This window comes from Garra rufa, chromosome 18 (genome assembly GCF_049309525.1).
Source record: "Garra rufa chromosome 18, GarRuf1.0, whole genome shotgun sequence".
NCBI classification, from domain to species: domain Eukaryota; kingdom Metazoa; phylum Chordata; class Actinopteri; order Cypriniformes; family Cyprinidae; genus Garra; species Garra rufa.
The window spans coordinates 29,261,633-29,405,811 of record NC_133378.1 but is presented as its reverse complement, the minus strand read 5'-3'; the positions used below and the strand labels follow the sequence as shown (position 1 = coordinate 29,405,811).

The 144,179-nt window shown below is 35.5% G+C and overlaps 8 protein-coding genes and 2 non-coding genes across 17 annotated transcripts in view; 6 read left to right on the top strand and 4 right to left on the bottom strand.

Annotated features, from left to right (window-relative positions):
* tcf21 (transcription factor 21) overlaps positions 1–1,086 on the top strand; it is a gene marked incomplete at its 5' end in the record, with an annotated part of 1,623 nt that extends 537 nt beyond the window's left edge. Inside the window, one exon of the mRNA XM_073822706.1 lies at positions 669–1,086. Within this exon, the coding sequence (XP_073678807.1) occupies positions 669–758 (90 nt within the window). The remainder of the gene's footprint in view (positions 1–668) is intronic.
* A 25,913-nt stretch (positions 1,087–26,999) lies between these two features.
* On the top strand, positions 27,000–72,964 carry eya4 (EYA transcriptional coactivator and phosphatase 4). Of its 6 annotated transcripts, none has more exons than XM_073822826.1 (20): positions 27,000–27,304; positions 33,637–33,708; positions 46,216–46,265; positions 49,148–49,266; positions 52,273–52,341; positions 52,535–52,612; positions 54,874–54,940; positions 55,119–55,261; positions 55,407–55,550; positions 58,020–58,096; positions 59,626–59,806; positions 60,594–60,730; positions 61,245–61,328; positions 64,496–64,585; positions 64,688–64,746; positions 64,910–65,070; positions 66,764–66,878; positions 66,967–67,088; positions 69,677–69,777; positions 72,279–72,964. In XM_073822826.1, the coding sequence occupies exons 2-20, from the start codon at positions 33,676–33,678 to the stop codon at positions 72,357–72,359; spliced, it is 1,911 nt and encodes a 636-aa protein (XP_073678927.1). In that variant the 5' UTR covers positions 27,000–27,304; positions 33,637–33,675; the 3' UTR covers positions 72,360–72,964. The 6 variants fall into 6 exon arrangements, with proteins under 6 accessions (XP_073678927.1, XP_073678929.1, XP_073678924.1 ...); XM_073822828.1 differs by lacking the exon at positions 69,677–69,777 and adding an exon at positions 69,520–69,620; XM_073822823.1 differs by having other exon boundaries at positions 55,401–55,550.
* A 3,430-nt stretch (positions 72,965–76,394) lies between these two features.
* On the bottom strand, positions 76,395–79,473 carry rps12 (ribosomal protein S12). Its single transcript, XM_073823226.1, has 5 exons — positions 79,316–79,473; positions 78,499–78,615; positions 78,198–78,300; positions 76,840–76,941; positions 76,395–76,485 (listed from the first exon to the last, which is right to left on the bottom strand). The coding sequence occupies exons 1-5, from the start codon at positions 79,327–79,329 to the stop codon at positions 76,423–76,425; spliced, it is 399 nt and encodes a 132-aa protein (XP_073679327.1). The 5' UTR covers positions 79,330–79,473; the 3' UTR covers positions 76,395–76,422.
* LOC141291708 (small nucleolar RNA SNORD100) lies at positions 78,371–78,456 on the bottom strand. The gene has a single exon (XR_012340375.1). It is a non-coding gene; the product is annotated as a small nucleolar RNA SNORD100 (small nucleolar RNA).
* LOC141291703 (small nucleolar RNA SNORD101) lies at positions 78,690–78,764 on the bottom strand. Its single transcript, XR_012340369.1, has one exon. It is a non-coding gene; the product is annotated as a small nucleolar RNA SNORD101 (small nucleolar RNA).
* A 3,736-nt stretch (positions 79,474–83,209) lies between the features above and the next one.
* LOC141291060 (SH3 domain-binding glutamic acid-rich-like protein 3) lies at positions 83,210–84,800 on the top strand. The gene is made up of 3 exons (XM_073823227.1): positions 83,210–83,367; positions 83,689–83,856; positions 84,643–84,800. The coding sequence occupies exons 1-3, from the start codon at positions 83,323–83,325 to the stop codon at positions 84,703–84,705; spliced, it is 276 nt and encodes a 91-aa protein (XP_073679328.1). The 5' UTR covers positions 83,210–83,322; the 3' UTR covers positions 84,706–84,800.
* A 2,529-nt stretch (positions 84,801–87,329) lies between these two features.
* On the bottom strand, positions 87,330–99,805 carry sh3bgrl2 (SH3 domain binding glutamate-rich protein like 2). Of its 2 annotated transcripts, XM_073823620.1 has the most exons (5): positions 99,554–99,805; positions 95,458–95,577; positions 91,311–91,496; positions 89,346–89,417; positions 87,330–88,654 (listed from the first exon to the last, which is right to left on the bottom strand). In XM_073823620.1, the coding sequence occupies exons 2-5, from the start codon at positions 95,524–95,526 to the stop codon at positions 88,640–88,642; spliced, it is 342 nt and encodes a 113-aa protein (XP_073679721.1). In that variant the 5' UTR covers positions 95,527–95,577; positions 99,554–99,805; the 3' UTR covers positions 87,330–88,639. The 2 variants fall into 2 exon arrangements, with proteins under 2 accessions (XP_073679721.1, XP_073679722.1); XM_073823621.1 differs by lacking the exon at positions 95,458–95,577 and having other exon boundaries at positions 99,554–99,801.
* Positions 99,806–102,234: 2,429 nt separating this feature from the next.
* Positions 102,235–125,094, top strand: lca5 (lebercilin LCA5). The gene is made up of 8 exons (XM_073822632.1): positions 102,235–102,560; positions 110,009–110,359; positions 113,270–113,811; positions 115,887–116,024; positions 116,126–116,222; positions 116,576–116,709; positions 119,176–119,419; positions 121,219–125,094. The coding sequence occupies exons 2-8, from the start codon at positions 110,017–110,019 to the stop codon at positions 122,010–122,012; spliced, it is 2,292 nt and encodes a 763-aa protein (XP_073678733.1). The 5' UTR covers positions 102,235–102,560; positions 110,009–110,016; the 3' UTR covers positions 122,013–125,094.
* Positions 125,095–127,686: 2,592 nt separating this feature from the next.
* hmgn3 (high mobility group nucleosomal binding domain 3) lies at positions 127,687–137,954 on the top strand. Of its 2 annotated transcripts, XM_073822630.1 has the most exons (7): positions 127,687–127,857; positions 131,121–131,171; positions 131,371–131,400; positions 131,727–131,777; positions 132,061–132,168; positions 135,375–135,474; positions 137,228–137,954. In XM_073822630.1, the coding sequence occupies exons 1-7, from the start codon at positions 127,843–127,845 to the stop codon at positions 137,233–137,235; spliced, it is 363 nt and encodes a 120-aa protein (XP_073678731.1). In that variant the 5' UTR covers positions 127,687–127,842; the 3' UTR covers positions 137,236–137,954. The 2 variants fall into 2 exon arrangements, with proteins under 2 accessions (XP_073678731.1, XP_073678732.1); XM_073822631.1 differs by lacking the exon at positions 135,375–135,474 and having other exon boundaries at positions 127,697–127,857.
* A 5,439-nt stretch (positions 137,955–143,393) lies between these two features.
* The window catches only part of phip (PHIP subunit of CUL4-Ring ligase complex), a 53,825-nt gene continuing 53,039 nt past the window's right edge, over positions 143,394–144,179 (top strand). Inside the window, exons 1-4 of the mRNA XM_073822937.1 lie at positions 143,394–143,499; positions 143,611–143,669; positions 143,754–143,783; positions 143,935–143,994. Of these exons, the coding sequence (XP_073679038.1) occupies positions 143,460–143,499; positions 143,611–143,669; positions 143,754–143,783; positions 143,935–143,994 (189 nt within the window). The 5' untranslated portion in view covers positions 143,394–143,459. The remainder of the gene's footprint in view (positions 143,500–143,610; positions 143,670–143,753; positions 143,784–143,934; positions 143,995–144,179) is intronic.

Here is a 144,179-nt window from a genome sequence, read left to right as displayed (position 1 = left end):
TTTACAACCATTTAACAATACTTTCAGTCATTTCTATTCGTTTTTACGAGTTTAAAAAAAATCAGTTCGATTTTATTCAATGTTCCAAAAGTTGAGTTAGTTGAAAAAGTTGAGGCTACAAAATGGAGGCAGAAACTTAAGTTTTCAGTTAGTGCGTTGAACTGTTTTGAATTTACTTTAAAAAAATGAAGGCAGAATTAAATGTTAAAAATTAAAAGTTTTTAATTTCAGTGTATAAATGGTAAATTATCAGGCCTAAAATACTTAAAGCATGTTCTAAAAATTATTAGTCATTCAGAAATGATACATGACGGATACCATCTTGTTTTTATTTCAATATTTATAGACAGTTACACTCTTAAAAATAATGGCTTCAAAGGGGTGTTTTTGTGGTGATGCCATAGAAGAACCATTTTGGTTCCCTAAAGAACCTTTTAGTTCTGCATTTGAAAGGTTCCATGGATGCTTAAGGAACTCATGGAACCGTCGATTCCAATAAAGAACCTTTATTTTTAAGAGTGTACAGTACTTGACAAAATGGTATGGAATATCCTCAGCGTATATTCTTTATGCATGTTATGTTTACCATATATACATTTTAAAAGCTTTTCAGGTTTTTGATGTGTCTATCGATTTTAATTAAACTTTCATTCATATTTTTCCCACAGACGTGGCCGTTTATGGTGGCGGGCAAACCAGAAAATGAACTTAAAGAAATGCTGAATTCTACACGTTTATGTGGGACTACAGCTTCCTGAGACACCAAAAGGACTTAAACATGGACTGTTTTAAATATTTTAATTAAAAAAAAGAAATAACACGTCATCTCCTATTCAAACACACGAGTGGGAATAACTGGGGACAACATCCTCACTCGCATTCCTGTAAAGAGAAATTGTTATCTATTTAAATATTCACACTTGGGCCTTGCTGGTTCAAGGCAACGATGTGTGATTTTATGCAACTGTTTTTTATAAAGATTCTGTCATCACTTTTTTATTAAATAAAAAACACGAGAAAGCATTATACATATAAGGGCTTTGGTTACGCGGAGCTTTTGCTTTGCTGTTGGCATTAGAATAATTGTAAATAAAAACGTTATAGTTTCAAATGGTGCAAGTTACCTCTTTGATCGACCACGGACAGAGAGTTCATGTTTATTCACTTTGCTTTGACCTGTGTGAACCTTGTTATCATTTCGCCCCACCTTTTTCTCTCAAGATCTCTGGCGAGAGGACATGTCACACTGTCGCCCTGCCCGCAAGAGATAACATGATTAATTCCCTTAATCGGAAGAAACGTAAACCTTCTCTTTATCATGATATATCTGTCATCAGATAAGCATGGCCTTAACCGTTTTGGAAATCGAGAAACTTCTCCAAAAACTCCTTTAATTCCCGCGACTCTGAATTTTTCTTAAAGTAGTCAGGCCAGAGAAAAAATGTAGGCTGACGTGGTCCGTGTTTAAGGTCAGTTGTTTTTAGACCAGTAAATCGCACGGCTCTTAATCTCACTGTGCAGCCGTTGTTTAATTTCGCGCGGGGTTGTGACCGTTATGTTTATAGCGCGCGGACAGTTATTTATGCGTCACTCCTCTGAGGGGCGCGAGAGCACAAGTTACCCGGAGTTACCGATGATGGGACGCCCGATGTCACAGCCACGCCGCGGCCTTATGGCTTAGAAAAACACTGCCCCCGCGTATATAACCGTATTCCACATTAAACTAGTCATCACTGTTCTCTCGCAGAATTACAGAAATCCGCGCGGTGAGACAAAACGGTTTGATGGCGCAAGACAATAACAAGCCCGCCGCCATCATCCATCACAAGCTGTTATTGTAAGGAGAGGCTGAGGGGTGATCTGTGCGAGACTGAGAGCGAGGGAGGCTTAAGCACACACACACACACACACACACACACACACACACACACACACACACACACACACACACACACACGCTTGGGCAATAAAGCAGCTCTAAACATTGTGAAATCTTCTGATAAGTCTTAAATGAGATATGATTATATGAATAGTTTTCTACTCAAACAAGCCTGAGGGTTTTAAATGTGATGTTTTGGTCACTGTTTAGTTACAGGGTTATGCTTTTGAAACTCTTTCCTTATCAAAAATAATATTAGGCATTATTTTATTGGCAAATCCTGACGCAGTGTTGACGTGAAACGTTTTTTAAATTAAAATAGAGCTGTCATGACGCATGTCAAATTGGCGGGAACCCTAATGTGGGTTCCCTCAGAAATTTCATTTGGGTTTTTAGCATGATGGTTTATGATTAATGCGATTTTTGTGTTTAATTTCAGTTAAATCACACACGGTTACAAATCAAACGCAAAAACATAGGTTGTTAGCAATTCCTCAAGAAGATAAACTCAGTTGTGTTTTTTTGTAGACCGTCTTTAGCTACTTGATATGGCTGACAGTAATTTATAATGTAAAACAAAACACAGAAGTCTTTTCAAAACATGAAGAGAACAAGAAAATTATGTTTTATTTCTTGTTTTTGGACTCTTTAATACATTAATGTTGTTCATCATTCATAATTACATGATGTATTTAAGCAACAATTGGTGCAGTAACTTGAAGATTTATGTGACAATCGAGATATATATGTTTTATATCGTCTATAAAGATTTCAATAAGCCTATTTTTTAGATGTACATATCGAACTTATTTTTTAATGCGGAAGTGAGCTGTTTTCTACTTCATAATCCGCCATATAATAGCAAGAAGAATAACGACGTGCAGGACGTATTTGCACTACAAACTATTGTGTTCATAATTAAGATAATCTCCTTAAAAATAATATGGTAAGACACACGAGTTTGCAATATCAAGCATAAAGACCTGCTGTTTTGTACAGCTAGAAACAGCTGGAAGCAGATGAGACCGGAAGCCAGACACATTAAATTTACAAATGGCGGCGCCTCTTACGGAAAATAAGGTGGATAGTATATATCTTTATCTTATCTTTCTGAGCATTCTTTTATATAATTGTCTCAATCTAATGAGACAATGAAAGTGTGATTTTCTGTTAATACTTTTAAATGCACACCAGAGGATGTAAAAATATTTATATCTCATGTTAATACGTTTTATGGGACATCTTTTTCTCACGGGACGCTGGAAAGTTCCCCACAGAGAATGAGACAGAAAGATCTTTTCTTTCTCCGGTTCTTCGTCTTCCTTTTCTGTCATCATCTGAAAATCAAAAGAAAGTCTTTTCTTTTAATGTAAAGGAGTTCCGCTTATTTCCTCTGCGAAGCGCACGTTCTTCGTATATATATATCAGCACGGATAAGTCAAGGCGCTCCATCACGGCAAGACCACCGCAGAGAACACTGAGCACTGCCCGGGTCAGCTGCGCTCTGCCCGGCAGCGGGAGAAGGAGGAGGAGGCAGGGAGGCTCGGTCATTAGAAAGATAAAGTGGACCCTGGATTCCCATGCGCTGCGAGAATATGGCTAATTGTTTTGTTGGACGGCTGCCCAAAGCTCTCTTTTATAGTCCCAAAGTCTCCTGTGAGGGAACATTGGCATGTGGTGTAGATGCACATAACTAAAAACTGCCAGATAAGAGTGCGTGTGTGTCAGCTAAAGTTTATGATGAGTCTTAGACGTTGGTTTAAAACGGCTAATGTTAAACCGCTCGTGTCTGGACTGCATCTGAGCTGGTATGTCAGCCTTCACTCAAAACTCCGTTGCTTTAATAGTTTTTCCAGTGGCTTAAAACTTTATTTATACTTGACATAAAACAACACGGAAACTAAATGAGCAAGACCTTTTAAAATGTTATTTTGTGAGTGGGAGAAACTGTATTAATCATGACAACAATACGTTTCAGCACCTAGACACTGAACAGCGACTGAAGAGCTCAATCAGTCTCACTACTGTAGGTTACATCAGAGACGTGAAAACCAACACTGCAGCAATATGTATTCATTGTGCAGGCTGGATTAGGACCAAATGCACCACAGAACAGGAGGCACACATACTTAGAAATACAGGAATTGTTTCACTGCAAGTTTTACAACAAAATGACAACCTGCAGTAATGTTTATTTCTGCAGATCAAAACTCATAAAACGGAAACAAAAATCTTATGACACACTATCAGACAAATGTTTTTTTAAAAGATTTATAATGTTTTTTAAATATGTCTCTTCTGTTTACCTAGCCTGTATTTATTTGATTCAAAGTACAGCAAAAACAGTAATATTGTGAAATATTTTTACTATTTAAAATACCTGCTTTCTATTTCAATATTTTCAAATGTAATTTATTTCTGTGACCAAAGCTAAATTTTCAGCATCATTACTCCAGTCTTTACTGTCACATGATCCTTCATCCTTCATGGTTTGCTGTTTTGTATTAATATTATCAATATTTAAAGCTAGTCAGTATAAAATTTTTAATAGTTATATATAAATTGCTATAATTTGATAAATGATAAAGACATTTATGTTACAAAAGATTTCTATTTCAGATAAATGCTGTTCTTCTGAACTTTCTATTCATTTAAGAAACCTGAAAAAATATAGCTGGTTTCAACATAATACTTATAATAATATAATATAATATATGTTTTTAATCAACAAATCAGAATATTAGAATGATTTCTGTAGGACTATGTCACTGGAGTAATGATGCTAAAAATTCAGTTTTTGAATCACAGGAATAAATTTTATTTTAAAATACATTCAAATAGAAAACAGTTATTTGAAATAGTATAAATATGTACTGTTCTTGCTGTACTTTGTGTCAAATAAATGCATGCCTGGTGAGCAGAAAAGACTCATTTAAAAACATAAAAAAATCTTACTGTAAATAAACGTTTAACTGGTAGTGTAACATTCTGTTTTTTCTCATTATCTCTAATGTTAGTGCTTTTTGAATTCATAGGGATGAAAATGATAAATTATTAACTATTAGCAGATGTTTCACACATGTGCAGGAGGATTCCACATTATTACACAAAAAATATTTCTAATGCTAGTAGTGTTTAAATTTATTCAGATCAAAAATTAGAATTACTATTAGCAAATGCTTGATATTTTCGCATAAGATTGGGGTTATATATATATATATTTTTAGGATTTTTAGGATTATTACACTTAAAAAATACACTAAATAATACAAAGACCACTGGAAGACATTTTACAAGAAAATGGCATTCAAAAATGTTTTTCAGAAATGTTTATTCAGTGTTACTATCTTTGTAATTATTAAAATTCACTAGCAATTTCTAAATAAAAAATAATGCATTAATTAAATCAATCCTCACTTCACTGCGTTGTGGACGTTTCTGTTTTGGACCCACTTTGATGCTAATGCAGTATTTGATCTCAAGGTCCTTAATATAACGACCATATCCTGTAGAGGGAGCTATAATACAGTTGTTCACTGTATATTTGAACTGTGCCACCACATGAGTTTTAAGACAATGACCATTGGGTGGCAGTAAGACTGTATGCTCTCTTATTATTTTTTAGCTTGGCTTTCTATAGCAATCGTGCAAGTATGTGTATCTGCATATATTATTATATTATAAATTAATATTAAATTAAAAGAAATAGAATAATATAGAAAAATAGAAAAACACATTCAAACTAAGATAAATCTGTAGAGTCACACTCCAAAAAGCCTAACAGAATCTGAAGTACATGCTTGTAGAAGTGACCCCCCTCCCGCCCCAATCTAGTCCCGCAGCTGTGTCTGTATATGCAGTGTGTTAGTAATGCATTTGTGTGCCTGTTTCTGGTAAATCAAGGCTTAAACTACTTCCATTTGAGTGAAATTGACCAGCTTCTCAACTGCCCCCACCACCACATGCACAGGCCGAAGGGCTTTAAATTCAACCCAGAAGTCCACTGCACATTAAAAACACACAAAGACTGTCCTTCATCTCATAAATATTTCATTAGAAGCGTATTTTCAATTGAAGTCAAGTCAATGTGTGTGTGTATTTTGACTCATTTGGATAAGTGTGCAGCCAGGGTGGATCATAGCAAAGTCTTGTAAACTCTGCCATGATGAAAGTGCAGTGAATAAATGGCCCAAAGTATCACACAAGGTAAATGTTACAGGGACACGACCGTGAGCGTGTGTACAGGGTGTGAAATGTTTGTCCAGGTGGGGGTGATTACTGATTGAGTGCTGCGGTACAAGAGCAATTCACTGCGAATCCTGTCCTTTGAGAATAAGCAGGTGTTTTTTAATGTACGATAGATTTTTTGAGGGAATATTAGGGGTTCAATACAAGTTAAACTCAGTTAACAGCCTTATTGTGCAGTATATTATGAGCATTACTTTGACATACTCATCTCTAAACGAGGACAGAATACTTCTTAAAACATGAATTTTAAAAATCATTTTGAAGAGGTATTTAACAGATGATGTTAAATTTATAACATTTTTTAAATCTATATCTCTATCGTTATCATTTTAGTTGATGTTAACTGGCCTTAACCCAGATTTTTAAACCCAGAATATTCTTTTAACCCCTGAATGTGTTTGTCTTTCTCATTTCTCTCTGTCCAGTCTGCCCTACCTACAGAGTTTGTAAAAATGTCTTTATCCAGTACTATAATAACCACAGTTGTTTCTACACCCACTTTCTATAGCTGAAGCTCAGCTGTGTGTGTGTGTGTGTGTGTGTGTGTGTGTGTGTGTGTGTGTGTGTGTGTGTGTGTGTGTGTGTGTGTGTGTGTGTGTGTGTGTGTGTGTGTGTGTGTGTGTGTGTGTGTGCATATGTTACGGTGTGTGCTGCTTTCTGCCCAAGCATACACCTCCCTGATAGCCACACGGATCCAATTAAAGTTGGAATTCCCAACTTAAAGACTGGAATCATTCACGTCTCCACCTCTGCAATATTCCAGGGTGTCCCCAACCATGTGCTCTGTGTTTGTACGTGTGCATAGAAGCGTCAAGTCTGCGTGTGTTCGAGAGTACTTCTGCATAAGCATGCAAACGTGTGTGTGAGGGGATTTCTGAAGATAATTGAGAGCGGGTGAGGTTCCCACTCTCCAGCAATGAACGCTGTAATAAGACTGTGTTTGGGCTGAGACAGGGAGAATGTCTGATTTTAGCGTTCCTTTAAACAAAAGTGAACAGTGCTCTCATTCAAAACAGATGGTGAAGGTCAAATCGAGGAAACAGTGACAGGAGTGAGTGAGGGAGACGGAGCGACAGACAGACGGAGCGAGAGAGACAGAGAGGGAGGAGGACAATAGAGAGACAGATCGAAGAAGAGGTAGAGGGGAAGTGAGGTGAGGTACTGAGGGAAAGAGAAAACGAGCGAGAGAATTAGAAATCCTTGTGAAAGTACTGAAAAATAAACTCAGCTGGACTTTCTGATCCTTTGTGGGATGGGAATGTTTATCCACTGTACCTGGATAAATGAGAGCGATATAACCCTGATTAGTCAATCACTAAAAGGTTAAAATCATGCTTAATATATTTTTATAATATATTTATTTTATGTTGGCTTGGTATACTTAGTATTTATGTTTGTATACATTGTAAATTATGCTAAACTATCATTAGTTCCTCGACCGAGTGCTTTATGCATTCATACTTGGTTCTTTCACTGCGTCTCCGTTTGTCCACCCGTGAGGCCACGATGCCCTTCCGGAGCGGCCAAGGATCACTTTTCACGCGACACCGGATAACAGTCTCCCTCCCGCTATTAATATTTAATCAAGCAGCGCGCCCGCTGCGGACAAATGATTTTTTATTTCTGACTGACGGGCGGCCGCGGGCTCGAGTTACACGCGTCGAGCAGCCGGTCGTCACAGCCAATGGTTGGACACGAGAACGAGCCTCATGTCCCCAGCGCTTTCTGGCACGGCGCACTTAATCCACGCCAGTTCACGCGCTTGCCGCCAAAACCCATCAAGCGTTGCGCCGAAAGCTTGAGGACGCGACATTTTCATTAATTCGGGATTATGAAGACTTTTCGTCTCATTTATAAGGATTAAATTAGGTCTACTTATTGCCCGTCGCCTGTTCATTGACAGGCTGCCCAGAGAAAACTGTGAGAGGTAAATTGAACGTGTTAAAAGTTGGCACCTGGCATAAATGGGCCTTAACCACCTTTTACTTAAGTTTATGAGTGAGATTTCCGGGAAAAACAACAACGTGCAGTCAAAACTAAAACTGTTTGCACTACAAACCAATGTGTTAATTAAAATAACATGGTAAGACACACCAGTTTGCAATATCAAGCAGCTGGACGCAGATAAGACTGGAAGCCAAACCCATACAATTTACAAATGGCTGCGCCCACTCTTGAAAAAAGGTGGATAGTCAACTGTATTACATTTTAAATAAATAAAAGATTAGGAGGAATAGATGTAAAATGTGTCTCAACGAGTCCGGCCAACTAGGTTTTTGGTGAGGTTCACTATTTTAGATTTATTCTTAGAACGTTTTTGTTTGGCAGCGGCTATTTGCAGTGTAAGTAGCAATAGAGGCTATTTACACTAAGTGCAAATAGCAATGGATTCTATTTACACTAAGGGTGTGTTCACACTTGTAGTTCGGTTTGTTTGGTTCATTTGGTCTGAAGGAAAATGATACATTTGGTCCTGGTCCGCTTAGTTTTCATACTGGCATTTTTAACAGCGAACCTAAAGGTTTAGTGATTTGTTAACAACCTGATTGGTTGGGTTGGATGACATATATTTTGTGACAGAACTCACCAAACACTCTAAACAAAAGAAAAAGGTGCATTTAACTTATAGCTGCGCTGCGGGTGTATGACATCCACGTTCCTATTCACCGATTGGTCTGCTCAGCGCCTCTTTAAGTTGACTACATCTAATGCCGTCTACTGGACTAACTCATTGTTGCATGTATATGATTTTATTTTCACCACCTGCAAACTCACAAGGATCTCACAAAAGGCACTTTACCTCCTCGTTGCTACATGTTTCGTTTTTCATTTCCTTTTGGATACACCGCTTGTTCCCTGCTTGAAATCTTGTCGAATAGTGTCACATCTTGTCATTACTTCCTGATTTTGGATCATTTAGAAGTATTTGGTCACCAGAGTTTGTTTTTAAGTGGACCGAGACTCATCTTTTTAGTGATCTCGGTCCACTTGTTTGGTGCGCACCAGGGTTCAAATGGCAGCGTTCACACTTACTCAAATGAACCAAACTAACCCAGCAATCGCACCAGAGTTTATTTGAACCAAACCAAACATGACAAGAGTGAACACCCTAAGTGAAAATAGCAGTATTTTTTATGGTGTGTTCACACCAAACGCGAAGCAAATATGTGTATATATCGCGTCACTCGCTTTAGATTACTCGCAGGATTTTTTTTGCGTCAGTCGCGCGAATAACAACATTGCGCGATCAACCATGGTGAAGATAACTACAATAGCTGCTTTGTACCTGTTGAGAAGGCAAAAAGAGTACAACACATGCCTTACCATCTACTCTACTGGAGCTGGTGAATGACAATCGTCTTTTGTAACGTTGACTAGCCCAACCACACGTTTGTGCCAAAGTTAGTGTGAATAGCCTCTGCCAACAAGGTGGGCTATTTGCACTTAGTATAGACATTTTTTTTCTCCATTTTTTTTCTCCATTTTTTTTTTCTCCATTTTTGTTATTTTTGAATTTTAGGCAGTGCACATTAGCATTGACTTTTAAGATATTTTCTTGATTAACTGATGATGTCATTCACACATCTGCCCTCTCATCAATTGAACTCCATTTCCCATGATGCCTCAAGAGACACAAAAGGTCACAACTCAGGCAAGTCTCCTGTTACAAATCAATACTGAGAGTTATTGGCCGGGCACAGTAATTCATTAAGTGGCATATCAGATGCAGCCCAGTTTGGCACGCATCTAAAATATATCACCGAAATCAAATGTAATGAGAAATATGTTTCATATTTGGAAAGTATCTGTTTACAATGACTGTATCTAATCTAATATTCAAATGGCCTTCAGTATTTACTGTTTGCACTCTACTCCTTAGGTCTGAACACCTGAAGGTTCAAATGGAAATGGATGTGTCTACAAAACAGAAGTGTAAAAGTGAGTATCCAACAAAAATATGATTATATATAATTATATATACAGTCAAACCTAAATGTATACAGATACCTTCGAAATTTCACACATTATCACAGTTTATTTTCTATAATGGTAATAAAATATGACAAGAACTCGAGTTAAACTGTGTCAGAACAAATTCATCTTGATATTGTTAGATAACTTTGATAGAAAGATATGTAACAAAACATGGTCTAAGTGTCAAATACGATTTCTGGTCTCAAATTTTACTGGTAGTCTACGGTATGAAGAATTTTTGGGTATAATATTTCACAGTTTACTTTATTTTGCTATCCTCACTTACATAAATGAACTAAAGTGTCCTGCACTCACTAGTAAATAATATAAAAAATAACATTTTTGTTTGACTGTATATTTGTTTACTATAAATTATATACAATATTTATATGCTATTATACATTTCTATTTCTATTATATATAATTCTCTTTCTGAACTCTTCTTTAACTACCTGTTTACTTAAAGTAAAACATTAGTGTGTGGGTGTATGTTTTTTGCAGCCATATTTCCATTGTCTGGTGGTTTCTAGCTTCAGGCGTTGGAATGGCTTATTCTGTCCCATTTCCAAGTCTTCGTTTCACTCACTCTTTCCCTTTTGTTTCTGTTCTTTTCTTTTCTCTGAAGCTGTCTGTTTTTGGGACGGGCCAGGCTGAAAGGAGTTTTTTTTTTTAATCAGATCATTTACTAAGAGAAACTAGAGACGTTCAGGGACCTACGTTTGCCAGAGACACACCGGAGGATTACGGTATGACCCCCCAGGGATGCTCACAAATGTGCACAAAAACACACACCTACATTCTTAAACGGGCATGAAAACAAATGTGCGCAATCAGGAATAAATGTGCTGAAACATAATATTTATAACAATGAGGTTGCTGAGATTATGGCGATATCATTTGAAGGGAAGAGAGAGAGAGAGAGAAACAACAGACAAACATCCCTTATAAACAGTGGCATACATATTGTCTCGCACACACCTGGTGTCCCTGTCCGTACCTGTGAGTGTGCTTAGCAGCTGTTGAGGTAGTCAGGGCCGGGATGTCCTGCACCACAGATGGCGCAAGCATGGTTGAGTAAATACAAGTAATGATTTATTATATTTAATCGTATGACTCTGGCCAGAAGCCTGAAGTATGAATGAGCAAGAGGTTATCTCTCTCTATGCTTTTTTAAATCCTGAATTTTGAAGTAATGCCAAGTACAAATACTCAGACTGTGTGAGCGCGTATGTGTGTGTGGGTGAAGGGGACGGGATCATTTTACCCCAAAAATGTGGCAGCTACACAAAAGCATCCCATCCGGCTGGACCTGAGGGACCAGAGGAGGGAGGGGTTACCACGGCGATGGCAGAATCCAGGAAACTCGAGATGACATAAAAGAATGCATTAACAGAGACAGAGAGAGAGAAAGAGAGAGAGAGAGGTAATTCCAAGAGGGCAAAAAGAGGTAAAACAAGTTAATCATTTTGAACTGCTGTATGAATTGAGTGCATGATTTGTGTGTGAGAGGGACAGGGTGTGTGTATGTGTTTGGTACATTGTTTGTGCCTGGGATCCCATGTTTTTTGGGCGTGTTTGAGGACACAGTGCGTCAGGTGTAACATTACTTCAAGCTGATTCTGAGCTGTTCGCAGCACGTAATAGAAAGATGCACATGAACATTATAGCTAAACATGAACGCCAGTGTTGGAGAGTAACTGGTTACATGTAACAAAGTTATGTAATTTAATAACAAAATAAATGTAAGTATAATCTGTTACAGTTACAGAGAAAAAATGTGTAATTAAATTAAAGTTATTTATGAAATGTTAACATTTGCAATGGGGGTTACATACAGATTATTGTTTTTTCCCTCAAAATTGTATTGACTGCTCTAAAATATGAAACACCAATATTTCAGGAGGTTAGGGCGCACAATAGGACACATGCTTATTTTATAACTGTTTGGGTTTATGTATATTCTTTATTTAAGTTTGACTTTTTTTTCCCACAAGGCTTTGTTAGATGTTAGTGTTTCCTATAGCTATGTAAAGATTTGATTTCAAAAACAGTATCATAGCTATTAAACTATGATTTTAAATCAGTATCTAACCTCAGAACGATCTCAAAGTAAAAAGAGATGCTAAAGTCTGATTTTGTTGTGGCTGTGCTTTAAAATTACATTATTATGATCTTAATTCAAAGGATGAAGGATTTTTATAGTCTGACAGACATTTGTTTTGAGTACTACTGTATAGTTATCCCTGCCTGCTTTGAATGTTTAAAAATGATTAGCGTTTGTAAACATTTGTTAGAAATTTAGAAAAGTAATCAAATGTAATCAGTTACATTACATTAATAAAGTAACTGAAATAGTTACTCTAATTATTACATTTTAAATAGGATAACTTGTATTCTGTAACTTATTAAATTTTCAAAGTAACTTTCTCAAACTTTTTGAATTTGAAGATCTAGGTAAATTTAACTTAATTTGACTTGGAGGAAACATGTAAGTAGCTTCTGAAGGGCAGTACTAAATGAAACAAAAAAAAGATATTTAGGTTAAATAAGAAAATGTACACATCTTCATTCTGTTCAAAAGTTTTCACCCCTGGCTATTAATGCGTCATGTTTCGATCTGGAGCATCAGTGAGCATTTGAACCTTCTGTAATAGTTGTATATGAGTCCCTCAGTTGACCTCAGTGTGAAAAGATGGATCTCAGAATCATACAGTAATTGTTAGAAAGGGTTCAAATACACAAAAATGCTGAAAAACCAAAGAATTTGTGGCACCTGAAGAATTTTTCTGAAGAACAGCGGGCAGTTTAACTGTTCAGGACAAACAAGGAACTCATAAACAACTATCACAAAACAAAAAAAAATAAAATAAAAATAAAACCCAGCTGAGGATCATTCAAGTAACAACAGATTATTAAGAATCAAGTGTATGTAAACTTTTGAACGGGGTCATTTTTATAAATTCAACTATTATTTTCTCCTGTAGACTACATGTAAATGTCTTTATGTGAAATATCTTATTCAGGTCAATACTAAATAAAAAATAACATGCATTTTGTATGATCCCTCTTATTTTGGTAAAATAATTAACATTTTGCAGATTCTGCAAGGTGTAAACTTTTGACTTTAACTATGTGTCACAGTTTGGTCAGTTACCTGGATGTACGGTCATATTGGAGATACTCAGATGTAAACAACGGCATGGATTGCACAGTTAATGTACCACTGAAAGTTGTTCTGCAAATTTATGCTGTCTAAACCACGGGCAAAACGGGTGGAAGTTGCTAAATCATATAGAGAAAGACTTAGTAAGCAGGAAAAGGCGCAATTTTTGACTAACTAAAGTTAATAGGTGGTAAATAAATGTATGAGTAGTATTAATTAAGATATTAGCCTAATATTTTACCCACCTGACCAGAAATGATAAGAACAAACATAAACGTTAAGAATCTTGTCCTGGAAATCCTGGTTCAGTTTAGCCAACCACAAATGTCTTCTTTCCTCAGACAGTTTTTTGCACTCTTCTCCTTCATTTGTTATATAGTACTCCAAATGTTTTTCCTGGCCCTAACGATTAGTACAACCCAAAACATGACAAAAATCGACCATTTTAGCAGCAATAATTGGCAAAATATGCGAGTTTTGTTCGGTTCAATGGCATTGTTTACGTTCAGTTCTGCCAATATGGCCGATTGATGATGTGTCGTGAACACACTCTATATATATATTTATATATATATATATATATATATATATATATATATTACAAAATATGGCTGCATTTTAATAAAATATAATAATACAGTTTATTTACTCTATCTTGCTCACAAACACATAAGCATAAATGAAACTGGAGCTTCTATTAGCTAATGAAAAAATCATTAGCACTCTCTTGATAGCATAAGCTTTGACCCCCTGAATCAAGGATATGGATTGGTCTTTGTCAGCCAGGTTCAGGTCACACTTGTTCAGTTGCAGCCTAGTTAAAGAAGCGAGGGCATTATTTGAAATATGAGCCTGTGCATCGACTGCCTCCCTGGGGTTAAAACAGCCAACTCTGTCATTATTAGCACACTTGACCATCACAGCGGCCTTTGGTTTACAATTGGATTTTTTCCAAATGTAAATGAGCTCTTTTTTATGGCTTGAATAGTGGAGGCTTTTGTTTGCTGTTAAACAACAGTTAGGCTAATAGTAAAACTATTTGTACACGGTTCTCAAGTAATCTCTGTTTTGTTACCATATGGACATAAAGGGACCAAACAACATTGCAAGAATAATGATATCAGTCTTCAAACAGATTTTGCACTCCCTCATCTACCACAATGTTGTACATTTATTACATTTGGCAACAATTGTTGTGTAGCCTAGGGAAGTAATCTAGTGAATTGGTTTGTTCAGACTGTTTATTTCAGTGAACTCAACTGGTTCAAAATATGATTCAGTAATTTATTACATCAACACTCAGTCGTTTCTCTGAGTGTCTAACTTAAAAATGACAAAATGTGAATGGTAGCCATAGTTTCCACCAAAATACAAAAAGGCACTATAGTTCTTGCTTTACTGTTAGACCAAATAAATAATAACAAGCCTTTGTTAGTTTATTTCTTTTTATGATGACCAAGTTACCCCATTTTTATGAAAGACAATATCCATATTAAACAGATATTTTGAAGGAAAATTTGATTGTATGGTGCATTCTTGGTGAGGGTCATACTGCATTTCATGGCTTTCTTGGTAGTAAAATGAAGTTAAATACTGCTTTTATCACAATTTTTATTAGTTCCCATCTAAAGTTATTTATCCATAAGCTTCCTTTCAGTCGAGTGACATACAAACCTTATAGTGAAAAAGATCTGTTTCAAAAGAACGATTGGACATCACTAGTTTGTAGTTAAGGTTATCAATCAAATCAGTGGTGAGTGTACCACAACAATGTTTGTCCAGCGGTTTTGCTCCTCTGTATCCTCTGATGACAGAGTGACTCCCTCCATGCTTTGTGTGTCAGTGCTGGCGCCACTGCTGGGGTGCATTGGTTTTGTGTATGTATGCGTGTTTAGATATATGTGTGCAAGTCAGGGAGAGGGCAGTATGGGTTTTTGTAATTGAAATGGTAAATTACCAGAGTCCAGCTCTCCCAGTAAAACCTTCCCTTTGTTTAAATCTTAATGTCATTGTAAATTAAAGGGTTGATATCCTCCATTTCACATTCTATTTTTTTTTTTTTGTCTCTTGATCTTTGTTTCTTGTACTCTTTCATACACACAAACACACCCACACACATGAACACACAGGAAATGAATTCAGGTGTCAGAGTCCAGCAGGGTTGGTTGGTAGACAGTGACTAGTTAAACAATGGGTCAGTCAAATAGAGTAACAGATCTCTGTTTAATAATGGGTACTGTCTAACAAAGCCATCTTTAAAGACAGATAACCAGTGATCCAAATTACAGTGGACAACAGCACAGCTGTTCTCATCAGTATGTGCAGTGAATTGTCACATCTCAGAACAAATTCATTTAGTGTGTTTTTTACATTGATCCTTGCACAACAGTTGCAAATATTTATGTATTTATTTACTTACTTCAAATCTCGTGGCCTTTATTTAATATTTACCCTTATCCTCATGTCATTCCAAACCCATAAAGCCTTTTATTTTTGGAAGACAAATTAAGATATTTTTATGTAATGTGAAAGCTTTCTGACCCTGCATAGACAGCAACGCAACTGACACATTTAAGAGCCAGAAAGATAGTAAGGTCATTGTTAAAATAGTCCATGTGACAGCAATGATTTAACTGTAATTTTATGAAGCTATGAGAATACCTTTTGAGAACAAAGAAAACAAAATGACTTTATTTAACAATTTAATCTCTTCCATGTTGTGTTTATGAGAGTACCATGATGCATACATTCATCTTCCTCCTCTTGCAAACAGCACTCTTAAAAATAAAGGTGCTTTAAAAGGTTCTTCACAGTGTTGCCATAGAAGAACCATTTTAGGTTCCACAAAGAACCATTCAGTCAAACATTCCTTAAAGAACCTTCTCTTTCTTACCTTTTTATAATCCTTCAGACATTAAAGGTTCTTTATGAAACCATTTAGACAAAAAGGTTCTTCTATGGCATCGTGAACCACCTTTATTTTTAAGAGTGAAGCTGCAGTGCATTTGGGTTCTATGTTAGAACGCTGGCTCCTGCGTCAGCTGAATCACACGCATGAGTCGTGGCATGAAAGAGAAGAAATTGATGAATAAAGTGTTTTTTGTTTGTTTCCTTTGCACACAAAAGATTTTCTCGTAGCTTCATAACATTCTGGTTGAACCACTAATATCACATGGACTATTTTAACAATGTCCTTACTACCTTTTTGGGCCTTGAACATAGTAGTTGCGTTGCTGTCTGAACAAAGATGAACAAAGGTCTTACCGGTTTGAAACAACATAAGGGTGAGTAATTAATAACAGAATTTACATTTTTGGGTGAACTATAACTTTAAGTTTGGCATACATCGCCAGTCAGTTTTTCCAGAGAATCGAGTTTTCAGAGTCAAAAAATTGAAAGAATGAATCGTTCACAATAAGATCAATAACATGCATTTTGAAAATAAATAGGGTGAATTTTAATTTCATGCCTACTTTAAATGAGTTGCTGGGTTGCATTTCTTTAAATAAAGGTAATAATCTTTAACTTTTTATGGTGTAATAAAAAGACAGGAGACCATATGTACAAACTAAAAATAGATTCTATTAGAGATCTAATGGTTATAAATTGTAATGATGTGTGTTTGTCCATAGAAAAACCACTAAAAATATATAAGGAGCTGGTAACTATACTAATGTTTTTATCTCAGATTTAATCATTAATGCAAGTTACACTCTTAAAAAAATAAAGGTGCTTTAAAAGGTTCTTCACAGCGATGCCATAGAAGAACCATTTTTGGTTCCACTAAGAACCAGTCAGTCAAAGGTTCTTTAAAGAACCATCTCTTTCTTACCTTTTTATAATCTTCTTTCGCCACAAAGAACCTTTTGTGAAACAGATGTTAAAGGTTCTTTATGGAACCATTTAGACAAAAAAGGTTCTTCTATGGCATCGTGAAGCACCTTTATTTTTAAGAGTGTACACTTTAGGATCCTATCACATTATTTTGAGGGCACTACAGAGACTGTATTAAAGGAGGTATAATTAGAAAGTGATATTTGAGAGGCATTTTCAATGCATGCTCAATAAATGTGCATAATCTGATATGGTTTATAGAGCCTCAAAGATCTTGCCAAAGTCAGGTCATGAGTTTGATTCCGGCTTGTTTTTTGTATTTGACTGTCACCCCATAATTTCCTATCATCTCTCTACTGCCTTTCTGAATAAATAAAGTGACAAACGCCCCCCAAAAATGATCTTTAAAAAATGTCCCTCTAGGCAAAGTTCCAGTTTGTGTCAAGGTAATTCTGAAGAAGAGCCAAGTTACTTTCAATTTGGACAAGTTTGACTGCCTTGTAAAAAATGTGTAAAAAAGGAAGTGTGAGTTTGTATTAAACCCTTGACAAGAGAGTGAGTGAACATCTGGAGAAGTCTTTTTAAAGCTTTGATTAACTAAGAAAATTGTTTTGCTGCGTTGATTAATCAGAGCTCTATTTAATGCTGTTTATACATAATGTTATATATAATCATGATTCACAGTTTCCCACTCCGTACAGTAAGACATACAAAAGCTGATCATGATATAAAGCTGAATCCAAAATTTGTGCAATCAGCGCCCTTGTGCGTTTTAGTCAGACTGATTTATTGAGGGCTCTGGCTTTGTCTTAATTTGGTGTCTCAAGGCTCTCACCAGGCTCGTAATTGTCAATTTAATTTCACAGTGACATTTCACGAAAATTTTACGGTCATATTTGCAGGTGCAGGTCATTGGTATGAAATGTGTGTGTGTGTGTGTGTGTGTGTGTGTGTGTGTGTGTGTGTGTGTGTGTGTGTGTGTGTGTGTGTGTGTGTGTGTGTGTGTGTGTTTTCTGAGCTGGTCAGGCAGACCTGTTCTCTGTCACTGCCAGCACTGAACTCTAAAGTTGAGAGTAATTGGGGACCTTTCAAACATGAGGTCATTAGCAGTGGAGATATACCACACCTAGAATCAAAATGAAAACATTTCTGTTGATATTCGTGCTGGAAGTTTATAATTAAAGCTCGGAAGGCTAATTAGTTGGATTATTAAGGCATGTTGAAGGAATGTGCCTCTAATGGAAAATAGAAACATGTGAAGCGCTCTGTTTTCTCACTCTCTCGTGCAGTTATTTTCTGATCATCTCTCTGCTAATATAACCCTCAGTGTTTATTTCCCCTCTTGCGCTCATTAGCAATGAAAACACTGCGCACGTTTTTACTCGCAGATCTTGGACAGAAGAGCATTGTATGTGTTTGTAAGTTCTATTAGGGATTCCATAAAGAGGTTGCATATTATCCTTAGAGAGGGTCATTGTTGCCAGGATGTCCAAGCCAGGGCCGCCGTCTCAAAGCAGGCTGGGAGTTGCATGCATTCCACTGCGTCCACATCATTTTGGGGGTTGTGGGTAAGATGGGTTCACTGTCTGATCATGACTCATTGGTTAACAAATCATCTAATTCACTTTCAGTTTTTTAGCTCTTCACCATGACTCCTCATAAACTTTAAATTGTGGTAGCCCACTAATTTGTATATACAGCGAGGACACGCACATGCTGACTTCAGTCACCGGAGAATAACTCAGTAGTCAGACACAAACTCGTGGGGTTCTGTTGGCAGCCAAAGATGTGGTTTTGTTCAGTTCATCAGAATAATATAGTGGAATGCATTCATATTCTAACAGTGGCTATATACAGATGTTGGTTATGTCAGATAATTTCTTCTCCACCTACACAAACATACTAATGCATTATGAAGACATCATTCTCAAGAATGTATGACCTTTCTGCTACCTTCCTAGAGACATATAAATTGCCACTGTAATTCCAGGGTTTCTTCCAATTGCAGATGACCAGTCAGGATCCGGTCTGGCATGAAGTAATGATTTGGAGTGCTGCTGAGCCATGGAGGTATGTAACTGATTCACCTTATTATACAGTACATTATTGACTACTCATTGAGTCACACTCTGACTCATTTGAAAATTTACTGCTAAAAAAAAAAGACCACATTGGCTGCACATTGTGACTAACATGTTCACAAATGTGACAATCAAATAAACAGATGTGACTAGATTTAAGATCTAGAGTAAAATCTAGTCAGTCGTGCAATATTTGTGTTCATATGTAACTTTGTCAGATATCATGTTGGAGTGCACACCAGTGTTTCATGCATGCTGCAATGAACACAGCACAAGCTGTGATGTCCGATTGGCAAACAAATGACTCGCTTGGTGAGTGCACAACTAGTCATAAGTTTGAAATGATTTTGTAAAGAATTGAAAGAATTTGTAAAGGTTTTTGAAAAAACTCTCTTATGCTCAATAAAACTGCATTTATTTGATCAAAAAAACAATATTGTTGTTTTTTATCAAATAAATGCAGATTTGATAAGCATAAGAGACTTATAAAATAATAATTATTCCAAACATTTCACAAGTAATGTGAATATACAGTTGAAGTCAAAAGTTTACATACACCTTGCAGAATCTGCTAAATGTTAATTATTTTACCAAAATAAGAGGGATCATACAAAATGCATGCTATTTTTTTATTTAGTACTGACCTAGAGTCCACAAGAGAAAATACCAGTTAAATTTATATTAAAAAAAAAAAAAACTTCAGGTCCCACTAATTTTTTGTTATTTCAGCATTTTTGTGTATTTGAACCCTTTCCAACAATGATTGTATAATTTTGAGATCCATCTTTTAACACTGAGAACAACTAAAGATGCAACTATTACAGAAGGTTTAAACACTCACTGATGCTCCAGAAGGAAAAACGATGCATTAAGAACCAGGGGTGTAAACTTTTGAACAGAATGAAGATGTGTACATTTTTCTTATTTTGCCTAAATCATTTTTTTTTCAGTACTGCCCTTCAGAAGATACAGAAGATACTTACATGTTTCCCAGAAGACAAAATAAATTAAATTTGCCCTGATTCTAAATTCAAATTCTAAAAGTTTTCACCCCCTGCCTCTTAATGCATTGTGTTTCTTTCTGGAACATTAGTGAGTGTTCGAACCTTCTGCAATTCTTGCATATGAGTCCCTTGGTTTTCCTCAGTGTGAAAAGATGGATCTCAAAATCATAGAGTCATTGTTGGAAAGGGTTCAAATACATAAAAATGCTGAAAAAACAAAGAATTTGTTGGACCTGAAGGATTTTTCTGAAGAACAGTGGGCAGTTTAACTGTTCAGGTCAAACAAGGGACTAAAAAAAAAAAAAAAAAACACACAGCTGTGAATCATTCAAGTAACAACACTATTAAGAATCAAGTGTATGTAAACTATTGAACAGGGTCATTTTCATAAATTCAATGATTATTTTCTCTTGTGGACTATATGTAAACATCGTTTATGTGAAATATCTTATTCAGGTCATTACTAAATAAAGAAAAACATGCATTTTGTATGATCTCTCTTATTTTGGTAAAATAATTAACGTTTTGCAGATTCTGCGAGGTGTATGTAAACTTTTGACTTCAACTGTACATATAGTGGTACATTCTAAAAAAAAAATCACATTTTTATATTTTGGTTTAGCAGAGTGAAGTCCAGTTCTAAAGTTGAAACAGCTGTAAGGGAACTTTTGTTTAGGAATAAGACTGTAAGGTGATTGTCATGTTGGAACCATATTCTGTTTTAGAATGTAAATTTGGCAACTAAAAGCCAATTGGCTTGTGAATGTTTTACTTTGAAAGCCAATGGCTGCCTTGTCATTTTTTCTTTTTTCTTTTTGGTCAGGTCTGGATCCCTGCTGCATCTTTAAGGTACATGTCAAGCCCTTTATTCATTTAGCACTAAGCTTGCCTTGTGATACTTTAATGGAAAGTCCATGTGTCCATGAGAGAGAGAGAGAGAGAGGTTCTTTAGGTCCAGCCGACATGCTGAGTTAATGGAAGTAATCCTACACCCTAATGAAATAACAATGGTGCTGGACAGGACACACACACACACAGACACAGACACACAGACACAATTCCTCCCTGTCGCTCTCCTTCCCCTGTCTCTCTCTCTCTGTCTCGCTATTCGGATATGATGTGCCCTCTAAACTGTATATCATGCATGGTCGTTGTGACCTCCAGACTGCACATAGTCAACGCCTCACATATAAAATTAGTTTAATCGCCGCCACAGATTTTATTTCCACACTTCTGTTAGTTTAGGGAGGATGGTGAAAGTCTTTAAGTGTTTTGACCTTTGTCCTTTTAGTCAGTTTTGATTAAAAATTTGGTAACATTTTAGTTTAGGGACCAATTTCTCACTATTAATTCTCACCAATGTCATCCAAGATGTTAATGTATTTCTTTCTTCAGTCGTAAAGAAAATTAAAGTTTTTGAGGAAAACATTCCAGAATTTTTCTCCATATACTGGACTTCAATGGGGATCAACGGGTTGAAGGTCCAAATTGTAGTTTCAATGCAGCTTCAAAGGGCTCTACACAATCCCAGCCAAGGAATAAGAGCTTTATCTAGTGAAACGAATGGCCATTTTCAAAAGATAAAAATATTTAATTGTATATACTTTTTAACCACAAATGCTCATCTTGGACTAGCTCGACTTCAAAGACTACATAGTCACGTTGGAAAGGTCATGTGTAACATAGGCAAAAGTACTGACCCAGTGTTTACAAAGCGAATGTGCAAAGAAAGCCAAACGCCCTTTACAAAAAAAGGTAAAACAACGATGTTAGATGATTTTGAAGTTGGAGAAGAAAGTTTTTTGCCCTACCCTACCTTTTTAAACTGAAGTATACAGGCAAAGAACTAACCACACGTGACTTTTTACCAATGCGTAAAAGCGCATGCGCATTGCAGAGCTAGTGCATTTGTGGTAAAAAAAAGTATATGAATTTAATTTTATTAAGAAAATGAAGCTTTGAAGCTGCACTGAAACTGCAATTTGGACCTGAAGTCCACTATATGGAGAAAAATCCTGGAATGTTTTCCTCAAAAACCTTAATTACTTTTCAGCTGAAGAAAGAAAGACATGAACATCTTGGATGGGGTGAGTAAATTATCAGGAAATTTTTGTTCTGGAAGTAAACTAATCCCTTAAACCCGGGATACACCAAGCCAACGGTCGGCTTTCAGACAAGGTTGGGTGGTTTTTGAGCATCGGTCGGCTTTAGTTTTTTAGTTTTTTTCCACACCATTGGCTTTTTTGGCCGATTCTAATTCAATTGGCTATTCAGCTTATCGAGTTATTGAGGCAAAAGTTGTAGTTATAGTGAGAACTGGTCCCCAAACTAAAGCGTGACCAAAAATTTGTTTGTATGTGTGGTATTTGTTTGCTGCCTGTAGTACATTCTTAATGAAGGACGTATGGGATTTAAAGCCTGGCAAATGAAACTACTCTGTTAGTTCCAAATATTTATGATTGGACCCAGAGTAACCAGCCTCAGTGCAAAAAACAGAAGTCAGAGTGTACAAAAACACATAAATACACAATCTCCCACATGCACATAGACATGTCAGCTTATTTTCAAACTGACAGTTACAACAAATGAGTCAAACGGAAACACATGCATTCTACTGTATGAGGAAATGTCGTAAACAATTTCCAGAGGCGACTTCACTCTCCCCCTTACATGCAAAGACACATGGAACCCGATAGCGAGACGTCTACATCAGCGACAATTCTAAAATAACAAACATGTCAGAAGTATTTCTGTCACACTCTCCTCTGCTCTCTCTGCCTCTGTTGATTGTTTCTGACTCGCCGAATTCACCCTGTAAGTGCTTCGGATCGTGAGCGTATTTTCTGGGCTCCTTTCTTCAGGTATTAGCAGAATTTATGAGGTGTTAAATATTTCCTTTGTTCCCAGAGCAGGCAGCTGCTGGAACCATCAGAACCCACTCGGCCAGGCCGAGTTCATTAGCCTGCTTAAGGAGCCCGACTCTGGGGCTCACTGACCACAGTCCTCCCCTGCCTCCCTTCTCAACACTTATCAAGAGTACGGTTACAGCACTTGAAATACTAATGAAATCTATTAAATAATGTCTTTTCATTATAGTTCGCCATTGATGCGTGAATCAATGTCAAAAATGCAGAGGAGAACTACTGCACGGTCAAGCCACGGTACATTATTTATACTCAAATAACAGACACCGGCACTTCACAAATGAGACTCGGACAGCCTGTTTACAAAGCACCAAGTCTTTAGTGATGATAAACAGTCATATTTAAATATACAAAGTTAATCACTGTCACCACAAAGACTTTAATAAATGTCCACCTGCTCCTCTCTGTGCTACAACCTGGCTTAAATTTAATAGTTCATTAACTATTTATCCATTAACATTTGAAAAACAAAAATTCACTCTTCATTTACTCATCTTCATGTTGTTCCAAATTAGAATGCTTGGATTCTTTGTTTTGTTTTGCTCACTTCTGATTAAATGTTTTTATCATTCATCAGAAGGAAAAAAATCATTCCAAAAAATGGTCCTTGATGTGAACGGGCTTTTACACTTTGAATAGACCAGCTGAGTAATATGGATTAATTTACTTTGAAGAACAACTGAAACATTGTTCAAAACATGATATTTTATACAGCCTTCTTAAATCGACTTTTATTGCTTAAAAAAACAAAAAAGAGAGACCACAGATGTAGATTTCATGCACTACTTATTGTTTTCCATGCACTTATTGCACAATATTTGGGCAACATGGGCCTATGTGTGCTGTGGGGGAGGGGGGCATAAACCGTGCGTCTTCACGCCAGCTTGCCAGATGCAACCCCATTCGCGCCCCTCTCGGTGTATTTTTATTCTTTGTTTGACAGGCATCTTCTGGTTCTACCGCGTCAGCACTGTGCAGTGTGTAGCCAAAAGTTTTGCACAGGTCTATAAATAAGACCCCGCTGAGCGCATGCTAGCCCCCCGCCCCAAAAAGTACTGCCGGCCTGCACTTGCTCTTAAAGACCTTTGTACCGATTTAATTTCTTTCTTTTAATTATTAGCTTTCAATCGTCCAGTTCATTTTAATTGGCTTAAACTGCGCTTAAATATAAAGCGCTTTTAAAATGACATGAGCAGAGGTGTGTGCTCGTCTCCCTGGTGTTTTGAGAGTGGGGAAATGTTGTTTCTTTCCTGATGTTTATGGAGCCAAATTCTCATGCAGCATGTGGAGTTAAGCCTGCAGATCAACAGCAGCCCCCTGCTAGTTACATTCCACTCAACAGCATGAAATTCTTGTTTTCTTTCTGTAACAGTGTGTCAGTCAAATGCAGCCCAACGTGGCCCTTAGGAGCATCATTTTTCAGTGCTTGAGGAGGAGTCTGGCTAATATAGCATTTATAGTGGAGCTTTATTGCTTTCTGTTGCACCCTTTTAGTCTTTCTTCCTCACTCATTGCATTTCTTTGATGCAAACTACAGATTTTAGAGGTCAAAGGTAAAAGCTGTTACTCGCCCTTGCATAGTCTGATGTGTATTGCTCTTAAACCTATACTTAGATTCTCTAAATATTTTTTTCTATTTTTTTTCTGTACAACATTCACAGAGAATACCTGGCCTTTATATAAATATTTTTTTTCCAGGCCAATTTGTGGCTTAGGGTGGGCACTTTCGGTGCAAGTTCTCCAAGTTGGGAAGTCGGGAGACCCTGCATACTTTTTCTGAGATGCTTAAAAGGGTCATGACGTGAGAAATTAAATTTGCCTTGATCTTTTGGCATATAAGAGGTCTTTGTATGTCAGTCGCTTAACGGCTGACACTCGATTATGCTGAATGCAAGTGTCGCGTCACGCCAAAAGCAAATAGAAATTAAAATCACTGCTGTTATCTTGTCCACACTGGATACGGTATACAGACGGTATACACCCGGATCGTGTCTGAGAATTTTGTTTTGTAAACGAGGCACAGTATCATGGAGAGTTCACAAAGAAACATTTGTTGAAAGTGGTACTAGATCTGACTGCAGCTGCATCACAAACTGTAAGTAAGTTGTTTCATAATGCTTTGTCTGGAAATTACCCTCTTTTTTGTCATGTTGTCAAAACACTCACATGCATTAGTGAGGGGGCGTTGATGCAGTTTCCTATGCAATGACGTTAGCCAATCATAGCAGTGGCCGATTCCCGACAAGCCTTGAAGGGCCTGCCCCTTAAAACAGAAGGATCCCAGCATAAGGAGTAGGGATGTGATGGTGAGGAAATTTTCCCACCAGTTAATTGACGTGTGACAACAATATAATACTAGTATCACCAGGGGTTATGGGGTAGTTTTTCCTCACTTTTAAATAGCTTGTAAATGCCTGTGCGCATTTTACTTTAACTTTCATATTAGTGGCAATTCGGTGTCAATTGATTGAATGGACAACAAAAAAACAGTACAACAAACTTACTTATATTAAACAGAATGATACATTTATTAACAAAACCAATAAAAATACACATGGTATAGACCTAATGGAAAATAAGAAATAAATTCCACAAAGAATTTAATTAAATTAGAAAAAATACTGGTTCAAATACAAAACCAAATAAAAAACAAACAAATGTTCTTCCAATGAGCTTCGAAAATGACTTTGTAGATAAACAGCAATAGTGAACAGGCCTTTCAAAATTCAAAATATTTTTTTAAAACAGGTGCTTTTGTTTTTAGTTTCTTAACAAAATCTTTCTTGCCTTTCTCACCTCATTCGTCAGCTCGACTTACTCTCCTCATGAAATCTGACAATGAGCAGCTTTGTTCAGTTTTTTTAATAGTACTGTCTGTTCTCTTAACTGAACTAAATTATTTTTTATTATTATAAAAAAATCTAAACGACAGTGGTGGCAGTGCCATGATGGGCAAGTGACGAAACCCAGACTATCGCATATATTTACTGATTTATTTCTTATGGCATACCAGATTGTGTCAGACGATTGTTGTTTTGTTTTGTGATCGAGGCAGTGTCATGGAGAGTTCTCAAAGAAGCATTTGTTGAAATATGAAGCGGTACTAGATCTGATTGCAGCTGCATCATAAACTGTAAGTAAATTATTTCATAATGCTTTGTCTGAAAATGACAGGGTTTTTTTATCATCTTGTCAAAACACTCACATGCATTAGCGAAGGGGCTTTGATGCAGTTTCCTATGCAGTGAGGTTAGCCAATCATAACAGTGGTTAATTACTGGTTAATTACTGACAAGCCTTAAACGACCTGCCCCTTAAAACAGTTTGTTTTAGACTGAGGGTCAGAATGAGGGATAAAATAATAATTTTTCCACATATTTGTTTTTTTGTGTGCAACATTTTGTGTGTGTTAACATTTATAAGTAAACCTCAAGGAACATATTAAAATAGTAAAAAAAATCCCCTTTTAACAACTTCAGTGCAACTTGTGACATTTCCTATTTCTTTCTCACTGCTGGCTGAATTTCAGCGTGACTTTTTCCGCCCTCCAGTTAGGACATGTTTTAAATATTTGACTGAAAAACCTGAGCTATTTTAGTGGTTTGGCTGCTCTTAAGTTGATAAATGTTAATTAGAGGAGCTCCCTTTTCTTGCGGAAGTGGAAGTCCAATGCTAGAGTGAATCTGATCATAAGACAAGGGTTTGACTTGTTGTTGTGTGGTGGTGGTAAATAAAACTAAGTTGATCACTCGGACGAAACTATTAATAAGAGCCTCATCCTGGCCCTTGTGCTGTGCCCCATTACTGGCTTGCTTGGGTGCGAGCCAACAGCAGCACCCCGCATGGCAGCTGCGCGCATGCGCATCAATGAGCGCTCTTGCTCCGCCGCTGCAAGAGAACTTTAATAATGAAGTAGACCGCGGAGTGTGCGTGTGCTCACGTTAACTTTAGGAACGTAAATTAAAGGGGAAAACACAGACAGCGCTCCTCGGAGTTTGTGTTATAGCGGTGATCTGTCGGTTGGAGCGTTACGCTCCGGTGCGGCCAGCGCAGCTCTCATGAACTTAGGGAGGACTTCCCCGTGCGCTTCACGCAGCTCGACCACTTGAATATTTTTGGATGAGCATGTCAACAGAGTAAATGCGAACGGACCTTCTGGAGAGTTTGGAAATCGTAGCAACGCACAACTCATAAGAGTAAGTACCCCTTTTGGATACCCATAAATAGCTTATTTTTTTGGAAAACTTTAAAAGTTTTGCAGGATGTTTATGTAGCAGTTTACAAGCGTAAGAGCAGTTTGTTGGAGCACCTGCTCACGCTTGATACTTTCACGTGATGTAAACCTCTGAGAAAATTAGTGCTCGTAAAAGGTGAACTAATTTATAAGTTATAGCTCAGGCAGTATTTTCTGCATTCTGCATTAGACCACTTGTAAAACCAATGGCAGTATGCAGTTTTTTTTAACAAGTTATCATTTTGATTCCAACATACAAAATGAAAAAGTCTTACTGCTGCCTGAAAATGATTAAATAGTCAACGTGGTACCAAGTGACAACTTCTTCTTTTTTAAACTGATGATCAAGAATATCTATTTTAAACGTTAAACATGAGAAATGACCAAGGTAAATTGATAGGAAAAATGTTAGGACAATGCTTTTAACAGTGGAAGCGCACTGCTCACTCTTCTATTTAAAACTCGATTAGGATTTAAAACTCAGGGAATTCGATAAACACAAGCACACCATTTTAGGATTTATTATTTTATTTATAATTTGATTTATTGAACTTTATGTACGAAGTGCAGTGATTATATTTACATTAATTCAAGTGGTGTTTTGAGCAGCAGACACATTTATTTATTTGTTGCAGCTTTTTTCATTGAAAGCTTTTTGAATAGTGTTTCAGAGTTTGTTGGGTGATTCCTGTATCTGTTTGAATCGCGCGTGCCATGTCCGTTTTCCCGTGCACGTGGAGTTTGTGTTTGTATTTGATACAGAGGAAACGGGAATATCATCCCGACACTGAAGCCGCTTCACTGCGCGTTGGCCATTGGTCGCTTTCTCGCGCTGTCGATAGCAGCCCGAGCCGATACCGGAGAACAAGCCCGGATTAGATTACACACTTAACACGAAATAATTCACAACACACAGGTCGCTCTGGTGGCTGGTAATAAGATGGAGTGTACTAGCCAACAATTACATAAGAGAACAAAAGTGACCTCCTCTTTTTGGCCATCTCCAGGCCTCAAACTTTGATGGAAAACTTTAAACTTTTTTTTTTTTCATTTAAACTATTTTTGATTGCAGGAAACATCGTTTGACAGATTTACGAGCCACAGTTTTGGACTGAATGGTAGGACAGCATTTTGAAAGCTTTTTTTCTAAGTAGGCTATATTGTCTCTAGATGTCAAAACTAATAATAGACTTTGTTTTCAGTTCTCTTAAATATTAATTATTAAGTCACATTAAAAATAAAAACTCAGTGTTGATTTAAAACAAGAAAAAAATCCTGATTTGTTATCAGAATGTTATTTTGAGACGGTAACACATCTGTCCATCTGTAAATGGGTATCCCTACTTGGTGCATTGCCACTTTCGTCAGCCATATTGAATGTATGTTGTCATTAATAAAAAAAAAACATAATTACATAGGTCTATAACCTATAAGAGGGTAGTCATAGAGACTTATGGGTAAGGGTAAAAAGTAACCATGGTTTGGATGTAACATCACACCCTGAATGGTTTAGAATGACTTTCTAAGACAAAAACTAACCATATCCACCTTATTAGATCCTCCTAGAGCAGGAGTGGCCATTTGTAAATGTTTAGCTGTACAAAACGGCTCGTTTTGTTGCTTGATATTGCAAACCTGTGTGTCATAATATTTTAATGTTTTATCTTAATTATGAGCACACTGGTTTGTATTGCAAACAGTTTTACCGTTTACTGCACTTTGTTATTCTTCTCGTTATTTCCCTATAGCGAAGTCTCACACATTTAGCCTACTGATTTGTGAATCTTCTGCATTAAAAAAAGGTGGATAGTAAAACTGTATATATATATACAGTACACTCTTGAAAGACTCCTAAATGGTTCTTTGTGGCATAAAAGTTTTTGCACAGAGATGGTTTTCTCAAGAATAAAAAAAACTTTTAACTAGAACCTTTGAAAGTAAAAAGTTGCTCACACAGTGAAGAAGAAAACATTTAGGCATTGGCATTAAACCTAAGTACTGTCTAAATGAATTAAATAGTGAAATCCGTTATAATAACAATGAATAATGAATCTAAACTTAATGCATTAATTAAAAACATATTCCCCTCAGACAAACTCTCTTGCTCAATTTAAAACCATTGGTTCCCGGTCCAGCTTGTTTATTTATTAATAGGCGGTGTGTTTTGACAATGGAGTGAGTGCTGATGATTTAAAGGGAGGAAAACGAAAGCTTTGGCGTATTTGGCTTTCCTGTGCGTTGTGCTCGTTCCGCGGCTGTGTCAAATCGCGCGTAGAATGCCGCGCCACTAAACGCTCCGCGTGCTTTCTTGACAATAGCAGTAAAGTGCGCTGGCGCGCTTTGTTATTTTGAGACGGAATGGTCTTCCCTAATTGGACCGTTTACAATCCCCAGAAAGTTTCCTTATATATTGTTTTCCTTGTTTGACTTAATCAAATGTTTTGCTACGGGGCAGTTGTTGCATATCAGTGACTTTTGATTTGAAAATGCGTGTGTTGACAGAAGGGACATAAATTTCAGCTCCTACCCATTACATGGTTAGTGTAATGTGTCTTCTGCTGTTTGGCTGTCCGTCTGTTCAGTGTGTGTGTGCGTGTACGCGCACACGCACTCTAGGATACATAACAGTTTGTCTGTGTATGTGTGTGTGTGTGTGTATGAGGACAGTAGGCTCAGAGGGCACTGAGTGATAACAGTAAAAATCAATGCTGCTCAGCTCATTCCCCCGCCTGAGCATTAAAGGCTAGAATTTCAGAACACAGCTTCACCAAGCAAATGAAAAATTCAAATGATCTGCTCTTCAAACTGTGCCCTTCAACTCTCTTTCTCTCCCTTCCACTTACACACGCACACACACACACACAAGCTTGTATACATATGCTTATGGGGACTTCCTGTTTACATCCATTGTTCTTAGTATTAGTCACTGTAATCGATATGCCATAAACGTATAAAGCATATTCCCAAACAGAAGCGGCATTATTATTCAAATGGACCCCTCAGGTTTTTGAGCTAAGTCGCTTCAATGAAGATAGAAACAGGTGTAAGTTTAAAATGATTTGACAGAAAGTAAGTTCACATAAATTCGAGCAGTTCAACTGAGTTGCTCCTGTGTCAGATCATTTACTTTGAAATGAAAATTCATCGCATATTTTTGGTTCACTTTGTTTAGTGAAACTAAATTAAAATTAAATTAAAAGCTTATCTTTTTCATACAACAAGAATGCATGCTGATCAAATGATGTCAAGTTAAGTATCAAAAAAAAAAATGTCTTTATGCATTAGACCCTCGTCTCTGTTGTTATTTATTTATTGCAGGATAGCCCTGCCCCTAAAATTCACTTTTAGCATTTTTTTTTATTTTAATTCAAGATTTTATTTGGTCAATTTATGAACCTGTGTTGTTTTATAAGGAGGATTTGCTCCACAAGCTATTCCTAGCTTTGAAATTGCGTAGTAATTTTCATTTAGTCATTATTAATTAAATGATATTTGTGAATTAGGTATAACCAGTTTATTTCAATCTTAAACTTAATGTTTCTTAACTTTTTTTATTTTATTTTATTTAGTTTGTTGTTCTGGATAAACAGCCAAATCAAAATCAGTCCCTCCAGTTTTTCGCGATTCTGCGATCGCTGAATTTAATGCAAAATCAACAAAATGTCGCATTTTTTTGCGATCCTGCATAATTTGTCATTTAACCGCAAAATAATCGCAAAAAATGGTTATTCAAATATTTCAATAATAAAAAGATAAATGTATATATATATCATGTTGATAAAGACGCTGCTCACGTGATGTCTGTGAGCTGTCTTGTGTTTTTCAGTCGAGCTACCAAAATGTTTCACTGGCCTGCCGACCCGCTATCGTACAGTAGAGGGCTTCTGTTGTTGCAAATGGAACGCCATAAAAGTTTTGAATTTGTTAAATAGTATAAGAAAAGTCTTAATTATAATTTTAAAAGTCAGTTAGGGACGGAAAGACGAATCACGATAGGGCTGGATAAAACTTCTAAAGGCAATGATGTCATTGAATAAATATGAGCCCTGCACATTTCAAAGTCAAAACGCAGCACTGATGTCTTTAAATGAATGTATCTGAGAAGAACCGACTGTCCTCAGAAACGTGTCGTTGTCATTTTCATTTCATGCTGATAAAACAGCGTTAAAGCTGATTTGTATACAGCCGTTACTAGGGAAACGATAATATTTCAGCGCTCCTAAAGCGCCCCCTTGTGACAGAATTTTTAATTTTAATTTTTTAGAATTTTTTCCAATACATTTTTCAGCTGTTTGTTTTTATGCAGCAAACACATAGGGTTTTTAATGTGCCTTCTAAAAAATCTAAACAATTAAGACAGTAATTTGTTTTAAATATGATAAATTATATACTTGATTTATCCCTTTTAATGGTATAAAGGCTGAAATGCCATTGTATAAGATATTGTTTTTGTGTGAATCTGTATCTGAATTATAAATCATGTAATTTTATGACCTAAAATTCTACCTTACATTGTCCAACCCCACTCATTCTGTTCATTTTACTTGTGCAGCTCTTAAAAAGGATCATACATTGCTTTAAATGTATATTAAAAAAATTATGCAGATACACTAAAGAGTGAAATAAAATTCCTTCCTTGATATTTGTTTATATTTGTGTATTGAAAACATATTTGATTGACATTTAGACTCTTGTTTGAATTTCTATATTTAAAAAAAAAATTAAAAAGCTTTTTTATTTGGGCTAGTTCAATTAATTTTTGGGCTACCAAAATGTAAAAAGCACCTGAGATGCGACTGAAATGAAGTAGGCTATGTACAGTATAAATTTCTACACCTGCTGTTAATGTTTACAAAGGTCACATAAGAATATTGCCCATAAGTTATTTTAAAAGTTCAAATGTATCAGAATAAACAAATTTTATGTTTGATTTGTGTTATGTATGATAATTGAGCCTCTAACATAATACCTAATATGGTAAATGTGATATCCTAATTATTAATAAATAAATTAAATAATTAAATTAATCGCAAAATTTTTTGCAAATTTCTAGGACTTGCCACCACAAAATTTATAATTTTCATCGCAAAAATCACAAAAAAAAATCGTGAAATCCTGGAGGGACTGCAAAATGTATTCAGACACCTTCAGCATTTCTCATATTATCACTATAGTTTAGAAAATGGTAATAAAATATGACAAGAACTCATAAACTCTGTCAAAACAAATTCGTCTTGATAATGTCAGATAACTTTAATAGAAAAGTTGTAATGTATTACAAACTGTTAGTGTGACAATATTTACACAACTATCAATACTTTGTTTGATCAGTTACCAAGCAATGCTTAATTGTGTTCAGTCTGTGGTGTAAAAAGGTTGCATTAGCAATTAAAGAAAAAACACGTAAGCAAAACATGGTCAGGTCAAAGTGTCTGAATAACCTTTGGTCCCAAATTTTTATCAGTTTTACTGGTAGTCCACTGTATGAAGAGTTTTGGGTATAATATGTCACAGTTTACATTTTGCTATCCTCACTTACATAAATGAACTATAGTGTCCTGCACCCATTAGTAAAAAAAAAAAAAAAAAAAAAAAAAAAAAAATTGCTGGTGTCTGAATAATTTTTTGTTTGACCTTATGTAAACAAACTGAATCTCCAAAAGGTTAGCAAAACCTGTTCTTTCACACCCAAACAGAAATGTAATGTTAAAAATACAGCAAATCACAAGCAGGTTTGTAAACCACAGGTCTGGTACCTTCGGCAGGACAGAAAATAAACCCATTCTCCTCATCCTGAGGCTTTCAAGGTCTTTCAAAGAGTTTTTGAATAAGAGTGCTTTTCATTACTGAGGCCTCAGGAGGTTTCAGAGCAATTTACAGAAGTTTCAAGCTTTTAAATGACAGGATGGGAAAAGGGAAAGATAAAGATGGAGGCTGGGGAAGGGGCTTCACCGGGGGACTCAAAATCATGGTTCGATGTTTTTAGCGACTACTGCCATGCTTGTATCTCCGTGACCTGGACAGCTTGGCTTTTTTGTGTGTGCTGTATGAGTGCATTTGTGTGTTGCATTGATTACATTTCTCTCAACCCATTGTTTAATGTTTACTTCTGTAAATGATATTTACTTCAGCCTAGCTGGCTATGATACACTGAAGTTACCAGACTTCTTCCTTCCCCTCCTACACGCATATACCCACAGACACAAAGGGAGAGAGAGAGACAGAAACGAGAGAGAGGGATGCCTATGAATTCTATTGTGTTTATGGCGATTTTAAAGCATCCTTCATTTGCAGGTGTCTGGACTGTAGTCAAGGGGAGTGGAAGTTCAACTGATGGAGAATACGCAGGAGCTGAATGAACAGAGCGTAAGTGAACTACAACACACACTATTCAGATGTGCTTTATGTGCTTTAACATTATGGCTTTGAGATTGTCTTCTCTTTCATTGTCTGTGTACTGAATTTATCATTCCACCAATTCAGAAAATTTGTGGAGTGTACTGTGCAGTATTATTTGAAGAGTGTGTGTGGATAAAAGACCTTCCAGCTGACTCTTTGTACCAGTGATTCTCAACCAGGGGTGTGCGTATCCCAGGAGGCACTTGGGCAGATATTGATTTTGCTTTGTTAAACCTATTCACTTTATTTTTAATGGGAGAGCAGGCGTGATGATTTATAAATTGAATTTGCAAGGCTTTCATAACCGCGAATAGTTTTACCATTTACTGCACTGTTATTCTTCCAGTTAGTTACATTTAGCGGCTAATGAATCGTCTTTCTCACTGAAATATAAGCGTAAATAACCGTAGTATTAGTTATATTATTATATTGAATTATGAATTACTTTACTGGATATTTTTTTTAATACATTCACACTCTAAAAACAACCAAACTTGGGTTATTTGGCAACCCAGCGCTGGGTGAATATTGGACAGAACACATGCTGGGTTATTTTGACCCAGCTGGTTGGGTGAAATGTTTTTACCTAACATGCTGGGTTGTTTTATTTAGTTAAAAAGGATTATATTGCTGGATTAAAATGGGCTGGATATTAAAAATCACGCACAGAATTATAGACGCAAAAGCAATAATCAAAAGAGGAACATAAATTACTGAGCAAGAACACCCATGGAGAAAAAGACAAATTGAATTTATTTAAGTTACAATATTACATACAATTAAACTCGTTTAACGGTCATTTTAGAAATAAAAAATGTAACATTTAAAAGTAGCATTTTAATTTAAGCGTATTCAGCCGTTCTCTGTGATCACTTTTCACTGAAATAATGCTATTTCTCATGCCGATGTGTCGTAGAAATTTGCGCCAGTGATGGGCTGCTGTTCTTTAGAGGAACTACGATCCTTAGACCACCACCTCGTGTTTCACTCCTAGCTGAAAGATGCCATGATTGACTCCATAACCTACCCATAAACAAACAGTACTGAGATTAGAGAACATATTTTAACATCAAATTAAATAAAATGTATATTATAACAAATAAAATCAGTTATGCAAGGCAAAAGGTGTTTCCATCATACGAAATGGCAGCTGCTGACGCAGCTGACTGACATCTTGTCCTTTTATGTTGCGTAGTGTAAAAAAAAAAATTACAGCACATTAAAGAATTTATAAATGAATAAAATGTATACAAACATTTATTTAGCTGAGAAGTGCTCTTTTCTGTAGAGGATGCAAAAAGCCTGCACTCTGATTGTAACTCAACAGCTAGGTTGTTACATTTGTGACAAGCTCAACCCAGCAATTGGGTAGAAAAAATAACCCAGCATTAAAAATGACCCAACAACTCAGTTACAGAAAAAAACTACCCAGCACCTGAGTAAAAAATATTAAAAACAACCTAATAAAATGACCCAACTGGCTGAACCCAGCATTTGGATTAAAAAACAACCCAGCATTTTTTAGAGTGTAGTTAAAAACAACCCAGCACTAGGTGAAATATGGACAAACCCAGCGACTGAGTTGTTTTGACCCAGGGTTTGGGTTGAATGTTTAACCCAGCCTTCTGGGTAGTTTTATTTAACTCAACTATTGCTTATAAATTAATATATTTCTTTCTTAAAATGAACCCAGGTTCAATAGGTTGGAAATTAAAAATGAATTAATCAATAAATTTAACATTAATGAATAACTTGAATAATTAATGATTAATTTATACAAAAATGTAAATATATTATTAACAAATTTCATCTTTTAATAATTGCTGATGCCTCTAATCATTATGTGTCAGATTTATAATTTACAACCTATTTTGGGTTCATTGTAAGCCTGCCATATAGTAATTTTTAAACAATAGTTAAGTTAAATAAATCCCAACCACTGGGTCAAAACAACCCAGTTGCTGGGTTTGTCCATATTTCACTCACTGCTGGGTTGTTTTTAATCTATTATTTATTCAACTTATTAATAAATGTTCATTTTTGAACATATTAATGCATGTTAATTCTCCTATTCCTAATTCTACCTATTTTGGGATCATTTTAAGCAAGAAAAATAGTCATTTTAAGCAGTAGTTGAGTTAAATAAAATAATATGGTTTGGTAGAAATTTTTAGAGTGCAAGTACTGGCATTGTATTTATTTCTCAAGAATGTTTCTCTATAAAAAAGTAAATAATGGCCCCTTTTAAGTAAAATGAATGATAATGCTGAATGATTTCCAGTAAAGAATCAGTTGAGGAACACATTTCTGTTTTAGTGTTGCTGTGTTGCGGTATCTAAGGCAAAAAAAAGGTTGGGAAACACTGGTCTATGCTATGTGATAATTGAAAAGTGCGGTTTGAAGTGTGAGAGTGTTTGTGTGCATGAGTGAGTGTGTGTGTGGAAAGGCCACCCAGGTGTGTACTGAGCAGCGTTAGGTCTTTAATACACAACAGATGTGAGCTGAAGTGTTGAGCACAGTAGCCATATGGCCACCATGAGTCCACACGCATAGTGACAGTATAAGACACACACTGCTGTTAGGAGACAGTTGGAAAATTTTGTTCTGTGAAAAAAAAAGTAATATTATTTAGATAACATTCAAATAATGATTCAAACAGTCCTGCATATGTGTTGCGACATCTCGTGCTTGTGCTTTTCGTACATGCACATAAGTGCTCTGGAAAAGACAGACAGGCGTCCATAATCCAGATGAGGACAGATAGTGATCTGGGGGTGTTTGGGGTAATGGAAGGAGAGGAAGAGGGAGATTGAGGTGTGGGTGGAGGGGGGTATTTTGTGACTCAGGGGATCAATGCTTTCGGTTCTGGAGGAAAATAGCAGAGGAGTAAAATGAAAAGGGGGGTGTAGCTGCAGCCTTTTCCTCTGGTGCAGTCTGTGCCCCAGAGCCCCAGAGCAGAGACCACAGACAGAGAGAGAGGACTCAGGTTACACACACTCACACACACACCTACAGAGAAGGGAGGAAGCAGGGACAAGGCAGAGAGAGGAGAACAGAAAGCACGGCTTCACGTTTACATATTTACACCTCCTAATTTAAGTGTAATCAGCAAATAATGGAGAGTGCATGTTGTGAGTCTGTTGAAAGCTGTTGAACTGACACAGTAATATTTATAAAATGTCTTGCTTTATAGCAAAATAAGCACCTTGTCTTTAACGTCAAACAGGTTTAAGTAGCAACTTGTAACAAAATTCTCATGGTCCTGAAGGGTATTGGTTATTTACACCTGTTGCTTGTCTTTTATGCTGTAAATCGACTCACATCTCACTTGAGGTAGCAGTCTTAACTCACTTGTATGTGTAGAAGATACACATAAATGAGTTAAGACATATCACATTTAACAGCTTTGTAAACTAGTGTAGCAAATGGTGCCTTATGTACGCTGAGCGTCCATGATATTTCAAGTTCAGGGTTTTAAAAGGATGGTTAAACACAAATTAAACTCTATAGTTACAGATAATACACTGCCGTTCCAAGGTTAGAGTCGGTAATTTATTTATTTATTATTTTTTGGAAATAAATTAACATGTTCATATGGCAAGCAAGCATTGAATAATGTTTGAATGTTGAAAAAAAGTCAGAATTGTTAGTTTTTATCTCACAATTCTGACTTCATAACTCACAATTGTGAGTTCATATCACACAATTCTGAGATAAAGTCAGAATTGTGAAGTATAAACTCGCAATTCTGACTTTATCTCAGAATTGTGTGATATGAACTCACAATTGTCAAAAATGGTCAAAATTGCAAAACAAAGTCAGAATTGAGAGATATAAACTTGTATTTGTGAAAATTGCAAGAAAAAAGTCAGAATTGAGAGATATAAACTCGCATTTGTGAAAATTGCAAGAAAAAAAGTCAGAATTGTGAGTTTATATCATGCAATTGTGAGTTTATATCATGCAATTCTGAGAAAAAAAGTCAGAATTGTGAGTTTATATCTCACAATTCTAAGAAAAGAACTGGGAGAAAAAAGTCTGAATTGTTTTTATCTCGCAATTCTGATTTTAAAACTCACAATTGTGAGTTTATGTCACTCAATTTTGAGAAAAATAGTCATAATTGCAAGAAAAAAGTCAGAATTGTGAGTTTATATCATGCAATTGTGAGTTTGTATCATGCAATTCTGAGAATAAAAGTCAGAAGTTTATATCTCACAGTTCTGTGAAAAATAGTCATAATTGCGATGAAAAATTCTGAATTGAGAGATATAAACTTGCATTTGCAAAAATTTGCAAGAAAAAAATTTGAATTGAGAGATAGAAACACGCATTTGCGAAATTGCCAGAAGTCAGAATTGTGAGTTTATATCTTTTGATTGTGAGTTTATATCATGCAATTCTGAGGAAAAAAAGTCAGAAATGCAAGTTTATATCTCACAATTCTGAGAAAAAGTCTGACTTGTTTTTATCTTGCAATTCTGACTTTAGAACTTGCAATTGTGAGTTTATATAACACAATTCTGAGAAAAAGTCAGAATTGTGAGTTTATATCTCGCATTTGTGAAAATTGCAAGAAAAATGTTAGAATTGAGAGATATAAACTTGCATTTGCGAAAATTGCAAAAAAAAGTCAGAATTGCGAGTTTGTATCTCAGTTCTGTAAGAAATAGTCAGAATTGCGAGAAAAAAGTTAAAATTAAGAGATACAAACTCGCATTTGCAAAAACATTGATAATAAAAAGAAATGTTTCTTGAGTGTCGAATGCACGTATTTAAATGATTTCTTAAGAATGACACTGAAGAATGGAGTAATGGCTGCTGTAAATTATGCATTGCCATCACAGAAATAAATTACATTTTGAAAAATGTTCAAATAGAAAGTTTTTTATTGTAATGATAATGGTTTTACTATATTTTTGATCAGATAAATGCAGCCTTGTTGAGCACAAGAGACTTTCAAATACATTAAAAGTCTCTAAACTTTTGAATAATGCTTAAATAATTGTAACTTGTCCCTCAATTTTAGAAAGAAACCAAAACATATTACATTAACAGCATCCAGTGGAAGTCTATAGGACAGTTGTTGCTCCAGAGACTTCCACTGTAAGTGCATAGCTGTTAATACAAAAGGTATTCAAGAACTGACATTAAGTTTGATGAGACTAAATTGTATCTAATCACATCTGAATCAGTACAAGCTGTCAAAACAAGCTGCAGGTTTGAGCAGACTGTATTCGTTCCTGAAGCTGGGTGTAGATGATGTTTTTACAGTCATGCAGACTCATTGATTAATAAACAGAGATTATCGGACAGTTCTCCTGGCGATCTTAAAAGCTGCATTAAGTTGTGGAGCACAATGGCACTAATGTGCACAGCTTCAGGGTTGAGTCTTTCTGACAGCTTTGGGTCCAGCTTGAGCACATTATTTAACAAGCACGTCGACATCTGGGAAGCAATTCATCATTTAATTAAATGCTCCTGAAACCTGGCCTTTCGTTAATGAGATTAATTTAAATAATTAACGAAAAGCTGACACAAGCACAAGAACTCATGAATAATTAAGCAGCATTTTTTCTGCTGCAATCAGAGGGGAAGGGAGCACTTTAATGCTAGAGTGCTTTTTTATATAAAGTTTCAACTCATTTCTTAAGATGATACACACACACTCCAATGCGCACGTATAGGAACTTGTGTGTGTGTAAACACTCTGGTTGCTGTACAAAGATACATGAATCAATGAGCCAGAGGAAGAGAAAGACAGCGTCACTCACGTAGCTGCACACAAGATCATACACACACACATACACACTCTTTCAAAGCTGCGAAGGTGTGTCTGTCTATAGGGCTTGGCCTGGTGTCCCGTTTCTCTCTGACCCTTTTCCCCTGGCGGAATGTACCTTTCGAATTTCATATACCAGGTTGACATGCAAACGGTGCTGTCCAACATATGGGCTGCTGCTGTAATTGGTCATTTTAGTGGATCTGACTGATCAAAAACATATTTTTTCCACGGCTTTTTGACTGGGTATGACTATATTTTTTTATTGTGCTGATTGACATGACAGTTTTAAACTGATAGTAGTATCTAACAGTGGCATTGTACAGTAACACCACACTAAAATGTGCATTTACTAATGACATTAAAGAAATGCATTGTTTGTATTCAGTCATTTTTATTTATTGTAATATGTCAACTGATCACTAACATATGGAAGCCAGTTTCTGCCACTGAATAAATTTTTTTTAAAAGGTAATCGCGACAATTTATCTCACAATTCTGACTTTTTTATCAGAATTGAGATATGAAGTAACAATTGCGAGTTATAAAGTCAGAATTGGAAAAGGGGGAAAAAAGACTGATATGTTCTCAGAATTGCGAGTTAAGTCAAAATTGTTAAACTCGCAATTCTAAGAACATATCAGTCTTTTTTCCCTTCAAAATATGACTTTATAACTCACAATTACGACTTTTTTCTCACAAATGCGAGTTTATATCTCGCAACTCTGACCTTTTCCTCAGAATTGCAAGATATAAACTCAAGATTATAAACTCATAAACTCAGAATTACATGTTTTTATCTAAGAAAATTCTAAGAAAAAAATCCGAATTGGGAGATAGTTTATATTGCGAAATTCTAAGGAAAAAAGTTGTATCTCACAATTCTGACTTTATAACTTGCAATTGAGTTTATATCAGGTTTTATATATCACAATTCTGAGAAAAAAGTCAGAATTGCGAGATATAAACTCGCATTTGCAAGAAAAAGTCAGAATTACAAGTTTTTATCTCACAATTCTAAGAAATAAATTCAGAATTGTGATTTCTTATCTAGGCAATTCTGACTTTATAACTCACAATTGCAAGTTTATATCATGCAATTCTGACTATAACTTGCAATTGCGAGTTTATATCTCACAATTCTGAGAAAAAGTCAAAATTGCAAGATATTAACTTGTAAATTGTGAGAAAAAAGTGAAAATTACAAGTTTTTATCTCGCAATTCTAAGAAAAAGAATCAGAATTGTGACAATTTAGAATTATCACGCAATTCTAAACGTATAACTCGCAATTACAAGTTTTTATCTCACAATTCTGAGAAAAGTTCAAAATTGCGAGATATAAACATGCATTTGCAAGAAAAAAGTCAGAACTACAAGTTTTTATCTCGCAATTCTAAAAAAAAAAGTCAGAATTTATTATGAATTATCACAAAATTCTAAATGTATAACTCGCAATTACAAGTTTATATTTCACAATTCTGAGGAAAAAGTCAGAATTGCAAGGTATAATTTCGCATTTGTGAGAGAAGTGAAGTTTACAAGTTTTTATCTCGCAATTCTAAGAAAAACAGTCAAAATTAAAAGTTTATATCAGGCAAATCTGACTTTATAACTTGCAATTGCAAGTTAATATAATGCAATTCTGCTTTCAAACTTGCAATTACGATTTTTTTAATCTCCCAATTCTAAAGTCAGAATTGTGTGATATAAACTCAAAAAAGTAAAAAAAAAAAAAAAAAAGAATCAGAATTACAAGTTTCTATTCTGCAATTCTGACTTTATATCTCAGAATTGTGAGATATTTGTGGGGAAAAAGACAGAATTGTGAGTTCATATCTCGCAATTCTGACTTTATAACTCACAATAGCAAGTTTATATCACACAATTCTTACTTTATAACTTGCAATTAGGAGTTTATATCTCACAATTCTAAGAAAAAAATTTCAGAATTGCAAGTTTGTATCACACAATTCTGAGAAAAAAGTCTGAATTGTGAGTTTATATCTTGCAATTCTGACTTTGTAACTCACAATAGTAAGTTAATATGACACAGTTTAAAAAAAAAAAAAGTCAGAATTGTGAGATAAAAAGTTACAATAGCCTTTTTTTATTCAGTGGTGGAAACAGGGTCCATACTAACAGGAGGTCACTGGGGTAAATAAAATAAAAAAAGATAAAGTTAAAACAGCTTTCAGTAGGATAAACAGACAAAAATTGGGGTTAGAAACATTTTACACTCAGAAATTGCAAATTTAACAAATAATTTAGATAGAAAGATAGATAGAATTTTATTGCATGCCCTATTGCTACCATGTTACATTTTGACAGTATTTCCATAAATTGCGTAAAAACATTCATGATTTTATCAGTTTAAGATTGAGAACATGATTGAATAGGCTGGTCCAGAGGAACAGGTTTCGTATGTGTGCTACTGTTCTAATTTTAGTTTTTATTTCTTATTTCGAGTATCCGCAGGGAGTTTGAATGTTCTCAGAGAATATAACAGAATAAACTGTCACCTGATCGTAATACCCTGAAAAACACGCATGTTGTGTGTGCGTGCATTACATCCAGCCCTTTGCCCTGTCACACACTCTCTGTTCTTTTCTATTTCCTTTTTTCTTCATCTCTCTTCCTCTCTCTGTTGCCTTCCCCTACCTTTAGAGAAGAGCGTTTCAGGGAGGGGACACATCAGATAATCTTACACCTCCCAGGGGCATATGCTGAAATGTGTGTGTGTGTGTGCGTTGGGGGGGCGGAGGGGTGGGGGCACAGGTAACAATGTATTTTACATGAAAGGAAGAGTATAAAGTTACAGCGCTGATAACCATAATACTGAAAGCACAAAAAAAGAACAAGAAAAGGGGGACTGTTTTCTGTGTGTTGGTGTGTGTGAAGCATCTGTACCCGTAAGCAGGCCTGGAATCTACATATAGAACTAAGAAGAAACGCCCTTGCATGCATGCTTGTTTATTAAATGTTTTGGCTACATTTAAAAAGGTGGTGTGGAAACAATTTTCACTCAGAAATTGCTAGTAAATTTCACAAATACTTACAAATGGTTCACATACAAGCACCTTAATCCAGCCTAAATTGGTTTTCTGGTCTTAGCTGGTCTCCCAGCCTGGTCATGGTGGTCTTTTGATGGTTTTAGAGGAATTATTGACCACATTTCACCTGGTTAAACCAGCTCAACACATTAATGTTTTGCCTTACATACACTCTTAAAAATAAAGGTGCTTCATGATGTCTAAATGGTTCCTTAAAGAAACTTTGACATCTGAAAAACCTTTCTGTTTCACAAAAGGTTCTTTGTGGCGAAAGAAGGTTTTTTAGATTATAAAAAGGTAAGAAAAAGATGGTTATTTAAAGAACCTTTGACTGAATGGTTCTTTGTGGAACCAAAAATGGTTCTTCCATGGCATCGCTGTGAAGAACCTTTTAAAGCATCTTTATTTTTAAGAGTGTACCATCATTTTTTGGCAAAAATGTGTTTAAGAATATACACTGCCATTCAAAAGTTTGGGATTGGAAAGACTTGTAAGGTTTAAGTCTCTCAATGTTATCAAGACTGCATTTATTTGATCAAAAATACAGAAAAAAAATATAATATTGCGAAATGTTATTACAATATAAAATAATAATTTCTATTTTAATATGCTTTAAAGTAGAATTTATTCCTGTGATGCAAAGCTGAATTTTCAGCATCATTACTCCAGTCTTCAGTGTCAGACAATTCTTTAGAAATCATTCTAATATGCTGATTTATTATTAGAATTATCAATGTTGGCAGTTGTGGCACCAAATATTTTTTTGGAACATGTGATACTTTTTTCAGGATTCTTTGATGAATAAAAAGTTAAAAAAAAAAAAAAAAAAAAAAAAAAAAAAAAACAGCATTTATTCAAAATATAATTTGTAAAAAAAATTGTAAAGTCTTTGCTATCACATTTTATCAATTTAACAGAATTATTAAGTATTAAAAAAGAAAGAATAAAAATGTACTGACCCCAGACTTTTAAACAGTAGTGAATATTGTTAGAAAAGATTTCTATTTTATATAAATGTTGTTCTTTTTATCTTTTATTCATCAAAGAATCCTAAAAAAAATATCACAGGTTCCAAAAAAATATTGAGCAGCACAACTGTTTCCAACATTGATAATAAGTCAGCATATTAGAATAATTTCTGAAATATCATGTGTCACTGAATACTGGAGTAATGATGCTGAAAGTATATATTACATACATTACTTTTGAATGCCAATGTATAAATATTATATCTGTATAATTTCTAATTGCAATTTTTTTGTAAATAAAAAAACGTACAAAAAGTAAAAATTTTATTTTCGAGTCCTGTAAGACCAGCTCAAGACTGGCAAACCAGCTTAGGCTGGCTTAAGAAGTTTTTTTCTTCCAGCAGGGTGACCTTTGCTAGTTGCTTTTTAAACCACCTGCCAAAGAATTACTAATTTCACTTCATAAACGGCATACAGTTAAACAGTCTTAGATCATTGTTCACCAGCAGGCCTCATTGGGAGCTGGATCCTGCTGGGCTGCTCTCAAATGCGCTATTAACTGCTCTAAGAGCACAGATGCTGCTGGACAAGGAAGTAGTTACAGTCCGAGAGAGATTTACAGTAGGCTTAGAGCAGCGTACGATCGACCGATCACCTGCTGTCCCTGAATGTGTCAGGCTAATTTGAGGAGACCATAATGGGTGTGCCTGTACTCAGCACAAATCAGAACCCAGAACCAGAGAGATGAGCCTAAACCGCAGGCACTTTTCTGAGAGGAGCCTTAATGCTCCAAGGTCATTTATTAAAACGCACATGTAACGGCATGTTTTTTGAAAGAAATATACTTTTATTTAGCAAGGATGCATTGCATTGATCAACAGTGATGGTAAGACATTTATAATGTCAAACAAATGCTGTTCTTTGCACCAAAGCTGTTTTCAACATTGATAATATTAAGAAATGAGCAGCAAATCAGTATATTAGAATGATTTCTGAAGGATCATGTGACACTGAAGACATCAGCATTGTCACCACAGGAATAAATTGCATTTTAAAATTTATTCAAATAGAAAAATTGCACTAACATTTCACAGTATTACTGTTTTACTGTGTTAACTAAATGCAACCTTGGTGAGCATAAGAGACGTCTTACAAAAACACACCCTAAACATTCTCCCCAAAAGCGCACGCTACATCTGACACACACGTGCATATGTGCATGTGTGCTCACACATCTCCATGTGTGTTTTCAATTAAGACCCAGATGACTACGAGCAGTTTTGGGAGGGGTGAACCATGTAAATTTATTGTGAGAAGTTTATAGACTCTTTGATCCTTCTTTTTGTTTTACAGTACATCGTGTTTAAATATTCATATACATTTCGAATGTGAAACAGTAAAAAATGTACATGAATTTAAGTGTAAAATAGTAGGAATAATGCACTGTTTTGGCTGCTGACCTTGACAGTAAGAAAGAAAGAAAGAAACTAAGCAGATTTGGACAGAGTTGATCACAAGGACAAATTCAAAGAGGAAGGTTGCAGTCGTGGTTTTATTAACTCGGTATTGAGTAATATTGAGCGTGACAGAGAGTAAGAACCAAGATAGACTGCCAGAATGGGAAAGAATGTATTTTATGTGTGTGTAGGAGAGAGAGAGAGAAACAGAGGGACTTTTGCTATGTATATTACTGAAGAGTTGACGTTCATAGTATTGAATGAAACTATTGTGCCGAAAATGGTATATTCACATAGTGCTTCAGGTTGACAACAATATTAGTATTTGTGACTTTCGACATTTTTGTCAAAGTTTTTCAATGGTTTTCAACCACAAAACCAGTCATAAGGGAAATTTTTTTATTAAGTGATTTTTTTGTTGTTGAGATTTATACATTATCTGGAAGCTGAATAAATAAGCTTTCCATTGATGAATTGATGAAAGAGATCTGAGGTTGCAAAAAAAATCTAAATATTGAGAAAATCGCCTTTGAAGTTGTCCAAATGAAGTTCTTAGCAATGCGTATTACTAAACAAAAATTAGGTTTTGATATATGTACGGTAGGACATTTATAAAATATCTTCATGGAACATGATCTTTAAGTAATATCCTAATGGTTTTTGGCATAAAAGAAAAATTGATCGTTTTGACCCATACAATGTTTCGTTACTATTGCTATTGCAAATATACCTGTGCTACTTATGACTGGTTTTGTAGTCCAGGGTCTCATATCCTTTCAGATATGTATTTTAAAATTTTTAGAATTCCTGTGATGGCAACTCCAGTCTTTAGTTTGATCAATATACTTCAGAAATAAATGTAATATGCTGATTTATTGTTTAAAAAACATTTCTTATTATTAGTGTTGAAAACACTCATGCTGCTTGAAATTTTGTGGAAACCAAATGTGTGTCACGATAGTGTATATTATGATTTTTCCATTTTACAACTTGTTTTTTGTTGTTCATATTCTCCTTATTCAGTGGACGGCTCATTTTGTAGTGGAGCAAATAATCCTGATCAAATGCCAACAGTAGCTTCAAAATTATGGGCAGTGAGGTCATCACAATGAGTCAAATAGCTACAAAATATCACTTCAGACTGGTAGCGTATGTTTTCTTCATATGCTGAATGAGACACTAATACATCAACTGTTTCTTCTGGTCTTTGCACAGGTGAAGAAATCTACCGCTGATTCCCATGCTCCAGACCCAGTAGACAACAGGTAAAGTGAACACACTTTTACACACACACACACACACACACACACACACACACACATTGTCCCCCGGAATCCATTTAGGTTATTATTTATGAGTGCCAATGACAGTAGGCTGTGGGAGTGAGTGATTTTGTACACATAAAGACAGAGGGAGAGATAAAAAGAGAGGGATGTTAAAGTCATTGCGTGTGAGTGGGTGTAAATCAGACAGCTTCACCTGGATAAAACATGTGGTAGAGCACTGTGTACTTTGGGATGCATTCAGAAATTTCATGCAGATGTTTATGCTATAAACATAGAAAGTGGAGCAGCTTTGTTTCTATTTGCCATTATATTATTTGTGCATTTGACTTTTGGATTCGAGTGTCTGCTGAATGCTTCAATGCAAAACTATTTAACTTTTTTTCTCTTCTTTTTTTTTACTTTTTTATTTTAACTTCTTGTGCTATTATTATGCATGGCATTTTTGTAGTTAAGGGATGAGTGGATACATGGACTATTTGTACTTAAAATAGTTAGACAAACTGCAGGGACTATTGTGAATTTGTAAGTTTAAAATGTTAAAAAAGAAAAAAATATGTACACTTAAACCTATATTGGTTGTGTAATGTGTATATTTTAACCTAAAATCCTGTTGGATTAAAAATGAACTCATGAACTCATCTTTATATATAAGAATAGAACTAAATATATTTACTTATATAACAGTATTGCATATAAACAATATTTCATTAGCATTAAAAGCCAAAATTATATTTCTTACTGCATGCAATAGTATTTTATGGAAGCCCGTTTCTGCCACTGAATAAAAAATAAAAGGTAATTGTGACTTTATTTCTCAGAATTGTGTGATATAAACTCACAGTTGCAAGTTATAAAGTCAGTATTGTCTGATATAAACTCAAAATTGCTGAAAAAAAAATTTGGCTTTTTTTTTCTCGGAATTGCATGATATAAACTCGCAATTGCGAGTTTTAAAGAGATATAAACTTTTAATTGCAAGAAATAAATAATTGTGTGATTAAAAACTCGCAATTCTGACTTTTTTCTTGCAAATGCAAGTTTTACTTTTTTCTCAGAATTCTGAGATATAAACTCAATTGCGAGAAATAAAGGCAGAATTCTGAGATAACTCGCAATTCTGATTTTTTTTTCTTGCAAATGTGTGTTTGGTTCTCGCAATTCTGAATTTTTTTGTGAGATAAAAACTTGCAATTCTGCCTTTTTTGTCACAAATGCGCGTTTGCATCTCACAGTTCTCTTTTTCTTGCAATTGTGAGCTTATATCTCGCAATTCTGACTTTTTTCTCAGAATTATGAGATGTAAACTTGTAATTGTGAGTTATAAAGTCAAAATAGCGGGATATAAACTCGCAATTGCGAGAAATAAAGTCAGAATAATGAAATAAAAACTCACAATTCTGACTTTTTTCTCACAAATGCAAGTTTATATCTCGCAATTCTGACTTTTTCTCACAATTTTGACTTTTTTCTTGCAATTTTTACTTTTTTCTCAGATACTTGTAATTGCGAATTATAGAGTCAAAATAGTGGGATATAAACTTGCAGTTGTGAGAAATAGTCAATTGTGAGATGATAACTTGCAATTCTAACTTTTTTTCCTCCAAATGTGTTTGGTTTTCGCAATTCTGGCTTTTTCTCGCAATTCTGACTTTTTTTCCCTCCGAATTATGAAATATAAACTTGCTGTTGTGAGTTATAAACTCAAAATAGCGATTTGCAATTGTGAGAAATAAAGTCAGAATTGTGAGATAAAAACTCACAATTCTGACTTTTTCTCTCGCAAATGCGAGTTTATCTCACAGTTCTCACTTTCTTGCAATTGTAAGTTTGTATATCGCAATTCTGACTTTTTTTCTCGCAGTTGTGTGTTTATATCTGACAATTCAGAATTTTTTTCCTACGAATTATGAGATATAAACTCACAATTGCCAATTCTGAGGGGAAAAAGACTGATATGTTCTCAGAATTGCACATTTATATCTTAATAACTTGCAGCTGTGTATTATTAAGTCAGAACTGCGAGATATAAACTCACAATTCTGACTTTATTTCTCGCGAATGCTAGTTTATATCCCACTATTTTTACTTTATATCTCGCAAGTTTATATGAATTGTGAGATGTAAACTTGCAATTGCGAGAAGTAAACTCGCAAAGTGAAAAAAATAGTCAGAATTGTGAAATAAAAACTCACATTTACCTTTTTTTCATTTTTTATTCAATGACGGAAACAGGCTTTCATAGTATTTTGTGCAGTTTTATTAAAAATAAATATTTTTGTCCTCATAACATTGAAAATATTAGACAGTTTTTGATTCATGTTACATTTTTGTTACATTAGATGCTTTAGATTTTGTTCCTCATATTTTCATGTGGGTGAATTAGTGTGAAGAATATATGTGTCGCTACATGGAACTTTGGAGGAAACAAAAACTAGATCCTAGAAAAACATGACCTAGATAAACTGCTTTCCATTTTGTTAGGTAAAAGTTCTTAGAAGATGCACCGGTTGGGACAGATGGTTTCTTTAGCAGATGGTTTGACACATGAGCAAGGGTCATATTATCGTTCTTACAGTTCCGAAGCCAGTTTTTGCTCACATTTTTGGTTAGTAAGTGTTCCGGCCGTTTTGGGGTCAAAAACATTCAGCTTTGCCATCACAGAAATAAATGACATTTAAAATATATTTGAAGAGGAAACAGCAGTTTTCACAGTATTACTGTTTATACTGTGTTTCTGATCAAATAATTGGAGTATTGGTACGCATAAGAGAATTTTTTCAAAACTATTAAGAATTCTTACCAACCCTAAACTTTTAAACGATAGTGTACATGTATTAAACAGTTATATTTGTCTGTCACAGGGCCTTGGAGATGCAGGATCTAACTGACCCCCAGCACTCTGTTAACAGTGGCAGTGACAGCACATCTAAACTGGACAAAAACATCCTCAGCAACAACATCACGACCAATGGAACCGGAGGTATGTAAGAATGACAGATCAAAGAGAAGGCAAGCAAGCAAGAAATTACGAGTGTACATGAGTGAGTGAGCGAGCGACATATTAACTGATAAATAGACCCTTTCAACCAAAGCATTGCTTTGAGTGCAGGAAATCAGCTTCAGTGCAGTACACTCCACGTTCATCGCTGTGGAGTTTCTTGCTGTAATTGAAAGCAGGGTTCAGTCCTGGTGTGTGATGTTCGGATTGCAAGGATAAAGTGTTTCTTGTTCTGGTGGTTTTGGTGCCGTCCAGAGCAGGTTTGGTGGATTAGCGGCGATGTCGTGTGTCGAGATGCTCTGAGCTCACACTAACCTCAAAGGTCAAACGCTGCATACAGGCCTAATTAAAACAGAAGAAAGCGTGTATGTATACAAGCGTCTTTGTGCTGAAACGGTTCCCAGCACTTCTCCGTGCGTGTTTCAGCAAGAGCCTGGTGCACAGAAAACTATTTCCTGCGTTTAAACTCTCATTTTCTCTCTGATGTCAACACACGCTCGCTCGCTTTTCTCTCCTCGAGGAAAACGCTGAACAAACGTTTTAAGAGAGGACGTTAGGCAAACATACACATGGCTAAATAGACTCTCAACACCCTAGCAAGCGAGCGTTTGATGTATGGCTATGACTGTGCGATACTCAAGAGAGGTAGTAAAGTTTAGGGACCATGGAGAGAGTGTGTGTGTTGTGTGTGTGAGCTCATCTGTTTTTGACATGTAGCCGGAATAAAACAATAGCAAAAGACTGAGAGAGTAAAAGGAGCAGAACTCAGTAAATCATTTAGATTAGAGCTGAGCTAATGATTTTAACAGCTTGACACACACACACATTCACACACACACTGGGATTGTGCTTCTGCCAAAACAACGACATATTCAACATTCTCCTCTGTCTACCTCATCAGCTCACAGCCTAGACTGAAGCCCTCATGCACACACACACACACACACACACACACACACACACACACACACGCAAGCCGCCCACACAACCACCCACACACACACACACACACATCCCAACATGAATCTCACTGCCAATGAAGCCTCATTCATCTTACTTTAGAGGACTTTGCTCTCTCCCTCACAAACACACACACACACACACACACACACACACACACACACTGATTCAAGGCGTTTTTTCTGCAAATGCGTCTTTGACTGAGCTGTCATAAACTCAGCGTGGCAAAATATGGTTTGGGAAACTTTATATGATTTATATGAAGTAATTTCTTATTATGGGAACACCAGGAATAATGGCTGTACAATTGGTAAATGTTTGTGTTAACCAAAGGGAATTCCATTATAATGGAATTCTGTGGGAATTTATCAACTTTTCACTTTTCAGTAATGATTGTATTCTTTGCTGTTTGTAAAGTGTTATCAGGTCTTATACAAGAACTTTCCATATGGAATTTTTTTTACAGAGGCCACAAAATGAATTATTTGGACACTTGGGTCACACTTAAAATTTATGAACTTCATTGTATTAGATAATGAAATATCATCTGTCAAAGATTTGTAAACAACTTTTTCGCTGTTTTCTCAGAACTAATGTTTCTTTTCTCAACTATTTCCACTGCAGTTACTTTTAACCAACTTCGCCCAAAGTAATTTTTAATTGATGCATAAATCAATCCGTTATAGTTGTATAAAGATGTAGTAATCAGTAAGTAGTATCCAAGCACTTTTGTCTTCATTTTAGCTATAGTTTTATGATTTACAAAATACACAAATGCCTTTTTTATGGAAGCCTATTTCCACCACTGAATCATTTTTTTTTTTAAATGAAATAGTGACTTTTATTCTCAATTTTTTTCTTGCAATTGTGAGTTTACATCTCGCAATTCAGATTTTTTTCTCAGAATTGTGAGATATAAACTCACAATATTGGGAAAAGAAATCAAAATTGCATGATGTAAACTCAATTGTAAGATATAAAGATATAAACTGTCGAATCTGACTTTTTTCTCAGTTTATAGTTTATCGAACTTTATAGTTTCACTATTCTGGAGGGTTAAAAATCTCAAAAATCTAAAATCTAAAAATTCTGACTTAACTTGCAATTGTGTGTTATAAAGTCAGAATTGTGAGATTTTTAAATTTTGATATAAACTAATTCTGAGAACATATACCCCCCCCTTAAAATTGGACTTTATTGGAGGTTATATCTCACAATTCTGGGAAAAAAGTCAGAATTTCTTGAAAAAAGTCATAATTAAGTTTTACTTAATTAATTAACTCTTTTTTTTTTTGTTCAGTGGCATACTTTTTGCCTAATTTATAGATAATATTTTAAATATTTTAAAATAGTTTGAATAAAAAAGGAATATAAATATTGATATCGATATAAATATTGATTCAATTTTATAATCATTTTATGTATGAGTATAATTTAGAATTTCAATATACAGTCAAACCAAAAATTATTTAGACACCTTCAACATTTCTCACATTATCACAGTTTATTCTGACATATCTTAAAATGTGACAAGAACTCATATGTAATGGATTACAAAAAAATAAAATTCAGACAACTGTTAGTATGACAATATTTACACAACCAAGCAATGCTTAATTTTGTTTAGTCTGTGTTGTAAAAAGGTCGAATTAGCAATTAAATAAAACACTTAAGCAAAACATGGTCATGGAATTTTTGGGTATAATATGTCACAGTTTACTTTATTTAGCTAACTTCACTTACATAAATGAACTGTAGTGTCCTGCACCCACTAGTAAAAAAAAAGTATATAAAATATTATATCTGGTGTCTGAATAATTTTTGGTTGGACTGTATATTTATATATTTATTTATTTATTATTAAAGTTTTTAAAAATCTTTGAAATAAATGCAGTCTAATGACATTCTCTGTTTTTAAGTGTGATGTAAGTGTCCATGTATTTTTGGATCTAACTGTATGTGCTAAATTCATAATATTAAAGTATAACTGGGTAATACAGTCCACTATACATCTGACTCCGCCCCCAGGAGAGAACATGACAATTCTAAACACGGCTGATTGGCTGCTGGGTTGCAGTACCCCGCCCACTGCCCCAAGTATGAAGAACGATGGTATACTGCATGTGTTTGTGGAGTGTACATATATGATAGCACGTGTGTGAGTGTTTGGGTGCAGTGCTTTGAAGGCTTTGCTTCAGTACGTTCAGAGTTTCTTTGATTTTGAGAGGTTTGAGAAGAGTTTGACAGCTGGCAGGATGACTTATATCTTTTCTTGGTCTCTCTCTTTAAGTTAAGTCTGAGCCTCTGAACAGCAGCGAGGCTGTGAGCTCGGCGGGAGACACTGGGCTGGACACTTACACTGGGTCAGGTAAGACATCCACACACACACACACACACACACACACACACACACATGCGCTGCATTCAGAATGCCTGCTGTAATCCCGCTTGGGAACTTGCTGAAAGCTTTGAGCCCTCAATCTTTGTACTGCCCTTGAGCTAACGTCATCAGAGCCACAAACTCTTTATTTAGATCAATGTGCTCACACACAAACACACACACTTAGTGACTGAGAAACCCTCTGTCCATGCGCTCCCCTGCTGAGAAGGTTGAGGCCCTTGCTTCAGCTGACAGTGTGATGTCTCTATAGAGAAGACAACAGCATGTTCTTTATATGCACTGCAAAAAAAATGTATCCTGGAAAAGTATGATTAAGGCAAGATTTAATAGGTAAGTCAGACCTGTTTTCAAAGAATGTGAAACCTATATATAGTGTTTTTTCTTGTTTTAAGAATAAAGATTTGAGTTAATGAAAAAAACTTAACATATATTTTTACCCCACTGGTAATAAATTATCTAATAAATAAAGGAGGCTTGAATAAATTATGTATATATATATATTGCCCAAAGATGTTAAGATTTCCACAATTAACAAAAGTGATTTTATGTCCATAGAAAGCATATTAAATGTGTCTACTTTTAAGGTTTCAAATAAGTTTTTGGAGAAAAAAATGTCAAAATTTGGTTGAAATAATGTTGCATTGTCATTTATTATAACACAATAAATGTGTAAAATTTCTAACAAAATTGCTTATTTTGACATACACTACCGTTCAAAAGTTTGGGGTCAGTAAGACTTGTAATAGTCTTTAAAGAAGTGTCTTATGCTCATCAAGGCTGCATTTATTTGATTAAAAATACAGAAAAAAACAGTAACATTGCAAAATGTTTTTGCAATATAAAATAATGTTTTTTATTTTAACATAATTTAAAATAGAATTTATTCCTGTGATGAAAAGCTGAATTTTTATCAGCTGTTACTCCAGTCTTAAGTGTCACATAATCCTTCAGAAATCATTCTAATATGCTGATTTATTATTAGAATGATCAATGTTGGATAATATCAACAATTGTGCTGCCAAATATTTTTTGGAACTTGTGACCTCTTTCATGAAAAACAAGTTTAAAAAAGTACAGTGTTTATTCAAAATATAAATATTTTATAACAATGTAAATTATTTATTATTAACTTTTAATAAACTTTAATTATTAACTTAATACATCCTTGGTGAATAAAAGTATTAATTTCTTTAAAAAAAGGAAAAAAAGAAAGAAACAATAAAAATGTACTGACCCCAAACTTTTGAACGGTATAGTATATAAAAGAATAAGGTAGCATATTGCATTTTATTGTGTTTTAAATGAGTAAAAAAGTCTTTGCTGACTTGGATAGTGGCAAGTTTAAAAAAAAAAAATAATGTAGAATTACAATTAATTAGTATTTGGGGTGAAAGTAATTTGTCTTTTACTATGTCATAAATTGATTTTTGTTGTAAATATGCCACGATTGTTACACTGAATGACATTTTAGTGGGTGTCTTCTGTAAATTAGGGAAAAATATATGATATGCTCAGAAAAACAAAAACAAAAAGGCAATTAAATTAAACAAAAACTTTAATTTTTTATTTTTATTTTGGAAAAACAAAAACAATGTAAAGCAGTATTAGACACTGTGTTATGCTTAAACCCTTGTTGGTCTTTGACCCATATATATAGTCTAAAAATACAAGCCTCAGAAATTGTGTTTAGAAATTTTACTGAAAAATAGAGAAAAAAAAGATTGCGACTGGGAAGCGTTTCAACTCAGGAAGAGAATTGACAAGCAAACGCCAAAATTTGTTTTCGATTTTGCATCTCAAGGAGAGAAGAGGAAGAGAGGGAAGGCAGGAGGAGGAAACGAGGACATTCTTTGATGTAGAAAGAAGATTTTTGAGAGAATAGTTCCTGTTATTTTTTTTTTCTGCTGTTTCTTAAATTGAATCCAGCTGGTGAAAAAGACTGTGAGCTGTCAATCAAAACCGTGAGCTGCGTGTGCGTATGTGTGTGTGGATTTAAACTGAAGGCTCTTGGCAAAATCTCTTCAAATGGACGAAGTCCAGCACACATTTTATTTTATGGTTGTGATATGTAATAAATTACACATTCAGTCCAATGACAACTGACATGCAGTACCGACTGCTGCTACATCCTAGCGAAGTGTGTGTGTAAGTGTGTGTGCATTTCATTGTGCATGAAAATGATTCAGTCTCTCTAGGTAATTTCTTTCTTCTTTTGTTTTTTTGTGTAGTTATAAGCAGCAGCGGATTCAGTCCTCGGCCGGCTCACCAGTATTCACCTCCTCTCTACCCCTCAAAGTATGACAGTCACATTTTTTGATTATAAGTACATGCAATAACATCTAACCATCTTCACTGGGGTCAACACAGTAATGAACCAGACAAATTAACAATGGCACTTGATGTCAAAAAGGCTGCTGACCCTTGATCTAATCAAATCAATGCTGAATGTTTTGATTTTGTGTTTGATTGGCAGGCCTTACCCTCACATCCTGTCTACTCCCGTGGCTCCTCCCATGTCGGCCTACACGGGCCAATCACAATTCACTAGCATGCAGCAGTCGACAGTTTACACGCCCTACTCTCAAACTACTCCACCCTACAGCCTCTCCACCTATGGTAGGTCCTTAACTTTGTTGTTTATTGAGTGTGATGGTGATAATACAGTCTAGTATTTATAACAGAATATGTGATTCATGTGAAAGAGCCTTTAGTATCAGTCCAGTTTGATTGACAGGTCCACTCTCTTGATTTTGAGCTACAGATTTGGGGGTGATGTTGCCAGGCATAAAGACAGAAGGAGGGCTGTCACAAACCCAGCCAACCCTCCAATCAGGGCTCAGCTATAGCCCTGGATTTACCACCCCTCAGCCCGGACAGACAGCATATTCACCCTATCAGATGCCAGGTGAGTATGTTTATCCAACCAAGTATGAGAGTCTGTAGCTATATTAAAAATATTGCACGTGCTGAAATGCTGATTCAGTTTTATAAAATGGTAAATAAAGAAAAATTATGGCACAGATGCAGTTGTTATGCAACAAAAATAACGGTCGCTTATAAAATCTGCTAAGACCAGTTTACCTTAAAATGTAAAAATATTGTCAATATTTACATTAAGGCACATACAAACATTTTTTGAGAATTGTTATTCAGCTCTTGCCATGAAACAACAGTTTCCAAGTGACAGTGACCAAGATCTGGAAAAAACACCATAAAAGCAATAAAAGTAGTCCATACGATTTAAGCACTATATTATAAGTCTTTTGAAAGGATATGATTGCATCTAGTTCAGATTTGATGCCGTTTGATTGGCTTTAACATATGTAACTAAATCTGCCATATTATTTTGAATTCTGGATGTGATTTTCAGTGTTGTTATCACTGACTAAAACTACTCAAAACATTTTGTTAATTGAAGTAAAGCTGAAATAAAAATATGAGAGAAACTTAAATTTAACAAAAATTTGAAATGTTGCCTTGAAAACTAAATAAATTGAGCTTGAATTGAAGCACTAAAATTGATAACAGGGTTTAAATAAAAACTAAAACTGAAATAAAAATATGTAATACCCAAATAATACAATTTAAAAATAACGAAAGCTAATACAAATCATACAACAAAATTAATTAACAAAATTAAAATGAAATCTAAATATATGCACAAGTCTCTTCTGCTCTTCGAGGCTGTGTATATTTGATTAAAAATACAAAAAATGTTAATATTGTAAAATATTATTGCAATTTAAAATAGTGGTTTTCTATTATAATATATTTTAAAATATAATTGGTTCATGGAATGAAAAGCTAAATTTTCAGCATCATTACTCCAGGCTTTAGTGTCACACGATCCTTCAGAAATCATTCTAATATGCTGATTTATGATCAATGTTGGAAACAGTTGTTAAATAATATTTGTTTTGGAACCTATGTTACTTTTTTCAGGATTCTTTAATGAATAAAATGTTAAAAAGAACAGCATTTATTTCAAATAGAAATCTTTTGCAACAATATACAATACCATTTAAACAAATACCATTGTTTTTCTTTGAAAGAAATAAATACTTTTATTCAGCAAGTATGTGTTAAGTTGATAAAGAGTGATAGTAAAGACTTAAATTGTTAGAAAAGATTTCTATTTTGAATAAATGCTGTTCTTTTCAACTTTTATTTCAAAGAATCCTGAAAAAAGTATTAAAGGTTTTAAAAAAATATTAAGCAACAATTTCAACATTGATAATATATCAGCATATTAGAATGATTTCTGAAGGATCGTGTGACATTGAAGACTGGAGTAATATATTAAATTGGAGTAATATTTTAAAGTATATTAAAATAGAAAACCACTCTTTTAATTTGGAATAATATTTTTCTGTATTTTTGATCAAATAAATGCTACTTTAATGAGCATAAGAGATTTCATTAAAAACATTAAAATTCTTACTGATTCAAAACTTTTGAACAGCAGTGTGTATATACAGTACAGACCAAAAGTTTGGACACACCTTGGACACACCTTTGAACCAAAGTTTTCTTTATTTTCATGACTATGAAAATTGTAGATTCACACTGAAGGCATCAAAACTATGAATTAACACATGTGGAATTATATACATAACAAAAAAGTGTGAAACAACTGAAAATATGTCATATTCTAGGTTCTTCAAAGTAGCCACCTTTTGCTTTGATTACTGCTTTGCACACTCTTGGCATTCTCTTGATGAGCTTCAAGAGGTAGTCACCTGAAATGGTTTTCACTTCACAGGTGTGCCCTGTCAGGTTTAATAAGTGGGATTTCTTGCCTTATAAATGGGGTTGGGACCATCAGTTGTGTTGTGCAGAAGTATATATAGTGTATATATATATATAGTATATATAGAATTAAATATAATTCCACATGTGTTAATTCATAGTTTTGATGCCTTCAGTGTGAATCTACAATGTCCAAACTTTTGGTCTGTACTATATATATATATATTAGGGCTGGGACACGATTAATCGCGATTAATCGTGTCCCAGCCCTAATATATATATATATATATAAGAGCTAATTCAGTGTGTTTATTACACAAAACTATAGTACAACATCTGGATTTGGATTATAGTCCACAGTAAGGCTTGTGGACAACTTTTGTGATGCATTTTCTGCATTTCCCTGTCCTTTTTGATGCTTGACAGCCTTTGGTTCCTATAAACTGTGGTTTTGTGGCTAGCGCTGTGTGTGGATTCCTCAAAAAATGTCTGTGCCTTTGTGTACTGCAGAAAAAATAACCGCATACAGGTTTGGAACAACATGATAGTATTTTTACTTTTGGGTATTTCACTTTTTGGTGAGATCTGTTAGTCGTTGACCAACACTGGCTTTTCTCTCCCTCAGCAGGGTCAGGTTTCACAACCTCTCCTGGTCTCTACACATCCAACAACTCCAACCCAGGCAACTTCACCACACAGCAGGTACGGTCACACATCCACAGATGAAACACACGTAAACCAATAATGTCAGAGTTCAGTCTTTTTAAAACAGCCCAGGCCTCACAGAACAGATCGCCATCCTTCATCTGAGAGAATTTATGCTTTTAGGACTTAATGTTTCCCTAAACTTTTATGATTAAAAGTGCTGCCAAAGAAAAGGACCCAACTACACTTAGACTCCCACCGATGAATTTAGCTGTGTAAACAAAGTGAGGTTCTGGCGATGGTTGAAATGAAGGAGTAAGCGGAATTAGGATGAAATGAGAGAGTGAAAGCAGTAGTGGAGTTTCGCCGAGAACATTTTACTGCAGCGCTCATGTTCTTCAGTGAGTGAGTCAGTGACAGTTTTAGAGTCATCTCCCGTAAGAGATCCGTCTGTGTCTGCGCATGTAAAGCTCTCTCAAAGATACAAGAGAAGTCAGGGAGTGATAAAAAGCTCTGTGTGGATGGGCCAGAAATCTGTACGTTCCAGTCACTTTGTCTTTTTTCTCTTTATTATTCCCCTGATAAACCCCCTCTCTCTTTCTTGTTCATTCGTTTAAGAAGAACATAAAACCTATGTGCTTTCCACATTACACTAAATTATTTCCTAGGGTAGGTTTACTGTACATGTAGCTATTGATTATTTTCACCATTATTGATCGAGAGTTCATTGAACATACAGTCAAACCAAAGATTATTAAAATGAGATTATACCAGATGAAATTTTTTATATGTTTTTACTAGTGGGTGCAAAATAAAGTAAACTGCGACATATTATACACAAAAAAAATCATTCATACAGTGGACTACCAGTAAAATTGATAAAATTTGATTTGACACTTTGACCTGACCATGTTTTGTTACATACCTTTCTATCAAAGTTATCTGACATTATCAAGATGAATGAATTTGTTCTGACACAGTTTAACTCTTGAGTTCGTGTCATGTTTTATTACCATTTTCAAAACTATAGTGAATAAACTGTGATAATGTGAGTAAATTTGAAGATGACTGAATACATTTTGATTTGACTGTAATTCATTTGTGATTATCAAGATAAATTTGTTCTGACACAGTTTAACTCTGAGTTCTTGTCATATTTTATTACCATTTTCAAAACTATAGGGAATAAACTGTGATAATGTAAGAAATGTTGAAGGTTTCTGAATAAACATTGGTTTGACTGTTCCTTGACCTTTTGTGACAACATGCCCCAACACATCACACCAGTATGAAATAATTTGTCACAATGAAACCTGCCATTAAACAGCCTAAAGGCATAAAGGCTTTTCAGCATCATTTAAACATAAAACAACAAGCAAAAATGTCAGGTGACAACAAAAATTGTAATTACATTTATAATTATATGCAATTGCATCATGTACCTTTTTAACACGTATACCCTCTCTGCTCACTGGTCAGTTTTCGGTTTTGAGTTGGGTTTAGATTTGTAATCGATGAAAAAATAAATTATTATTAATATTATTATTTCATGTTTTTTTTTTTTGTTTTTTTTGTTTTTTTTGTAGCAGGAATATCCCTCCTATACAACTTTTGGGCAGAATCAGTATGCTCAATATTACTCCACCTCCTCCTACGGCTCCTACATGACATCTAACAGCTCATTGGATGGCACAGGTTCAGTCTCCACCTATCAGCTGCAAGACTCCACCCCTATCATGACAGGACAAGCAGCTGACCTGAATCCAGGTAAGCACTAATCAGCAGCCGCCCAGAACATCCTATCAAATGCATAGCAGTGAGCTAAAACTTTCTCAAAATATCGTTTTGCACAAGCATTTTTTTATATAAAGTGTAAAAATTCAAACTTCCTGTTCTAACTTACTGTTGTCTGTTATTTGTCAAAAATGGGAACATTGCCATTAAAGTTTAAAGTGAATCATTCCACTATAGCAGCAAATGACGCAGCTGAAAGTTAGAATGAATGTTAGAATGTTCTGTAACAGGGCTTTTGGCACGAAGATGTCATGTACTGTAGTTGTTGATTATGTTAGTAGAGCAATGGTGATTGGGGGTTTTGTCCAGCAGGCCCGAAATTCATTGGGGTCCTTAAGCTGCATTTCTCAGTGATTTAGCTTGGCTGCAGTACAGCAGAGCTCATTACAGTAAATTTGCTCACACGCACAGAGACACAAACATTACATTCTATCAGATGTGCCAATTTCCCACTTTCAATACTAAAGTAAAACATGTTTTTTGTTAAATAAATAACAGACATGAGAATGTACGACCACAATCGCTGTCATTTCGGATCCACATAAACAATCCCTGATTAAAAAGAAATACTGTGACAGCAAGGCATTATCTTTATTTCTTTGTTTTACAGGACAGTTTCCTGAATACATAAGTTTTACGGTGCATATTTGTAGCGCAACTGAAAGGTTTATGAAAGGCATAAACATGCATTTTCAAGCCAATGAGCAAGATTTTAAAACCTTTGATGTGTGTCATAAATGTTGCTTGTTCTCATTTGCAGGTGAGTTTGAGGCGGGGCAGAGCCCATCAACACCTATTAAGGAGATGGAGGACCGGGCGTGCCGAGGGGGTGGGGCTAAAGCAAGAGGGCGGGGCAGAAAGAATAACCCCTCCCCTCCACCTGACAGTGACCTTGAGGTATGTATAGATAGATAGATAGATAGATCATCAAAAGTGGTTATATCTAAGTGTGAGTTGTTTAGTTACTTTTCAGATTTGTCTTCCCATTAACGACATTTCAGACTAATAAAGCAAAGAGGCAGGATTTAGCGCATAAACTAATCAAAGTCGAACATTACCAGTCATATCCAGTCATATTGCAATTGAGGTATTGCCTCCTCTCACGTGATTCTCCCCCATTTATTCTCAATTACTCTCTACTAAACTCACAGCACATTTTAGAGGGTCTGGTAAAACTCAGTGGGCTCAGGGGAGGTGAGAGAGATGCGGACTCCCGCTATAACTTTAACTGCAATTGTAGATAGATAGATAGATAGACTGACAGACAGACACATAGAGAAAACCTTATAAATGCACACACAGTTGAAGCAGATGCTTACTTCATCTAATGTAAACATACTCTCACTACATAATCCCTGTGTCATCACTGTTTGTTTACTGAGATTAAACATGCCTCTGCATGTTTTTACAGAGGGTGTTTGTTTGGGATCTGGATGAGACGATCATTGTGTTTCACTCACTCCTCACAGGCTCCTATGCACAGAAGTATGGCAAGGTGAGAGCAGACACATACTATGTACACACAATAAACACACTTCCCTCCACTTTAGCAACAGTGAGTGTCTTCCTGTGATTCCTAATTATTTTTAGTAAGCCAACAATGTGTAAGGTCATGTAAATGTTTTAAGTGGTGTTGTTTTCGCTGATAACACACAAATTTGTGTGTTACCCTGATTCCTTTCTGCTAGCGTTCTGATGGCCTAATTGGTGTTGGTTGTTGGTGGACAGTTTGTCATAAAAACCTTGATTTTAAGTGTCACATCAGTTCAGTTTTAATCTATAAATGGGTTTTTATAATGAACACATACAGTTGAGGTAAAAAGTTTACATACACCTTGCAGAATCTGCAAAATGTTAATTATTTTACCAAAGGCAGGGACTAGCATGCAACTATTACAGAAGGTTCAAACACTCACTTATGCTTAAGAAGGAAACACAATTCATTAAGAGCTGAGGGGTGAAAACTTTTGAACCGAATCTTATTTTGCCTAAAACATTTTTTTTTTGTTATTTAGAACTGCCCTTCAGAATCTACAATAGATACTTACATGTTTCCCAGAAGACAAAATAAGTAAAAATTTACAGCTGTGGATTAATTAGTTAACAATTCGTATGTAAAATTTAAACCAGTGATTTTTATAAATTCATCTGTTATTTTCTCTTGTGGACTATATGTGTAAATGTCTTTTATGTGAAATATCTTATTCAGGTCAGTACTAAATAAAAAATAACATGCATTTTCTATGATCCCTCTTATTTTGGTCAAATAATAACATTATGTAGATTCTGCCAAATGTATGTAAACTTTTGACCTCAACTGAACCTACTAAGTTAAAAAGGTGTAAGATTTATTGTTTACAATCTTCACTCAGAAATGATTAGTAAATTTCACAAATAATTACAAAGAACACACTGAATTAATTATAAAATTTTGTAGTAGAAAGACTGAAATAGTTTTTTTTGTGAAACATTCCAATAATCTTTCATTTTAATAAAAATTTTAAAGTGTGTATCTCCAAATTTTGAATCTCGATCCAGTATTATGACTTTCACAACTGTGCGCTTCTATCATAGGCAGCGCGTCGAAGAACATAGCTGTTAAATTCAGCAGTGTGATGGCTCAAGGAGTGTGAAGCGTCAGACTTCTTCTGACACCTTGCCTCATTTCTTGTCGTTCAGTTGGTGAGAGACATAGAGACAGCTGCGGCTATTCACGGCTCTGGGGCTATTTCTGCAGGCTCTGTGACGATGAAAACCCTCCGTTCTTAGGCGCTCTCGTCAGAGACATTGCACATGCTGTCAAGCTCAAGCGCCAGCACACACCGGTCTATAGATTAATCACTGCAACGATTGTGAAATTACCAAACCCCAGAGTTCAAAAGTGGGGAAAGCAGCTCTACGCCAGTGTCTTGAATTGTTTATTTTGATTGAAAAAAAATGGCCTCAATAATTTTTTAACGTATGCTTAGATTAAGTTTTGTTTGAACATTTTCAAACAGTTGAATCATCATTTCCAATCTCTGTCAGTTTCACCATTAACTTTGTGTGTGTGTGTGTGTGTGTGTGTGTGTGTGTGTGTGTGTGTGTGTGTGTGTGTGTGTGCTTTTCTATTCTCGTTCACTGTCTCAGCCAGTCATCTCTGAGCCAACAAACTCCATCACATATGATGATTTTTACAGCTGGGTGCCCTCCCCCTCTCTCGTTCTTTCACTGTGTGTTTGTGTGTGTGTAGTTTGAAGGGTGAGAGCGTCTGATGTTCTGAGACAAGTGTAGTATCTGTCATCATTTGATGGAAACATGGAACATTTTATTTACTGAGCAAAATATGCGTTTCAATTACTCATATCGAGCCAAAACTCCAGAATTAGTGATTATATAACCGGAACTCTTAATAGTCGTTGCTTTTATTGATATTCCTAAAACATTCTGGTTACACTTTGTTCTGTTTTATTGTTCTATTTCTATTTTTCCTAATCTATTATAATATACACTGCCAGTCAAAAGTTTTTGAACAGTAAGATTTTTAATGTTTTTTTAAAGAAGTCTTCTCTGCTCACCAAGCCTGCATTTTTTTATCCAAAGTACAGCAAAAACAGTAACATTTTGAAATATTTTTATGTGAATATATTTTAAGATGTAATTTATTCCTATGATTTCAAAGCTGAATTTTTAGCATCATTACTCCAGCCGCATTATCCTTCAGAAATCATTCTAATATTCAGATTTGCTGCTCAAAATATTTATTATTATTATTTTGAAAACAGCTGAGTGGAATTTTTCAGGTTTCTTTGATGAATAGAAAGTTGAGAAGAACAGCATTTGTCTGAAATAGAAAACTTTTGTAACATTATAAATGTCTTCATCGTCACTTTTGATCAATTTAAAGCATCCTTGCTAAATAAAAGTATTAATTTCTATAATTTCTTTACAAAAATAAAAAAATAAATAAAATTATACTGACTCCAGAAGACACTGAAGGAGTAATGATGCTTAAAAATTTAGCTTTAATCGCAGGAATAAATTACATTTTAAAATATATTCAAATATAAAGCAGTTATTTTAAATAAAAGAAAAATCTATTGTAGTGTATTTTGGAAGAAATATAAAAATATATATTTATATATGTATTTATAATTATATATATTTAAATATAGTTATATCTGCTTTAACAAACTTAAATGTATCTCTTGGAATTCAAATGTATCCAAACATTTGAAGTTCTTATGTTATTAGTTCTTTCATTTCATTTTTGCACACTGGATTCCTCTGTTTGAATAATAAGGGTTATGTTAGGTCTTAACTTGTTCATCATTTACAGTTATAGGCACCTTTACATTGATTAAAGATCCATTTGCCATCTTGATGAGAAGTTTAACTGAGCTGAGCTTGTCCAAGTGTATTCTGGGATTGCCTTCTCTGTAATAGATTTAAAGCTGTCTTAAAATTTGGCCAAACGTTAAGGACTTTGGAACAGCCTTTGTATCAGGAGAGTTTATATGTTGATGTTGCCAAAAAAAGACACATACAGAGTGTCCAGACAACAGCAAAATGTCTCCACTGCAAATTCGTCTAAAATTTCAACTATGTTAGGTTTGTTATTAGTGATGATAAGGATAGTTATCAAGTTAAAAATGTTCTACTAATTAACATTTGAATTCTCAGGACCCTCCTTTGGCTGTGACTCTTGGTTTAAGGATGGAGGAGATGATCTTCAATCTTGCTGATACACATCTATTCTTCAATGACTTAGAGGTAAGCAAACTGGTCTCTCTTTGTCTGTTTCCTCAGTTGTGTTTATGTGACTGTGTGGCCCCCTGCTGGTCAGCTGTAGTAACCATGTATGTGTTTCAATAGGAGTGTGACCAGGTGCACATTGATGACGCCTCTTCAGATGATAATGGACAGGACCTCAGGTGAGTTTATCAGTTGAATAATTTGATTGATTTAAACTTTGATTTCAAAATATTTTTATAAAGATACCCATTACGCGTTCATTGTGGCCCATGTGTCCTAAAATATGACTGAATATGTATTTGCTTGTACGTAAAACAAGATTGTTATTGTTATTATCAACAGTACTTACAGTTTTGCCACTGATGGCTTCCATGCAGCTGCAACAAGCGCAAGTCTCTGCCTAGCAACAGGTGTTAGGGGCGGAGTCGACTGGATGAGGAAGTTAGCCTTCCGATACAGAAGAGTCAAAGAGTTGTACTGCACATACAAAAACAATGTGGGAGGTAAGATCTGATTTTTATTTTCAGTCATTTTCAGTACTTCTGTCGTGCTTTTGTTATTAGGGGTTCAAGCACGTAACACTGAAACCCTTCTGTAATTGTAAGAATGGACAAGGATCAGCATTCTCCACCTAAAAATGGTCGAGCAGACCATCGAGGGATGGTAGTATTCACACCGTCTACAACGTCACCAAGGCTCGCCCTAATCGGACTGACGGTGGCGCTACAGCGGTCAAAAGTATAAAATCGCTCATAACTACTGAACTGTTATTCTCAGGCTTAAGTGTCTTATATTGTTTGAACTCAAAGCACATGCCTTGGATTTGACCGGCAAAATTTTCAGGTATTTTGTATTTTTTGAAAACAATTAGTCCAAGTCCAATCGGAACCAAACCAATGCAAAAAATATTTTCTGGATATTGAATATCAATAATTGTCAAAAAAAAAAAGTTGAACAACGAAACGCCAAAACGTTCGTAAGGCATGGAGCCTCTTTTACTAAAATGACTATAACTCTTGAATGGAAAGAGATATTTTTGTCAAACTCAGTCAGCTCAGTCTGAGGTTACAGTAAAAAACACGTGGGGTTTGGCCACTTGGTGGCGCTATAACATGAAAACAAAAATATAAAAACAGCTATTACTATTCACTTGACAGTCCGATTGGCTTGAAAATTGGTATGCCGTCGGCCAATGAATTTTGAGCACCTATTAGACAAGGTCAAGGTTAACGAAGGCCGATCGGAACGAAACTCGGTGGGAATGTTTGACTCATGGTCCTAGTCGGACACTGGATGGCACTAACAAGTTTTACACCTCTATAATTACGTGGTGTTTTACACATCCATACAATATTCATATCATTTGATAGATCTTCTCATACTGAGCAACTTTTTCTCAAGAACCAGTGCTGTCAATCAAATTGTTCATTAAATATTCCCAATTATGTAAAATACCTGTTTTTTTTTAATTAGTTTTGTTTTGCTCAACTTTAATATAAGCACAGCAGCAGAATTTTCTAGACTGTCTACATCAATAATTATCAAAAAAAGTTTACCCTTTGGGTGGCTGTAACAGGGTCGTTTAGAAAAGGGATGTGTCCAGATATACCCAAAGGCCTATAAATCCTAAACAAAAACTTAAAACTTCACAAAACTAATTGAGCACATGAAACATGATTCTAAACAAGCAAGCAAAGTGTAATGGTGTTGGAACTATACCAGTTAAAAAAGTCTTCAAAAACACTATATTTCTATGGTAAAACTTCTTATCATATGATCGATCTCCTCATTCGTAACAAAGAAATTCAAGCAATAAATACTATTTTGTGGCTCTTTAATGTGTCATGACAGATCGCTGTATTGCTTTAGATTAATCAACACATGAACTGATCATCTTTTCTACTTTGCTTAAAGCGCAAAATAAACATGAATTAACATTTTATTTCAGCTACGGAAAGACATCAATACACAGTTTTCAAGTTTAAGTCCACCGAAGTTAATCTACTCTCCTGTCTGATTTGTTTGCCGGACAAAATGTTGGATTCGGCATTATGATTGATCAGATCGCTTGTCGTTCAAGCTGTTTACAAAGGGTCAATAATTGAACTATCTAGAATAGTTTGTGTCCACTCCAGTTTCATGCCATTATATGCACTCTAGTAATGAACGTGGCGTTTTGTTTCTGATCTATTTCAGGGTTGCTGGGACCGGCTAAGAGGGAGGCGTGGCTCCAACTGAGGGCAGAAGTTGAGGCTCTCACGGACTCCTGGCTGACCACTGCGCTCAAGTCCCTGTCAATCATCAGCTCCAGGTCTGTCTCTTCATGCATCATCAGCCTTTGTCATCGAGGACTATAGCTAACACAGCAAAAACTCACAATCTCTCCCTATCTTACACAGGAGTAACTGTGTTAATGTCTTGGTGACAACGACACAGTTAATACCTGCACTGGCTAAGGTGTTGTTGTATAGCCTGGGCTCCGTGTTTCCTATTGAAAACATTTACAGCGCAACTAAAATAGGTGAGTTCAGAAACAGGTCTATACAGCAGACATTGCCTTGAGTTCATCATGTAAATTGCGTTGAACTGTTTATTTCCCTTTCACTAAACTGTTTCATTTAATTTCATTTTCTGTTGTCGAGGGTAATGTAGAGTTCAGTCTGTGTGGAACATGCTTTGGCTCACATCATAGCATTAAATCATAAATCAAAACAGATCAGCGTGACCTGGTCATAACATTCACATTCACTCTCTGTCTGATCATATGGAATTGATTCTGATTGGTTGATCTCTCATCGTCTTCCAGGGTAAAGTTATTCTTTCGTTACGCTCCTTTACAAACAGCCGTCTTCATTCACAAAGAGCTTTTTCCACTCTATATTCCGGAACACCCTATTTGAGCTGATATGTTGCTTACAGATACAGGTACAACTGTTTTCTTTAGGGCCTCTTATTTTAAATGGACATTGTTTTAAATGTACAAATGTACAATTTTCAAACTGAAATATATAACAATGAATTTAATTTTAAATTAAAGGGATTGTTCACCCAAAAATTCAAATTCTGTCATTTATTACTCACCCTCATGTCCTTTATTCATCTTCAAAACACAGATTAAGATATTTTGGACTAAAAAAAAAACAGCATAGACAGCAACACAACTACCATGTTCAAGGCCCAGAAAGGTAGTAACAACATCATTAAAATAGTCCATGTGACATCAGTGGTTTAACCATAATTTAATGAAGCTGCGAGAATACTTTTTGTGTGCAAAGAAAACAAAAATAACAACTTTATTCAAAAATTTCTTCTCTTCGGTGTTAGTCTCTGCCACGCATTCACAACAGTATCACGAAACACAAAAATAGGGAGTTAAAAGCCCTATTTTAATGGTAATTTTTTCTCATGAAGACATAAGGTACTTTCAACATTTGCAAGGGCTAGCTGATGATTTTATTGCCGTCTAAATCCAGAATGTTAGTGTTTTTCTCCCACCACCCACATAAAAATCCCCTGCCAGATTACCTACTGTTTTTTGACAAACACTGCATTTGAATCCACATCTCTGAGTTTACAAGAGGAGATAAATCCAAAAGTTGTTTTGTATATGCTTTTTTAAACACTGCCAAGCTTTGTACGGTAAAGGTCAAATGCCAGAAACTGTTTACTAGACTAATATTACGTCATTGATCCGCTACAGTGAATGGATCAAGAAAAAGAGAACGAAGAAGAAGAAAAAGAAAACAAAATCTTGTAGACGTTTGAAATGGGACATTACTATAGCATCCAATAATTTGTAAAACTATTTATATGTATATATATATATATATGTCTATATGAATTATGGCTTGCACAACTGATAATTATATTTTCAGAGATCAAATGCAAGACAGAAATCCATTTAAACCATAGCACATCACTTTTTACAGTTTTTAAATATGCCATTTAAATAATATTAACAAATAATAAACAGAGTATTATTTGCCTTTTGAAAAATATTTTTACTAGATAAAATAGCTATTTTCTATTGGAATATATTTCAAATTTTAATTTATTCCTATGATCAAAGCTAAATTTTTAATAAGAATGCTTTAAATTGATTAAAAGTGATGGTAAAGACATTTATAATGTTACAAAAGATTTCTATTTCAGATAAATGCTGTTCTTCTCAACTTTCTCATCAGAGGAACTTGAAAAAAATTATACTCAGCTGTTTTTAACATAATAATAATAAAAAATGTTTGCTGAGCATCAAATCAGAATATTACAATGATTTCTAAAGGATCATGTGACTGAAGTAATGATGCTAGAAATTCAGCTTTGAAATCACAGGAATAAATTACATTTTAAACTATATTCAAATAGAAAACAGTTATTTTAAATAGTAAAAAATATTTCATATTTTTACTGTTAATGTAGGCATGGTGACTTCTTTAAAAAACATTACAAATTATTCTGTTAAAAAAAAATTCACTGGTAGTGTATACTATTTTGAATTATAATATAATAATATTTATATAATACTTATTAATTGTCCAAGCACTAATAATCATTTTGTTTGCAGCGGACAAACACATAACACAACTCTCTCCTCTGCCGTGAATAAATTGCATCTGAAAGTTTTATCACTGAGGGGCTTGTGTTTCAAATCCAATCAGTCTTGTGTAACTTCTCCAAACTGCTTAATTGTCTTGTTGACCCAGAGCCTGATTCCACACAGTTACAGCAATATATTGGGAGGTCAGGGTTTGTCTGTGTTTAAGAGTGACTGTCGGTTTGAATTCATGTCATTTTCATCTTCGAATGGAAAAAGAGCGTCTCTTATTCTTTCTGCTCTCAAATAATCACGTACTCAGTCGTGTATACATTAATCACACGGTTTGCTCATCCCATTAGTAAAGCGGATGAGTTGTGAGCATGTTAAGGTTTACATCTATGCCTTGTTTCCACAGGTAAAGAGAGCTGTTTTGAACGTATAGTATCCAGGTTTGGCACTAACATAACGTATGTTGTGATTGGCGATGGGCGCGATGAGGAGCATGCAGCCAGCCAGGTAAAATCTCCCCTCTGACCCCAATCCTCTGACCTGTCACCTTGTTTATGTTGCAGGCAAAGAGAGTTGCTTTGAGCGCGTAATGCAGAGGTTTGGCAGGAAGGTAGTGTATGTTGTAATTGGGGATGGTGTAGAAGAGGAGCAGGCCGCTGCCAAGGTAACGACCAGAAGCAGTGTGTGACTTCTCAGAGTGGACTTCCTGCCTGTGTGTGCTGTAGAGCTTTAGATGAAACTGATCGGCAGCTTGCGTGCTTCATTTGTTTCCTCATCTGTAGTTTACACGTGGATGTCTGTAGCGGTTGCTTTTCCCCTCTGATCATCTGAGACCAGCTTTTCTTTCTCAGATCCCGAGAGATCTAGAACACAGCTATTCAACTGAGGTTCTCTTAGGTCTCAGGCATCGGTCTGAGATTGGTCAGTAAAACTGCTGTAGATGATCTGCTGAGATGCTGAACCTAAAGACTCAGTTGAATACTTTTGTTCTAAGAAACCACTCTGCAGCATTTCTAAATAGAGTTTGTGAAGTCATGAGTCTTCATGTACACTACGGTTCAAACGTTTGGGGTTAGTACATTTTTATTCAGCAAGCATGCATTAAATTGATCAAAGGTGACAGTAAAGAAATGCAGTTCTTTTGAGCTTTCTATTTATCAAAGAATCCTGATGTTATGGTTTCCACAAAAAAATATAGCACAACAGCTGTTTTTGCTGTTAATAATACAAATAAATATTTCTTGATGAGCAACTCAGCATATTAGAATGATTTCTGAAGGATCATGTGACACTGAAGACTGGAGTAATGATGCTGAAAATTCAGCTTTTTCATCACAGAAATAAATTACATTTTAAAATATATTCAAACAGGGAAGAGTTATTTTAAAATGTAATAATATTTCACAAAATTGCTGTATTTTTTATCAAATAAATGCAGCCTTGGTGAGCATAAAATACTTCATTTAAAAACATTAAAAAATCTTACAGACCCCAAACTTTTGAACAGGTAAAAAAAAAGAAAAAAAAAATCCATTCTGCGAAAATAAGTTTTTATTTCGCAAGATTTTAGAGTGCTAAGCTGAAGGATTTGTAAAGGGTTTATTTGAAAATTCAATCATTTTAGTTACAAATCTAAATGTAAATAACATTCAATTTATTAAATTAGTAATTAAGATTAATATATTAATGTATATACATAATATTTAGATTTACTTATAGCACTTTACAAGTTTCAATTTGTTAGCATTAATAATGAGTGCTATAGATTCTGCATTTCTTCATATATTAAAACTACATTTAAAAAATATTTTTAATTATGCAATAAAAAAATGTAATAATAATTGTTGATGTATCATTGACAAATATGAATGAACAGAAAACTGTAGTGTAATTAAAATGAACATTTACCTAGATTAATAAATACTGTAAAAATGGTTGTTAATTAAAAAAATAACTAGCGCTGTCAAACGATTAAGTTTTTTTTACTTAATATATGTGTGTATACTGTGTGTATTTATTTATTTATTTTGTTTGTTTAGTGATAGTTGTTCATGAGTCTCTTGTTTGTTCTGAACAGTTAAACCCCCGTTGTTCTTCTGAAAAATCCTTCAGGCCCACAAATTCTTTGGTTTTTCAGGATTTTTTTTGTATTTGTACCCTTTCCTACAATGACTATGATTTTGAGATCCATGATGCTTCAGAAGGAAAAATTATACATTAAGAACAGAATGAAGATGTGTACATTTTTCTTATTTTGTCTAAATATCTTTTTTTTTTTCATTTAGTACTGCCTTTCAGAAGATACATGTTTCCTAAAAGACAAAATAAGTTACATTTACTCTGATCTTCAAATCTTCAATTCAAGAAGTTTCAAAATATGATATTTAGGCAAAATAAGAAAAATGTACACACCTTCATTCTGTTCAAAAGTTTTCACCCCCAGCTCTCAATGCACAGTTTTTTCCTTCTAGAGCATCAGTGAGCATTTGAAAGTTCTGTAATAATTGCATATACAGTCATTGTGGAAAGGGTTCAAATACACAAAAATGCTTAAAAACCAAAGAATCTGTGGGACCTGAAGGATAGGTACAGCAGGTAGTTTAAATGTTCAGGGACAAACAAGGGACTCATGACCAACTATAACACAGCTCTTACTTTGGTAAAATAATTAACATTTACTGTAGAATATATACTGGATTTGTTTGTATTTATATATACATCATAAATATACACAGTAGTATACACACATTGTATAAACAAAAACTATAATTTTGGATGCGATTAATCACAATGAATCATTTGACAGCACTAAAAATAACAATTATGTTAACAAATATAAGCTTTTTGTAAAGTGTTACTGTTTTTGGTCTGGTAAAAAAAAGTGTTTGTAAATGCTTCACTAAACTCTTTATAAACCCTCTGTGGCTGGTTGTGAACTATAATAGTGTGAGCAATCAGAGGCTGTTGTTGTTATTACTTTTTTTCGGTGTGATCTGGTTGTTGGATCTCTCACCTCATTTTCCGAAATGAAGAGAATTGTTGAACTATAACACAACAATATTAGACGAAACCTTAGTAGAGTGACTTAACATGCCTGCATGGATAATGCAAGAAAATGTTGGCCAACGATATTCCACATGACTCACAGTCTGTTTCTCCCCACAGCACAACATGCCCTTCTGGCGGATATCCAGCCACTCCGACCTGCTTGCCCTCCATCAAGCACTGGAATTCGAGTACCTGTAACACTCGACACCTGTATCATAGGCCTTTTTTTGTACAACTATTTAAAAACAAGAGTACACTGCAATCTCTTTTTATGTTGTTGTTGTTGTTGTCTTTGATTATTTTTAAGAAAACTCTGGCTTTTAAGATATTTCTGCACTGTCTTAAGAAGACTAGGACAGACTAGGACGAGGGAAAACGGGATTATAATGGTCAAACCAGGCTTGTAAAGAGCTTACTAAGGTCTTACGTCACACACACTGCATTTCATGTCTGAATGAGGTGAGTTCTTCGTCTTGAAACCGCATATATCCTCACTCATCTACAGGAATTACATTATCTCTGTCTGTACGGTAGACTTCATCTCCACCTAAACAACTCAAGCGCTGTACGCTAATCAAGGATCAGTTAGAATAGACACATAACTCATGTAAATTATTTTACAGTAACTAGATTAAACACTAAAGGATGCTGTGTGTTTTCACATGGTATCGTTTTGATTTTGTGTTTTTTGTAAGTTTTTGGCAAAAAAAGTCTGTGTATAATTTGTTGTGCCTTATAAGATGTTTTGTGTGTCAGTTTTTATTTTGAGAATGTATGTAGATAAACAAAAAATGTAAACATTGGAGATTTTCTTGAGTTCTGTTTTCTAAATGTTTAAAAACCTTTGATCTGCTGTCAATACTGGTGCCTCTGAAGAAATCCAAAGTTGTTTTTGTGAGAAAACACTCATTTGTTCTTTGGTTGAAGTCAAAACAATTGGAAAGAACAGCGAAATAAAAGTTCAGCATCAGAAAAAAAGTAATGCTTTAATAAAGCTGTAGTTTAATCCTGACTGACCACTAGTTGCAAAGCCATAAGCAGGCATAGTTTTCAAAAAAGTTCAAAATTGTGTTCATTTTTACCTTCAACATAATGAGAAATGTTTATGCAACTTTTAAGTGATACAATTTGGAAAGTGAGTATCCGCCTTATTTTTGTAAGTTTGTAAATTGTATGGGTCTGGATTTAGCTGTACAAAACCGCTTGTTTTGCTGCTTGATATCTTAAATTGGTGTGTCTTACCATATCACTTTAATGTACAATCTTAAATGAACACCCTGGTTTGTAGTGCAAACAGTTTTACTGTTTACTGTACATTGTTATTCTCATTATTTCCCTATAGTGTTGGCATGGATGGCATCTAGCGTTTCTTGTCTCTGCCGTTTGCAAGCTCTTTCAGTAGCTGTGGTCTACTAGCCTCAAAGGCATCAGGGCTAAAGTGAAAAGAACAAAGATGCACAAACTATTTTTGGTCCACAGGTATTTTCCCATTCTTTGCACCTCTTCTTATTGCTAGGAAAAGCAGTGAATACTTGCATCGCTTCTCTTCTTGCCCTTTGACTAACAACTACAACTAAAAGCTGCTCAATATGGCCTTGTATCAGTATTTTATTTTCAGAGTTGTGTTGTAATTAAATTGCAAGAGTTAGGACAGTGCATCGTAAGGAGACAGAGTTATGAGGGCACCTGCTGGACAACCGGCAAATTGCACCTAAAATTTACTTCTATTTATTTTTCATTTTATTTATACGTATATTTTTATTCATTTCTATTTTCTACTCACTACACAATTCAATATATAAATAATAACGAATAAAGAAATAAAATAAAAATGACAAAATAAATGTTAGAATGAAAAAAAAAAAAAATTAAAGTTTTTCAGGCTGTGATAATTTTCACGTCACACACTGATTGTCATACAGTATATTTCACTAATTGCAGAAGGCCCCACTTGAAGAAACTGAATCACTGATTTTAGAAATTGCATTAATTACCTCTTCCCTGAAATTATTCTCTTGTTAGGTTCATAATGGTCAAAGGTTGTGCTTTTATAAATGTACTGTATATGGAGAGTACATTTATATAAAACAGTGCTGATAAAGAATGTGCACATTAAACATTTTTCTGCACCTACTGTATATGGATAGGCTAACAGATAGGCCATAATACTATATTGCCACGCACACCCTCAAGACTCAAGCTGAGGTAAAATATATACCCCTCTTTTCACAGACAAGGCTTAAGCCTATTCAGACTAAAATGAGCTTTTTCAACTGAAGGACACTTGCACTGACTGATCTTAAAATATATCAGTCCCTTTGTTTCGTCTCAAGATGGACCCCAGTAAAGTTTTTTTCTAAGGCACATTTATAAAAAAAAAAAAAACTTAAATCTAATTGAACTAGATTTCGAGATGGTAAGTGTCTGTCAATAGAAGGTGAACCTGATTGCTCTTGCTTTTTGAAAAATGTATTTTCTTTGTTTTTACATATATTAAATGTAGCTTATTTATTTACTTATTTATTTATTTTGATGTGAAATAAGCAATTGTTGATAAAGAAATTGATAAATAATTCTACTTAAATAATTAAGCTTTCATAAAAATATCGAAAATGATGCTGATGTCTTTTCCGGCAAGGACTGTTAGAATTTGTTTTATGCCAGATTGGAGCAAGACAGTGTTTTTTACAGTACGACATTTCCAGTTAATTTATGTTTTTAAACTTGCTCAAGAAGAAATTACAGGACTTTTTATGTTATTCGAGTTGAATACACATTCACACAAGTAGAAGAAGAATCGGAAATCAAAAATTATATGGATTGCTATAACAGCATGTGCAACAATGAGGAGCCATTCTACAGCGTGACGTTTCAGCACTTGACCAACGGATAGCGACTCCTAAGTAGCACTTAAAGCAGGGCTACGTGCAATTGTGTTAAGTGCATTTTTGGGAAACGCACGTGAAACAATAACGAACGTTCGCAAAATGACTCGTAGAAAACACTCTTAAGTGCTAAGATCAATCGTTATCGGGAAACGCAGCCCATGTAAGTTACGCTAGAGCACTTTCTCCTTAAAGGTCACATCTTACATCACGTTGTGTTTTTGAATTGTTTGGATGACTTTGTTCCGTGCTGCATTCATGTAATCAGTCAGTTCACGCTTGTTTAAATTAACCGCACTATCAGAGCTATCACACCTGAATTAACTTTAACTAAACCAAACCGGAAAAAGCGTAACGTTTAACGTCCTAATAATCCAAGGTGCTAAATTAAGTATCTTAAAATGCTTTAGACTAGTGCTTAAACTTCACTCCGTACCAACTAGGTTTAAATGTATAGATCCGAAAATGAAAATTGTGTCATTAATTACTCGCCCTCATTCCAAACTCAAATCCAAGAGCTTTCTATTTTGGCATAGACAGCAATGTAGTTACCACGTTTAAAGGCAAGGAAAGCAGTAAGGACATTGTTAAAATAGTTTGTGCACAAAAAGTATCCTTGTAGCTTCATAAAATTAGTTGAACCACTGCTGTCACATGGACTATTTTAATTATGTCTTAACTACCTTTCTGGGCCTTGAATGTGTCAGTTGCACTGCAGTCTATGCAGAGTCAGAAATCTCTCATATTTCATATATAAAAAAAAAAAAAACACTTAATTTGTGATCCAAAGATGAAGGTTTGGAATGACATAAGGGTGAGTAATTATTATTATTATTATTATTAAAGACCTTAAGGATTGCACTTGTCAGACTGTCCGAAGTATACAAACGGCAACAATACCGGCGTATTTAAGAGGAGTACATGAAACTTTTGTGAGTGGAGGACTTGAGCGCTGGAAATTACGTGGATAGCAGAAACCTCGCATCAATTCTGATCATGGCTTGTCTTGAAAAACGATGACACTTTGACGTTTGTCGTAGATGTCACACTGCAGGACTGTGCGCCAAATCTTGACACCGCCAGGTCAAATTTGATCGCAACAGCCAATTAATCGGCTGTCGATGAACATGTCAAACTAACGATCAAAGACCAGATTTTAGCTTAGAATTATAGAAATCTTTTAGGATTCTTTTTTGTTAGAATGTGTCTCAGATGGCCGAATCATGGAGGGGAAAAAAAAAAAAAAACCTTAAGACAGACAAAATTACCATTTCTAAATTCAGTTCATAACTTGCAGGAATTGCTACAACTTCCATACTGTTTGAAAAACAGAACACAACACGTAACATCCTTTCCAAAAGATTTTATTTGGCGCCTTATTTCTTAGATTTGAAGTACTCCTCAATGACATCCTTAGCCTGAGACTCTTTGCCGTAGTCCTGCAGATGGAGACATGAAAACATTAGATGCATGTTAAACCTTTAACGCTTAGTTTTAAAACTGCCATGACTCAATTCTTCTTATAATTCCAGAAGGAAACAAAATAAAAATTTACAGCAAATGCCCTTTGCCCTTCTTGGGACCTTATGAATCAAAACAGGACCACAAAGCTTGTGTTCTAGCCAAAATATCTAAAACCAGACATGGAGAGCCAGTATCTGGACTCTTCCTGGCTCAAACAACCTAGATATTCTTTTATTAAACACAAATTGTAAAATCCAAGGTATTTTTCTCCCTCACATCACAGTGATTAAAGTAATGAAGAAAATTAAAAACAGGAGTCAGACACCCACCTTAATGACTACACAGCTGCAGCCCACCACTTTGCGGGGTTTGCCCTCTCTGTCGATTTTGCACAGACCGACCCACTCACCAAGCTTCTTATTGTCATCAACCTACAAGAAAGCACAGAGATTCTTATATTTAACGACTTTACACTTTTAACCAACAATTCCAGGGTTTTAGTTCAAATCAGGCTTATCGCTCCCAAATAAAAAAAAAGTACTTGGAAATATTTTAAAGAACAAACTTTGCATTTAAGGCTTTCACAGAATTTTATGGCTAATAAAAATTAACTACATTTTCAGAAGCAAACAAGTGTTGCCGGCCATGAAATGGTCATTAAATCACTGCAGCGGTTGTTCAGATGTTCTGGGTGGTCTGAATCAAAAGCCCACCAACAGGTCTTTAAATATATGGCTCGGTTACCACTTTCAATGCGGTTTCATTTTTATTCCTGGTCCTGGAGACCCATAGCACTGCATGTTTTGTATGTCCCTCTTATCCAAAACACCCAATTTAGGGCTTTCCTAATGAGGTCATCTGAATCAGGTGCACTGAATAAAGAAAACATACAATTTTCAGCACCTTGGCTCTCCAAGACCAGAACAGAAAACCACTGAGCCAGGAAACGGTTAACTCAAATGGGATAAATCACTTTTAATTATTAATTTTAATGATATGGGCTACAGTTTAAGATCATATGGAAGCTGCAACTTTCCACAACTTTCTTTCGCAACGGACTTTACGCATTATCAATTGGCGGCACTGAACCGAATTAAACTTACATATTTTGCTGCTTATTGCTGCTGAAAAACGGTCAGTTGTCATGTTTTGGGCTGAACTGTTCGGTCAGATCGGGAAAAACATTGAGTATTGTAGATTGCCAAAAGTTATAAATCAAAAACAGTGCAAAAAAAAAAAAAAGCAGCAAAACACCAATTATCTGAGGAACAAAAGGCATTTGTAGTTGGCCAAACTGAACCAGGATTTCCAGAGCAAGAATCTTAACATTTGTGTTTGTTCTTATTTCCGGTCAGGTAGGTGAAATAGTAGGCTAATATCTTCCTTAATACTGTTTGTATGCATCTTTACCACCCATTAACTTTAGTTTGTCAAAATATTGCACTCTTTCCTGCTTACACAGTCCTTCTCTATATGATTCAGCAGCTTCCACATGTTCTCCATAGTTTAGGCAGCATAAATTACAACAATGTATCAGGAGTACATTAAGTATGCAATCAATGCTGTGGTTTCCAACAAAACATCGCCAATATGGCATGCATCCTTGTAACCCCTCTGCTTTGTGGCTGAAATAAAACTTCTACAAATCCTGATAACGCATTAAACGTTATTTCCACAGCTTCCTCACCTTGATGAGGTTGATCTGATGCTCGGCACAGAGAGCCTCCACCAGCTTGACGTACATGGGCTCGTCACAGTTTGCTGCCAGGACGCAAAGATGAGCCTGGCGCCTGTTGAAGAAAGAAAGAAAAATCATAAGCCTTCAATCTCCTCCAACAGGTATGACCAACCACTTGCAACAGTATCTCAGGTAGAAATTGGGTGACAGATGGCTTTTATCCTCAAGAGACTTCAGAAGAGGGAACCAGATAATCATCATAGATAGCTGCAGAATCTTACAGCATTAAAAAACATAAGTCAGTTCTTACTTGTCGAGGGCCTTGGCGGCCTCACGGATACCGCGGGCCAGACCGTCGTGGATGAGTGCGGTCTTCAGCACTTCAGGCAGAGCGGTGTTGACATCCATCACACCTCCAGCAACAATGCTGTCAGAATTATAAAAAGGGTGTTATTGTGCTGTAAAGAGTCAGGTGTGCACATGTGCATTTAACAACCTGCAGCTTTTCAGACTGGATGTCTCACTCATGATTAGAGTGAAGGGGTATCCGACAAAAGATTGAAAAATCATCATAGCTGAGGTCAGAAGTTGTCACTACCATCTAACATAAAACTTTATGTACTTACAAGGACAGAGAGGAAGACAATGTAGAGGTTAGAGAACTATTCAAGACCTGCTTTACTTTATTTTGTGGCACATGAGTTTATTCAATATATTCTTTAAAGCACATTGAAAGTGAATAGGAGTCAAGATATTGAATAAATCAAGAATTTTAATTAAGCCAACCCTGGCACAAAACTATCATATGGTTTCATAACACGTTGAATAATTAAATAAGAATCATGTTGGCTGTTATTAAGAGAGTTTAGCGCCACTCTTTAAGTTTGACAGCTTTTGGTCAGCGTTTACTTTCATTGTGTAGAAAATAGAAGAGACATGCCGCTTTTATTACTCGATAAGGGAAAAGTATATGAGTTTCTAAATGTCAGGGTGGATAAAACTCATGTCAACCGCTAAATAAAGTCATTCAGTACACGTCCTCTATTAAAATACTAAGTTGTGTAGAGATTGTACACTAAAGTGTGCATGCACGAGCAGTAACTCGCATAGTAAGACCAGTCACTCACCCTTCCTCGGCCATTATAGATTAGCGATGGATGAGAGGATAAATTCCTGAAATAAAGGCATAACATAATAGATATATAAATGTCCATTCATTAGGATACATCTTCGAGTATTTTAAACGCAGGATGTTGGATATTTAAGACCGATTCTAACGGAGATTACAGAAACTCGCCCTACCTTCTCTCTGACTGCGGGTAAAGAGAACGTCATAACGTCGACAACATTGTTTTAAGCGCGAAAGGCCCCGATGGTGTCCATTTCACTGCCTGCATGAATACCCATGCGAAACTCCTTTTTGTGCCATTTGGTGTTAGAGTTTATGTATTGTGTGTTATTTTTATTTATTTATACGTTTATTTAGAAAATATACATCTTAAGAACATTTTAACACTTTCGTTTTATATTTCTGCTCAATCCACAATATCGCACACAGCTCAATCCACACCACTAGGTGGTGGTGTTGTTTACTCCGTGTATAATTTTGCGCCTCAGTAGCGTTGCTACACAGCCAGTGCAGCCAGAAAGTATGTTGACATTCACATCACATTTATAAACTATGAATAGTTAAGAAATTAAATAACAAATTGAGCTGGGTGGTAACTGATTACATGCAATCTGGATTACGTAATCGGAATCCAAAAATTCAGTACTTGTAACTAGATTCAATTACATTTTATAATACTCTGAATCGGTCAACAACCTGCTTTAAATTGATCAAAAGTGATGATAAAGATTTTTTTCAGATAAATGCTGTTATTCTGAACTTTCTGTTCACCAAAGAAACCTAAAAAACAATTCTACTCAGCTGTTTTCAACATAATAATAGTAATGGTTTCTGATGGATCATGTGACTGGATATATTCAAATAGAAAACAGTTTTTTTAAATAGTAAAAGTATTTACGAAATGTTATGTTTTTGCTGCACCTTGGACCAAATAAATGCAGGCTTGGTGAGCAAAAGAGACATCTTTAAAAACATAAATCTTACAGTCCAAAAACTTTTGACTGGTAGTGTAGATGGTTATACAGTTATGTGCCAAAAAATTTGAATATCGAGGGGAAAGTCCGTTTATTTAAATTTGTTTCAAAAAGTGAAACTTGTATGTTATATTAGTTCACTACACACAAATAATTATAAAAAATAAAATATATATTCAAGCCTTTATTTGTTTCAATTTTAATGATTATGGATTAAAGATAAATTAAAAATAAATAAAAAAATCCAGTATTTTACAGAATTAGAATATCATGACAAAGTTCAGCATTGTAGGCTCCCTGTGTCCCAATCTAGTCAGCTAATTAACGCAAAACACCTGCAAAGGTTTCCTCAGCCTTTGTCTCTGGCTTAGTAGTCTTCAGAATCATGGGAAAGACTGCTGACTTGATGGTTGTGCAGAAGACCACCATTGACACCCTCCATAAGGAGGAAAAGTCTCAAAAGGCAATTGCAAAAGAAGCTGGATGTTCACAGAGCGCAGTATCGAAGTATATTATCAGAGTGTTAAGAGGAAGAGAAAAATGTGTCCGGAAAAGGTGCACAAGTGACAGGGATGACCGTAGCCTTGAGAGGATTGTCAAGCAGGGGCGGTTCAGAAATCTGGGGGAGCTTCATAAGGAGTGGACTGAGTCAAAGGCTGATCGCTTCCATGCCACGCCGCCTTGATGCTGTAATTAGTGCAAAAGGAGGCCCAACAAAGTACTGAGGACATAATACAGTACATAACACACTTGTCAGAAAGCCAACATGTGTTTAAGATCCTTTTTTATTGGTCACATGAAATATTCTAATTTTGTGAAATACTGGATTTGTTTTGTTTTTTTGTCTTTAATCCATAATCATCAAAATTTAAACAAATAAAGGCTTGAAATATTTCATTTTGCGTGTAGTGAACTAATATAACATACAAGTTTCACTATTTGAAACTAATTATTGAAATTATAATTATAGACTTTCCCTCGATATTCTAATTTTTTTTGCACATACCTGTAAATATAGAAGAACACGTTAGTTTTTATATGAATTATCTCTAACCATGTATAACAATGTCTTTTTGTATAACAAGGTTTTTGCTTTTCAAACACATGAAAATGCACAAATTCATTCACATTATTTCTTATTTGCATGCAATGCAGTGATTCACCAACTTTCTTGTCATCTGAACCTCTATCTCCGAATGTGTTTATTTAAGTACCCCTGAGATTTTAAAATAAATATCTTAATAATTATCATATCTGAACATGTTCACAAGTCACTGCTATTGGTTATTTTCACATGGCGTGCAGGTAAACAAATAAAATATTTCATTTTTTTAGTAAGCATTTTATTTTGATGTTTTTAAAAAAAAACTATTTCAGTCTTACATTTTTATAATTTAAATTAAATTATTAGCTTTTCATGAAATGCCCTGTGGTTTCTTCATGAATCCCAGTTTGGGAAACCTTGAATTGATCTGATATTTAATGCACTTCATGTTACAACAACGAATGTAATATATTTTCTTACTCTCTGTATTTTTATATCACTATGGTACAAGATTGTCCTATTTAAATCAATGCAATAAATGAGTTACACTACCAGTCAAGATTTTTAATGTTTTTTAAGAAGTCTCTACTGCTTCCCAAGCCTGCATTTATTTGATCCAAAATACAGCAAAAGCGGTAATATTGTGAAATAGTTTTTACTATTTATAATAATAACTTTCTATTTGAATACATTTTAAAATGAAATGTATTCCTGTGATCAAAGCAAAATTTTCAGCATCATTAATCCTGCCTTCACTGTCACATGATCCTTAAGAAATCATTCTAATATGCTGATTGCGGTTCAAGAAAACATTTTTCATTATTATTATTATTATTATCAATATTTAAAACAGTTGAGTAAATGTTTATCAGGATTGTTTGATGAATAGAAAGATCCAAAGATCAGCATTTATAGGAAATAATAAGCTTTTGTAAAATTACACACACACTATACCATTCAAAAGCTTGTATAATTATAGAAATGAATACTTTTAATTGGCAAGGATAGTTTAAATTGATCAAAATTGATGATAAAGACATTTAAAATGTTACAAAAGATTTCTATTTTGGAGAAATGCTGTTTTTCTGAACTTTCTATTAATAGAAAAAAAAATCTATTCTGCTGTTTTCAACATGATAAAAATAATAATAAATGTTTTCGGAGCACCAAATCAGAATATTAGAATGATTTCTAAAGGATCATGTGACTGGAGTAAAGATGTTAATTCACAGGCATAAATTACATTTAAAAATATATTTATTTTATACAGTAAAACTATTTCAACATTTACTGTTTTTGCAGTACTTTGGATCAAATAAATGCAGGTTTGTTGAGCAGTAGAGGCTTCTTTAAAAAGAAGACTTCTTCTGCTGTCAAAAACGTTTGACTGGTATTGTAGGTCAAAGGTAATCTAAAAGTAATCTAAAATTAGTCAGAGTACATTACCTAAAATGTGTAATGTAATGGATTATGCTACTAACTACAAATTTTCTCATGTAATTTGGAATCAGTAACCGACTACACTTTGTAAGTAATTAACCCAGCTCTCAGAACAAAATATAAAAAATCAACGAACAAATGATACTAGAGCTTGTCTTAAAATCTGAACTTTGAGCAATATTTGCAACTACTTTTAACCAGTTTGTGTCAGGTTGATAATCATACATTTGGTGCACCCTGCAATTAATGTGTTAATGTTCAATCTGAGGATAAAATGCCCCATGCAAGTATAGGCATGTCACACGTCTTGTATGTATGTATGTATGTTTGTGTGTGAGTGTAAGAGAGAGAGAGAGAGAGAGAGAGAGAGAGAGAGAGAGTCTGCTTATGGTAGGTGGGGCTGTCAGGTGAACTGTCAAAACTTGCTTTCCTGGTCCTTGAGTTGGCTGAGTTTACTTTTGTTTTAAAGGTTCAGACAGCTTACTGAAATACCAGTCTGCTTCGGCAACCACTTTTATTCTCAACAAACCTTTTAGCACTTAGAAGATGACCATCACGGTGTATTTCAGCAGTGCGAGTGGCTCTAGAGAGGTGTGTATCTGTATATCTCTGACTTTTCTGGACGTATCTAGCAGTTTGTACTTGCTTATTTGATGACAAGCTGATACCTACTTTTTTTGTTGTTGTTGTTGTTGTTGTTGTTGTTGTTAAAATGCTAGACAGCTATCTTATGTCAAATTAAATTAGTGAAGTCAACTTTATAGAAGTTTGTGTATATTCAATTCAATTATATGTGCATGTCTGCAGAATTCAAGAAAAAGTAAAGTAAAAAGTAATTAACTAGTTGTTCTTGTTGAATGTCTTAAAAAATTGTTGTCAAAGGTTCATTGTTTTCCATCTCCGTTTCTTCAGGTGAAGCAACAGCAATCTGAGATTTTCCAGTTCCTGGATTCCAAGAAGCTCAAGTACTTTGCTTTGGACATCACAGAAAGCACTGACAGGAAAGAGGAGATGAGGAAGAAAGTGGGAAACCCCTCAGCGATGCCCCCTCAGGTCTTTAACGAAGACAAGTACTGTGGGGTGAGTTTCAACGTGTAGCCTTTTTTTGATACTAGTCTGTAGATCAAGAGAGAAAAAGTGTGTCTATTTTACCTCCATCAAATCAACCTTAAGTCAGGAATTGTCAGTTGATTTAATATCAACACTAAACCATGTTAAATCTATCAAATAATGCAACTTAAGTATCCATGAGTTTTTGAAAAACCAATGTCCAAGTTTTTAAGAAAAGCACACAATGGTCTGACCTATAATAAAGCATAAATAGCACATGAAAATCTAAACAAGCAATGTTTATCTGTGAGTACGCCCTTTGGGTTTTGCAACAAGCATGTTGAACCACTGAGTCAGTTCTAAGTGATGCAAAACAGGGTGTAAGTGTTTGTAGTGTGTGTTAATGCTATTAATTCTGTTGTGCAAACAACACTTGAAACATAAGATTTCGTATATAGGCACAGGAGACCTGTCAGGCTAGTTCAGATTCTTCTGAACCACAACACACCCTTTCAAACACTCCCATCGACTATAGATGTTTCCACTGCTTGGAATGCATCAGTTGTCTCCCACTCTGGGGAACATCTTAAGATTGTGTTCTGGTGCTCAGAACAGCACACGCTGTTCACAAATCAGCAAATAATCGCACAGCTCAGATTCCACACATGCACTGTGTCTGGATGTACTTTATCAGTAATGCCCGAGTAAATGCTTCAAAGATGACCACTTAAGTGTCCAGATCATATTATTCCATACTCATACTTTTATCTGTAAAGACTATATGAAGCTGGTTATCATCTGTGTTTGTGTTCATAGGACTATCAGAAGTTTTTTGATGCAGTGGAGGATGGGAAACCAGAGGCATTCTTCAAACTCTGAGCTGGCACACTGCTCTAAATCATTGTATTTTTAAAATGATATATGTTAAGAAGACGCATATTTTACATTATTAAATGAAAAAGATTTTCTATTAAGCAGATCTCTGTGTTTTGTATCACATTTTAAGCTCAACTTCCTTATTTGGCCACTAGGGTGCAGTAATGTCAGTAATGTTTTCAATCTTTCAAAGCCATTTAATCACTGTTGCTAAATGCATGTTGTTTTAAATTTAGAGCTGACCTGATAAGATATTTCACATAAAAGACGTTTACAAATAGTTCACAAGAGAAAAAATGGTTGCATTTATGAAAACGACCCCGTTCAAAAGTCTACATACACTTGATTTTTACTGTGTTTTCTGAATGATCCACAGCTGTGTAGTGATAGTTGTTCATGTGTCCCTTGTTTGTCCTGAACAGTTAAACTGCCTGCTGTTCTTCAGAAAAATCCTTCTAGTCCTACAAATTCTTTGGTTTTTCAGCAGTTTTGTATATTTAAACCCTCTCCAACAAATAATTGGGATATTGAGATCCATCTTTTCACATTGAGGACAACTAAGGGGACAACTATTACAGAAGGTTCAATCACACACTGATGCTTCAGAAGGAAACACAATGCATTGAGACCTTGAGGGGGGGACTTTTCGAATTTGAAGATCAGGCTAAATGTAACTTAACTTGTCTTCTGTAGCTTCTGAAGGGAAGTACTAAATGAAAAAAATATGATATTTAGGCAAAATAAGAAAATGTACACATCTTCGTTCTGTTTAAAATTTACACCCCTGACTCTTAATGCGTCGTTTTTCCTTCTGAAGCATCGGTGAGTGTTTGAACCTTCTGTAATAGTTGCATATGAGTCCCTCACAAATACACAAAAATCAACTGAAAAACCAAAGAATTTATGGGACCTAAAGAATTTATCTGAAGAACAGCAGGTAGTTTAACTTTTTTCAGGCCTAACAAGGGAATCATGAACATATATCACTATACAAAAAAACAAAACAAAACAAAAAAAGCTGTGGATCATTCAGGTAACAACACAGTATTAAGAATCAAGTGTATGTAAACTTTTTAACAGGGTCATTCTTATAAATAATGAACTATTATTTTCTCTTGTGGATTATATGTAAACGTCTTTTATGTAATATTATTCAGGTCAGTACTAAATAAAAAATTACATGCATTTTGTATGAATTAACTTTTTGCAGCGTCTGTAAGGTGTATGTTACATATTGACCTCAACTGCATCTTTAAAAATCATATTAATAATTAATGTCATTATCAAATTTAATTAGTATTGACTATTATTAGTATTCACATTTGATTTAAAAGCAAAATGTAGGTAGAATTAAAAAAAATTCTGATTAACATTAAAAAAGTTATGGCAACAAATGCAAACATTAAACTGTCAGAGATTAAGATGAACAGTTTATTGCAAATAAACAATTTGATAGATTTAACAGTGTGACTAAATATCCATAAACTTTTCTTAATTATATCAGTAGTAAGTCATAAAGACCCTGACTAAACATTGAGTCAAATACTTGGACATTTTAATTTTAGAGGGACATATTCGGTTAAAATGTTTCTTAATTAGCTTTAAAAATGTATTCAATTTTAAATTATTTATTTTTAATTAGTTAATTAAATAATAATTCAACCAAATAATAATTGGTGGTCTCTACCGAAGACTTTTGTGTTGTACTGTATCCATCCATTTTATTGGTATTCAACTCATGGGGAACAAACATCTGTATCTATTTATAGAGGAACATTTTCTCACGATGTCTACGTCAGCCTCTTATGCTAGCTAATGCAAAACTGTCACTTACAAAGGCATCCTGGGATATCTGGATTGTGCACTGGACTTCTTCAAAAGTTATAGTATGTTGTAAACACACTTTATACTAGATTTGGGAAATTAATCTAAAAACACAGTTTTCTATTTAAATATACTTCAAAACAGAATTTATTTCTGTGATGCAAATGCTGTTCTTTTTAACGCTGTATTCATGAAAGAATCTTGAAAAAAGTATCACAGAAAAAAAAATTAAACAGCACAACCGTTTTCAAAATTAGATATAAATCAACATATTAAAATGCTTACTGAAGGATCACATGACACTGAAAACTGCACTGTAAAAAGTTTTAACCAGATTCAACTTAAAAACCTAAGTTCAGCAGCTGCCTTAAAATTTTAAGTTAAATCAGCTTAAAACTACAAGTCATTTTAACTTATTACAAAAAAAATGAGTTGATTTAACTTTTAAGTTGAAACTGGTGAAAACGTTTTACAGTGTGGAGTAATGATGCTGAAAATTCAGCTTTGGATCACCGGAATAAATTCGATTTTAAAGTATATTAAAATAGAAAACCACTATTTTAAATCGCAATAATATTTCACAATATTACTGTATATTTTCTGTATTTTTAATCAAAAAAACGCCTTAATGAGCAGAAAGCACTACTTTAAAAACATTAAAAATCCTACTGATCCCAAACTTTTAAACGGCAGTGTATATATTATTTGTTTTCATTGTAGAATGCCATCTGGTTTGATATTTTGTTTTATTTGCAATATTTGGCAAAATTGAGACTCTCTTGAGAAAAAACAAGAAACCATCATTAAAGAAGTGTTGAATATACTTTATTACAAATGAGATTTTTTAAATTATTCATGTAGGTTATGAAAGTAAACATCAATAACTTCATACATACTTCAATATAGAGAGGAATGATAACATTTTATGGAATCTGTGACTGTGTGAGAGAGAGAGAGTGAGAAAGAGAGACATAAAACATAATTGTGTCCTGAGAATGGTGTGTGTAAGTGCACGTAAACATAAATGCAGTGCTTATTCATGTGGAATCATTTAATGAAAGGGTGGGAGGGGTGAATGAATAGTAAATGAAAATGCAGAGAAAGTAGGTTTGGGAGTGTGTTTTGTTTAAGAGGGTGAGAATGGCAGTAAATTGTCAAAGAAAATAGAGAGAAATTGATTGTGTGTAAACAAAACATGATCCACAAAACCAGCTTTGTAAGTAAACCAACTCTGCATATAAGCTAAATAAATGGGTGAGCTGAAAGCTGAGGCATCACAGTGTGCTACATGCTACATGCTAACATACCCCTGAGAAGAAAAACACGCTTTAACAGACAATTAGTTAGGAAAAGGAGATATCCTCAAAGAAGATAGAAGTTCTTCAGCATGTTTTCCAGCAGAAAGAACAAAAGGCTGTAGGAACGTGATCTGAAATTCCCATAATAAAGCAATAGATGTTTAAATAATGATTTTAGTTTTAGAACAGGAAAGCTTTGAAGAGTCGTTATACATTGTGAAAACACTAAGTTCAGATCAGTGCTCTTACACTGAGATTTTCATTCAGGTCAGGATTCTATTCCCTGTTTCGAGGCTGTTTTGGCTTTTGGTCTGACGTTCTTTTTACAAATAGATCAAAGCCTGCGGAAAGGACAGCGTTATATCAAATTCTTCTGCTGTTTCCCTACATTTCCTTTTGGCCGTCTGTTTGAGCTCCTTAACAAAGAACAACGTACAAGAGACTCGTACATGCAACCTTGCATACTTATTATTCTCACTGTGTAAGTCTCACACACACAAACATACAGGTATTAAAGTTCACTTTCTATCCCTGTTTCACGTTATAAAAAGCAGAATAGGCTTTTCATGCAACATAACGGCAACACGTATAAATAATGAATTAGGCCATAGAAAGCGTTTGTTAATCACCCTTTGTATGTGTGTGTTTGAATGAGGAGATGTTTTTTTAGGAAAAGCTGGGCTGGAGGGCAGCGTGTGTTTGGCAAAAGCTTCACTGGCAGTGAGAGGGCTTCAGACCAGGGGACGACAGTTACATCACAGGAAAAAGAGGCAATACCACAGTGTTTCAGTCTATGGAAATGTCAATGACACGCTCTAGGATTCAGAGTCCTGCAGAGAACAGAATATAATTAGATGGTTAGATGTTAATTCTATTCTATTATCTCTAATAATAAAATCATTTTAAACCAGTGTAGAGCCAGTGACTCTGGACCACAAAACCAGTTTGAAATTGAGATTTATACATCATCTGAAAATCTAGAATCTGAGAATGCCAAAAATTCAAATTACTGAGAAAATCGTCTTTAAATTTGTGCAAGTGAAGTTCGTAGCCATGCATATTACTAATCAAAAATTAAGTTTTGATATATTTACGGTAGGAAATCTACAAAATATCTTCACGAAACAACATCTTTACTTAATATCCGTATGATCTCTGGCAAAAAAGAAAAATCCAGGGTCACATATGACAAAAAGCATCTTAATAATCAATATTTTCATCTTGCTGTTCAGTACAACTTTCTCAACATCCACTATAAGAATTGCATAGAATATATTTAGAATACGCTTTATTTTTTATTCTTATTCCATTGGCAAATAGTGTTTTTAAGCATAAGTCTAACAAAATTATTGGTTAATGCATAAAACAAGAAAATAAATTGCCAACAGGGTAGAGAAAAATAAAACATATTCAAGATATATTCTTTGAAAACAGGTTTTATTATCTAATGTAAATTTGCTTCTGAAATAAATTAGTTTTTATTGTGAAGTAATTACAAGACAAGTGGGAGTATGTTTGTACCTTTACAGGAGGCAGACGGAGGAATGAGAACACTGTGTTCGTCTCTTTAGACTGGAAGAAATCTTCATAATCCTGAAAAATGATAGAATGATAATGACTGAGAAGAGATTTTTAGCAACCGTAACAGTGTTTTTGTGCTGTTTGCCTTTAAAACTGGTTATAATATCTGTCATCAATATCAAACTAAACAAAAAAATGGCTGATTCAGATTATGTAAATTACAGCATTTAACATCCATTAACAACCTCAAATGAAATTACAAACAGATTTAGTAATATTTGTGAAAAATTATTAAAATGATATTATGTGAATATATTTTAAAATGTGATTTATTTCTGTGATGCAAATCTGCATTTTCAGCATCAATACTCCAGTCTTCAGAGTTACATGAGCCTTCAAAAGTCATTCTAATATGCTGATTTATTATCGATGTTGGAAACAGTTGTGCTGCTTAATATTGTTTTTTAGAACCTGTGATACTTTTTCCAGGATTCTTCAATAAATAAGTTAAAAAGAACAGCATTTATTTAAAATGGAAATTGTTTGTAACAATATAAACTACAATTTTTAACTTTGTGGTCAGTACATTTTTATTCTTTCTTTTTTTTTAATTAATACTTTTATTCGCCAAGAATGTGTTAAATTGATTAAACGTAATAGCAAAGACTTATATTGTTAGAAAATATTTGAATAAATGCTGTTCTTTTAAACTTTTTATTCATCAAAGAATCCTGGAAAAAGAGCCACAGGTTCCAAAAAAATTATTAAGCAGCACAAATGTTTCCAACATCGATAATAAAAGTATTAAATCAGCATATTCAGGATCATGTGACACTGAATACTGCAGTAATGATGCTGAAAATGAAGCTTTACATCACAGGAATAAATTATATTTTAAAATAGAAAACCATTATTTTAAACTGTAATAATATTTCACAATATTACAGTATATTATATATATTACAGTCTTAATCAAGTAAATGCAGCCTTGCTGAGCATTTTTATATATATCCTTCATTCATAACAGTTCTCCATATTAAACAAAAGCACCTCGGTCATTCATTGTTGTTAAACACAAGGATATTTCAAATGTGTCCATTAGTATCAAACAGTTAATCACTGTGACATGTTAAAGAACCAGATCTGCTGTTCTGATTGGCTAAGAGAGACATTGGGGGCGGGGTCTAAAAGTAATCTGGATTATTGAGAGATTAGATCAGATGGACACTCATGAAAATCCAGCCACTTCCATGAGTCATTCACAAAATATACAAACCTTAAGTGTTAAGTGATGAATCATTTCTAAATTAAGATTCAAGTTTCTTCAGCCATTTATGGCAAGAGAGTCACAGTGGCATATTACACTATAACTCTAATTACAAAATAGAGTGTCTGTAGGTGTGAATGTGAGTATTAGGGTGTGTTTTGCCTGGAAAATCTCTTTTGCAACCTTGAGATTTGTTTTTGGAAGAATCAGAAGCATGAAAATGCTTGAACCTTTTCACTACATTCAATGTGATTGGCTGGAGAAAAGACAATAAATACCACACTAGAATGTAATTGGCTGGAAAAGAGGACGGTGCCACACAGCTTACACCATGGATCTTTGTTTACATATATTGATTTTTAATAAACATCCTCTCAAACCAACCCAATGTGGACTCATTGGCCAGACAGAGAGCTTTTAGCTTATCATCGATTTAAGTGTCTAAGAGAAACAGAGTATTACTTCAGCAGAATGCCTCAGACATCTTACAGAACCAATTAATGTGTATGAATTGAGGTCTGTGGTTTATCGATGAAGATATAACCATTGTGCGAGTATCTAACTATAAATTTGCTTCTGATAGAAGATTATTGGTTAATCTTTGAACAAGTTAAGTGAGCCTGTTTTACATCACATGTCCAATGTTTGATATATCAGACATATGAATTTGTTTCTAATTAAAAGAATTGATGACTCACACCGCAGTAGTCATCTCCACTGAAGATCTGAGGAGGGAGAGGATTGCCTTTTTCAGGTCGTTTCTCCTCAGGAATGTTCTGGTACATCCAGAGCCTCTGATCCTCCAGCATGGTGATGTCAACCTCCTCAAAACTGATCCGGTTGGCCTCCAGAAAGCCCACGATGGCCTGCTGACGTTTCTTCACCTGAGGAATCACACAGTTAAGTATTTGGTCAATGATCTGTGATAGTTAATAAATGATCTGTGCAATTAAGGTTAGTAAAGGCTACTCTCAAACAGAGGCTGACAGTAGTGAAGTATTTTTTTTTTATCAGTTTTTTTTTTTTTTAGAAAACTTTACTTCACAACATTCCAAAGCACAAAATTGTACTTTTTACTGCTCTATGTTTCATATTAAATATAATTTAATACTTAATTACATTAGAAATGTATTACTTTCTTATCTTTACTCAAGTAAAAGTAATTCAAAGATTCACTTGTGTTCAAAAAAGTACTTCTTTTTTAATGTTCTTAAGTAAAGAACAATGAAGGGTAAAATAAACAACAACTTTTATTTATGAAAATGTAGTGCAGTAAAAAGTATGACATTATGCTTCGGAATGTAGTGAAGTAAAGTTTCCCCCCAAAAAAACATTTTGATAAACTACAGATACTTTTTACATTTACTTGAGTAAAGTAAAAATACTTCACTATTGTCTGCCTCTGCTCTCAAACTTGAGTATGACTGATCAACCTTGTAATTCAGCCTTGAAAGATTTTGAACAGTGTTGGCAAAAAATACCCCACAGATCATTTATTAAAATGCTAATTTGTTTTCGTGCATGTCTATTTAAATGCAAATGAGCTGCTGCTCCCTGCCCCCTTTTACAGAACAGGGCTGTACATTTACAGCTCGTACCTCAGATACTCTGCCAAAAAACATCTGTTTGGTTTTGATTATCATGTCTATCATGCTGAAATCATGTGTTTTAAAGCCATAACAGTTTAAATGTCTTATATAGGGTTTTCTGAGCACGCACACAGAAAGGGGCTGTCACACCGCATGTGAGTACTAAACCAACTTCTCTTTCATGTCTTATTGCGCTTAAACTGTCAAATAAACACAAGTTCATGGTAAAAACACACAAGTTATAAAGACAGTTGTCTGTGAAGGTAAACAGCTGGGAAAGAAATCACATGTTTATATTAGATCTGTGTGGCAGCAGTGTAATATACAGTAAATAAATCAATAAATCCCCTGCTCTCTTGTCTTCTCTGAGGCTGGGACTCTAAGTGTTCTGTGCTCGTCTGTGCAGCCAAGGATAGGGTTGTGCCGACACACGATAGTATCGTGTATCGACGATAGTCAAAGTTATCGCCTGTTGCTGATGCCTTTGACGATAGTAAGACGATTATTATTATTATTATGCGTCAAAAAGGCATCTAACTTTAGCGATGCAGCGCGGAGAGTCGGTTCTAGGATGCCTCAGAAACTTGCCGCAGTATAAACGTGCAGTGAAAATGGGTAAGAGATTTATTCATCATACAGTGTACATAGATTAAGTGTAGACAGTCATTAGGATAACAGAGGTAGTAAAATGTGGTTTAGGCTGAATTAAATACGATATATGAGAATCCGTCTGTATATAGTAAACATAAACATTCACCTCAGTAATATCTGTATGAGTTAACTAAATTACGCTGCGATAAAATGGCGCTAAACATATGCACGTGAATTACACGGGCACCGTTTCTCCACAATCAATATGAACTGATGACAAAGATCAGACATACAGCGGTTACATTATCGAAATATGACGGGTAAAGAAAGATACATTCATTTGCATTCACGCACGCACATTAACTGCTCCCTGAAGATAGCAGAGAATGAAACCGAAAGTAAACTTGAACCTGTCCAACAGAACTACCGTCAGCGCTCTGTACACGCATAACTTAGTCACATGCACTACCCTTACAAAACGAATAAGGAATTTATAACATATTGATATATTTACATATCATTAATTAGCACGATAGTATCGTGTATCGGCGATCTCACAGGCTGACGATAGGACGATATGAAAATTGTGCATATCGCCCAACACTAGCCAAGGACAGAACATTTAGCATCCTTTGCTCGAACTTTTGCCATTGAGTTAGAACTGGTACACCGTTGTCACTTGTGAAAACTAAATGGCGGTGCTGTGGGTGGAAAGGTGAGTGAACCAGTGAGCTAACCAGTGAGTGAATTCTAACCAAAACAAAGTTACTGGGTTGTCCTTTTTCACATTATCTGGGTTGGTAGATGCACTGGGGACCTGATTATAGCACTTAAACACGGAAAAGATCACCTTTAATATACAATTATTCATTTCTGTGTGCATTACTGTCTATATGTCTGTTCTGAAAACAGACAGATGGAAAGCACTCAGTGAAATTCCCATTAGTCAGATGTAGGAGGAGAGTATTGATCGACAAAAAGGAATTTATTTGAAACCAAATGTAAAACATACAATTGGGACTTAAGACACACCTAAAAAAAATCCCTGAGAATATGAATATGCCTTTAAAGCACATCAAATTTAACACAGCAAACAATAAAAGACTTGTGTGTGTGTTTTATTTGGGCTTATAAGTGTCTATTTATATGGTCAAAAGGTTATTTAACATCTGTTCTTTGTCAGGCGTCCTTTGTTCCTGAATCCTTCAACATATTGACATTAAATAAACATTTTCTCCTTATCTTACCCACTTGTCTGTCACCCTCTGCACTCAGCTCTCTGACCGCTGTACTGTTTAAAAACTCAATAGTCCAGTGCTACAATACCAAGCGAAGCGATCAGTTAATTTCTAAAAATATTTGCAATTTATATACTTTTTAACCTCAAAAGCTCCTCTTGTTTAGCTCTGGGTATGTCAAAACACTCTGATTTCACAATCTGATTTTCTCCTCCAATTTCAAAATCGTCTTACGTCGCTCTTTTACCTTTTTTTGTAAAGGGTGTTTGACCCTCCTTGCATGTTCACTTTGTAAACACTGGGTTGGTATTTCTGCAGCGATGTAGGATGATTTTGAAGTTAGAGGAGAAATTGAGATCAGAGTTTTTCGACATACTGTATTGACCCGGAATGCACAGAGTTCACGCAGAGCTAGACAAGATGAGCATTTAAGGTAAAAAGTATATAAATTGTATTTTTTCTTTAGAAAATAACTGATCTTTCCACTAGATCAGACCCTTCTTCCTCGGCTAGGATTGTTTAGCGCCCTTTAAAGCTGCATTTAAACAGTTTTTTTGAAGTTCAAACTCATGGACACCATTGAAGTCCACTATATGGAGAAAAATCCTGAAATGTTTCCTCAGAAAACATAATTTCTTTACGACTGAAGAAAGAAAGACATAAACATCTTGGCTGACAAGGGGGTGAGTACATTATCTGTAAATTTTTGTTCCGGAAGTGAACTTCTTCTTTAAAGGGTTCATTCTGTCATAGTAGATATAATAGTTCACCCAAAAATGAAAATTCTCTCATTAATTACTCACCCTCATGTCGTTCCGAACCCGTAAGACCTTTGTTCATCTTTAGAACATAAATTAAGATATTTTTGATGAAATCTGAGAGCTTTCTGACTCAGACAGCAAAGCAACTAACATGTTCAAGGCCCAGAAAGGCAGTAAGGACATTGTTAAAGTAGTCCATGTGACCAACTGTAATGTTATAAAGCTATGGGAGTACTTTAAAAAAAACTATTTCTACTGTGTCAGTTTAATTTTAATAAAAAGCAACTGATGACACAATGTTTATTTATGGCTCTACTATCCCTTTAAGATACAAATGAGTGTGTACAACCTTAAATCCTTAAACACCACACACGCATAAACACACTTTAAGCTAATGGATTAGCTATATGTATTCCTTTAGCTGATGGTATACATGCATTATCCCTCAACAGTCTCTACGACTGACACGTCTTCCGTCTGCGCACCTAACAGTCTATCAGGCCTAGTTTCAACAGCTGTTTGAGAGGGACACACACCCACCCACCTACACCTACACACTCTAGTTTGGCAGTACTAAAGTGTGTTGTCCAGAGAGAGTGTTTTTGGACATATTCACATTGTGGAGGAGGACAGATGGAGTACAAAAAGTCCCCTGCCTTACCTCACCTCGCCTTGCCTATCTTTGTCTCTCTCTCTGCTGACTTTGCAGAGCGTGTTGCTGGGCGGCCACTGCATGCAGAGCTGTTCAGATGGAATCTGTCACTAAACACACACATACACACACACCTGTGCACACAGAAAGCACAAGTGAATAAAGATCTCACACACATATATCCGCATGTTTGACTGTAAGAAAGTGAGTGGGATTCTTTGTAAAGGTAGAGCAGCTCTCCATTAAACATTAAGCCCTGCCTGTGCTTTTTAAAAGCTCTATAAAACTCATGTCCTGATAAACAGAGAGCAGGACAATAGCAGCTCTAGCCTTGTGTCGACCCAGCGCAGCCTACAATGCAGCTATTGTTTTTGCCACAAAACAAAACACTGAAGACACAGGCATTCTCTGTCTATGCGATTCAGTTTAATAACTCAACTTCTCTAGGTCTGCCTCAACCTGTTGGTTAAGATAATAAATAATCAGAATAGTGTTTTTATGTAAATACGGTGTATCATTAAATTACATCGTTACACCAGCAGGTGGCAGAACGTGATTGTCTTTTTGAGTGACTCGTTTCTTAATTCAACCGAATCGTTCAATAAAGCTGAATCAAGTCAATGAAGTCAATTTTGTGAGCGCCACTTTGAATCATTTGTTCAACTGTTTCGTTAAAAATGCGGATTCGCGATGCAGCCGATGTTTTGTTTGGAACTATTTTCGCTGGCGAAGCGAAAAACAGACAGACCAGTAACAGGTAAAATTTCACCTAAAACATATGTTACTCAATATAAACTTTTGTTTGTTGAATTGTGGTAAAAAAGCAATATCATAATCCTGATGTTTTCCCTAATATATCGTGCTGCCTCGTGACTAAGGCAGATTCAAAGCCATTCTGAAATATTCGAAAATACAGCACTTTTGTTTATTGATATTCATTTTTATACAACAGTTTTTTTTCTGTTCCTCTAATCTGATTGGCTAATAAGCGTGTGATATTAGAGTCCAACAGAAATCTAACAGCTTTTTGTAATTGTATCAATCTGCTTGTAAACTTCTCACAGCGAGTGTCATTAATACAAATATTTTATTGTTTTTATGTCATGAAATGTAGTTTTAGGAGGTTTTCAGGCGAGAATATACTTGTTTATAGTTTAAATATGCCATTTGTTAATAAAGATAACGTCTATTTGAAAATTTGCGTCAACGTTTTCGGAGATGTGTGCTCCAGGACGTCAACGGCCGTTCAGCGCTTATGAACCCGCTGAGAGCAGCCTTACCTCGGCCAGATCTTCTGGAATTTGCCGCTGGCTCTGGTGTCTCTATAGTGGTTAAACATGAGATATAATTCATTTTGGGTAAATCTAACAGGCAGTCTTTGTTCTCATTCATCTATTAATTGTTCTAGTTTAGGCAAAATCTCATCACGTTTATGTAAATTTAATCCTGTATCAGAACACTGCCTGTGTACTTTTGACTGCGTTTATTAGCAACTTTACCCGGATACGCGGCTATATTGGCGATACTCGGATGTAAACAACAGCGTGGATTGCACAGTTTATGTACTACTGAATACGTTGTTCTGCCAATTTATGCTGTCTAAACCAAGAAAAATATGTGTGGAAGTTGCTAAATCATATAGAGAAGGACTTAGTAAGCAGGAAAGGGCACAAAATTTTGACAAACTAAAGGTAATAGGTGGTAAATGGTAAAGATATGTACGAGCAGTATTAATTCAGATATTAGCATAATATTTCACCTACCTGACCAGAAAGGATAAGAACAAACACGAATGTTGTCAAGATTCTTGCTCTGGAAATCCTGGATTTGGCCAACCACAAACACCTTTTGTTCATCAGATGGGATTTTTTGTACTCTTCGCCCTGATTTGTTATAACTTTTAGCAGTCTATAGTACTCCAAATGTTTTTCCCGGTCCGACCGATTAGTACAGATTAGTTTCAGCAGCAATAATCAGTAATATTTGCGAGTTCCTTTGGTTCAGTGGCATTGTTTACATTCAGTGCTGCCCATTCTCGTAGCTTCATAAAATTACACTTGAACCACTGACTATTTTAACAATGTCCTTACTACCTTTCTGGGCCTTGGACGTGGAAGGACCCTTCATGTCTAAGACCCTAAGGTCTTACGGGTTTGAAACGACATGAGGGTGAGTAATTAATGACAGAATTCGCATTTTTGGTTGAAATAACCCTTTAAGTACACAAAATATGGTTAAGATATGACTTGGATCTGAATGTACAGTATTTCAACGTTTTTTTAACTACATAGAATTTTTGCATGTGTAAAACTTTCAAATTAAAAGATTAAGTGCGCTTTTAAAGAAAGACAAATCCCATGAGTGTGTCATCCTGTTCTGAATCAATGCATTGAATGCACTCTCACCACTCAGACTTTAACACACTTACTGAGCCTATATCACTGTCGAACCCGTCTCTCCACTAAGCTCAGCTGACTGAAAATCACTCAATGACTGCTCTCAGTCTCAGTCCTTCGCATGCATGTGTAAAGTGCAACGGATGGAGGTGGATGAGTGTAACGAGTGTAAAAGGTTAGTCAGGGTATGACCTTTGTAATCCCCTCTGACCAGGGCTTATGAGAGCTAATGTGAATCTGAGTGTGTTTGTGCAGCTGTAAGTACAAATATTAACCCTCACTCATTTGATTCTAAAATCGTCGGTGTTTTCGTACAGATTGGTTTCGTCAGCCATCACTTACTTCACATCAACATCCTCTTGAGACAAAACAAGTTATATAACAAACATAAGTAAACTAAGTGAACACACACCCATCACATGCCAGTTATTAAGTGAAACATTTCACTTTTTTCTTTTAAATAATCGTCTTGAAAAAAGAATGTGAGCATAAAAGAGATTTGCCTATATATGAGAGCAGTGTGACCACGGAGATTTAAAAATAGCTCTTTTTGGGTAAACAATCTGGGTCTTGTAAAAATAAGGAGATAGCGGAAATCAGTGCATAACTTATTTAGGCTATTACCTCATTCTGGTACTATTAGGTTACAGTGCTGAACTGTACTTGCCTCTCTAACTGCTAACATCCAAAAACACATGGTTCATCTCCATATCAAAGCTGTTAAATACAATGAGTCACTATGCAAACATCATCTGATAACCATCAAACACCAAATGAATGACATTACAGGAAAGTATGAATACAGAGTCACCCTTCCTTCCTCCCAATCTCTGTTCAGAGACTCTGATCTCCTCATTTAAAGAACTAAAAATCAATGTCACTGGATGGACCAGCCTGCTAAAAGGCTGAAATATAATCCCAGCCCTGAATGAATCAGGACATTTCTTGTGCTTTCCCCACAGGCTGTATAACAGAGCGATTAAAACCGAGCTGATCTGTGCGCCGATGATTGTGGCACTGGAGTTGGCAGCGGGTTGGCTTTTACTGTAAACATGCACTTTGTCCAACCTTTAAGCTTTATGGCTGTTTGCAGCGCGCCAAGGTGGACAAGAGCTTTGGATTATCTCAAATACAGCACCACTAATAATAACCACTGAAAAGCATTTGTTGGAAATCGTTGCTGAAAATATAGATCAGAACTGAGTTTGGCAGTGGTTATGTAATACATTTTAGAGTCACAATAAGTCATATATCTATCCAGAATGTTCTGCACTGTGTGGCTTGAAAAGAGCCTCAGCCCCTCAGCCCCTCAGCTTTAATGTAAAATATTAGAAGTACCATAGTATTGCTACTGTACTGTAGTATCGCCTGTAAGAGGACGGGAAAACACAAGTTCATGAAGTGTCCAGGCAGGGATTACTTACAAAAATAAACGCCAAAATGTATTCTTATTGACATATTCATATATAACTCGCTTGCACACAAAACCTTACTGAGTGCCATAAATGTATCCTGAAGAGAAGTTATTCATATAAATCTATGATATTCTTACATTATCTGTTTAACGTGATATTTGGATAATTATTATATAAAATAGATTATAAAATTACAGACCACAGAATGAAAATAAACTGTCGTTTTATGTCATTCCCGGTAGTCTCCAGTTTTACAACACGCAACTCTGAAATGCTTGCGTTGTAAACATGTTACTCACCGCGACAGACCCGGACGAGGAGGCGATATAGACTCTGATGACCATCCTAATCCTCCCTTGCCCTCCCGCGAAAGAATGAAGGCTGGGAAATGTTGCGCTCTCCCTTTTCTGTAGACTTCTGTGGACCTGCGGTGACGTCTACGTCACCCTTTGAAATTAAAGTGAGTGCGCGCGCCCGGTGTTCTCTAATAAAGCCGCTTGCGCTCCATCAGTGCACTTCACTCGGGAGCGCGAAGAGACTCGCAGCGCTTATCGCTCTGGCTCCAGCTCAACACGTGAATCATGGGAAATGTAGTTTCCATCTCCTGTAAAAAACGAAGGCTGTTCTTGTGTTATTATTGATCCGATTAGGCCTATCACATGTCAAATACTTGTAAATCTAGAGCTATGTTAATCCTCCTCTCGAGCATATGTATTACTGTAATAGTTAGGATATTGCTGCGAAGTCACTATTGTGTTGTCACAATGGAATGACAAGAAAACTGTTCTTAAAACATTGAAATTTATAAATATAACCAAGAATTATACGATTATTATTGACATGACACTGGATTATTGACATTGCATGTCATTGAATTTTGTTATTTATTTTTAGAATTATGTACAATTAAGGTCAAACGACACACACCTTGCAGAATCATACAAAATGCATATTATTTTTTATTTAGTACTGACCTGTATAAGATATTTTACATAAAATACATTTATGTATAGACCACAATAGAAAATAATAGCTGAATTTATTTAAAAAAATGACCCAGTTCACATATGCATGATTCTTAATACTGTTTTTTTGTTTGTTTAGTGATAGTTGTTCATGAGTTCCTTGTTTGTCCTGAACTAGTCTCGCGTAGCCAGACCTTCAGATTGACGGCTGAAGGTCTGGAATTCATGGCAGCTTTCATTGGCCAAGGCCCGCCCATAAGACCGTTTGATCGACATGTCAAACAACCAATCACACAACCAGCGTCACGTTTCTGTGCGTGGAAATGCCCCCACAACAACAGACTGGCGTGCAACAAGTCAGTCATTGAAATAACCAGCATTGAAAGATAACGAAGAAGAGGGAGAACAAGCAGTAAGTGAATAATTTGTTCGCGAACGTCGCATATGTGTATAACAACAATGGCGTCTGCATAAGCATATTTTAGCAAAACGCTGCGTAAATCAGTCTGCGCTTTGTTTCCCGGCGGACCGAAAATAAACGCGTCATTTGCGTCTCCCGGAAATCCGGTCAAATTCAACTAATCAGATGATGACTTCGACATTCCTGAAGTGTTTCCAGTTAAGCTTACCATATGCATCAGACGTTTAGCCAACGTTCCGTGGGCGTGACGTCTGAGGCTGAGACTAGTCCTGAACAGTTAAACTGCCTGCTGTTCTTCAGAAAAATCCTTCAGGTCCCACAAATTCTTTGGTTTTCCAGCAACTTTTGCATATTTGAACCCTTTCCAACAATGACTGTATAATTTTTTAAGAAGGTTCAAATGCGCACTAATGGTCCAGAAGGAAAAATGATGCATTAAGAGCCGGGAGTGAAAACTTTTGAACAGAATGAAGATGTGTATATTTTTCTTATTTTGCCTAAATACCATTTTTTTCATTTAGTACTGCCCTTCAAAAACTCAGATGATACGTAGATGTTTCCCAGAAGACAAAATAAGTTACATTTACCCTGATCTTCAAATTCTTCTGCTCTTAATGCATTGTTTTTCCTTCTGGAGCATCATTGAGTGTTTGAACTTTCTGTAATAGTTGCATATGAGTCGCTCAGTGTCAAAGGATGGATCTCAAAATCATACAGTCATTATTGGAAAGGGTTCAAATACACAAAAATGCTGAAAAACCAAAGAATTTGTGGGACCTGAATGATTTTTCTGTAGAAGAGCAGGCAGTTTAACTGTTTAGGACAAACAAGGGACTCATGAACAAAAAAACAAACAAACACAAGATCATTCAAGTAACAACACAGCATTAAGAATCAAGCGCATGTAAACTTTTGAACGGCTCATTTTTATAAATTAATCTATTATTTTCTCTTTTGGACTATATGTAAATGTCTTTTATGTTAAATATCTTATTCAGGTCAGTACTAAATAAAAAATAACATTTATTTTGTATGATCCCTCTTATTTTGCTAAAATAATTAACGTGTTGCAGATTTTGCAAGTTGTAAACTTGTTGACGTGGCTTTATTGTCAAAGATTTATTTTTTGCATTTTATTTAATATTATATTATATACTACTGTATTTATTTGGTTATTTGCATGTTTGTTCTTACTGTGAAGACATAAAAATATATTTAAAATCTAAATGTATTTAAATCAATAGGACACAAGTTTTATTATTTGGATTTTATTGAGATATTTTCATTTAACATTGTTTCTGTTGAAAATTGATATTTTAACTGTAATAATATTTTTCATAATCTAGCTATATTTTTTTCAGTCTATCTATCACGTAAGTGTTTTATCATCACTACGCGTTATTATAGTAATTCCAACCTGACTCAAAACTCGCTTTTTTAATATCTTCCTGACTGTTTTTTGCTCCTTTTTATAGTACCGTAGCCTGACCCTGTAATATCAGCCGTGCTCAACAAGTGATGACTGACAGGGGCGCGCACGTTGCCATGGCGAAGCGTCACTATGACATCGGTAGCAGAAGGCGAGGCGTGGATTCAGAGATTTCACCAACTCCTTCAGTAAAGCACATATTCCTCTTCAAAAGCTACAGTCTGCGCCATAATCGACTTCAAATGACGCTTGATTAAAGGACAGACGACCAAACAACCGCATTCGCCCTCTTTTTGCCGTATCGGATAACGTTTTGCTAATCGTTTGTCGTCGTCTCTACAGTAGAGTGTGTTGTGTGTTGTCCTAGTTGCACGATATAATCCCAGCTAGCTCGTCATGTAGCAGGCTAGCGAGTTTGCGAGCCGTTAATCGAGCCACATTATGAAGAAACTGATTATGTAGACATGGATACTTAGAAGGGCAAGAAACTGGTAAGTACTTGTAAGATGATATACGTACATAATATACGTTCAGCGTTTGCTATTGTTTTTGTCACTCGGGAAGCACAAAGTACAAACAAGTAGGTAGTAAACAAGAAACACTTAACAGCTTCTTCAATGATACAAAGATATAAACACGTATTAAGATGCATCCTTACATTGTTTTGTTTTAAATGATGACACGTTGACCGCTTTTTGTTGTTTAAGGACACCTGTAGTTGGACTAACCTGATATATTGTTATGTGACTTATAGATGTGCTCTCATAATCTCTTATGATAAGATATTTGGCAACAGTAACTATAATGTCTCCATTATTGTGAGTTCATCACAATTATAGCCCATATCTTGTTATATCATCACTTTAGGTTCCTATTTACTCGGCTTTGGCTCAATTTTATAGTATATCAACCAAAGTTACTGACATTTGTTGTTGTTATGGATACTAAAGCCATTCATACTGGCCTGTCAAGTGCAGATGGCTTCAGTCTTTGATGCCAGTGTGTTGTATATGTCCAGAACACTGTGTAGTTAGAATCTCGTTGGACGTTCTGCCATTAGACTGTAAAAACACTCTGGAATTGTGTGTTATTGTTATCAGTTTTGCATTTGCATAAGATTCAATACCAAAAGCCAAGATGGGTCTTTGACAGTAAATGGATTGCAATTACTAATTATTAATATTAGTAGTAGAAGCAGTACTTTAGGCATATAACTACAAGTAGCAAATAGAGCTGATATAAATTATATATTTAATATACACTACTAACAGTCAAAAGTTTTTGAACAGTAAGATTTTTAATGTTTTTAAAGAAGTCTCTTCTGCTCACCAAGCCTGCATTTATTTCATCCAAAGTACAGCAAAAACGTCTCTAGGTTACGTATGTAACCCTAGTTCCCTGAGAAGGGAACGAGACACCGCGTCCCCTAGGGGTCGCTATTGGGGAACGCTGCAGCGTGACTCGTGTCTGAAGAATGCATAGAAAAACTCCATGAAATGGCCGGCGACAGCGTATGACGTCACTGCGGCGCGCACGTCGCTGCTGGTACGTCACTACCGGGCGACACAGTATAAAGAGTCGCCGAAGTAAACATACAGCCGCTTCACTGTCTGAAGCTTCTCGTCCGAAGCATGGGAAGAAGCCTAGGGGACGCGGTGTCTCGTTCCCTTCTCAGGGAACTAGGGTTACATACGTAACCTAGAGACGTTCCCTTCCGAGGGAACTCTCACCGCGTCCCCTAGGGGTCGCTATTGGGGAACGGTATACCAACGTCTCCATGCTGAGGGGAGTGCATAGTAGTGAGCACTAAGTGTAAATTCTGTGAGGAATTATCCCTATAGGACGAGGTGACAGCTGTCAGAACGTAACCTCCCCGGCCAAAGCCTGAACTGTTACTCACTTACCTGAATGGGTCAAAGGACCCAGAGCACAGCTCAGGTTGGAATCGGAGATTCCTTCGGAGGAACGGCTAAGTTAATACTTAGACTTAACTAGAACAGGAACTGCCAGTACTACTGAGTCTAGTTCCCTCAGTGAACTGACTCAAAAATAGCGACTAACAGGCCTGTCCCAAGACAGAGACCGTTCTAGCAGGGGTTATCCTCAGATAACGCACCCTGGATAACAGATGGTCAGGAGATATCTGAGGTGATATCGAGTGAAGTTGGGCCCAGGGAGACCGGGGTTTTAAACCAACTCAAAAAATGGGAACGAGTACCGCGTAACCCATACCGTATAGGATTTTAGAAAAGAACCCAAAAACTTGGTGGGAACTTACCACTTATGTGGATTTTTAGGAAGTGCACAAAGATTCCGTGCGCACTTACCACTATTGTGGATTTCAGAAAGTGCCCAGGGTTTAGCGTGGGACACTTACCCTAGTAAAATGGGATTTGGAGACTGTGTTTTCCCCCATTTTGGGGGTTTCATATTAAAGCTCCAGATTTGTCATAGGATGACGAGAATTAAAATAGGGGAGGAACCCTCCCTGATTAGAGAGGGGAGCAATGCTACACCCCAATCAGGACAGACAGTCCGCAAACTGTTAGTCGACTGATGAAATCATGGAGCTACTGACCATCATATAGTGGACGCAGACAGCGGACAGACCCCTAACCCCGACTTGCAGGGAGGAACATCCGTCCTTAAAAAGGGCAATGCTCTGAAGGGACCCTTTAGTGTAAAGGGGAGCGTACTAGACCCAGTCCACATAGATGCCTACTAGGAGAAGGTGATGCTCAGAAATTACCCTTCCTTGTAAGGGGAGCATACTCATCCCACTAGGAGCCGTGCTCTAAACGGGACCCTTGAGAAGGGGAGCGAACGTGCTCAAATCAGGACCTTGAGAAAGATAGGTTATTTCTTCCTTAGCCAAGGGAGAAAAATTCACCATGCGGCAGTGGCGCTGCTTTGAGGGAACCCTAAAAGGTGAGCTGCCAACAGCCTGAGGAGGCTTCAATCGTAGGAGCCTTCGCTTCTAGCATGTTAAGGGTAGGTTTCAAAACCCTGAGAAGCAGGGAGAAATGCCAACACCCGCCAGAAGGTGGTGCTCTAGTAGGACCCTTTCCGCAGAAAGGGGAGCAGCCGTTAGGTCATTTCAAGGTCCTGAAAAAAGGGGGTAACTCCTAGTTAGTCATAAAGCCTGAAGGGGAGGTGACACTCGACCCGGAAGTCAGGCGCAAGCAGGCTCCTAACCCTGATTAACAGAGAGGAAAACCCGCCTGCCAGGAGGCAGCGCTCCGATTTCACCCTTCATCAGAAGGGGAGCTTACTCCTCCTGCCAGGAGCAGCGCTCGAGAGGAACCCTTTTCTCAAAAGGGGAGCAATCATACCTGACTCAGGAAGCCTGATGACAGATTCTACCCAAATAAAGGGGAATTTGTCCACACGACAGTGGTGCTACTGACGAACCTTGAATTAAGGTGAGCTGCTGTCATTGAAGAGCTCTGAGAGGACCCTTTCCGCGGAAAGGGGAGCTACTAAAGTTACTTCAGGTTCCTGAGAAGGGAGCTCCTGGATAGTCATGGTGACAGACTCCTAACCCTGAAGGCCAGGGAGGAACGCCCGTCCCAACGAGGGGCGCTCATTGGGGACCCTTTCCTCGGAAAGGGGAGAGCCCAGCTCGTGCGTGAGGCCTGAAGAGTGAGAATCAGCCTGGACAAGAAGGACAGGCCCCTAACCCAGATGAACCGGGAGGAGAACCTGGCTCTGTCAACGAGAAACAGTACTCTAAATAAACCCCTTCTGCAGAAAGGGGAGTACTACCTCGGTTGAATCGACCCTGCCCTCGGGCTAACAGGGGGATCGACAGACCCCAGTCTAGGTGGACTTATGTTCCTGTCTCAACGGGACATAAATCCCCCGGAGCAGGAACTTATGAGGATAGACTCCTAACCCTGAAGGCCAGGGAGGAACGCCCATCCCATCGAGGGGGCGCTCGTTAGGGACCCTTCCCTTGGGAAGGGGAGAGCCCAGCTCGAGTGTGAGCCTGAAGAGTGAGAATCAGCCTGGACAAGAGGGACAGGCTCCTAACCCAGATGAACCGGGGAGAAAGCCTGGCTTGTCAGCGAGAAGCGGTACTCTGAATAAACCCTTTCCGCGGAAAGGGGAGTGCTACTTTAGTTACTGGAGAACTGAGAAATTGCTCCTTGGAGACAAAACTCAGGAGGTGCTGGAAAGAACCTTCGGCTGATAAGATCACTTCACAGGATCTAAAGTCCACAGAGAGAGTCTGGAAGAGGGATTCTCAGAAAAAGGCCTGCAAAGGACAAATGTTAAACATGCCAAGGGCAATCCTAAGAAAGAAACTTAGGGAGCTTACCTTGAAGAGGACATAAGTCCTATGTCTAACAAATGCTGGGAGGGTGGTTTACCGCACGACCTGTGGCGTGGATAGGACGAACACTGCCGTAACCATAACCCGTAGGATCAGAGGGGGAGCATCCGACGTAAACTCGTCGTGTTTTTCTCTGAAAAGCAAAAACACAACACACAGGCCTGAGACAGTATTAAGTTCTTTTTCTTTATTAAAAGAAAAATATGGATCGTACTCACCCATGAGTGACCTGCATTTAACTCAAACTCAAACAAAACCTGTTTAAGGAGTTAAAATCCAGAACATCGGTAATGGAGGTTCTTATGGGACATAAGAACCGCTGCGTGCAGGGAGCTCATGTTGTAGGGCTCGAACCTGGGCCTTCATGGAGTGAAGGACTCAAAGGCAGTGATCTACCTAGCCCAAATCACATAAATCCAGAAAGGCCAAAGAGCCTGGGAAAAACTAACAGATCAGTGAAAGACCTCCGGTTAGTCCTCCTGAAAACAGCCCAACCCAGCAGAGTGGGCTGTCTATTTAAACCCTAGCAGGGGAGACAGCACCATCTAGGCAAGAGCTTAAAGAACTACTTTTATGTTTCCAAACAAAAAGTAATCAGTAAGCCCACACACAGATATCCGCAGATATCTGTATGTGTAGGAAGGACTACCAGAGGTAAAACTGACTGAAAGCCTCCAGCCCTAAAGTAGGAAGAGTTAACGTACAGCTAGCCTCAGACAGCTGTAGTTACTAAGACTGTTCTGCCATGATCTGCATAATCATGGTCGAACTAGTCTAGGAAAATCTCTCCCCTTTATATGTACACATATAAGCATACATAACATACATATGTATATACATATACATGCACACACATATTTTATGGCAGTAAATTAACTCCACAATCGCGACGCGCAGCATATATTCGGCTCCCGCGGGAGCTAAACAAACTCCGCCCAGACGCCAAATTCCCTCGGGAATAAACAAGCAAGGAGCCGCTGGCGACGCCGCGAATGCGTCTGTTAATGCCGCGAGAGGCAAACACACTCATGCAAAATGAGGAACAGAGAAACTCACCTCCCTCTTTTGCGTACTGCGTTTTCGCGATAAGCCCATTAGTCCCTCGGGAGCTGGACGAGCTGTAATTTATCTCACCCACGTAGCAGAGAGTCGTAGCAAGTGGGTATGAGAGCGTGCCTCTCGTTACAAACAAGCAATGAATGCACCGATCGCATTCTACTCTCTCAAGAGGTAATCTTGCTTGCGTTCTCCCCTCACAGCTCGGGCAGTGTGAAAGTGCGGGTATCAGATTACCACACACGTCACCAGCAGGCCTCCGGTGAGAGAATATGCACTCCTAGACAAAGAGAAAGCTGAAGACAGCGAAGAGGCTGTATGTTTACTTCGGCGACTCTTTATACTGTGTCGCCCGGTAGTGACGTACCAGCAGCGACGTGCGCGCCGCAGTGACGTCATACGCTGTCGCCGGCCATTTCATGGAGTTTTTCTATGCATTCTTCAGACACGAGTCACGCTGCAGCGTTCCCCAATAGCGACCCCTAGGGGACGCGGTGAGAGTTCCCTCGGAAGGGAACAGTAAAATTTTGAAATATTTGTACTATTTAAAAGAACTGTTTCTATTTTAATATATTTTAAAATATTAGGTATTCTTGTGATTAATGATCTAAAATGCTTATTTGCTGTTCAAGAAACATTTATTATTATTATTATTATAATGAATATTTAAAAGTTGAGTAAATTGTTTCAGGATTCTTTGATAAATAGAGGGATCCATATTTATCTGCTTTTGTAACATTATATACTATATTATTCAAAAGCGTGAAGTCAGTATATATTTTTTTTTCTGGGAAAGAAATTATATAAATTTATACTTTTTTTTGCTAATTATTTAGCAGGGATGCTTTAAATGTATCAAAAGTGATGATGAAGACATTTGTGACCCTGGACCACAAAACCAGTCATAAGGTTAAATTTGACAAAACTGAGATTTATACATCATATGAAAGCTCAACAAATAAGCTTTCTATTGATGTATGGTTTGTTAGGATAGGACAATATTTGACTGAGATACATCTATTTGAAATCAGAAATCTGAGGATGCAAAAAAATCAAAAAGACTGAGAAAATCACCTTTAAAGTTGTCCAAATTAAGTTCTTAACAATGCATATTACAAATCAAAAATTACATTTTGATATGTTTACAGTAGGAATTTTACAAAAAATCTTCATGGAACATGAACTTTACTTCATTTATTAATGATTTTTGGCATAAAAGAAAAATCAAAAATTTTGACCCATGCAATGTATTTTTGGCTATTGCTACAGATATACCCCAGCGACTTAAGACTGGTTTTGTGGTCCAGGGTCACATTTATAATGTTTTCTATTTGAGATAAATGCTGTTTTTCTGAACTTTCTATTCATCAAAGAAACCAAAATCATCAACCAAAAGAAATTTGAGCAGCAAATCAGAATATTAGAATGATTTCTGAAGGATCCTGTCACTGGAGTAATGATGTTAAAAAAACAGCTTTGAAATATATTTTTAAATATATTAAAATAGAAAACAGTTATTTTTTTTAAATAGTAAACATATTTCAAAATTGGACTTTTTGCTATACTTTTTAATAAATGCAGGCTTGGTGAGCAGAAGAGACTTCTTTAAAAAAAAACATTACAAATCTTACTGTTCTAAAACTTTTGACTGGTAGTGCAATTTGTAATATTTTTTAAAGAATTTGTTTTCTTTTTGCAAAAAACAAAAACAAAAAAAAAAGATTTATTGTCATCCCTTAATGGCTGTTGTAAAAAACATTTTACCGAAAAAGCAGAAGGTGAAAGGTAAGGCAGTAATTGAATGTGTTTAGCATGCCATTAAGGAGTGAATGATATTATTGGCTGCTTACAAAGGGCAGACTCAATCTCCATGGTGACTGTGACCAGAGAGGATATCAGGATTCTGCAGGTTCAGGGACAGAAAGCGGAAGACTTGCCAGTAGCTTTTCAAACAGGTCATAAATCATTTTTTTATGACTATACAACCGATCTGTTGTAGCTCATTTTTGTCTTTTATCCAGCTCTGTTGTTTTTGGTGACACTTGGTCATTTCTTATTTGCACTTATGATATCTGTCAACTATTACACTTCACAAACACAATACGTGCCTTGTTTGATGAAACAGTGTCTGGTTAGAACAGAATACAAGTTTAATATGAATCTAAATGTATTAGTATTCGAGATTTGCCTAAATAATAGTATTGTACGTAATTTTATGGCTAAATACTTTATACCTGTTAGTGGCCAGCCACATTTCTAGATGAGAATTAATAACATGTCACTGTTGTAAATGAGCAACAAACATGACAGTGGCTTGATGCAGTCCTGATGAAGCCTCTCAGACAGCCTGAGTGTTTACTGTCTGGTTTCATGTCACGATTTGCTGAAGACTCACACACAATCTAATTTGCAAACATACCATGCCATAGCAATCATGCCTTTTCTGTTTTGTGAGTTTAGATGTGTGTGTGCTGCTTATTAATTGTGAGTGAAGCACATATTCAGTCTCAGTCTGATCTGTCCTGATCATTGTGAACTGTATTACAGGAAGAGACATGGACTTGCATGAGGATAATCAGGAATCAGAGCACAGCCGATTGTCTCACCGTAATGATGGGAAGATCTCAGAATCTCCTTTTCGATCTGGGAAGCAGGAGAAATACCGGAAAAACACTGAGAGCTTGGCTGGGGATCATGTGCGAACCAGAACGCAAAAGCCGGACAGAGACCCAGATCGTGATCGGTGTTCGGACGGAGAGCGTAGCAGTGCCTCTTTCTACTCGGATGATTATGAAAATGCCTCACACTCGGATCGGTCTCTCTCCCCATCAGCCTCTCCATCTCCACAAAGAAGAGGGAGGTCTAGGAGAGTGTCCAGCAGCCCTTTGCATCGAGCAGGTATGCATGCACATGTTATAGGCAAACACACAAGGTGGAAATCACATTGAAAATCTAGGGGGAAAAATCTAATCCAAACCTATAAATACACAGGATGTTTTGAAAACGAAGAAGAAATATTTAAGATTCTGCACTATATCTACACAACCAGTCAAAAGTTTTTGAACAGTAAGATTTTTAATGTTTTTTTTTAAGAAGTCTCATTTGCTCACCAAGCCTGCATTTATTTGATCCAAAGTACAGCAAAAACAGTAAAATTTTGACATTTTCTATTTGAATATATTTTTAAATAATTTATTCCTGTGATCAAAATTTTCAGCATCATTACGTCAGTCTTCATGATCTTTCAGAAATGATTCTAATATGCTGATTTGCTGTTCTATTTATTATTATTATTATTATTATTATTATTATTATTATTATTATTATTATTATTATTATTATCAATATTTAAAACAGTTGAGTACATCTTTTCAGGATTTTTTAAAAAAATAGAAAGATTCAAAGATTTATCTGAAATAAAAAGCTTTTCTAACATTATACACTATACCATTTAATAGCTTTGAGTCAGTATTTTTTTTTTTTTGAAAGAAATTCTAGAAATGAATACTTTTATTTAGCAGGGATGCTTTAAATTGATCAAAAGTGATGATAAAGACATTTATAATGTTACCAAAGATTTCTATTTCAGATAAATGCTGTTCTTTTGAACTTTCTATTCATCAAAGAAACCTGAAAAAAGTCTGCTCAGCTGTTTTTAATGTAATAATAATACGTTTTTGAGCGGCAAATCAGAATATTAGAATGATCATGTGACTGAGTAATGATGCTAAAATTCAGCTTTGAAATCACAGGAATACATTACATTTTACAATAAATTCAAATAGTAAATAGTAAAAATATTTTACAATTTTTATGTTTTTGCTGTACTTCGGATGAAATAAATGCAGGTTTGGTGAGCAGAAGAGATTTCTTAAAAAAAAACCTTTTGACTGGTAGTGTAGGTCACTAATCAAATAAGTACTACACTATAAATATTTGTAACACTTCTCACGCAAAAGTTTCACTGAAGCACAAAGATACATTTTGAATTGTTCCCAAATCATGCTGGATAACATGAACAAAATTCTGAAATTCATATAACTTGAGTGCTGTACCATATTTATGTAAAATCTTGTTTACTTCTTTTCACTCATCATGATGAAACAAATTCATCTGAAATTCAGAAGGTCAAATTATTTGTGTACACCTTCTGTAGCACATGAAATTAGTCAGATTTCTCCTCTTATCCACCAATTACAGGTATAACATAATTAACGTGATGATCAAGGCCATCAGCAACTGAATCCTGTGGTGATTGTACATTACCAGGTTTTTTGTTTGTTTGTTTGTGGCCAATCATGTTTCTTGAGACATTTTGATTGCTGTGATTCAGCCCAGGATCTGAGTGATGGGCGGCAGTGTGATTTTCTCTCTAAGAAGATATGTGCAGTCATATAAATGAGCCCTTTGTGGATGAATCTCACGAAACCTGTGAAGGACACGGACAGGTCGTTTTACTTCCAAAAATTAAAAGAAATAGGAAATTAAACAACAACATGAAGCCAATTTTGAGAACCAAGATTTTTTGCATTATAATAATATCTTCATCAGTTAAGCACATTTCCCAGAAACATTCTGATGCCATAATGCAAAAAAAGAACTGATTTTAAAAATAAGATTTTATCAAATATTAATATAATTTACAAACAATATAATTTAAATGTATATGTGATTAATTGTCATAATAATGTCATGAAGAAGTGCATCCTAATGATCCTAAAAATAGGCTTTAGTTTCTTCGTGCAAAATGTAATTTAATTTTGTATTTTATATTTTTATTTTATGAAGTAAAATACAATCTGGATATTAACATTTAAATAGACTAAAGCACCTTTTAGAGAACAACTGTTGTGTTGTGCAATACCAATAATGACCAGCAGATTGCACAAGATACATTAGCATCAAGTGTTAGAATGGAAAACTACTTGAGTAGTTTGAGGTCATTTTGTTTTATAGAAAAAAATTATACTCTTATTCAGCAAGGTTGCATTAAATTGATCAAAAGTGACAATAAAGACTTTCACGTTGTTACAAAAAAATCAGTTTCAAATGTTCTTTTGAAATTTCTATTCATCAAACAAACTTTTAAGCAGCACAGCTCATTTCAACATTGACAATAATAAAGTATGTTTCTTGAGCACCAAATCAACATATTAGAATGATTTCTGAAGGAGCATGTGACATTGAAGACAGAACATTTCAGCTTTATTATCACACATAAAATATGTACATATAAAAACATAAGGGACTTCTTTTAAATACATTTAAAAAATTGTACCAACCCCTTTGAACGTAGGTTTGTATGTTCGTGTATGTGGTTGTAAATGCATATATGTGACCCTGGATCACAAACCGGTCATAAAGGTCATTTTTTTAAAATTGATATTTACATAAATAAGCTTTATTTGTTTAAAATAAATAAGAACAACCAATATAAGTGCAGAACCTCTAATATAAGTGCATCAGAGGGTGCAAAAAATGAACTATTGACAAAAAAATTTGCATTTAAATTTGTCTAAATGCATTCTTAGCAATGCATATTACTAATCAAAAATTAAGTTTTGCTATATTTACTGTAGGAAATTTACAAAATATTTTCATGGAACATGATCTTTACTTAATATCCTAATGATTTTCGGTATACAAGAAAAGTCAATCATTTTGACCCATACAATGTATTGTTGACTATTGCTATAAATACACCTGTGCTACTTATGACTGGTTTTGTGGTCGAGGGTCACATATTTGTACTTCTTTTGTGGCTTTATTTGATTACTTAAATGCACTTATATTGGCTGTTCTTTTCAGGTATACGTAAAGGTGTGTCACGCCGTCTCCCGCCCAACTCCCATTATCCTCAGCAGCGGTCAGGTGGCATCCGATCCCAAACTTTAAGTAAAGATGCTCCATCCAAAGAAGTGGACCCAGTCACCAAACGCATGCTGTCTGCCCGCCTGCTGAAAATCAACGAGTTGAAGAACGCATTGTCTGAACTAAGGCTGCATGCAGACGAGTTGCAGCGTGAGAATCGTTTAATGCGACAGATGCAGCTGCGGCAAGAGAAAGCTCTGCATCGTTACAATGACACAGAAAGCGAGATCTCGCAGCTGTTGTCTCGTCACAACAATGAGACTCACGTATTGCGTGAGAGGCTGAGACGCAGTCAAGAGAACCAGCGCACAGCTGAACGCAGCCTCAGGGAAACGGATGCCCAGCTTCAGCGCTGTCGCAGCCAGCTGCAGAAACTGCAGCAGCTCGCAGATGACCAGAATCTGGGAGAGAGGGAGGAACTCTCACGAAAACTAACGTACACTCAAGGCAAACTGCAAGACGGTGAACGCAGAGTGAAGGTTAAAACAAATACAATCAAGCACAGTGTCTTTGCACAAGATACATTTGAGGTCAAAAGTTTACATACACCTTGCATAATCGGCAAAATGTTAATTATTTTAGCAAAATAAGAGGGATCATACAAAATGTTGAACCCTCTCCAACAGTGACTGTATGATTTTGAGATCCATCTTTTGACACTGAAGACAACTGAGGGACTCATATGCAACTATTACAGAAGGTTCAAATGCTCACTAATGCTTCAGAAGGAAACACTTTTTGAATTTGAAGATCGGGGTAAATGTAACTTATTTTGTCTTCTGGGAAACATGTATCTTCGGTAGCTTCTGAAGGGCAGTACTAAATGAAACAGTAATTGTTGGAAAGCGTTGAAATACACAAATAATGCTGAAAAATCAAAGAATTTGTGGGACTTGAAGGATTTTTTTTTTTATGTAGCAGCTTAAACAACAGTACATTATTTCAAAACAGAACAAAATAAACAAAATAAAATAAAATTCAAATAATATTATTAATAACAATAATCATTTGTACAATTCGGAGGAGGTCAGAGAAAAACTTAATAATCATACTCTGTACTGAATAATGTTAAGTGTTTGTTCTTGGTCTATGATGGAGACTATGGGAGAAAGTCTGCTGGTTTCCGATGGGGAAAAGACATACCATAGAGATTACAATGTCATTTTTCTTTCAGAAAGGCAAAATCAATTGTTTTATACCTCCACAAAGTCTCGCCGTAGTGGCTTTATATATTCAACCCACTTGGACCAGATTTTTCTAAACACATTCTTCTGAAGACGAAGAGAAAAAGTAATCTTTTCCAAAAAATAATTATGATTTACTATATCCATCCACTCTTGTATTGTGGGGGGTTCAGGAAGCAACCAACGTCTTGTTAAAATGCCAGATAGGTATCTCTCAGAGGATCTTGTCTGGAAATCAGCACTTCCTAAAAATAATGTGGAAAAGTGCAAAGGCATTGAAGTGTTAAGTATGCTTTCCACTGCTTTATGAAGCTCTGCCCAGAAAGGTTTTATCACTGAGCACTCCCAAAATATATGCCAGTGATTGGCTTCCCGAAACCCACACTGTCTCCAACATTTGGTGTTCCCTCCCTCAATATGTGCTTTCTGTTTTGATGTAATAAAAAATCTGATAAGGCACTTCCACCCAAATTCCCGCCATATGTGTGAGTTAGTACATTTCCATGGGAATTTACATGCATCAAGCCATTCCTTATTTGCTATAAAAAATTACCGATTTTTCTTTAATGTATTCTGTAGAATGAATTCTTTTAAGACCTTTATAAAATTTAGATATGACACCCTTATTTAAATTACCTTGATAAGCACCTATAAATATCCTTACAATTGGGTCATCAAAGTTGTTGTTTTTTAAATGATTGCGTAGCTATCTATAAAAATCATATTTCTCAAGACAATATTCTTCAAACTTTCAAAGTCTTTCAAATCTCCCTTTTCTGTAAGAGAGTAGAATGTTGTTATTCCTTTTGAATGACCTGAATGATTTTTCTGAAGAGAAGCGGGCAGTTTAATAGTTCAGGACAAACAAGGGACTCATTAACATCGCTAACCGAAAAAAAAAAAAAACAGCTGTGGATCATTCAGTTAACAATACTGTATTAAGAATCAAGTATATGTAAACTTTTATTTGTCAACTATTATTTTCTTTTGTGGTCTATATGTAAACGTCTTTTATGTGAAATATCTTATTCAGGTCAATACTAATTAAAAAATAACTTGCATTTTGTACAATTCCTCTTATTTTGGTTAAATAAATAACATTTTGCAGATTCTGAAAGGTGTATGTAAACTTTTGACCTCAACTGTATAAGTCATGTCCTTCTTCAAACCTTTTTATTTTCCTTATATGTTTACTCTTTCCATTCTTTATGTTGTTGGAAACTAAAGGATACATGAGTTTGAGCCATTTAAATGCATTCAGCTGTTACCAGAGGAAGCTATGGTTGTTTATAATGACTTCATCTTTCATCATGCTGTCAATATGTGTTTGTCTATTATATGACTCTGTGTAATGTGTTTTGTATCATCAGGAATTGGAGAAGAACATGGAACTGAGTAACGGGAGCTTTCAGAGGCAGCTAACTAATGAGAGGAGGAGAACTCACGATGCACAACAGGAAGCTAAAGCACTACAGGAGGAAGTGGATAGACTTTGCACTAAACTAAAGGTACCAAATACTGTACATAAACCACCCACAAACCAGTCAGATATTGAGTCATTTCATCACAAACCCATCATCTCATGTTAATTTTTTGCATCTTATATCAGGAGAAAGAAAAGGAGCTGGATGCTCGGAACATCTACGCTAACAGGATGGTAAAAACTTCTTCCAGAAAAGAAGCAGAGAATGGCAGCAAGCGAAAAGGTAGATCAGCATTTGTTGATAGGCTCATCTAAGTCCCATTACTCAGCTGTGCTGTGCACTTTTCCTCCCAGGGCCTTCTTTCACACTTAAACGTTCACTTCAAAATTATTATTAGCAGACAGGTAATGACTCCACAACAAACATCTTCCTATGGTGATTATATTCTCGTGAGATTCACTAGTGACTCCTGCTTTAATTACAGTGGTTTTATGGATTATATATATCACTTTGACATTCACACAACAATCACAGTGTTTGAAGAGCTATTGTAGAGACTCAAGAGTATAGTGTTATATTATGAATGTATATCTGTGTGCATTTCTCACATGTTTGTGTTTGTATATGTGTTGAAGTCTCCAATACAACCAGCACTAAAGCAGTACAGACAGAGGACAGGACGTCCTCCCTGGACTTCCCATCACCGCCTCCAGCTCTTACCAACGAACTCCCACCTGACGACCAGACCGATGATTACCTCTCTCTGAAGGCACGTATAATTTGCTTAATAGAGATCTTTTCCATTTCATTTTCTGAATTTTATTTATTTATTAAACATAAGAGAACTCTAGTTCATGAAATTGGGATTGGCTTTTTTTTGTGATGTCACTACTGTGATTAGATGTTCAATATAGCTTTGTTTCAAAGCTATAATCTAGTGAGCTGCTTATTGTCTTAGACAGCAAATTGCACTCTATTTAGGAGATTTCGGCAGATTTTGAATAGTGTGATGCTCTAATAAGAATGGAAATACATCACACAAAGATACTGAGTAAAGTAATATATTTTTAATGTATTACTATTACTAACTATTATTAATTTATTTATTTTATAATTAATTATTTTTTTGTTTTTGAATAATTGTTATATAATAAAATATAAGATAAATAGATGCATACATGCACTACCAGTCAAAGGTCTTTGGACAGTAAGATTTTTTTAATGATTTTTAAAGTGTCTTCTGCTGACCAACCTTCATTTATTTGATCCAAAGTACCCTAACAACAGTACAATTTTGAAATATTTTTGCTGTTTAAAATAACTGTTTTATATTTAAACTGTTTTCATATTTTAAAATGTAATTTATTCCTGTGATTTCAAAGCTGAAGTTTTAGCATCAGAAATCATTCTAATATTCTGAAAAAAAAAAAATATTATTATCATCATGTTAAAAACGGCTGAGTAGAATTTTTCAGGTTTCTTTGATGAATAAAAAGTCAGCATTTATGTGAAATAGAAAGCTTTTGTAACATTATAAATGTCTTCATCATCACTTTTAATCAATTTAAAGCATCCTAGCTAAATAAAATATAATTATACTGACTCCAAGCTGTTGAATAGTACAGTGTATAATGTTACAAAAAGGTTTTTATTTCCTTTTTATTTCAAATGCTGATCTCTGGAACTTTCTGTTTATCAAAGAACCCTGAAAAAATGTACTCAACTGTTTTAAATATTGCTATTAATAATAATAAAAAATGTTACTTGAACAGCAAATCAGCATATTAGAATAATTTCTGAAGCATCATGTGACACTGAAGACTGGAGAAAAGTTATTTTAAATAGTTAAATTTTTGACAGTATTACAGCTTTTGCTGTATTTTGGATCAAATAAATGCAGGCTTGGTGAGCAGAAGAGTCTTCTTTAAAAATCTTACTGTCCAAAAACATTTGATTGGTAGTCTATAATGATGCCTTAGTTTTTGGTTTAAATAATCTTTTGGAACATCTATGTCATTAAAAGATCTTGTAATGCTTTAAAATGCTGCCTCACTAGGTTTTGGAACATAAAGTCTGCTAGAAACCTCAGGACACCATAAAATGCCTCTTAAATTTTATTCCTCATGAGGAATTTTTTTTGTGTGTTTTTTTCGATACTGTTATATTTGCAGTTATTCTTTTGTTGATAGATTGATTTAGCTCATTAGAGCGTAATTTACACCTTCCTGTCTCTGTCTTTCTCATTCTGTTTTATCACCTATCGATCCTTTTAGTCAGCTCACATACCCGTGAGTTTCCTTGTTAATTAAACTCTTGAGTAATTTTTAATTATTGACTTTCAGGTTCAAAAGCCTACAGTGAATCACAGGGTAAAAAAGGTTGGCCTTGAATGTCTGTCCTTCTGTATCCCAGCATGCAGCACGCAATAGAATAGGCTGTAGTTCATATTCTGGCTCCCAAAGCAAATCTTGACATCTTAATTCAGCATTGCATTGCTGCATGAAGTGCTAACCTGTTAACCTTTGCCAAATAGTCTCAACAGAAGAGCTCTAGTAACCTGGCTCATTGGTTTTACAGCATGATTATCTATGATATTGAATGATAATTTTGAATTAAGAATGATCCGAGGTCAGGTTTTAAGAGCAGGTCTGGGAGACATGTTTATTTTGTCTGTGGCAGAGATGTTTTACACAAGAATAAAGGTGTAGTTTATCTAAAAATGAAAATTCGATCATCATTTACTCACCTTCCAATCATTTAGGACTCATGGCTTGCAAGTTGCACAGAATAGTTAAATTCAGTAGTGATCAGGACTGGTCAAGCTCCGAAAACGACAAAAAAGTGGCACCATAAAGCATTAGTTAAGGGTTATTTCTCCCAAAAATGACAATTGTGTCATTATTTATTCACCTCCATGTTGTTCCAAACCCGTAAGACCCGTATTTGATTAAAGTAGCTAATATTCTCTGCAACAGCTGCTTTTGATGTATATTTATTTTGGTGCATTAGTTTTGACGTCAGTGATGCCTAATGTCATTGGCTCTTGTCTTTTTAACTGATTTAGCCTTTCAAACTGACAAATTTATTTCATCAAGAGGTTGAGAAAATGCTGACAATCATTTTTGTGCAGGCTATACCTTTAAATGCATAATAACATTTCATTGAGCAAACTTGTGTTTTACTGTCATTCCAGTCATTTGTTTGTCATCCATTTTTTTCTTCTATAATACATTAGCAGGATCAGCAAGGCAGGGAGCAGAGACCTAGAGAAGCAAAAGAATGGAAGATTCAAGAGTTTTGGAGGGAAAGGGAGAAAGAAAGACACATAGAATCTGAGACGGAACAGACAAGGGATAAGGAGTCGGAAAAAGAAGCAATGCATGACAGAGAAAAAGAAACGGAGCTGCTAAAAGACAACGAGAGGCAAAGACTAAATCAACAGCACAGCTCAAATGAGAAGAACTCAAAGGGAAACAGAGGTAGGAAAGTAACTGGTCATAGATTCCATCCTATTGTCTCAGTTAAAGACAAATGGGCATACACAGGTTCAATTATATAATTGACATAATTTGAGTAAGAACTCCACAAGTAAATTAAATACTGTTAGCTAAAATATACAGTTGATGTCAAAAGTTTACAATAACCTTGCAGAATCTGCAAAATGTTAATTATTTTAGCAAAATAAGAGGGATCATACAAAATGCATGTTATTTTTTATTTAGTACTGACCTGAATAAGATATTTCACATAAAAGATGTTTACATATAGTCCACAAGAAAAAGTTATAGTTTTGGAGGGAAAGGGAGAAAGAAGGAGACATGGAATCTGTGTTGTTACCTGAATGATCCACAGCTGTGTTTAGTTGTTCATGAGTCCCTTGTTTGTCCTGAACAGTTAAACTGCCCACTGTTCTTTAGAAAAATCTTTTAGATTCCACAGATTCTTTGGTTTTTCAGCATTTTTGTGTGTTTGAACCCTTTCAAACAATGACTGTATGATTTTGAGATCCGTATTTTCACACTGAGGGACTCGTATGCAACTATTACAGAAGGTTCAAACGCTCACTGACGCTTCAGAAGGAAAAATGATGCATTGAGCCAGGAGTGTAAACTTTTGAACAGAATAAAGATGTGTACATTTTTCTTATTTTGCCTAAATATCATATTTTTTCATTTAGTATTGCCTATCAGAAGCTACAGAGGATGCGTACATGTTTCCCAGAAGACAAAATAAGTTAAATTGACCCTGATCTTCAAATTCCAAAAGTTTTCACCCCTCGTCTCTTAACGCATAGTGTTTCCTTCTGGAGCATCAGTGAGCGTTTGAACCTTCTGTAATAGTTGCATGATTTCCTCAGTGTGAGAAAGATGGATTTCAAAATCATACAGACCTGGAGGATTTTTCTAAAGAACAGCGAGCAGTTTAACTGTTCAGGAAAAACAAGAGACAAGAGACAAAAAAAACATAGCTGTGGATCATTCAGGTAACAATACAGTATAAAGAATTGTGTAATGTAAATGTAAACTTTTGAACAGGGTCATTTTTATAAATTCAACTACTATTTTCTCTTGTGGATTATATGTAAACATCTTTTATGTGTGAAATTTTATTAAGGTCAGTACTAAATAAAAAAACATACATTTTGAATGATCCCTCTTATTTTGGTAAAATAATTAACATTTTGCAGTTTCTGCATGGTGTATGTAAATGTTTGACCTCAACTAGTTAAAACGATATGAAAGAAGAAAGAAAATAACTACAGTTTTCAGTCATGTACAGATGAATAGGATGGATATTTGTCAAATGTAAAAACAGCAATGTTAAAATATTATTGCAATTTAAAATAACTATTTTCTATTTTAGTACATTTTAAAATATAATTTATTACTGTGATGGTAAAGCTGAATTTTCAGCAGCTATTACTCCAGTCTTCAGTGTCGCATGATTCTTCAGAAATCATTCTAATATGCTATTTAGATACTCAATAAAGATTTTTTAATATTATTAATGTTGAAAAGTTGTGCTGCTTCATATTTTTGTAGAAACAGTGATATGTTTTTTCCAGGATTCTTTGATGAATAGAAATTGCAAAAGATAATTTAATAAAAATAATTTTTTGTAACAATGTAAAAGTCTTTACTGACATTTTTGAGTAAATTTTTTGATAAAAGTATTGATTTCTTGAAAAAAAATCTTACTGACCCCAAAAATGTAAATAGTAGCATACTTGTTAACATTAATATTTGCATCTGCAGTGATACTTTTTCTTTTAAAACAGGCCTGTACAGAGTGGAAGAAGATTGGAGGATTGGTCTGTCTAAATCTCAAAAGGATGAAGAGAGCAGGAAGCAGAGTGAACTGGAAAAAGAACAACTTAAAGCGAGAAATCTGGAAATCCAGGCCGCCAGTCAAGAGCACACAGAAGAGGAACGCCAGCGCAAAGAGCAGCTACTCGCTAAGATGCGTGAGATCGACATGCAGACTCAAGGTCAGGACTCTGACTTCTTTTCCGACGACACAGGAAGTGTCCGCTCTCCTCCACGGTTGTCAGAGCAGCGGAACCACAACGGCATTTTCAAATTCACTGAACCAGAAGAGAACACAAACACATTTGCGAGTGGGAGAAGAGCGGGTGGTCTCCGAACACAAGGACCAAGTGAGGACCTTGACCTTGCTTTTGGCAGCTACGCCCCTTCTTTTGGTAAATCTGCCCCCCGTGCTGGTTTGGGTGCACGCAATGCAAATCAGCCACCTCGAGAACTAGATGAAGGGCTGGATCTGGGTGGCCTGGTCAAAGAAAGGAAGTCCAACCTCATGCAGCAGCTTTTCGGGGCTTCTGCCACACCACCTCCTTCAGATCCTTCCAGCAGGATGGAGATCCTAAGCCCCCCAGTAACAAGCCAGTTCCCATCAGGACCAGTGGGTGCACGCAGGAGGGACACAGACACACCAAATGGACTAAACATCAGTTCTCTTCCTAACAATAGGAGCACTCTGCATGTCTCTGAGAGCCGGCCCGCGGTCAGGGCCATTACGTCATTTGATGATGACATAGAAGAAGTCACACTCTGAAAAGGGAGCTTTTATAGCCAATACGAATAATCAGTTTTTTCAAAACACAAGAATCCAAAAACGGCTGATATTTTGTTTTGAGCTCCGTTATGAAGTAATCGCTGAATAAACAAGGCTTAGTTTGCTAATATCCCCTTTTTTGGCAAAGGGTCTAACACTCACTGAGAGCCATAAAAGCACATATGGGAGTGGAAAGTGGATGATCTACGGACAATGCACAAATTAAAGAACACAGACACATTCAGATTCATAATGACAACATAATATGCCAAGAGCTACACCAATTAGCAACTATCGCAGACATATCAAACACAAAAAAGCTTAAGACATGCTTTATTTTGGCTGTCAAATAGTGTCAAACTGACTACCATAAACCTTAAATGGATAGTTCATCCAAAAATGAAATTTCTATCATTGATTACTCACCCTCATCTCGTATCAAACCCGTAAGATCTTTGTTCATCTTCGGAACACAAATTAAGATATTTTTGATGAAATCTGAGAGCTTTCTGTCACTTCATAGACAGCAACGCAACTAACACGTTCAAGGCCCTCAAATTTTTTTTTTTAAAAAGTCCATGTGGTCCAGTGGTTCAACCGTAATTTTATGAAGCTAAGAGGATACTTTGTGTGCGCAAAGAAAACAAAACTAAAGACTTCATTCAACGATTTGTTCTCTTCCGAGTCAGTCAGACGCATTAAATAATGGATAAAGTTGTTTTCTTTGTGCACAAAAAGTATTCTCATAGCTTCATAAAATTATGGTTGAACCACTGATGTCACATGGACTATTTTAATGATGTCTTTGCTACTTTTCTTGGTCTTGAATGTAGGGCTGTCACTAACGATTATTTTGGTATTCGAGTAATCTGTTGATTATTCTGACGATTAATCGAGTTATTGGATAATTGTTATTAATTTGAGGTACTAAAAATAGACCTAAGCAAACAGTAGCCTTTAAAATTACTTAAAATATATATGTATAAAAGCAATGAAGCAATAATGATTAGTTCAGATAAAGTATCAAAAGCGAGTAATAATGTGGTTTTATTAAACAAAACTGTTAAAATACATGATGTTTTATAAACAATAGAGCTAATGTACATTATGCATTATAAAAAATGACTGGAGAGGCTGCCAACGGCCTGACGATTGTTTTTACACATTACTGTGCGATCTAATCGAACATTTAATTTAAATGTCCTTGAATATGTCAACATCAAAATGCATAACTCAGAGCAAGGGTTTAAACTTTTATTTTGAAACCACGATGAACAATTAGCATATTGAGAAAGATATTGATGTATTCTCCTGTGTTTGCATAGATTTATAAATGGTTTACCTCACAAATCTGATGAAATCACGCACGCTTGGTTCCCAGGGGAATGTTATAAAAAACACAAACTCACAACAATATGCAGGGATGGAGTTTGAGACACTCCACGCATGTAAATGATAACAGTTTGTGAGGATTCTTGTCTGCAGAAATCGCCGTTTCTGGTGTTTTGCCTCAACACGGGCAAAATGCAATCAAGGATTTTTCAAAATAGAGCACTTGAAATAAATTGAGGAAACATGACAGCCCTACTTGAATGTGTCAGTTGCGTTGCTGTCCATGCAGGGTTAGAAAGCTTTCGGATTTCATCAAAAATATCTTAATTTGTGTTGCAAAGATGAACGAAGGTCTCACAGGTTTGGAATGACATGAGGGTGAATAATTATGACAGGATTTTCATTTTTGGCCTTTAATAAATCACATTCCATTATACATTTAAATACTCCCCTTCTATAAATTGTGCATTTGAAAGGGAAATTCCTATAAATGCATAAGCTTTAGTAAATCCTGACAGTAGTTTTTTAATGCCAAAAGAGAGTTTGCGCTGGCGCAAGCTGTTAGCGAATCTGGCCCTAAATGTCAGATAAATGAGCCCCCAGTACAATAGATGGTTTAAGTCAAACAGTAAGAATGATAATCTGAAGCTTGCTGATGTAATCGATAAGAGTGATTCAAATCAAGAGTGTACGACCCGTCAAGTAGGGAAAACATCCGTTATGACTTGCACATCCTCTAAACAGCTCATACCTCAGTGGAAAATTATGAAGTTTCTCAAGGATGCTAAAAGAGTTTTAGGTACTTGTTTTTTTTTTTACTTGTGGAACATATCTAATTTTGAGCCACCAAAACAAAAATATAATCAGCAAGGTTAAAATCAGGTATTTTGTTTAATAAAAACAATTCATAAAATTGTTTCGTGTCAGGTAAGTAGTATTTAAGGACTATACATCTTTACATTTTATTATCGCTGAGAAGCTCACCATATGAAAAGATGTTATAGTTAATGTTATATTTGGATTTTTATTTTACAAGAACATGATAATTAGAGTTAGAGGGTGGTGTGCATTAGTTGATAGTCTTGTGTAAGATACAGTTTATGGGTCTGTCTGAAAGCAAGGGCTCGGCACTTTCAGTACTGATATGAGTGTGACAGAGCTTTGCCCCCCTCAGAGAGCCACGCTGCGGCTTGGCTGACTCAGGTCTGGGCTGCGTCTTCTGTGAACCAGCCCTCCCACACAGCACTTTTAGTCTCTCTCCCTTTCTCTCATCTTAGACAAATGTTAATGTCAATTATGTGACAAAGGAGAGAGTCTGGTTCATAAGATACAGTCATGTTAGTAGTTTATAGATTAAGTAATGAGCCAAATACTCAAATTATGTCTATAACAGGACGTTCCAAAAATATAGACAGTTACAAAAGTGAGAATTTCTTTGCATTAAATAGCAAAATATCTAACCAAGTGACATTTTCGGTCTCAGATTATTTCAGATTATTCTGTTGTGTTATTTAAAACTTTTTAAACACTTCTCTTTCTAAAATATTTGCTTGAAAGTAAACTTGTGCTGATGAATGTCTTTTGGTTTGATATTTTATTATTTAATACAGTGCTTCTATGTGTGGTACAAGTGTACAAATATTTTTGGGGGCCACTGTATATGTTTTTGTTTATGTGCACTATATGAACCTTTTTACTGTAACCATTTAGTAACCAGAAAACATTTTTATAAATGCAGGGTTATCTGTGAGATTTTGTCAAGTGGTCCTGTTTTTGTGTGTGTGTGTGTGTGTGTGTGTGTGTGTGTGTGTGTGTGTGTGTGTGTGTGTGTGTGTGTGTGTGTGTGTGTGTGTGTGTAATTAGAAGATATGTTCAACTCTATATAAACTAAAGTAATTTGGTATTTATTTAGAAAGCGTTTCAGGGTTCATTTCAATCCCAAATACTCCAAATACTGAGAAATCTGTTGTGAAATACAAAAAATGTGGTTGTTGTTGCTTATTGTGACTTTTTAACGAGAGATGTCAGTTTGTATACATGATCTTAAAACAAAGACAGATTTACAAATGTGACCCTGGACCACAAAACCTGTTTTAAGTAGCACGGGTATATTTGTAGCAATAACCAAAAATATATTGTATGGGTCAAAATTATCGATTTTTTCTTTTATGCCAAAAATCATCAGGATATTAAGTAAAGATCATGTTCCATGAAGATATTTTGTAAATTTCCTTCCATAAATATATCAAAACTTTATTTTTGATTTGTAATATGCATTGCTAAGAAGTTTAAAGGCGATGTTCTCAATATCTCAGATTCCAGATTTTCAAATGGTTGTATCTCAGCCAAATATTGTCCTTTCCTAACAAACTATACATCAGTTGAAAGCTTATTTATTCAAAAACAATTACTTTATGACTGGTTTTGTTGGTCCAAAGTTGCATATGAAATATAAACACACATTTTTTTAAGTAACTATGTTTTATCTTCAAAAGGCTCCCAGAATTTTTTGTCATGGCCACTATTACTCAACCTTTTTAAAAGGCACTATTCTACAGCATTTAAAATGGTGAGTTTTATTGTCCTGTCCAAATTCTCACTACAAATTGACTGAGATCTGTGAATTAACATTTTAATCTCTGTTTTTAATGCTGATACATCAATTTTCCAAAGCACTGCAACATGTTACTGTAGCACTAAATTTTTTTGTCTATTATTTTATGCTATTACAATGGCTTGTGTGTGTTTTTTGTTAATCTGACTTTGTATTGTATGTTAGAGTTTGAAATGGTGGTCGGCCATGATCACTCAAATACAGTTTTTATGGTTTAAGTATGTTTGTTACATCTTCCCACAGGCTTTTGAAAGAGAGATGTCATCAACATCATACACACTGGAATATGCATGACCATTAGTCAGCACATGACATTGTGTATGGAGTGATCTCCGGAATCAGATCCATAGATGTGTTTGCTATGTGAACATGCTCTGTTATTAACAGGAAATCTCTGGTTGTCTTCTCTGGGGTGGCAGCAAGCTTCCAGAGGTACATGTGTGTTGTGAAGCATGGTAGAATGTTAACCATTGTCAAGTTACTATAGAATGTCATCTATTGTAAGGTTGTGGCAGAGATGTAGCCATTGTGAGATCATTGTGGAGGGATGCTATTGTGAGCTCGTGGGCGAATGGTTCTGTGCGTTTAACTTTGAAATCACATGACTGACACGTGTGAATCAGTTATTTGAATGATGAGTCAATTATAGATTTATAGTGTGAGTCTTCTGTATGCTACATTTTACTCATGATGTTTTGCCTTAACAGAGATGCTCAAACCAGGGTTTGTGGGTCAAAGTAAACTTTGATTTAGCCTGCCATGCTATAACACTAGAGGAGGTGAAAAAAACATTGCATTGAGGCATATATTCAATTATGGTTTATATTTTTTCTTTTAACATTGTTTTAACATTAATGTATTTACATTTTTGTTTATTTAATTTTATTATAATATAACTGGATATAATGCAAAATGGCCCTCAATCAGGTTTGATTTTTGGCCCTTTGTATTAAAAGTTTGGGCACCTCTGATATATAAATAATGAATCATACAATGAACATATTTTTGCCACATATATGCTACCAGTCAAAAAAAATTTGAACAGTAAGATTTTTAATGTTTTCTTCTGCTCACCAAGCTTGCATTTATTTAATCCAAAGTACAGCAAGAACAGAAAATGTTTTGAAATATTTTTTACTGTTTAATAGTACTATTTAATAACTATTTGAATTTCAATATATTTTAAAATGTAATTTATTCCTGTAATTTCAAAGCTGGATTTTAGCATCATTACTCCAGTCACATGATCCTTCAGAAATCATTCTAATATTCTGATTTGCTGCTCAAAAACATTTATTATTTATTTAACAGGAGTGATACTGAAGTATATGCGTCAGCTGAGGTAAGTAAACGTTATTTTAATATAAGCAAGTAATTGCTATTCTGTTTTTCAATAATGGAGACCATTTCTTTTTTTTCAGTGTACGCTTGTATTTCTTTTGAGGCCGCGCATACGTTTCCCATACAGCCGAGCGTGTGGTGTCAAGCTTGGATTGGTTTGTCGTCACTTATCCCCCTCTCAGGCGGACCTTTAAACCCAACCAATACAAAGCGCTCTCATTTGCATACAGAAAGCGCGTAACCAATGAGAGCGACCGTCTGAAGAGCTTTCCTAAATTCAAACCAATGTCTGAGCGCATTACATTAACATATTTGCCTCGCTGACCAATCGCTTTGAGGTATCGCGGTTAAGTGTGGACCGAACTGACCAATGGACAGAGACGAGGGTAGAGTCTGAGGTCTGCATAATATTAACATGTTATTACCAGAGGTGTTTTAGATATTGATCCTGTATTCGGTGGTAGTTAAACTCACTCCCCCACCTCACAGGTCTATACCTGCTTTTCTAAATTAATAAGACAAGTAACAGGAAAATTTGTAAAAATGCCCAAGAGGAAGGTAAGTCGGTTTATACTTTAATATCCTCACATATCCTTTATTTCCCCCTATTTGTTTTAAGAAATAGCGGCTCGCGTTTCAACGACGAGAACGTACGCAGCGTCGAGCAGGTAACGGGGATCAAGTTTTCGAAAGCGTTCTATCCTAATCCGCGCCTCGGATTATGGAATCCTGCAAAAGCAATGGAACGTTCGGTCATCTTTGCATTCGATCATCGTCACACTTGCCGATTTCCTCCATGATAGTTGGCGGTTTAATAACCCGATGCCTCTTTCGCAGTGAAGTCGCCACTTTGTGCGCACTTGTGCTGAATGTCACTTTGCGGTGATGCTTCAGTCCTTCTCGGTCAGAATCAAAACCCAGCGCTCTGGTCTCGCCGAATGCGCCCGGCGCTCGGTAACCTCCATTTTAAAATGTTCGTTTTTTTGATTAGCACATTTTCGTCGATCGATAGAGGTCCTCATTATTTTTGTATAGCCATGTTTGAACCGACAGGCTCTTCCTCCACCCCCATTGCGGAGCGGCAGACCCGTATGTAACCGAGCGCTCTGCTCTGTCAGTCACACTCAACTCTTTCTCGCATACAGAGGCGATTGTGACGGTTAGACAAAACACGGTTGAACTGTGGACTTCGCAGGGGGAAAAGACTAGCAAATAAACAATACCAACATAGTGCAGTAACAGTTTCATTTAAAAACAAAATGGTCAAATGATGCTTTATTGATAATGATCCACAGTCCACCGAGATTCACCATCCAACATCAGCGGGCGGGGGGCGTCGAATAATGCCGAACATTGTGGGGATCTGAACCTATTTTTTTCTCCCCCAGAAATTAAAAATCCATTGAGATTTTACTTCTGTTTTATTAGCCAGAGATGTTCATGATAGAGACACTAAAGCGTGAGTTTCTCTAGGGGGAGTGTCTCTTCAATTAGTGAGGCTAAACAAATAATGGACGCTTTCCAAGAATAGGGACCAAAAAGTTTTCCACAAATAAATATTGTATATAACAATTTAAAAAAATAATAAGTGTGATTCTTTTTCAACAGCTGGTGTCTAAAATGAAGTTCAGTCGCAGAAGGTCAAATTATATGGGTGTTTTTATTTTTTATTCAGTTTATCCACTTTTTCTTATGAGCCTATGGGTGAGACTTTTGGTTCATTAGCCACTATAGGGAAACAACGAGAAGAATAACAACATGCAGAAAATGTTAAAACTGTTTGCGCTACAAGCCAGTGTTTTCATAATTAAAGATAATACATTAAAATAATATGGTAAAACACAGCAATTTGCAATGTCAAGCAGCAAAATGAACCGTTCTTTACAGCTAAAAATAGCTGGGTGTGGGTGAGACCGGAAGCCAGACCCATAAAATTTACAAGTTTCCACTCTTACGGGAAGAAAAAGATGGATAGTATTAGTTTAAAACCTTTTTTTTTTTCATTTATAAACATTAAATACACAAAATATAATTAGTCAAAAATGAAATCAAACAACAGGCTTAAATTAAGATGTTCCCCTTATTATGGGCTAGCTACTTTGGAGCAAATACTGGTTTGTAGTTCCTGATGAACTTGTATATTTCCCATAAATTAGATAAATTATTATTTTTAAATTAATTTATTATTTAGCAGTGACTGAGCAATGATTGTGCTTGACAAATGTAGCTAATACTATTGATTGTAATGAAATTGTATTACTTAGATTTCTTGATTTAAATTATTTCAATTAAATAAATGTAAGTTTTTCTGCTGTGGTGTAAATATTACCTTTTGGGTGTTAATGTTTTTTAGTAAGTGTATTTTAGTAATTTTGTGTGTAGCACTAGCAGTATTGGGGCTAAAATGTGGAACACGAATAACTATTATGTTTTTGGTAATTAAATTAAGATCATAAAATATCAACAGATTTAGTCAAAACAACATGCACTACCAGTCAAAAGTTTTTGAACAGTAGATTTTTAATTGTTTTTTAAAGAAGTCTCCTCTACTCACCAAGCCTGCATTTATATAATCCAGAGTACAGCAAAAACAGTACTTTTTACTATTTAAGATAACTGTTTTCTATTTGAATATATTTTAAAATGTAATTTATTCCTGTGATCAAAGCTAAAATTTCAGCATCATTACTCCAGTCTTCAGTGTCACATGATCCTTCAGAAATCATTCTAATATTCTGATTTTTTTCAGGATTCTTTGATGAATAGAAAGATCCAAAGATCAGCATTTACCTGAAATAAAAAAGCTTTTGCAACATTATACACTATACCATTCAAAAGCTTGAACTCAGTATTGTTTTTAAAAGAAATTCTAGAAATTAATACTTTTATTTAGGAAGGATGCTTTAAATTGATCAAAAGTGATGATACAGACATTTATATTGCTAATGCTTCTTCAGAACTTTCTATTCATCAAAGAAACCTAAAAAATTACTCAGCTGTTTTTAACATAATAATAATAATAATAAATGTTTTTGAGCAGCAAATCAGAATAGTAGAATCATTTCTGAAGGATCATGTAACTGGAGTAATTATGCTAAAATTCACCTTTGAAACCACAGGAATAAATTACATTTTTTAAAAATACTGTTTTTACTGTTCTTTTAAACTGTTTTTGCTGTACTTTGGATCAAATAAATGCAGGTTTGGTGAGCAGAAGAGACTTCTTTTAAAAAAAACAAAACATTTTTTTTGACTGGTAGTGTAGTTGTATGACTTTAATGGTTGGATACAATTTTGAGGTGAAGCTACTTTATTCAATAATGGTTTATAACATGTCTATAGTTCTCACAACAAGAAAAACATGAGATTTGTGTGTTTTTTATTTTTTATTTTATTTATCTAATGTATACATACCTTGACAATATTATAAAATGTAATAAATACAGATCTATATTGACCACCCGTTTATTTGAGATTGTAGATGTAAACAATATGGCAAATTACCAAACGCACCATAGGCCGTGTGACATCTGTGAGCAAAACGGGAGACCAAATACAGACCAAATCTTATTATAGTGAAGATTAGAGTCTGACACATTGATTAGACTGCTGAACATTGTGTATGAACTGAGATGAATTAGCATTATCTTTGCAAGTGTCACTTTATCAGTTAAAAAGATTAGCATCTAAAGGGTGATAGTACTTTGTATCAGAAGTATTCAGATTCTTATTATATCTGTACCTGTTACATAAAATAAAAACGTATTTATGTGAGCAAATGTCTTTTTGTACAAATGTTGCATGTTGTTTTGTCTGTACAGTCACCCGAAGGAGCTGAGGCCAAAGACGCCACCAAAGTTACAAGGCAGGAGGTAAACTACTATACAGTTTTTTTAAATGCAGAACTGTTAACACTGCAGTTAAACCCTTGTAAATATCAGTTTATGTGCATTTTTGTTTGATTGACATTGCTGAAACCATTAAAAGTAATAAAAAATGTGATTGACTTAGTTTAGCTATTACAAATTTGATCAACTTTCTGCACGCTTTCAATGTTTCTTCTTCTCTTAGCCCACTCGGAGGTCAGAGCGTCTTTCCTCAGTAAGTGTCTTTTCTTTTTTTCCATATGCCCAGATGTTATTTGCATGTTAAAAAGCAGTGGGAACCAGTTCTAGGAACGGGTTTGTCATTAACGTGATAAGTATAGTGCTATCACATGCCCTCTAGGTATTCTGAGCAACAAACGCATTGATAGTGTCTGTGTATTATTCAGTGATACAGATTAGATGTGTTCGCTTTAATTAAACTTGCACATAACTGCTTTATTATTGTGTCATACATGCATTTACCACTCATTGTGGCCTTTGTGCTATCAGTTATGACTGTTTTAAACTTCATTCATCCTGTTGTCTTCTTTCAACCCACAGAAACCAGCTCCTCCTAAACCTGAACCAAAAGCCAAAAAACCAGCTGCCAAGGTAACAGCTCTCTTTTCTTATTTTCTGTCTCTATCTTTGTGACATTTTAGCATGTTTTTGCATGTGCTTTGCATTGTAGGTAAGTTCTTTCCTGAATACATAAAAAGCAATGGAGTTTGAGTGTTGTATGGATCATATAAACGTTTTAGTAACCAGTTTAGTAGCATTTTTGCAGTAGAGAGAGAACTGGTGTGATCTGGTGCTGGCCGGTGTATTTTAGAGCAATTAAACTGGTTTAAGACAGAATTATTTAACTTTTTGTCCCATTCTGTTTTCTGCACAGAAGCCATCCAATGACAAAGCTGTAAAGGAGAAGAAAGGCGGAGCCAAAGGAAAGAAAGAGGAGAAAGAATCTGCGCCCACTGCTAATGGAGAGACCAAGCCAGAGGAGGTGCGCTGACGCTTTTTAGTTTCTAATACCATTGTGTAGCATTTGCAGTAAAACCGTATGAATGTTTATCCATTTGAGAAGATAGAGGGAGTATCTATGTGGCCTTTATAGAGAAAAAGTGTGAAATGACTCATGAAGAGCACAAATTAATTATGAACATAATAATATTTTACTCGTAAAAGCCATTACCATTCAAAAGTCTGAGGGTGGTAAGATATTGTAATGTTTTTGTGCTCAACAAGCATTTATTTGATCAAAAATAAGCTAAATAAATGTTTTAATTTTAATATATTTAAAAAAAAATATTATGCAAAGCTACATTAGTGTCACATGATCCTTCAGAAATCATTCTAATATGTCGATTTGACGCACAAGAAACATTTATTTATTTATTATCAATGTTGAAAACAGTTTATTTTTTTCAGGATTGTTTGATTAATAGAATATTCAAAAGAACAGTGTTTATTTGAATTATGTATTTGTGCTTGTACTTGAATTTGACTTTTTGAATTTTAAGGCTTGGGAAACCCTTGATAATAGCAACATTCCTGAAGAGGTACTTGAAAAATGCTTAAATTATTGAAAGACAATATATTTATAAAATATGCGTTTACTTTTGTTAATATGCACAGATCTTTTCATGCAAAATTCATGCAATTCAAAATACATCATATCTTTTTTGATTTTAGTTAATGTCAGAAAACAATCGAGCAAAACAAGTAATAGTACTGACAGTGTCGTGTAAACATGGCTGAAGATGTGAAAAGAGGACCAGATGAACCAAATCAGCTGAGTTACTTACACTGAAACCGCTCCGATTAATTCAAACTCGTGACTTCAGTCATTCGTTTCAGGCGATGTACTAGCAAAAAATAGATCAAATATTAAATATTTAAAATTTTAACATAGCTTGTAACAATTTTAAAAAGCACGTAGTGATGGGTAAAGCAGAGCTTTTTAAAACTCTGTATCTGATAAACCATTGCATCGCAAAATGATTCACTGTTTCGAAGCTCTCCAATCGAATCGCATATTGCAAATAATTAGTTTCAGATCAGGACTTCAAATCGCGTATAGTGAAATATCATTTCATTTAGATCGAAATTTTGCGTATTGTAAATCATTTGAGTCAGATTGGGACTTCAGAGCATGTATCGCCAATTATCTGATTCACAATTTGCAAAGTGATGGTTCACAAATAGTTTGATTCAGTTTGGGACTTTGTCACATGTATAGCAAATCATTTGATTTAGATCGGAAGGGGTTAATGAATCGTTTTGTGAATTGAATGATTCAAATTAAATAATTTGCGAAACGTGATTTAAAGTCCCGATCTGGATCAAATTATTTGCAATATTCAAAGTGATCACGAATCTTTATTCAGATCGGGACATTGTCGTGTATAGCGAATGATTTGATTTAAATCGGAAAGGGTTCATGAATCATTTTGCGAATTGAATGATTCAAATCAAATGATTTGCGATACACGGTTTAAAGTCCCGATCTAAATAAAATGATTTGCGATCTGTGCTCCGAAGTCCCGATCTGTATCAAATAATTTGCAAAATGTGAAGCAATGTTTTGTGAATCATTATTCAGATCGGGATGTGAATAATGGATGGATGGATCGTGAATCATTTGATTTAGATTGGGACTTTGGGGCGTGTATCATGAATCATTTGATTTAGATCGGAAGGGGTTTGTAAATCATTTTGCAAATTGAATGATTCAAATCAAATGATTTGCGATACACGGTTTAAAGTCCCAATCTAAATCAAATGATTCACAATCCACGCTCTGACATCCTGATCTGAATAATGATTTGCGATATGTGAAGTGATGGTTCGCAAATCATTATTCAAATCGGGACTTCGGAGCGTGCATCGCAAATCATTTGATTTGGATTGAAAGGGGTTTGTGAATCATTTTGCAAATTGAATGATTCAAATCAAATGATTTGCAATATGTGATTTGAAGTCCCAATCTAAATCAAATGATTCGCGATATGCGAAGTGATGGTTTGCGAATCATTATTCAGATGGGGACATCAGAGCGTGGATCGTAAATCCTTTGATTCAGGTTGGGACTTTGGTGCGGGTCTGCTTATTATTTGTTTCAGATCAGGATTTCTGAGTGATTTTGCAAATCTTTATTTCAGATTTTTTTTTTCTTAAGTAGACAGTAGAAGACATCAGACCATTAAGACAGTACAGTTATAAAAAACAAATCAAAGAAAAAAGAAAGAAAGTACACATAAATACAAATTAATTTGTAGAAAGAAAATTAATTGTGGTTTTACTATATTAAAAGTGTAGTATACTTTGTAATACTTTAGTACAAATACTTATTTTTGCCATTTTTAGTATATTTTTATTTATCTATTTCTCTTTTTTTAGAATTTGAAATTGAAGACATAGTTCAATAAGTGAGATCTCTGATTGAAGTCCTTGAAAATCCAAAAAAATAGTGCTTGAAAAGTCCTTGAACGTCCTGGAATTTCAGTTACAGTATATGTACGAACCCTGTCTTATTGACCGCAAACTTTTGAACAGAAGTGTATGTCTACTTTTAGATCAGCATTGGTCATTTAATATTGCATATCGCATATCAAGTTGATAAACTGAAAAATTTCTCTCCTCTTCCTCAAAAATGCTCTGAGATTACTTGAATCGTCCTCCAGGGCATGAAAATTATTTTCATAGAACATTTGTTGTGTGAATGAGAATGAAAGAGCAGACATGTGAGGTGGGAAAGAATGACCTAGTTACAGGCATGTTGTGGTGAAGTGTATTCTGGAAGGTTTGTACTAAAATGCCAATGGCAGGTTTGATTTTGAGGGTATAATGCTTTAAAAATATCGCAACTCTTTTGTATTAAATGTGTTGTTGCGTCAAATTAACTACTTTAAACCAGCTTATACTCTTGTAATCATAAATATTTGATGTTTAAATCATTTGTTGAATAGTCACAATTAGTTTAGTTTCATCCTAATATAATTTGTCCTTTTTTCCTCCTTGCTTTTCTAATTTTCATGTGACAAAATAAATAAGGAAACATTACAAAGATTATTATTCAGTGCTATTCACCAACATGAATTACATTGTATTGACCGATGTCTAATAATCTTTTCATATATCCCTTTGCATGGCTTCTCAAACACCTGCATGTGCCCGAACCCTCATTCACACACATGCACACACACTCAGATCTGTGTCTCACGCTCATCTGTCAGTGTGTCATCATGGAGAAGTTCCGCCCCCTCCTTCCTGTCCATCCGAGGGCAGAGTGAGAGTGTTAGAGTAAAGGGTGCGAGAGTTTGAAGAGTGCAATGTGTGCTTGTGTGCTGATTTATTCGACCATCTCGTAATATGAGACTGTACAATTTTAATATTATGGATCCAAAAATAAGGATTTTGAAGTGTGCTGTGTAAAGTGTAACCAATTGCAAAATAATCACTGTTTTCAAACATTTCCTGAACATTCATGGGTCAGATATACACAGTGGTCAGTCTATTCTCTGATAGAGGAAAGTAATTTTAAAAAATACACACTTTACCTTGAATTTAATTACTTAAAATTTAATTTCCATTTGATTACATAAACATAAGGATATAAATGCAAGGAATAATTGGACTTACTTAGAACATGGACTTACCCTTAGGCCATCCAAGTTGGAGTTTGTTTCTTCATCAGAACAGATTTGAAGAAATGTAGCATTACATCACTCCCCAATGAATCCTCTGCAGTGAATGGGTGCCGTCAGAACGGCAAACAGCTGATAAAAACATCACAATAATCCACTCGACTCCAGTTTGTCAGTTAACATCCTGTGAAGCAAAAAGCTGCATGTCTGAAAGAAATAAAGCCATCATGTAGACATTTTTAATGTCAAACCATTACAAGCCCTCTTTCCATAATAGAGGGTTTGCATTTACGTCACGGTTTGGTTAGTTACCCGAATGCGCGGCCATATTGAAGATACTCAGATGTAAACAACAACATGGAGTGCATGGTCAATGTATTACTGAATACATTGTTCTGCTCATTTATTCTGTCTAAACCACGGAAAAAAACGTGTGGAAGCTGCTAAATACTTAGTAAGCAGGAAAGGGTGCAATATTTTGACAAACTAAAGTTAGGTGGTAAGATATGTACAATCAGTGTTAATACAGATATTAGCTTAATATTTTGAGTGAAAATGATCAGAACAAACACGAATGTTGTCAAGATTCTTGCCCTGAAAATCTTGGTTCAGTATGGCCAACCACAAACATTCGTTAGTTTTTTGCACTCTCCTCCTTGATTTGTTATAACTTTTAACAGTCTATAGTACTCAAAATGTTTTTCCTTATGCGACCGATTAGTACAGCCCAAAATATGATAATAATTGATTATTTTCAGCAGCAATAATCAGCAAAATATGTGAGCTTCATTCAGTTTAGTGGCATTGTTTACGTTCAGTGCCGCCAATATGGCCGAAAATAAACACTATACTAAAGTCATCTCGTCTGAATCAAGATCGAAATATGCAGAGATCAAGCACTTTGATATTAGTTAAAGGTAAAACTACAAAGAAATACTACAAACAAGCAGCGTTTCACTTTACAGAATGTTAATCAAATAGACTAGAGCTTTGTCTCTTTCTTTGTGGATTATTCCCATGTTTTTATCAGCTGTTTGGACTCTAATTCTGACGGCACCCACTGTAGATGATTTGTTGGTGAGCAAGTGATGTAATGCTAAATCTCTCAAAATGTGTTCCGATGAAGAAACAAACTTGGACGCACTGGGGTTGAGAACATTTTCATCGGTTTTCATTTTTGGGCAAATTAATACTTCAACAAATGATTTCATGAATTCCATGATTTCCAATATGAGGTAAGTTGCGGTCATCATTTGTATGTGGGTTTACTCATACTAACCGTGTGGCTTTCTGCCTGTCTGACTTCACATGAGGTAATCTAACAGTTTTAGAAAAACTAAAATCCTATCAAAAAACATCCTGTGCGTTAGGAAATAATACTCTTTTTCTTCTGTGTTTTTTATTTTCTCTGTATAGGAAACTGAGCCCAAGACCGAGGCTGAGGCGAAAGAGTGATTGAAGTTGTTTTCTGGAATAACAAAGAACATTTTTTATTCCTATTGAGTATTTTGTAAAATGCAAACTTTTTTTAGACTTACCGTACTAGATTTCCTTAGCTAAAAGTCGACTCACACTCCCCGCTGAAGCACCGTACCTGTCTCCTTCTCTTTCCCTGACAAGAAGGATAGATTCATTTCAAGGAAAAGCAAGTTATTCTTGAAAATTTCACCAGCAGCTCGCCTGCCAAATGCAGCCACTTGTCACATCCTACATGTTAAAAGCAACCAGTTCATCTTTTGCCACCAGAGCGCATATCCTTAGCTCCATGTATATATGGTTACTAAGGTATAATTCTTTGGTGTGTATTGTCTTTGAGTCTTGTTATTTAATTGGGTAAATATCATAAGAGAAAGATACAGAAAGAGGGAGCAAATGGGGATGAGAGATTTAAGTAGTAACCCTTTGCTTTTTTTATCTTCTTTGTAGCATTTTAAGATTCAAGTGTGTTCTTTTAAAATTGCTGAATTAAACATGGCCCTTAACAGTGGCAGTTATCCATAGCAATAAACAAGTGGTGCTTTGTGCTAGAAGGTTAGGAAAACTCTACAAGAACTGAATCTCAGACAGATGTACAAGTCCACAGAACTGGTTTGAGATACTCTCTGTAAAATGTTTTCAAATAAAAAATATGAATAAACGGTCAGTTGACTCTTGTGTGCTTCTTAGTAGTCGCTGCTTTAATGCTCCACAAGAACTAGACTTTATTCTCACAGACTACGTGTCGGTCTAGTATTTTAAACTAATTTTAGAAACAATTGAAAACACCAAAAAAGCTCGGCTCAATTCAATTCAGTCAGCGAATGTGGGCTCTGAACAACTCCGGTGTTTCAGTGATGACTAAACTGAACGCCTTTTATTGGCAGTTTCATTCATAATCTCATTCATAAAAAGGAATCGTGTGTGATCGTTTATAACGCGCAACACTGTAAAAACACGTAAAAATAAATATAATGATGGAACAAGTAAGCTATAATATTAATTAGATAATACTAACCTGATAGTAATAATAAAGAAGCGTCTTGATATTGTCAAAAGCATAGCCTCACACGCGATATCTCTGACTATCGTCGATACAAGATACTAAAATATGTAATAAAATAAAATATTGGAACAACAACGGAAAATTGTTAATCTCACGTGTCTTTCATGAATTGATATATTTACACATTTGGAATTAGACTTGAGTGAAAAACCACCTTTTTCTTCCCATAAGAGTGGGCGCGACCATTCGTAAATTTAATGGGCGTGGCTTCGATTTCGGTCTCGTCTGCGTTCAGCTATTCTTAGCTGGTTTTGCTGCTTCAACTTGAATTTTTTGCTGCTGAAAATGGTAATTTATTGTCATGTTTTTCATTTGAAGTGCTATAGACTGCCAAAAGTTGTAACAATTTAAGGAGAAGCGTGTCTGAGGAACATAAGGTGTTTGTGGTTGGCCAAACTGAACCAGGATTTCCAGGGCAAGAATCTTGAAACATGTGTGTTTGTTCTTATCATTTCCGGTCAGGTAGGTGAAATATTAGGCTATATATTAATTAATACTGCTTGAACGTGTCTTTACCACCTATTAACTTTTGATTGTCAAAATATAGCACCCTTTCCTGCTTACTAAGTCCTTCTCTATATGATTTAGCAGCTTCCACACCTTTTTTCTGTGGTTTAGACAACAAATTAGCATAACAACTTATTCGGTAGTATGTTAACCATGCAATCAATGCTGTTGTTTACATCGGAGTATAGCCAATATGGCTGGTATCCGGGTAACGGACCAAACTGTGACATAAGTGCAAACCCTCCGTCCACCTTATTCTTCAACACAGAGGTAAGCCTATGGATGAGACTCACGGTTCATTAGCTGCAATAGGGAAATAATGAGAAGAATTAACATGGAGTTAATGGTAAAACTGTTTGCACTACAAACCAGTGTGTTCATAATTAAGATAATATGGTAAGAAACCCCAATATGCAGTATCAAGCAGCAAAACAAATTGTTTTGTACAGGTAAAAATAGCCAGACGCAGATGGGAAGGGAAGCCAGATCTATAAAATTAGCAAATGGCCACGTCCACTCTTGTGGACTGAAAATCTTGCCCTTAGGCTTACTTCTTTTAATGTTGCTCTGAAAGGCTCAGTTGGTCTTTCTTTTTAAATGTTACTCTTTTTGTAAACACATGAAATAACCATAAGCATGTTATTTCTTATAACACGACCGTATTACTAAATTATTACTGCTAATATATAACAAAAATTCACACACAACAACCTGGCTATTTTTCTGCTGTGGTTCATATTTTCTCAATTTATTGTAAAATAATGTTTGATAAACATCTAAAAAACACACATATTTAACTTTTCAATTATGCATTAAAAATCCAAATGTAACGGAAAAATGTAGAATATCAGATATCATCTGATTTAAAACAACATATTACTGGTTACTCTAAAAACTTTGCTTTTAAATCCAACAATGCAATTTGTATTTAGTGAGAATGCGAAGAAAAATAATGCCAATGCTGCAACGTAGAGAGATAACTTTGTGGAAAACTCTTGAGGGTCCCGGGTGTTTAGTCTAAAGCTACAAAAGCCTTTCAGTGTAGTTTTTTATACACAGACACATGTGACCCTAAAAACACACGCACACACTCACTAAATACAACTGCTGATGTCAGAAAGTGAAAGGTCAGCAATGCCGTGGGGAGGCAGGAACAGAGAAGAGGAAATGAATGGACTGACAACACTCGTTGGTCTGGACTGCTGTCTTTCTGCAGGTCCAGCCAATAGACCAAAAGCCCCATATAGTAATAAAACTTGTGTTAATGCTCACACACAAAAAACATAGTTCTGAAGTGTAAAAATAAAAGTGCTTCTTTTTAAAAAATTGATATGGTTGTCAGGAATACTGTGCATTTTATAGTGTTGCTTGTTTGTGATCCATTGAATTTCATGAACAGATATTTAAAATGATTATTTAACACTGAATATTATTAACTTACCAAATAATAACAATGCATAAAATAATAGAGAATACAGATATATGTATTATACATTGAATTATAGAATTAAGCCCAGATTTATACTGAGAATCGCTGTTGTTGATACATGCATACTTTAAATATTTTTATAAGGCCAGTTTTCATTGATTATTATTAAAGGTTACTCTTTATGCAATGTTTTTGAATCATCAAGTGTTCATTAATAATATTTACTCTATGAAACTAACAATCTGGAATGCTGTGGAATTTAGTGAGATCCAAGGAGGCAAAAACCTCCAACTTTATTTATTTACCTTTCTAACCTTTGACCCAAGTTTGGCCCCTGAACTCATCTGAAATGATAGTCCTGACCTCCAGTGGCAAGAAGAAATACTGCACGCCACTGATCACAAAATAACAACATTCTTCTATTTTAGAATCTTTAATTCAATATATTTTAAGAAGGTGTTTGTGATTTATATTCTTAGTATTCTGAACCTAAATGAGTCACACTTTGAGTGGGTTTTCCTGTTGTTGTGAAGTTTATTGCCTACTCAGCCACTTCACCAGATCACTAGCGTTACTCAAAAGTGTGATAAGTTGCATCAGTTTTGCTTAAGTAGTCTCGAAGCCAATGCTGCTATGTTCATGTAGCTGTTAAGTATCTGACTGCTTTTCTTCTCCATATTTACTCTTAGTGTCAGTAGTTTAGCAAGTGTTACATCACCAAATGCAGTTAAAACTAACTGTTGAACTGAGGGTTTTTCTAGCAAGGACACATAGCACATAACATTTTGTTTCAGCTTTATAAACAAAAAGTCACAGATTGTATTAAAGTCACCTTTTTAGCTCAGAGAAAAAAGGAAAGGCAAACCTCAAACACTTCCTTTGTCTAATGCCTCACTTCGATGCCTCTCCCCTTAAAACAAGAGTAGATCTATATGAATTTGTGATTGTAATGGTAATGTCAGTGTGTGCAGATATACAGTCAAGCCAAAAATTATTCAGACACCAGATATCATTTCAGATTTAGTTAGTGCAGGACACTATAGTTCCTTTATCTAAGTGAGGATAGCAAAATAAAGTAAACCGTGACATACCTCAAAATTCTTCATACAGTGGACTACCAGTAAAATTAATAAATATTTGGGACCAAAAATTATTCAAACACTGACCTGACCGTGTTTTGCTGAAATGTTTTTTCCTTAAATTGCTAATGCAACCTTTTTACACCACAGACTGAACTGAATTGGTCAACAAAGTATTGATAGTTGTGTAAATATTGTCATACTAACAGTTGTCGGAATTTTTGATTGATTGTAATCCATTACATATACCTTTCTAGCAAAATCTGACATTATCAAGATTAATTTGTTCTGACACAGTTTAGTTCTTGTAATATTTTATGACCATTTTCTAAACTATAGTGAGTACACTGTGATAATGTGAGAAATGCTAAAGGTGTCTGAATAAATTTTGGTTTGACTGTACATAAACATGTTTAGTTTGCTAATTATAATTAATAAAGCTAACCATACAATTATTTATTTATTTTGCATTTTTAGACCGTTTGTTTTCAAACAGGGACATCCTGAATATCATTAAAGAAAGTGTTTTATTTTTATTTTTATTAAACTTAAGTACATACACGCATTCACAAATACATAAACACTATACGTTCTAAATAAATTGACAAACAATGTTACAAAGTAGTCTATAAAGCTGTATGTTTTCATATTCTTTAATGGTTGCTGGGTTATTAAGCCTTAATTTGAACTCCCATTTGCATCACTTGCAAAATACGGTCAAAGCAAAAAGTAGCTTTAGCCTTTGGAACTCCACAAGCATTGATTGTAAAACAGCTGGTGGTGTTTATTTAACATGGATAACTAATTAGGGAACTTAGTATTTAGACAAGTTAGATCATAAAATACACAACTACTATACTTCAGCATTTCCTTACAGAAGGTTAAAACTCAATAGGCCTTTTAAAGTCATTTGACTGAGTCATAAATAAGTTTACCTAAATTAAGGCCGCAAGATGAGTCTACATAAGCCACAACTTCAGCTGGCTCATTAAAGCAAACATCCCCACTGCTTATGCATTTGATTGCTTTCATTTAGGTAAGAAGAAAGAAAATAATGTACGATACTTATATGTAATGAATATAGTTTTGTGGTATTAAAATACTTTGTTGTAAAATAATTTGTTTTACACAACCTTTAACTAGACACAGAGACGTCTGTATGTTTCTTTAAAATAGATAAGACTGTGTAGACTATGTAACATAAAAATATAAAAATAAGATCACCGATGTCCTATTTTGTCTGCTGTTGCCATTAGTCACTGGATTCCTGTAACTTACAAGGTTTAATTCATTACATTCTCCCTGTTTACAACCCTTCCCCCATTTTACTGCCCGCTCGCTTTTGGGAAAGAAATGGAGGACTTCCCAATCCAAATCACAACCGAGAGAGGGGGTGGGTTCCTTGAAATAAGTCTGGTTTAAGATTAAAACAAATGGACTTTTATACACTTTACAAGCACACGAATACGGGGCTAGTATTCAGGTGTTGATAGTGAGCTTCAATATGCTGTTGTGAGAGAAACATGGTGCTTCGCTGTCTGCAAGGTCGACAGACCGAGGAACAAAAGGCGCCATTAAAGCTCAGGGCCCGGGACTCAGCAGATAAATAACCGAAGCCTGAATAAATAGCTAAATTATTGCATAAAACGAGCCACCATTGCCTTCTTTTTCCCCTTCAGCGTTAGCATCGCAGCCTCCCTGACAGCACAGACTCAGTCCTGCGCAAAGGGGTTGTGCTGGAGGAAGGAGGGGGTGAGGAGCGTAAACTGAAACCTAAAATATTTACAAACACCTTAATGTGCATTAAACTGTAAATTTTAGAAACATCGTTTCTTATCAACCACAAACGCCCCGTCGCTCGGGATGTTTGTCCGCATCGACGCGTGGCACGTTGTGCCTGAGAGTGGACTATTTCGCGAGAGCGCGGAAGCCTCAATCGACGTGCCGGATCTGCTTTCTGTGTGTTGGGTGAATGGAGGCGCAGGCTCTTCCTGGTGAACAAACACTGACAACTACAGGGCAGCCCAGCGATACCCGCTTCCCAGAACGGCCACACACACCTTCTCCTTCACCCCCAAAACAACCCTAAACATGGCTGCTGAGCGTAAACACATCGCGCAGTTGAAATCCGGTGAGTAAAAGGGATTCAGAAAGGTGACGTTGGAATATTTTTATATACCTCTGCCTTTCCCACCACGTCCTTCTTGAAAGCTAATGTAGCTCATTCTCCCCCATCTCGCAGAACTGTACTTCCTAATAGCCCGATTTTTAGAAGCTGGACCTTGTCAGGACGCGGCAGAGGTGGGTGATTTTGTAATTTAGGATGTTAAACGACCTTTCTGGAAAAGATTGAACCGTAATTTGCCGTTTTTGTGCTTTTTTCAGACCTTGATACGGGAGGTTCAGGAGAAGGAGGTAAGCAGCGAGAGCCCTACTCGCGTCGCATCTCACTGCGCTGCACTTTAGGCTGTTAATTTCACGCAGATTTCATATTTATGGTTTAAAAACACAAAATCGGCTGCTTAGAATTTACCTAGACCTATTTAACACTGTTTTTCCATTACAGCTGTTACCCAGAAGGGTTGACTGGACTGGCAAAGAACACCCAGGGAGTTACGAAAATTTGGTAAGGGATCCCTATAACCGAGAGAAAACTTTTTAGAGAGCAAAATAAGAAATTGAATTTCCCGCAATTTTTAAATCAGGAAAAAAACTTAACCCGAACACACGGGGAAAAACCAACCTCAGGCTTAGAAAGGACCGTCAACGGGTGAACCCAGAGCCTGGCCTGACCTCAGGGATATGAGTTTG

Coding starts and splice junctions, on each gene's coding strand:
- eya4 (XM_073822823.1), top strand. CDS start 33,676: ATGGAGAATACGCAGGAGCTGAATGAACAGAGC. Junction 59,807..60,593: donor AGCAGCTGACCTGAATCCAG/GTAAGCACTAAT, acceptor TCTCATTTGCAG/GTGAGTTTGAGGCGGGGCAG. Junction 64,586..64,687: donor TATTCTTCAATGACTTAGAG/GTAAGCAAACTG, acceptor GTGTTTCAATAG/GAGTGTGACCAGGTGCACAT.
- rps12 (XM_073823226.1), bottom strand. Junction 76,942..78,197: donor ATCAGATCAACCTCATCAAG/GTGAGGAAGCTG, acceptor GCTTTCTTGTAG/GTTGATGACAATAAGAAGCT. Junction 76,486..76,839: donor GCAGCTGTGTAGTCATTAAG/GTGGGTGTCTGA, acceptor CTCCATCTGCAG/GACTACGGCAAAGAGTCTCA.
- LOC141291060 (XM_073823227.1), top strand. CDS start 83,323: ATGACCATCACGGTGTATTTCAGCAGTGCGAGTGGCTCTAGAGAG. Junction 83,368..83,688: donor GTGCGAGTGGCTCTAGAGAG/GTGTGTATCTGT, acceptor CCGTTTCTTCAG/GTGAAGCAACAGCAATCTGA. Junction 83,857..84,642: donor ACGAAGACAAGTACTGTGGG/GTGAGTTTCAAC, acceptor TTGTGTTCATAG/GACTATCAGAAGTTTTTTGA.
- sh3bgrl2 (XM_073823620.1), bottom strand. CDS start 95,526: ATGCAGTGGCCGCCCAGCAACACGCTCTGCAAAGTCAGCAGAGAGAGA. Junction 91,497..95,457: donor ACAAAGATAGGCAAGGCGAG/GTGAGGTAAGGC, acceptor GTGATTCCTCAG/GTGAAGAAACGTCAGCAGGC. Junction 89,418..91,310: donor GTGGAGATGACTACTGCGGT/GTGAGTCATCAA, acceptor ATCATTTTTCAG/GATTATGAAGATTTCTTCCA.
- lca5 (XM_073822632.1), top strand. CDS start 110,017: ATGGACTTGCATGAGGATAATCAGGAATCAGAGCACAGCCGATTGTCT. Junction 110,360..113,269: donor CAGCCCTTTGCATCGAGCAG/GTATGCATGCAC, acceptor TGTTCTTTTCAG/GTATACGTAAAGGTGTGTCA. Junction 116,025..116,125: donor GACTTTGCACTAAACTAAAG/GTACCAAATACT, acceptor ATCTTATATCAG/GAGAAAGAAAAGGAGCTGGA.
- hmgn3 (XM_073822630.1), top strand. Junction 131,172..131,370: donor CCAAAGTTACAAGGCAGGAG/GTAAACTACTAT, acceptor TTCTTCTCTTAG/CCCACTCGGAGGTCAGAGCG. Junction 131,778..132,060: donor CCAAAAAACCAGCTGCCAAG/GTAACAGCTCTC, acceptor TTTTCTGCACAG/AAGCCATCCAATGACAAAGC.